The sequence below is a fragment of the Lepidochelys olivacea genome (assembly GCF_965140295.1).
Source record: "Lepidochelys olivacea isolate rLepOli2 genome assembly, chromosome: 25".
In the NCBI taxonomy this organism is placed as follows: domain Eukaryota; kingdom Metazoa; phylum Chordata; order Testudines; family Cheloniidae; genus Lepidochelys; species Lepidochelys olivacea.
In genome coordinates, this window is record NC_140435.1 from 16,784,522 (window position 1) to 16,889,837 (window position 105,316).

Consider the following 105,316-nt stretch of genomic DNA (forward strand, 5'->3'; position numbering starts at 1 on the left):
TAGTGCATCCACCTGGGGAGTTTGTACAAAGTCACCAGTGTGCACCAGCTCCTGCCAGCTTTTCCCTGGGCAGACGAGCACTGAGAACTCAGCCTGTGGCAGGAGAGTATCTCTGAGCTACTGCGGACACAGGGCTAAATGCATCCCTGGCTGGTGTCTGACTTCAGAGGAGTTATGCCAAGGATGAATCTGGCCCCTGATGCAGAAGGGGATGTGGTACTGGCCCCGGCTCCCAGCAAACCAACCGTGGGGTGAGCGTGTGCGTACAGAGATACGGTATGTGGGGAGATGCAGGGATGATGGGTCAAGTGGCATTGGGTTCCTCTGTCCCTGCCCCGTGGAGACAGCAACTGCTCCCTGAGGCCGGCCCATCCCCATAGAATCATAGAATATCAGGGTTGGAAGGGACCTCAGGAGGTCATCTAGTCCAACCCCCTGCTCAAAGCAGGACCAATCCCCAACTAAATCATCCCAGCCAGGGCTTTGTCAAGCCTGACCTTAAAAACTTCTAAGGAAGGAGATTCCACCACCTCCCTAGGTAACGCATTCCAGTGTTTCACCACCCTCCTAGTGAAAAAGTTTTGCCTAATATCCAACCTAAACCTCCCCCACTGCAACTTGAGACCATTACTCCTCGTTCTGTCATCTGCTACCACTGAGAACAGTCTAGATCCATCCTCTTTGGAACCCCCTTTCAGGTAGTTGAAAGCAGCTATCAAATCCCCCCTCATTCTTCTCTTCTGCAGATTAAACAATCCCAGTTCCCTCAGCCTCTCCTCATAAGTCATGTGTTCCAGTCCCCCAACCATTTTTGTTGCCCTCCGCTGGACTCTTTCCAATTTTTCCACATCCTTCTTGTAGTGTGGGGCCCAAAACTGGACACAGTACTCCAGATGAGGCCTCACCAATGTCGAATAGAGGGGAACGATCACGTCCCTCGATCTGCTGGCAATGCCCCTACTTATACAGCCCAAAATGCCATTGGCCTTCTTGGCAACAAGGGCACACTGTTGACTCATATCCAACTTCTCGTCCACTGTCACCCCTAGGTCCTTCTCTGCAGAACTGCTGCCGAGCCATTCGGTCCCTAGTCTGTAGCGGTGAATGGGATTCTTCCGTCCTAAGTGCAGGACTCTGCACTTGTCCTTGTTGAACCTCATCAGATTTCCTTTGGCCCAATCCTCTAATTTGTCTAGGGCCCTCTGTATCCTATCCCTACCCGCCAGCGTATCTACCTCTCCTCCCAGTTTAGTGTCATCTGCAAACTTGCTGAGGATGCAATCCACACCATCCTCCAGATCATTAATGAAGATATTGAACAAAACTGGCCTGAAGACCAACCTTTGGGGCACTCCACTTGATACCGGCTGCCAGCTAGACATAGAGCCATTGATCACTACCCGTCTAGCCCGACAATCTAGCCAACTTTCTATCCACCTTATAGTCCATTCATCCAGCCCATATTTCTTTAACTTGCTGGCAAGAATACTGTGGGAGACCATGTCAAAAGCTTTGCTAAAGTCAAGGAACAACACGTCCACTGCTTTTCCCTCATCCACAGAGCCAGTTATCTCGTCATAGAAGGCAATTAGATTAGTCAGGCATGACTTGCCCTTGGTGAATCCAAGCTGACTGTTCCTGATCACTTTCCTCTCCTCTAAGTGCTTCAGAATTGATTCCTTGAGGACATCCTCCATGATTTTTCCAGGGACTGAGGTGAGGCTGACTGGCCTGTAGTTCCCAGGATCCTCCTTCTTCCCTTTTTTAAAGATGGGCACTACATTAGCCTTTCTCCAGTCGTCCGGGACTTCCCCCGATCGCCATGAGTTTTCAAAGATAATGGCCAATGGCTCTGCAATCACATCCGCCAACTCCTTTAGCGCTCTTGGATGCAGCACATCCGGCCCCATGGACTTGTGCTCGTCCAGCTTTTCTAAATAGTCCCGAACCACTTCTTTCTCCACATAGGGCTGGTCACCTCCTCCCCATGCTGTGCTGCCCAGTGCAGTAGTCTGGGAGCTGACCTTGTTTGGGAAGACAGAGGCAAAAAAAGCATTGAGTACATTAGCTTTTTCCACATCCTCTGTCACTAGGTTGCCTCCCTCATTCAGTAAGGGGCTCACACTTTCCTTGACTTTCTTCTTGTTGCTAACATACCTGAAGAAACCCTTCGTGTTACTCTTAACATCTCTTGCTAGCTGCACCTCCAGGTGTGATTTGGCCTTCCTGATTTCACTCCTGCATGCCTGAGCAATATTTTTATACTCTTCCCTGGTCATTTGTCCAGTCTTCCACTTCTTGTAAGCTTCTTTTTTGTGTTTAAGATCAGCAAGGATCCCATGGGCTCTGACGGAGGCCAGATCAAGTTAACCGCGTGGCGCCAACAAGGTGGCTTTGGTGGCATTTCAGGATGTGACTGGTGATACGCTGTGGCAGGCGGCGATCATCTCATTAATGTGCCTTGGGCTCCGGCCACCTCTAATTGCCGAGGGGGAAGGTGGGGGAGAGCTGGTTTCTTTTTCTCTCTCTCTCCTTTTTTCCCTTTGCCCATTTTATTCTATTTTGGACATGTTTGACCATAACGAGAAGCAGCTGGGCCCGCCCGAGCCCTGCGCTTTTCACACCGCCCCCAGGCTGCGTTTCTCATCAAGGCCTCCCCGGAGCAGCCCTGAACCGCGCTGGGTAAATAAAGCCAGGCAATCAGCCTCTCGAGCCAGGTCCAAACCGCCGCCACAGCACAGTGAGGCCTCAGAAAGGCCTTCCTAGGGCGCTGCCCCCGTCGGACACGTCCCAACCGTGGCGGGTGGGGCCTCTCGCCGGCCTTGGTGAGCCGGCTTGGTCCTTCATTCCTCGGCCGCTGCGTAAGGCCTTGCTCCAAAGGCTTCTGGGATTCGGGCCCCGAGCAGCTCGTGGGTCTGATCCTGCCAGCCCTTGTGGGGAGGGATTCTGAGTTATCGCAGCCTGCAGGAGAGCTGTGCGCAGAGCTCAGGAGGCTTTGGGCTGGAGGCTGCAGGCAACAGCTCCGCCAAGGGAGCAGAAGGGGGCTGCCCCAGACCAACTCAGGTGCTGTGCAGAACCGGTCTCTGCTGGGAGTCTGTTCCCCTGGGCCGAGCCGGTAGGAGTCACTCTGTGCCCACCTCAGTGTCGCCTCCCCCTGGGCCGAGCTGGGAGACGCACTGACCTGGAATCAGCTGGGACTCGTCTGCTTTTGCCCATGTTTCCCCCCCACCCCTTGGGACGGGGTCCTGGCTGTGAACCCTGCGTCGCCGGTAGCGAGTCCCCCAGCAAACCCCGGTTCTGCACGCTCCCCCATTCAGCCGTTGCTGCTTAGCAGCTCCCCATGGGGCACAACAAGTGGGGCCAGAGACGGGGGTGTGAGTGGCCCTGGTAGAGTTTGGAGAGCCCCTCCCTGAGGCGAGAACACACCAATGTCTTCCTGTTGGGCCGGCTGCCGCCTGAGGCTGCTGGAGAGCTCCTGCCCCTCAGGAAGGCATGCCCCTCCCCAAAGGTGGGGAGAGGCAGGTCACTGGGCTGTCCTTGTGGGCTGGATCTGGGGCAGCACCTCCAGGGGGTGGGAGTGCAGAGGCATGAGGGGGGTGAGAGGAGAAAGCAGGGAGAAGGACGCACAAATTCCCTATGCTCAGATGCCTCCCGAGGGAGGACTCAATGCAAAGATGCAGGGGCACCCCCTGGTCTGGGAAGAGCCCCACAGGGGCATGGCAGGACGAAGGGGGTCCAGCAGCACAGAGTTGTGCTGGCTGCCGGCCGAATGGCCGCCATTGCACATGACTGAGGCAGGATCATCCAGTTGTTAGAGCCCTGAAGAAACCTGGGTTCTGTCCCAGCTCTACTACAGAGTCCCTGTGTGGCCTTGGGTGAGTCCTTTAGCCTCTCCAGAGCTCAGTTCTCCCTCCACAGAACGTGGCTAACACCCTGCGCTGCGTCCCTGCGAGGAGACATACATCACTGAGTCTGAGATGCTCTGCTCCTCTGGTAATGGGGGCCAGAGATTGCTCCATCCAGCCCCATGTGCCATGCCCTGCAGAGTCACATCAGACCCTGGGTTTATCTAGCCTGAGTCCTGACTGCAGGGGTGGCCAACAGCATGACTGTGGGGAGGTGTGGGGGATGCTTTTCCTTCCCGAACTGTGCAGCGACCATTCAGGGCCCGAAGCATGGGGCTGGCTGGCCCTTAGCCGTGCTCACCCGCCAGCTTTGCTATTGGCCTGGTCATCATCCAGACCCATCCAGAATCCAAGCGGACAATGACCTTCCCCATCGCAGCCCTGGGCGGTTGGATTTCCAGCGTGGCTCACGAAGACAGTGCAACCCCGAGAAGAACATAGCTGAGTAGGAAGAAGGAGCCTCTCTGCAGGGACCAGCTATTCACGCGAGGAGCCTGTTTTCACCCTGCCAGCCAATAATTGTCAGTGCCCCAACTCTTCTGCCAGCCTCGCTCTACAGAACCTGCCTCTACATGCATCTCTGCACCTCCCCAGCCTCCTCTCCCTGTGAAGCAACCAAAGGCGGACCGATGCTTAGCCATTGCCCATCCAAGATCCCCTGTGGTATCTCCTCTCCCTCCTGTAAGGCACCCATTGGATGTTCTTGAACAGCTGCGGCACCTTGAGCGTTACCTTCCCCCCCACGACGCCTCAGATGCCCCGCCCAGCCTGCAGCAATGAGTTCTGGTCCGTGGCTCTCCAGTGCAGGGGGAGAGATGGTCTCCTTCCGCAGCATCTCTGGGGGCCAAGCAACCAGCCAGCTAACCCTGAGCCGGCTGCTCGTGGTTTTGTGGATTAGAGACAAAGCCATCCCAGCTGGTGGCTTGGAAGGCCAGCGGTATAATCAGAGCGTGAGGTTTTGCAACTCCCGGAGAGCTGCGGCCATGGGAGAGTTTATTTTCATACTTGACGAGGGTTCCTTAGCATGACATCAGAGCTTCAGCTTGTGGGTGGGAGGCATGTCAGGCTGGTTCCAACCAGCTGCGGGAAAGCTCGGCGGGGGTCTCATGGGCTTGGGGCAGCCAGGCGATCTGGATGTAGTCTCCGGGGCACTGCTGGGATGCAGGGGGAACCGTAAGCAATGCACAAGGGGCCGTACAATGAGCCAAGCCCCCTCCTGGCACTCACTGGACGCTACTGCTCTGCCTTGGGGCCACAAGCAGGGCCCAGAGCTTCCAGGGTGAGGAGCTCAGAGGCGTTATATTCCCCCAACACCTCCGCCATAGAGGAGCGTCTCCCACATCCCTGGACATGCAGGGGCTCCTGTGATCCTTCAGGCGCCCTGGGGGGCCCAATGCCCCCTTGGGTGGTGCGCTGGGCTCAGCTTCTCGGTGTTGCTGCTGGCTACACCGGGCAAGCAGCACCCGAACCATCACCGCAGCCTCTGGTGGGGGCTGCTCCCAAGGTCTCCGGCTGGAATGCTCAGCTCAGAGCTTCACCCTGCACAAGTGCTGGGGCTTTTCCTCCCTCTCCTCCAGCCCCATCTCACCCGCTGCCTGCAGGCCACTTTGCACGGTCGGGCTGAACGGATTCTTTAGGGGGAGGCATCGCAGCTTGTGTAGACGCACCCAAGGTAGCTCGACTCTAACGCACCCAGGCACCGGAGCGGTGACGCCGTGGAAGCGCCGGCCGCGTGAGTCTGCCGGGAACACGGGGTGGTTGCTCCGGTGGCCAGTCTGCTGCCACCGTCTTCGGGTGCATCACACGTGGGTGCCCGCCGGGCTTGAGGGGGAGCCCTCGCTCAGCCGGTGCCAGCACACCAGCGAACGGCCCTGGCTTGATGAGCCGCGTTGGGAGGTAGCTGTGTGACGTGTCTGGGAACGTTCATGTGGCTGGAGCCGGGGACTTGGATTCCTTGTGGGTTCAAGCCCTGCCCTGGCCTGCTGTGCGTGAGCGCTCGGGCAGGCTGGGTGTGGGGCGGGGCGCAGTGCAGCTTGCATGCCAGGATCTACCCGAGTTACAGAGAACCCAGCGGGGAATAGAATCAATATCACGAGCTCCTGGACCAGCCCCGCAGCTGGACAATTTCCCCACACACACACACACCCACACAACGGTGACCCTGCCCAGGGGGTGGCGTTTAGGTCCAGTTTCACTGCTGGCACCGGACGCATGAGTGCTGGGATGCCCTGGAAAGGGCGGGAGCCCCTGGAGCTGTTGCTCTGGGGGTCAAGCCATGCTCGTGGTATTTCTGACCTCGCTGGAAGCAGGCCCTGTTTGCTATTATCTAGTGGGTAAGGCCATGAACTAGCAGTGTGGAGACCTGGGTTCGGTTCCTGACTCTGCTACTCACCTGCTGGGTGACCTTGGGCACCTCATTTCCCTGCTCTGTGCCTCAGTTTCCCCTCCCTCTTCTTTGTCTGTCTTGTCCCTTAGCACTGTAAGCTCTTTGGGACAGGAACTGTCTCTTACAGCTGAGCTGTACGTGGTGTTATTCAGGGATGACGCTGCACGTGGACTCTCTTATTCCAAAGCAAGCGTGCCTCGTTCCAGTTCAGCTAAACCCACAGTCACAGTGTTTATACAGCGCCTTGCGTAAGGGGCCCCCCATCTTGGCTGCTGCTGCCGTAATCCTAGACCTGGCACTCCCGGCACCTTCTAGAGCTGAGCCGGCGCGTGTGTCCTCCAGGGGTGCTCAGCCCTAGACTGCAGAGCTGGGAGTTCAGGACTCTGGCTGCTTCAGCCACCCAACCACAAACCCCATTCACCCACCCCTCCCGGCCGCAGCCCAGGGTGGGAATAACCTCCCTGCTGAGCCCCCGAGCCGGAGCTGACGCACAGCAGAGGGAATGCAGGGAAGGGCTAAATAAATAGCTCCTGGCACAAATGATCATTCACGTGCAGCTTCCCCTTGAAGGTTTGAATTTCCCCGCCCCACCCCCCTTTGGGTTTCGGAAAAGCTGCATGGAGTCAGCGCCCATTCATTGACCTCCCAGCACTGCCTCTGCCCCCATCCCACCACCCTGCTCCCACCCCTGGTCCCCCTCACCTCCTGGGGGCATGGGGCTTTGCTTCTGTCACTCCTAGTCCTTGGAGCCCAGCCCCCTCCCGTGCCCTGTGCTGAGCCCTCACAGCCTGGCCCTTCCTTTGTGCCTTGGCTCTGAGTGACTGTCCCACGCGGGGTGTTAGCAGGACCCAGCGAACAAGCCCCAGGGGACTCTCGGCAGACCAAGTGAGCGAAGGGTGGCTGCCTGCGGGATGTGGGTCCCCCATAGCCCCTCAGCGAAGGGTGGTTTGGCCGATGGGATGAGGCAGTGACCCAGGAGGTGGCTGGGTTAGGCTGCATGTTGAGTCCTGGACGTACATTTCGGTGCCCGGACTGGTCTGTGGTGTTCATGTGGCTCCTTGCTGGGCCTTACCACGGCACCTCCCGAGCCCTGATTTCAGAACTGGCCCCCTGGCATCATCATAACTGCAAAGAAATCAAATTCTTGTAGGAAATTCCATCCTGTCGGCCCCCGCACTGCACCTGTCCTCTCGGGCTGTGCCAGGTGTCACCGAGTCCCCGGGCGATGCTCTGGAACTGCTCCCCACGAAGCCAGGTCAGACTCTGGGGAAGTCTCCTCTCTGTGAGCAGCCTGTCTGCAGGACACACAGCTCACCCGGCTCCACCTTCCTGGGTCTGACCTCGGAGCATTCAGCATCCTCTGCCCCTCCCTGCGCTTCCCACAGCGAGTCCACCCAGGCAGGCTCCTGGGGAAGCCAGAGGGTCCTGCTCCCCAACTCTGCAGTCAGACTGGACTCTCAGCCAGCCAGTAAAACAGAAGGTTTATTAGACGACAGGAACATGGTCTAACACAGAGCTTGCAGGTGCAGAGAACCGGATCCCTCAGCTGGGTCCATGTTGGGGGTCAGTGAGCCAGACAACCACATCTGCACTTCACTCCATGTCCCAGCCAGCCCCAAGGGCCAGGAGGGCACCTGATTCCTTTGTTCTCCAACCCTTTAGCTCTCACCTGGCAGGGGGAAGGGCCCAGGCCATCAGTTGCCAGGAAACAGGGTGTCGGCCATTCTCTGTGTCCAGACCCCTGCACACACCTGCCCTCTAGGGCTCTGCAATGATCATACACCCTTACCCCACCCCCTAGATACTTAAGAACTGCCTAGGGGAAACTGAGGCACCCCCACAATATTCAGAGAAAACTTTAAGAACAGTCCCACTTCGTCACACCAGGCAACCAGCTACCTGGGTGGGACAAAACCCTTGTGGTGTAGCCCATTGATGGGGCTTGTCAGGCACCAGGGGACTGATTGGGAAACGCAAAGCCACTTGGATGTTTATAGATCACGAGCTTTGGATCAGGGGCTGGTGCAGCCAGGCCAGCCTAGCTGGGAGGAAAAATCTGTGATGGGCAAAGAGACAGAGGAGACTACGACTGGGAGATAAACGATCCTAGGGCAGGTTTCAGGGTAGCAGCCATGTTAGTCTGTATTCGCAAAAAGAAAAGGAGGACTTGTGGCACCTTAGAGACTAATCAATTTATTTGAGCATAAGCTTTCGTGAGCTACAGCTCACTTCATCGGATGCGTTCAGTGGGAAATAAACCTAGGGCAGTCGGTGTGTGGGATTTAGCTACCACAGGGCCTTAGAAATGCCAGAGAGAGAGCAACACTAGGAACGAGGGACAGGTTAGATGAGATCTTTCCAAACCGCTATGAAAAATAAACTAAAGCCACAGAGAAGGAGTAACTTCTGCTCTCCCAAGTGATCTGTGAACAGAAAGGGGAGACAGAGGAGCGGAGAGCCAGAGAAAGGAAAACTGCCCGACGGTGCCCGCCGGATGCAGCAGGGAGCCGTGTCTCTGCATGGCTGATTGCACTGCTGGGGATGTGGCAAACCCCAGCCTGCTGGAGCGGCCTGGGGGGGTTCTTCCCCCTTGTTTCCAGAAGCTGGTTTCCTGCTGGAAGGGCCGAGCCCCTTGTCAGCAAAGCTGCTGTACGTGGGGCAGGCTCCTGGGAGCCCACGGTGGCGTCCTGACCGGGGGCAGCTCACGCTGTGCAGCACGTTATCCTGCCGTCATGCGGAGCGCTGGGGTCTCTCTGGCGAAAGCGGCTCTGGGGGACGTCGGGTCCCAGCTGGCCACCGTGGGCCAGCACATGGGGGCCACGGGCTGTACTGGTGCCGACGGACGGGGAGGTGAGTGTGTCACTGTTGCGGGACTGTGTGCACCCATCCCCCTGTGCTCCCTCTGAGTGCACCGGCCCTGGGGTCAGGCCTTGAGCCTTCATCGCTGCTGGGGTGGAACCCTGCATTCCCCTGCTGTCAGACCCCCCCGGGCTGCAGAGCCCTGACTGTCCATGCACCCCCCCAGCAGGTTTAGGACCCCGTCAGGCACCTGGGGCGGCGTGGGACCAGGCAGCCTTCTTACCCAGCCGTGTTTATCTCGACAGGGAATGGAGCCTCAGAGAGGGAGGATTTGCAAACAGCAAGATGTCTACACAAAGGTCTGTCGGAGCTAAACCCTGCTCCCATAGGATGGCGGCCTAGGTAGGCCTAGCCGCTGCAGCCACCCCAGAGGGTACCTGTCTCCCTCTGGTGCCCCCGAACAATGCCCCCGCTCTTGGGAGGCCCCCCCTTTTTAAGCTGCCAGCATTCCTCTGTTTTTCCATGTCCCTGGGCCTTGGCCCTACTTTTGCAAGGGAGGAGATAAAATCTTCCCATCTAACAGCCTGGGCATTGTCTCTTAACAACCCTCAAGTGTTTGTGGAGAACAGCTTATCTTGGGTCTTTCTTCTTCCTTCCTGCTTGTTTTTCCTCACAGCCCCTGTTAAGCCCCAGAGATTCTCTGGGAGCAGGCCAACATACAGCATTCATCCGTCACAGGGCACAGCGGGGCCAGCCAGCGATCATGCCCTGGTCTCTGCGATGGGAGGTGTTGTATTTGCACTAGGCTGCGTCCATCCACATCTGATCACCAGCCCTGGAGAGAGAGATGGGGAGGTGGGAACCAAACAGGGAGGCAAAGACTGGGCACCCCCTCTGAGCCCAATCGCCTTTGGCTTCTGTCTGGATCAGACTAATTGGAGCAGGGTCTGGGAGCCAGGACTGCTGGGTGCTGTCTATGGCTCTAGGATGGGGTGGGGTCTAGTGGTTAGAGCAGGGAGAGTGAGAACCAAGACTGCTGAGTTCTAGCCCTGTCTCTGGCAGAGCAGTGTCATCTAGTGATTAGAGCACAGGACTGGGAGCCAGGACTCCTGAGTGCTGTCTATGGCTTTGAGTGAGGAGCGGGGATCTAGTGATTAAAGCAGGGGGGGATTTCGTGCCAGGACTCCTGGGTTCCTGCTGACCTTTCTGTAGTACCACTTTGCTCCTAGTAGGTTAAAATAAATAACCCCAAAGCCGTAGTAGCTTTCACGTCCATCTGCCCCGGTGTTCGTAAGGGCCTTTGACAAAGCCAAACGGATGGTGGAAAACAATCCCGAGTGCTAATCTGTTCAACACCAGCACTTGCTGTCCCCATGGGTTCTGAGGTCAGTGACGCACACTCCAAACTATTCAGCCACCGTTCTTCTGCAAACACCTCCTCCCCTCTCCATTCGAGACTAGGTCCAGCCCAGGCTGCAGCCCTGCTCGCGCACTGGCAGGACATGCCTTCATGTCTGGGCACTCTTCGGAGGCCTGCCTGGAGCACCGACACCATGCATGCAGGGGTGCGCGAGGGGGGTGGTGGGGAAGGGACATTCTCTGCAGGGGTCCCTGGAGAGAGCAGTTTGAATAACAACACTAAAAGCATTCTCCACTCACCACTACATCCCCCCAGGCCCCTTAGAGATGGAGACAAGGATGCACAAATCAGCAAAGTCACTGGCTTGAGGTCACATAGCAAGTCAGTGTCAGACTCCAGGAGTCCCCCTGCTGTGAGCACACACCCACCCAGAGCCAGGATAGAACCCAGGAGTCCTGGCTCCTAAGTCCCCAGCCGCTATCCTCTCACCCTTGAAGCCAGGATAGAAGCCAGGAGTCCGTCTCCCATGATCTGAACATTAAACAACACTTGAACCCAGGAGTCCTGAGATCCAGCCTCCGGCTCTGACTGCTGGAGTGAGCTCCCTGCCACTCAAGGAGCAGCTGAGATTCTGCACCCCCTGATCTGGGGCAGCCTAGTGCTGTGTACTGGGATCTCCCTCCAGCGTGAGGTCCCCATGTGGGATCCTTCATGGACAATGAGCTCCAGGCAGGCTGAGCCCAGGCTGACATGGCTTTGGATCCCTGCAGGTGCTGACATGGGGCTGTGGGACTGGGACTGGCTGGCACTCATTGGGGGAGAGCACTTTCTGCCTGGAAAAATCTCAGCCCAATGGCTCGGGCAGTGCCTGTGGCTCATCTGGCAGGGTCCCAGCTCCCAAGCACGTGCAGCGAGAGAGGAAGATGCTCGTGTCTCCAACAGCCCCAGGGGTCACTTGCACAGTCAGCTTCCCGCAGGTGGATGGGCAGCTGAGGCACACGTGCTGTCCACTCCAGCCCTGGGAATGAGGAGAGCAGGAACGGAGCCATCCCAGCAGCAGGGTGGACCCAGGTTGCCTGGGACCGCAGGTTCAAAGCATCGTGCCAGCCTGTCACCCGTCCAGGGGGCAGTTCACCGTGGGTGGAAACCAGAAACCAGCTCAGCGTGGGCACTGTGAGAACAAGGGGTGGTTCACCTGGTTGTCCTTGGCCAACTTTTCCCCTGTATTGTGGGGGTGCTGAGAACCATTGAACCAAACTGTAAACCCTGTATATGATGGAAACCACTTCAAGCCACGGGGTGCTGCTGCACCCCCAGCACCCCTAGTTCCAGCAGCCCTGGTCCTCCCACACTTGTGCTGGAATGTGCCCCACCCCAGAAGCAGCTGCATTTCTGTAGCAGAGGGAGTCCGCTGGGGCTGGAGCAGTGTGTAATATGGACTGTATGAACTGGAACCATAAACTCACTGAACATTAAATCCCACCAAATGAGGGTAGATCCATCCCCATCATCGTATCCGCTCATTATACTTCAAACCTGAACATAGCCATTATATGGACGACATACCCCCATATCTCAATGTCTGTACTTTGACCGGTTAAACTTTCACCCCCAATCAGGGAGACTGCAGATTATGTATCCCTTACGCCACCCGTTCCTAAACCGAAATCCGAAATAAACTTGATAATCTGTACCTTATTCCCTGATAACCAGAAGCTTCTATGCTTGAACTCTGTACCGTTTTCTTTTTATTTCAACATTATCTTAATAAAATTATTAAGGGATCTGCGCTAGTGACAAAGGCCAGGGCCTACAGCCCAGTCGCTGAGGGGAAGGGACAGATGGAAAGGGCCAAGTGTCACAGCTGGGATGAACAGGCATGGGGAGGGGGAGCAAATTCCCAGAGCAGCTCAGCCCCCAGCAGCTCCCATTGATCTCCCTGGGAGGGGAGGGAGATAGTGATTGTTCTCACGGGGGAGGGAGATTTTCCATTATTCTCCAAGCAGGGGAGGGGGTGCTCCTTTGTTCTCAGTGGCTGCTGCTGGGCATGGAGGGCTATAGAAACCTTGGCCCTCTCTCACTGGGATCACCAGGACTTCGGTAGGGCCAGAGCACAAGCAGCCCCCTATCTAACGCCCTGCGGGCCCAGCACCTGGACCGGGGCCTCTGGGGGCTTTGCTCATACCAGTGAGCTGCCAGGTGGAGCTTGGCTTCTCTGCTGCACAGAACGGGGGCGAGTGGGGAGCTTGTCTGCTGGGAGCACCCATCCGTGCTTCCTCCTTGCCACAAACAGGCTGTGCTGACAGTGTGAACTCGGCCTTCTCACCCAGCAGGAGACCCCTTCAGCATGAATTCCATATGTGGCAAAGGCAAATGGCGGGGAACCTGGGGGAGAGCCCCTCTCTGACACCCTGTCAGGGTTCCCTCCCCATTCTGAACCCTGGGGTATAGATGTGGGGACCCATATGAAAGACCCCCTAAGATTAATTTTACCAGTTTAGGTTAAAAACTTCCCAAGGCACAAATTCTGCCTTGCCCTTGGACAGTATCGCTGCCACCACCAAGTGAGTTAGACAAAGATTCAGGAAAAGGACCACTTGGTGTTCCTGTTTCCCCAAAATAGCCCCCCAAGCCCCTTCACCCCCTTTCCTGGGGAGGCTTGAGAATAATATACCAACCAAATAACCAAGGTGAGCACAGACCAGACCCTTGGGTTTTTAGCACACTAAAAACCAATCAGGTTTTTAAAAACAGAACTTTATTATAAAGAAAAAGTAAAAGAAGCACCTCTGTAAAATCAGGATGGAAGATAATTTTACAGGGTAATAAGATTTAAAACAGAGAGGATTCCCCTTTAGGCAAAACTTTAAAGTTACAAAAATCAGGACTAAACCTCCCTCTTAACATAGGGAAAATTCACAAGCTAAAACAAAAGATAATCTAACGCATTTCCTTGCTTTATTTACAATTTTTGTAATTTAGATGCTTATTTCCAGTAGGGTTTTAGGAGAGGGTTTTTTTTTTTCTGCCCTGGTCTCTCTCTGCCCTGGAGAGAACAACAAAAGACCACAAATGAAAAAAAACCTCCCCCCACAGATCTGAAAGGATCTTCTTCCCTTATTGGTCCTTTTGGTCAGGTGCCAACCAGGTCATTTGAGCTTCTTAACCCTTTATAGGTAAAGGAGGGAGTTTATGCTCCCCTTAGCTGTATGTTTATGACACACCAGCACTGCTCCAACAGACACAGGGTGCTGCCAACCTCCCCTGGTTCAGTGCAGAGCTCTTACAGGACCCCTCTCACCAACCTGGCATCAACCGGGCAAGGCAAACTCTGGAGAAGTAGGGGTGATGGATTGACAGGACAAGTCTTGCTCTGGTGCCCACATTACCTTAATGAAAAGTCACATTCTCCATGCACCTGGAGGAAAACCCCTGGTCGAGCTGAGCCTTGCAGAGAGTTACTACATGGTGCAGAATGGCCCCTCACTGCATGCAATTCCTTTGGCGTGTGTGTGTGTGTGGGGGGGGTGGTCTAAGGCAAGCATGTGAATTGTTCGGCTGACGATCCAAGTCAGATAGCTCAGCTCCACTGGCTCAAAATTTTTTGCAAGATATTTATAAGAATCTTTCTCCATGAGAAAAAATAAACAGCCTTCTTTAAGTCTGCTCGCTCCTTGCCATGGGAAGTCAGGGGCCTAGCGCTCTCCAAGGAGCTAGGGAGGTTGTTGTGAGTCATCCAGTGTTTACCCTACTTGCCTGGGGCTGGAGCAAGCCAGGTTTGACTCCCTGCTCTGCCCTCGCCTGCCTCAGTGACCTTGCAGCAAGGCACTGCAGGCTGGATTTCAATGGGGCGCGGGGGCTTTCCAAATCCCAGTTGGCGCCGCTCTGCAGCCTTTGGTGCCTAAACCCCTTTGATACTCTGGCCCTTCGTCTTGTGTTCCCCCTCTGTATAATGGGGATCATGACACTTCCCTGCTGCTCAGGGCAGCCATGTGGCTAAACCTCTCAAAGCTTGGGAGGGCTGGGTCGGTACAGTACGGCATGGTATGGGCTCACTGAGCGGTGCGCATTATCGCCTGCAGCTGCAAAGCATGAGGTGCTGTTGTGGTCATTAACCAAACACAATGTGTGCAGCGGCTTTGATTAGGCCCCTCCCTGGTGTCTCTCCTGCAGCTGCCAGGCCAGCTGTACTTGGGGTGCTCCAGGACTGAGACACGGCCGCCTGTATACAGGTACCCCCAGGTAGTTCACAGATGAGCGCCAAGTAGCTGGCACTCGAGAACACGGCGGGTAGCTGCCTGGGCCAACGAAACGCCGTGCGAACGGCTTCCTCTGAGCAGTAATGACGTGGCAGCCGGCTGAGGTGACCTGGCCCGGCCCCGCACCTTTACTTTTAAAAGCATTAAGAGGCAGCTTTGGGAATTTATTAGAGCAAAAGCTTTCGTGAGCTACAGCTCACTTCATCTGATTCATGCTGTAATAAATTGGTTAGTCTCTAAGGTGCCACAAGTCCTCCTTTTCTTTTTACGGATACAGACTAACACGGCTGCTACTCTGAAACCTTTGGGAATTGTTTACCTCGTCCCCACTGGCTGCCCCATCCCCTTTGATCTGGCAAAGGGCAGCATGGAGAGTCAGGCCAGAAAAATGCTCCAGACCGGCCAAACCATGTTTAAAAGGGAAAACATCGTCCCGTGAAGAGAAGGTGTTTTTCGACCTATAAACACAAGGAGACTTAGGCAGAAATTGGTCCATTTCTTTTTCTTTGAAGCTTTATCAACATCCCAGTCCCCCTCAGAAGCCAGTAACAAGCCGATGCCTCCCAGAACTGTCAGCTGCTGGCAAACTAATAAACTCTTGGGACATGAGCCACTGGTGCTATCCTTGCTCTGTACAGGGGGAAACTGAGGCAGAGAGTGGGCAAGTGACTTGCCCAAAGTCACCCAGTAAATTAGTGTCAGAGCCGGAAATAGCCCCTGCAACTTCCCAACCCCTGGATTGAGGCAACGCTGGGTTTATGATCCTGTGTAGATCGAAGCCAGTGATATAATGATATCAGGCCCAGTTCTGTCACCCTTATTCCCATGAAAAGGTCCTTAACGTCACACTTCTCCACACGGGCGTGAGGGGCAAGCTCTGGCCCATAAGCAGGTGTACTTCGTGCGTCTGCAAGCCCTGGAGGCTGCTGTCTCTGTTTCTTCCTGTGGCCTGTGGGGATGCAGCAGAGCGAGACGCTTGTGACATTACGGGGATGCTGCTGCTTCTCCAGTGCTTTGAGATCTTGGCTGCTACACACTTGCCCAGGGTGTAATATAGCAGCATGCCCCCTTGCGTGGCCCGCGGCACACAAGCCCCTCGGCTCCCGGACCAAGGCACCGACTAGGAATTTGAATGAGCTTTTCAGGCAGCAGCAGGCATTTAGCCTCCCCATCAGCCAGTGACATTGGGGGCAGGCCTCCAGGCTGCCGCATTCACTCCCAATTACACCACCCCTCGGCTCAGTCAGCTGGAGCTTTGTTCCTAGGCGCGGTAGAAACAGCCAAGCCCCAAATTGTGAATTTAGAATCCAGGCTCCAGTTCAAATTACACCCCAGTTAGGCCAGAGCCAGGCTCCCATGCAATTAAATCCAGCACAATTAAGGCACTTTAATTAAATGCCACCACCGGTTTTTGTGCTTCTGTGGTTAACCCCTTCGGTGCCGGATTGAACCAAGTCCTCCGAAGCTGCACAGTTCTGGCTGTGTTGGGCGCTTCGGTGATGACATGCAGGTCCCATGCTTTGGCTGGTGGCACTAGCCTTTGCCAACATGACCCGGGCCGGGTGAGAAGTCTGCCTCTCCACCTCCACGACAGGTGGCAGCGTAACGCGTTCAGAGCTGCCAGCAGAGGGTGCTGAAGGGAACACAGCTATTTGTCTGGCAGTCTAGTACCAGGTTCTCCAGCCACTGGTATCTGGCATGCCAAGCTTGTGCGGCTGGTTACTTGGGCATTGGCTGTTCAGCCCATTCATGGCACAGCTTCTGGGTCCTTTGGACAGTGGAAACATTTAGCCAGAGCCACACCTTGACTCAAGGGATGGCTGGGTTTAGAGCTTGCTAGCTGGGCGGCGTGGAGCGGGGGTGGGGGGCACAGATTGATGCTCTCATGGGAGCTGTGTGTCTGAATGGGATTGATGGGTGGGGGGAGCAAAGCAAGGCTAGTCCCAGGAACAGGGCCGCGAGAGAGAGAGAGAGAGAGCAAGCAGGGTGTATATGGAGATTAGATTAGATATAGGGGGTGTATGAAGATAGATAGATAGATAGGGTTGTGACAAAGTGGGACTGTTCTTAATGTTTCCTCTGAATACTGTAGGGGTGCCTCAGTTTCTCCTATGCATTTCTTAAGTCTCTAGGTGGTGGGATAAGTGGGTGTAATTGTTGCAGAGCAAAGGGCCAGGGTACATAAATGGCCAACACTCTATCTCCTGGTAACTGATGGCCTGGGCCCTTCCCCCCTGCAAGGTGAGAGCTAAAGGGTTGGAGAACAAAGGAATCAGGTGAGCTCCTGGTCCGGGAACAGGACAAAGCCGAGAGGAGGAGGGGGTGGAGAGTGAGTCAGTTGGGAGCTGGCTGGGGACGAGGAGTGAAGTGCAGATGTGGTTGTCTGGCTCACTGCCCCCCAAAATGGACCCGGCTGAGGGGTCTTGTTCTTTGTACCTACAAGCTCTGTTTTAGACCGTGTTCCTGTTGTCTAATAAACCTCTGTTTTACTGGCCGGCTAAGAGTCACGTCTGACTGTGAGGTGAGCGGGAGGTTGGATTGCTGGTGAACGGGTGGGAGGTTGGATTGCTGGTGAATGTGGGGTGAGGGGGAGTTAGGAATGGTGGTGAATGGGTGGGAGGTTGGATTGCTGGTGAATGGGCGGGTGAGGGGGAGGTTGGATTGCTGGTGAATGCGGGGTGAGCGGGAGGTTGGATTGCTGGTGAACGCGGGGTGAGCAGGAGGTTGGATTGCTGGTGAACGGGCGGGAGGTTGGATTGCTGGTGAATGGGCGGGTGAGGGGGAGGTTGGATTGCTGGTGAATGCGGGGTGAGCGGGAGGTTGGATTGCTGGTGAACGGGCGGGAGGTTGGATTGCTGGTGAACGGGCGGGAGGTTGGATTGCTGGTGAACGGGTGGGAGGTTGGATTGCTGGTGAATGTGCGGTGAGGGGGAGTTAGGAATGGTGGTGAATGGGTGGGAGGTTGGATTGCTGGTGAATGGGCGGGTGAGGGGGAGGTTGGATTGCTGGTGAATGCGGGGTGAGCGGGAGGTTGGATTGCTGGTGAACGCGGGGTGAGCGGGAGGTTGGATTGCTGGTGAACGCGGGGTGAGCGGGAGGTTGGATTGCTGGTGAACGGGCGGGAGGTTGGATTGCTGGTGAATGGGCGGGTGAGGGGGAGGTTGGATTGCTGGTGAATGCGGGGTGAGCGGGAGGTTGGATTGCTGGTGAACAGGCGGGAGGTTGGATTGCTGGTGAACGGGCGGGAGGTTGGATTGCTGGTGAACGGGTGGGAGGTTGGATTGCTGGTGAATGTGGGGTGAGGGGGAGTTAGGAATGGTGGTGAATGGGTGGGAGGTTGGATTGCTGGTGAATGGGCGGGTGAGGGGGAGGTTGGATTGCTGGTGAATGCGGGGTGAGCGGGAGGTTGGATTGCTGGTGAACGGGTGGGAGGTTGGATTGCTGGTGAATGTGGGGTGAGGGGGAGTTAGGAATGGTGGTGAACGGGCGGGAGGTTGGATTGCTGGTGAACGGGCGGGAGGTTGGATTGCTGGTGAACGGGCGGGAGGTTGGATTGCTGGTGAATGTGGGGTGAGCGGGAGGTTGGATTGCTGGTGAACGGGCGGGAGGTTGGATTGCTGGTGAACGGGCGGGAGGTTGGATTGCTGGTGAACGGGTGGGAGGTTGGATTGCTGGTGAATGTGGGGTGAGGGGGAGTTAGGAATGGTGGTGAACGGGCGGGAGGTTGGATTGCTGGTGAACGGGTGGGAGGTTGGATTGCTGGTGAATGTGGGGTGAGGGGGAGTTAGGAATGGTGGTGAATGGGTGGGAGGTTGGATTGCTGGTGAATGGGCGGGTGAGGGGGAGGTTGGATTGCTGGTGAATGCGGGGTGAGCGGGAGGTTGGATTGCTGGTGAACGGGCGGGAGGTTGGATTGCTGGTGAATGTGGGGTGAGGGGGAGGTTGGATTGCTGGTGAACGGGCGGGAGGTTGGATTGCTGGTGAATGTGGGGTGAGCGGGAGGTTGGATTGCTGGTGAACGGGCGGGAGGTTGGATTGCTGGTGAACGGGCGGGAGGTTGGATTGCTGGTGAACGGGTGGGAGGTTGGATTGCTGGTGAATGTGGGGTGAGGGGGAGTTAGGAATGGTGGTGAACGGGCGGGAGGTTGGATTGCTGGTGAACGGGTGGGAGGTTGGATTGCTGGTGAATGTGGGGTGAGGGGGAGTTAGGAATGGTGGTGAATGGGTGGGAGGTTGGATTGCTGGTGAATGGGCGGGTGAGGGGGAGGTTGGATTGCTGGTGAATGCGGGGTGAGCGGGAGGTTGGATTGCTGGTGAACGGGCGGGAGGTTGGATTGCTGGTGAATGTGGGGTGAGGGGGAGGTTGGATTGCTGGTGAATGTGGGGTGAGGGGGAGTTAGGAATGGTGGTGAACGGGCGGGAGGTTGGATTGCTGGTGAACGGGCGGGAGGTTGGATTGCTGGTGAACGGGCGGGAGGTTGGATTGCTGGTGAATGTGGGGTGAGCGGGAGGTTGGATTGCTGGTGAACGTGGGGTGAGCGGGAGGTTGGATTGCTGGTGAACGGGCGGGAGGTTGGATTGCTGGTGAATGTGGGGTGAGGGGGAGTTAGGAATGGTGGTGAACGGGCGGGAGGTTGGATTGCTGGTGAACGGGCGGGAGGTTGGATTGCTGGTGAATGTGGGGTGAGCGGGAGGTTGGATTGCTGGTGAACGGGCGGGAGGTTGGATTGCTGGTGAATGTGGGGTGAGGGGGAGTTAGGAATGGTGGTGAACGGGCGGGAGGTTGGATTGCTGGTGAACGGGCGGGAGGTTGGATTGCTGGTGAATGGGCGGGAGGTCGGATTGCTGGTGAACGGGCGGGAGGTTGGATTGCTGGTGAACGGGTGGTTCTGAGGAGCCCAGGGAGATGGACTCTACAGCCCAATCAGCCCTCTAAGAGCGATACCATAATTGCCTCCCTTGAGCCAGCGTCACTGCACGGCTTACAGCTTTGTGCCACGCAGGCACTCAGGTTCCTTCAGTTCCGGCTGGGCTGAGCCATGGGTTGGGAAATACTTAACAAGAGGGAGCCAGGGCCCGAGCAGTTTTGCTGAGAGAGAGAGAAAACGAGCACACACAGTGGCCATGGCCGGTACCTGCATTCCAGCCCCGGCTCCAGCTCAGCTTGGGCCGATGCTGCACGCGGCGCAACCAGGGCCACACCTCATCCAGACTGATGACAACACAGCCATATATTTTATAATAAATAATGTACAAATCTACACAATTTATCGACATGCCTTGGCAAACCAGACCGACCTAGACAGACCGTTATCCCTAGCAGAACCCTGCCCCTGTGTCTCGACACACCAGGAGCAGCCAGGCTGGTGGACAGGCCCTTGCATTAATTCAGGCCAATTGCACTGAACTGTTCCATGGACCAACACTGGCCTGGAGCCAGCCAAGCAGAGCTGCTGGCTCTGGTGTGGGATGGTCCCTGGTTGAGCAGGGTGCTATGGACACAAGGCCGGAGATTTGCAAATCACTGCGCATTAAGGTTGTCTGGGGCAGCGAGTCCACGGATGGTATGTGCTGTATCCAGTTCTGGTGTGGACACCTGCTCAGGGTCTGTTTGCCAAGTGGGATTTTTTCCCCTACACACTTTTTCTTAATTTCCCCTCTTTTCCAGAGGGGAGGAACGTCATTATCAAATGCTGGGAGGACGTATTTTACCCATCCAACCCATAGGAAATTAGGAAAGAAAATAATTTTGGTTTTAATTTGTGGCCCTCCCACCAAAGAAAAGATTGCTTGAAAAAATGGCCTGGTGCCAACTGCCAGTGATGCTGTAGAGAAGCCCGTATCGAGGGGTACTGTGCTCTATTCTAGGGGAGACTCCATTTGCTTTGCTTTATAATTCTACTGCTTTCTGTACCCAGGCAGGGAGGATGGGGGGACACTATGAAATGGATGCCAAATTCCTGGTTTTTTTCCTTTCCCTTTAACACATCCCATGGGGTTTCATTTCTGGCCTGCTCTGCACTGACCCAAATGGAAGCATTGAAGAGGAGGCTGTCCGGCCCAGTGGCTATGGATTTCCTTATCTGCGGCACTCATCACCCTTTAGATCGTTAATATTAACACAGGAAGCATGTAAAAATATCTAATTTGCGTCTCTGTATTGTTCACTTTCCCAACCTGAAAACAGGGGCTGCTGGTCAGTTTCAGGTTTGTTTCTAGTCAGTTTCAGAGCAGGGAGCAGCTTAGGGGCTTGGCAGCACAGATGCTGGCTGCTATTCCTGTCAAATTCACCTGTTTCCACTGAAATTTCCTGTTTAAAAAATAACCTCAGAGGCTGGTTCTCTCCAGGCGAGGGTCTGTGCCCCTTGCTCTGAGAGCGTCCTCTGTAGCATATGATGGCTGGGTCAAAGTAAGTAACAGAAACCACCCTCTGGATCTGGCAGGTGCATGGTGCAAGCGGTGGGGAGCACGGGCATAGTCTGGGAGGAGTGAATGGGGGGCATTGCCCCCCCCAAACTGAAAGCCTGAGGGCAGGTGCAGCATTTGCCCCTCCATGCACAGCCCCACTGGCCAGACTGGTGCTGCTCCCCAAACACAGACATCAAGCTGTGCCTATGGTGGGGCAGGGGGCAAAGCAGGGTTTGGGAGCAGATGTGTGGGGCTGAGCTAACTGCATGAATGCTGGGAAGCTCAGGCGGCTGGATAACACCGGGCAGCAGCCCTACCCGTCCGTGCTAGAGCAGGGCCATTGAGAGCCCCAGGCATGGGATGTTACCAGCGGGACAGAGAGAACGTAGCAGGGAGGAGTCAGTTTGGAGAGACCAGCAACGGATGCTGACTGTCCCGCTCTGGGCTCCGCTCCCAGCCACGAGGTGCTTCCCCCGTCTCAGCTGATTTTTCTAGTGATCGGGAACAAGGGTCCCCCCGCCCCCCACCGACACTTCATGCGAGGAAAGTCTGTGGGTTGGCGCCCCCCGCTGGCACTAGCAGAGTTTAGGGAGAAGCCATGGGGGACAGTGACTTGGGAGGGGGGACGGTTTCGGATTGGGGGCGAGGTGGTGCTCTGCGTTGGGGACCCCGGGGCATGTTGTGAAAGGGCCTTTAAACCAGAGTGGGGGCGTGGGGGGGCATGTGTGCGTTGGGGGGCAGCAGCACTGGTGCTGCTCATTGCTGAGCCCGGATCAGGCCCATCCTTCTCCGGCTGCTGGGGGTCCGGCGGGTCTGGGTGGAGACCCTGGTCCTGAGGCCAGCGGGGTAGGCCACCACCTGGGAGGGAGCCCGCAATTGCTCGTTGCCTCTCATCTCGCGGCGGATCTCGGTCAGGGTGTCTGTGGGCGAGCTGAGCAGGCGCTGGAAGAAGCTCTGATGGGTGACGGGCTTCTCCTGGCAGTAGAAGGTCATGGCCGTGCCCATGTCAGACTTCATCTCCCGGGAGAAGCCGTCCGACGTGCCGTCAAAGCACCGGCCGATGGCGATCTCCTTGGCCAGCCGGGGGTTCTGGTCGGTGACCGTGTAGATGCCATAGTTGTGGCCCAGCGGGTCCACCGGCGCCAGCATGTTGAAGACCGTGGTGTCGTTGTTCTCCACCACCGGCGGGTGGCGGCCCAGGTACTCCCGCAGAAGGCTGTTGATGGCGGTGCGGCGGCAGCTGCCCTGAGGGACGATGGAGACCAAGGTGCGGTCAATCAGGCTCTGGTCGAAGAGCATCCCGCTGCATTTGAACTCCACGCAGGCAGCAGAGCTGTTGTAGATCTCCAGGTCCCGGACGCTGCGGGTGTCCCGTAGGCCGTACAGCCGGCCACGTGTCCGGGGGTGGCTGCCGCCCACGCTCCGGGACCTCACCATGTATTCCTGGGGCCCACTGATTTTCACCTTGATGTAGCAGGCCCTGAACTCCTGGGGGTTGGGCCACCAGGACAGGTAGTCCCCGGTCCAGGAGGCCAGGTCGCTCTCCTTGAAGGGCACGACGTTGTACTCGTACTTGTCCACCTCCACCCGGTAGAAGCGGAAGTGGTTGGCGTCAACAGGTGCCTCCTCACACTCCCTCAGGCTCCGGTAGGCATAGATGGGCCCGTTGACCTCATCTATGTTGTTGGGGTTGGGCTTGGCCAGGTTGATCTTGAAGGCTGTCTTCTTGAGGCTGGGGTCGTCGTGGTCCGTCCGGCGGTAGCCCAGCTTGTTTAGGTAGGGCTGGGACACTCCCACGGCGTTGGGGTTGAGCTTGGGGCTGGAGGGCACGGCCTCCAGCTCCTCCCCGCCCATGGTGGCGGTGACGTAGGCCGTGTAGGCATCTGCCCGCTGGCCATCGCAGAAGGCAGGCAAGCAGGCCCCGTTGGGCCCGGTGAGGACACTGTCGAAGCGCCCCCAGGCTCGGGGGTTGGAGGAGTAGCCGGGCTCGGGCTCCAGGTTGATGAGGGTGACGACCACTCCCTCCAGCTGCTCGCTGGGGATGAACTTCTCGTTGCCATAGGCCCGGACCTTGACGAAGCAGCGGCGGCTCTCGGGCACGTCCAGGTTGAAGAGCCGCCTCTCGCGGATCTCCACGTTGCCGATCAAGAAGGACCTCTCCTCTCGCTTGCCCCGCCGCTCCTTGGCCCGGCGGAAGGCGCCTTCCTCTTCCCACAGGCCTGTCTCAGGGTTCAGGGACCACAGCTTCATCTTCTGGAGGTGCTCGGGCATGTGGATCTGCTCCGCGTCTACCCGCACCTCCACCCGGCCCGTCCGCAGCACTTGGTTGGACTCGCTCTCCCGGAAGTCCGCGGAGAACATGCCGTAGGTCCTCAGCGGGACGAGATCCCCCTCGGCATTGATGAAGTTGAGGTCACTGGAAGCAGCAGCCACCGTGGTGATGTCCCGGGGGTCCAGGAAGGTCACGCTGGCCTTGACGGTGCCATTGTACACCTCCCCGTCGGGCCGGAGGAAGGAGCCAGCTGGTATAACCATCTCCCCCACCGGCTCCTGGCCCTCCAGCTCCCCCAGCAGGATGATATTGGCCTGTGTGGGGTCCAGGTCCACTGGCTCTTTCTTCCGCATCACCTTGATGTCCTGGTAGATGGCACCACCCCGGGGGTCGAAGGGCAGGACCTTGACCGTGTCCACAAACTTCTGCAGCCGGTCCACGAACCGAACCACGAGCCGCCGCGTGTCCGGGGGCACATCAATGGTGAAGGTGCCCTTGTAGCTGGTGAAGCCAATTTTCTCTTTGCCCAGGAAGATCTGGCTGAAGCGCAGCGGCTCCCCGTCGTCAGCTGCCGTCACCCTGCCGTGCACCAGGATCTTGGGCCGGGCGCACCTCTCACAGCCGCACTCGGCCACCACCTTGATGGGCAGGATGGAGCCGGCGCACTGGATCTCCCGCACCTCCATGCGCCGGACCCTGCAGCAGCGGCCTGCCCCGTCCCGGCACTGCAGCTCATCCTTCAGGCTCCCAGCACAGCGGATGTCAGGGCAACGCCCCACATTGTAGTATGGAGAGCGCCCGGCCTCCTGGAAGCACTCGCTGGGCAGCTTGATGAGATATTCCTCCGGCTCGGCCTTGCAGCTCGGCTGCCCCTGGGCTGAGCCGGGGAGAGAAGAGACAAGTCACGTCAGGGGCTGTGAGACGAAATTCCTCCACCGCGCTTGACCGTTACCCGAGATGCCAAACACAGTGGTCTCTCCCCCACCAAGCACCAGATGCCCCCTCCCTGACCCGGCTCCTTCTACAGCAAGGAGTAAAGCATTACTCACCCTGAGTACGGTTGCTAGGGCCTGCCCCTGCCCCGCCACCCCCTCCTCAATCCCTCTGGGCAGCCAGCCCCCATGCTGCTGAGTGTCTGACCTGGGATCCAGTGGCAGAAGCAACCCTACAATAATAAACCAGGCTGGGTGAAGGCCTGGCAGCTTCAAGTAGCCCTGGGGCAAGCCCCAGTCTCAGCTGCTGGGGAGCGTAGGTGACAGCCCCCCACAGGACAGGAGCACGTCACAGCCTAGCCGGGAGCTCCAGCTCATCCTGCAGCAGCTCCTGGTTCTGGCTGTGCCGGTGCTGGGTTCAGGCCCAGGTGGCCACCACAGCTGCCCCCTGCTTCTTGCCCCTCTCAGGGCCTGAGGCTCTACCCTGAGGGCAGCCTGGGCGCTGATCCAGCCCCCACTGGCATCATTGGAAAGTCTCTAACCAGAGTCAATGGCCTTTCGATCAGTGGCCTTCAGGACTGGAGGAGATTCTGTCCCCAGCTCTCCCCAAGACAGCTAGTGCAATGGCCGACTGGGGTGAGCTGGGGGTAGCGATCTGGTCTCCTGCCCAGCGCTGCCCCGCAGGGGGCACGGCTGCCCCGGGACTCACCAGTCACGGTCAGGAATGCAGGGGAGGATTTGATGGAGCCCACGTCAGTGCTGGCTTTGCAGTGATAGAATCCGGCCTGGCGCAGCCCCAGGTCCTGCAGCACCAAGCTGCTGTTGTATTTGTGGAGTTTCCTGTCCAGGAGCGTCCCGTTGTGGTACCTGCAGGAGACCGGCAAGCAGAGAGCGTCAGCAACTGGCGGGGCTGGAGCATCGGGTCAAGCCTGCTGCTCAGTTGGCTCCTGGAGGAGTTTCCCCTGTATGCACAGACCCATCCCTTCCATGCACACCCCCACAACCCCCCATCCCTTAACCCCCCCCACAATACCCCCCCCACATAACCCCCCCTCCTGACACACCCAACCCCCTTTTAGCCCCCCCACAACACCCATCACCGCTCCAACCCCCACCCCCCCACAACCTCCCACCCCTCATCCTCCCACTACCCACACACTTAAGCCCCATGCACACACAATCCCCCACACCCCTAACACACAACCTCCCCCCCCCACACACACACACACTCATGCTGCTGTCTGAACGTTAAAGCTGGTTCTGCCGACAAGAATGGGACACGGGACAGGCTGGTGAAATGCAGGGTTCCTGCACACAGCTGTGCCGGTGCCCCTCACTCCCGACCTGCAGCCCCTTCCCCTGCTATTCCTGTCCTACAACACTGCCCCCACCTCGGTCTGGGAGGCCAGTCTAAGCCGGGGGCAAACCCAGGTCTTTCCCCAAGGCCGATGGTGGTGGCCAAGGGCTGGCTCGTCCTGTTCCTGCAACTCACCAGTAATATTTCGTGGGCTGGGGGGTGCCGGAGGCTTCACAGCAGAGAGTCACGCGCTGGCCTGCCACCCGCACCTTGGACTCCGGGTGCTTCACCACGTAGGGCTTCTCTGCCGGACAGAGGGGGAGCAGAAAAGGTGACGATGCCCCAGCAATAGCAACAACCACCCTCCCACACCACTACTCCGCTCCCCTCCCCCCATCTGCTCCCACCCCACCCCCCGTGTTCTACCTCACTCAGGAATCAGGCCCTGAGTCTGCCCAGAATCCAGCTCCCGGCTCCCCCCAATTCTGTCTTACCCCCCCACACACACACACTCGCTGTCAGCTCCCCAAGAAGGCTCATGGCGCCTTCAGTCAGGGGGATCCTGTGCTTCAAGGGATTCTTTTTGTAGCAACCCTCCCAGATGGGTCACCAGCAGGGCTTGAACCTGGGGCCTTCGTCCCTGCAGTGCAGACCTCTAGCCACTAGAGCTCAAAGAGCAACCCCGTTAGCTGGCAGCAGTAGCAGGCTGTTCCCCTCTAAGTGGAGCAGTCCCTAGAGGTGGACATGGGACCGCCCCACACACCGGGCAGGGCCCCTTACCCAGCCTCTGCAGCGTGACCTGCACCGATGATGTCCTGGAGCCGTTGGAGACAATCGGAGCCTCGCCCGGGGCGAACGTCTCCAGCTGGACGCTGACATTGGCCCCGCTGCCGGCACAGACCCCCCGGATGCTGAAGCCGCCCCGGCGGTTGGTCCTGGCCAGCACGGCCTGTGGCTTGGCCTTGAGGGAGACCCGGGCATTGGCGAGGGCAGCCCCCTCGGTGCTCAGGACGGTGCCCACCAGGGTGTGGTCCTGGCACGTGCAATTGCTGCAGTTCTTGCTCACCTTGCCCTCGGTGCAGCTCATTTGGCAGGCTGAGGGGGGACAGAGGCGAATGCAATGAGAGTGGAACACTCTAGGCCCCCCACCCCACCAGGACAGAGCAGGAATGGGGACCCTCGGGGCTCTGAGATGGGCCTACGGGACCCATCACCCTCCCCAAAATATCCAGGTGGTAGCAACAGGGCTCCTGACCCTTCCAAGGGAGGATCAGCCCTTCCCGGGCACTTTCACCCAATGATCCTGGGGAATATGCCAGGAGTGGAACAAGGTGGCCCAGCCAGCTGGCCATTGTACGTCATTGGGAACAAGAGGCAGCTCGTGCTTAAAGGAGACCCATGGCTGGGATGCCAGGGTGGTGGTGGCGGGGCTTGGGGAGAGGTGGGGCGCACGCCCCCCGGTTGGGCCTGTGCTGCTCGGAGCTGGGTTCAGGCCTGTCTCTAAGTCCCGGAGTGGGGAATGCTGGGCTCTGCTCCGTGGCAGCAGGGCAGGTGTTTCCCCCTGCTATCACCTCCACCCTCTGGACATCTGAGCTTCCTAGGGTGGTTCTGCTTTCCCCAGGGCCGCAGGGAGGGGAGAGAGATTGGGACAGAGAAGAAACGGGGTGGGGTGGAGAGAGAATGGGGGTGAGGGGGGAGCTCACTTGCTGGGTCGTAACAGTCCTGCCTTTCTTACACACAGGTTTGGGCAAGATCTGAAAAGTGAGAGATTTCAAATTCCCCTCAGAGCTGAGGGGAAAACAAAGGGAGAGAGACGTGGACCTGGGTGAGTGGCTGGATTGGCTGGCTGGCTAGATGGGATGGATGAATGGATGGACAGATGAATGGATGAATGGAGTAGGACCTAGGGTAATAACGGACAAGGGGCTGAGCTCGGGTCCCAACCATCTCAACCAAATTCACAAATCCAGGGGATTTTTGGGCTGTCCTGAAGAACAACAGTTCCCCGCCCTTCCTGGACAGATACCCTGAAATGCCCTGCCAGATACCCCAAAATGCAGGTCAGGCATGACCTGCCCCCCAAACCCTGGCCCCCCTTGCTGTGGGTGGCCCAGGGAGGGAGCCCTGGCACAGCCAGTACCTGAGCAGGGTGTCCGGGCGCATTTCTGCACGTCCGAGGGGCGGCCGACGCAGCGGGACCTCTTGGATTTCTTGCAGCTCCGATGCCGGACTCGCTTCCCACCGCTACCGCAGCTCTTGGAGCAGGGGCTCCAGGCGCCCCACTCGCTCCACCCAGCATCTGGGGGTGCAGACCCCAGAGACCCCATCAGGCAGCAGTTCCTCCATGTGCAGGGTGCTGCACGGAGAATCCTGAGCCAGCGGCAGAGGCTGCCCACCAGCCCTGGAAACGGACCCGCCAGGAGAGCTCCCCCACCCTGCCCTGTGCATTGCCTGGAGAACACATCTGGTAGGGAAAGGGAGGGATCACCACCTGCAGCCCCCCCACTGCTGAGTCCTACTTGGGGGCAGACGTGACCCTCCAGGGAACCCAAGCTGGGTTTGGCCCTGAGCCCAGGGCATGCTGGGGCAGGGCTTTGAAGGCTCCATCTCCTCTGTCCTCGTTGACACCAGTGCAAAGTGAGCGCGAAACACAAGCAGAGTGCAAGGGCAGCCGTTCTCGCCTGTGTTCGCTCTGGTGCAAATGACGACACAAGGAGACTTGGAACGCACCTTGCCTTGAGTCCCATTGTGCCCCAAACTGGGGATGTGACCAACCTTGGTTTCACAAGAACACCCCCACCCCTACCCCGGCACGGCCTGCGGTCCCAGCCCCCCCGAATTGGAGGATCATTCAAACCAAGCCTGGCATGCCTAGTGCCGGGACCCCCGGAACTGTTCGTTCCCAGCGTCAAGTTCACAGGCTCACCCTTCCGCACGCGCCTGCCAGACTGTTTTTATGTCCTAGGCCTGCTACTTCAATTACCCTGAACGGCTCCCAGAGAACAGATGGGGCGGAAGCTGCCCATATGGGCCCAGCGCCGGAGAGCTGCGTGTAAAGAAAACTTGCCATGCATTGGGCTAGGAGGGGGAGTCAACTGAAAAGACCCCCCCAGCTATGCAAAGATCTGGGGCCTGTTCCCACAGAGAACGTATCCAGCGCTCAGAGCTGCCAGCCACCCGAAATGAACACCAGGCTCCCTGAAAGAGTCCATTAAAAAGAGCCTTGGCCATAAAAAACCAGCCGTTCTAGACCACAAGCACATGTCTGACATTCCTGCCTGTTGATGCACCGGCTGCACTGAGGGCCTTTATTGTTTAAAATGGGGGGGGGGGGCGGAGGTTTCCCTCCTTATTCCTGTTTTAATGAACGGGTGAAAGAAAAAGTCCTTTAAAATAATTCAGCTGGTGGCTGTAAGAAAAGCTGAATGTGCCATTGTGCCCAGAGGTGGCACGTGCAGGAGTCTGAAATAACTCGGCGTGTGTAGAGTGGGGCGGGCACGGACCAGCGAACGAGGCTGTACAAACAGAACAAAAAGACAGTCCCTGCCCCAAAGATCGTACAGTCGAAGGAGATTAAGTGAGTGTGTGTGTGTGTGTGTGTGTGTGTGTACACTGCCCCCTGCTGGCTGAGACTGTTCATGTACGTGTGGAGGTGCCCTGCCCTCCCCGGGATGGAATCGCAGCTGCTCCGCTGAACACCACAGGCCCCATAGCGTGAGATCTTTGTCAGTCGCTTTTTGGTGGGAGGCTGACAACCCTGCTGGGGCCTCGCTGTCCATCCAGCGCGTGTCTCTCACCACGAACGATCGGCGCCCCCAGCGAGCCGGGAGTGCCCAGGCCTCACGCTGCGGCCAGCCGGCCCCACGGTGAACCCGAGGGCTGAGCTCGGATCACGGGACCAGGACCCGGACCCATGCACAAGCCCCCCTGGGTCGCCCAGCAGCACCACGACCCGTTACCTGCGCAGGGCCCACCGCTGCACCCCCTCCGCTGCGTGGCTTTCCCTGCACACTTGGGCAGCTGCAGCAGCGACAGGGGCTGGCTGTTGAGGCAGCTGCGCTGTCGGGTCTGGAGCCCGCTGCCCCCGCAGGCGGTTCTGGAACAGGCGCTCCAGGCTGACCAGTGCGACCAGTCGTCGTGCTCTGGGGAGGCCAGGGAGACAAGAGGGGTTACTGCGGGGAAGCGCCCAGGGCAGAGAATCCCGATGGAGTAATTTCATGGTGAGTAACCGTTCTCTCAAGACACCCGGCTGGCAGAAGGGTCCTCAGCCTTCAGGGCACAGGGGTCAGGAGGGAGGGCAGGGGCAGCCTGGGCCTCGCGCATCACTGGGACGGGGTGAAGCACCAGGGACTGGCAATGAAGAGTGGAAGGGCCCAGCACCCGTGGGACCGCCCTAGGCTGACACAAAACGGCAGGGTGGCGGGGCTCAACACCCATGAGACCGGGGATCTGGAGGTGGCACTGCCTGGTGACCCTCAGAGCCAGCCCCCTCCCCCTCCCCAAGACACTCACTCACCCACGGGGCACAGGAAGCGGACGTGGTAGTTGGAGCAAGTTCTGCCCCCCGGCTGCTCCCGGTTGATGCACCAGAATCCCTTCTCGGGGCTGTAGTGCACGATCTCGCCCACATCCTCAGGCAGCTCCCACTCGGTGGTGCGGGCTTGGATGGAGACTGGCCGGGTGCACACCCGCTCCCGGTAGTAGAAGCGGACGGCCTCCAGGCTCTCGTAATCGCCCTCCCCGCCAGGGTGGTCCACATTGAACCAGGAGGTCCACTCGGTGGCGCCTAGGGGGCAGGGAAAGGAACCCATGGTTATCCCGCTCGGAGCTTGCGGGTGAGGGTGGTTGATCGTCATGCTTCAGGTCAGATTCCCCACTGGCATCAGGAAGGAAACCCCCCCCCCCCCCGAGGTATAAGGCCACCCTACCAGGTGCAACAGCTAGGCAGCGCCAGGGCCCCGGATAGATGGGCCACTGGCTTGTTCCAGCCTGGCTGATTTCAGGGCTGGTTTTAATTGTCCCTGCTCTAGGTCAAAGTCCGTATGTTTGCTGGCTCTCTCACCAGCCTGGCAGGCAGCTGTGCTCCCCACAGCAGCTGCCATCACCCTGTGCACCAGCTCAGTGGCCTGCCTGGGCTCTGCCCCTCTGGGTATCCGTGCCCAATGCCCCTGTCAGTTACCACCCTCCAGGACGGATGCTTCAGTCCAGGCTTCTTCCGTGGTTCAGTTTATAGCAGCAAATTGCCTCTTAGCGGGGCTATTCGGGGAACTCATTCGGGCAGGGCCTGGCTTTTTGTTTGAACAGCCCCTAGCACCAGTGATCCCGTGCAGGGGTCTGCAGTTGTGCGATGGACACTTGACAAAATTACCGGACTTAGTGAGGACATTGGTTGGGTGATATGTCATTCAGTCATTCCATTTCTTGAAAAATTACCACAGACTGCAATTTTTTTTTACTGCACGGACACGTTGCTGACCCCTGGCTCCTGCGCTGGCCCCAGCTCCACATTTCCTCCATGCCAGGGGACACAGACAATAAACAGCGTACTCTGTCTACGCGCCACACATCACCGCAATGGCTAGGGGCCACGGGGCCACCTGCAGGCCAGCTGCACCCCCTTTGCATCTTGCCATCGCAAATCCTGGAGGACTGGAGTGGGGCGGGGGGCCTCAGCTGGCACCATCCCGAGGGATTTGCTAAAGCCAGGAGTCAGGACCCGTCTGGGCTTTCGGATCCGGGGCCTTTAAGCTGCAGTTATTCTTTTTAAAATTATTTAAAAATATTTTATGAATTGAAAGGGAGGGGATATTGCTGCTTTGCCGGTGCCCCCCAGTCCCAACCCACAGCCCCCTGTGTGATGAAGTGGGACTGTTCTTAATGTTACCTCTGAATAGTGTGGGGGTGCCTCAGTTTCCCCTATGCAGTTCTTAAGTATCTAGGGGAAACTGAGGCACCCCCACACTATTCAGAGGTAACATTAAGAACAGTCCCACTTCAACACAGAGGGGGCTGTGGGTTGGGATTGGGGGCACCGGCAAAGCAGCAATAGGGGGTGGGGTAAGGGTGTATAATCACTGCAGAGCCCTAGAGGGCAGGTGTGTGCAGGCGTCTGGACACAGAGAATGGCCGACACCCTGTTTCCTGGCCACTAATGGCCTGGGCCCTTCCCCCCTGCAAGGTGAGAGCTAAAGGGTTGGAGAACAAAGGAATCAGGTGACCTCCTGGCCCGGGAAAGGGACAAAGCCCAGAGGAAGAGGGGCTGGAGGGAGTTTCAGTTTGGGGCTGGCTGGGACATGGAGTGAAGTGCAGACGGGGTTGTCTGGCTCACTGCCCCCCAAAATGGACCCAGCTGAGGGGTCCCGTTCTCTGCACCTGCAAACTCTGTGTTAGACCATGTTCCTGTCGTCTAATAAACCTTCTGTTTTACTGGCTGGCCGAGAGTCACGTCTGACTGCGGAGTTGGGGGGCAGGATCCTCTGGCTGCCCCAGGACCCCGCCTGGGCGGACTCGCTGGGGGAAGCGCACGGAGGGGCAGAGGATGCTGAATGCTCCGAGGTCAGACCCAGGAAGGTGGGAGCTGTGTGTCCTGAAGACAGGCTGCTCACAGAAAGGAGACTGCCCCAGAGTCCTGCCTGGCTTCATGGGGAGCAGTTCCAGAGCATCGCCCAGGGACTCCGTGACACCCTCCCAGCCCTGGGCTGCCTCGAGAGGTCTGCCGGTGCCCCCCAGTCCCAACCCACAGCCCCCTGCTAGCCCAGCCCTGGACTGCCGCACTAGCTCAGCTGGTGCTTCCCCCCCCCCGCACCCCCCAATCCCAACCTGCAGGTTTGTACTATGCCACCCCCCTGACCATGGCATTTGGTTACTTCATAACAGGGCAGGCAGTGAACCTGCAAACAGGGCCAGCTATGGACGGCACCGCACCTGCTGTGTCCACGCTGAGAGGCTTTCCGCCAGGCCTCTTTTTCTGGTGTTTCCCCAGCACATTGGTCTTGGCCGGTCGGGAATCATCCTTCAGGGGCTCTGTTGAAAGAATCACACGATGGAAGTGTTTGTATCCCCCACCTCTGCTCCACCCCACTGCCCCACGCCAGGCCCCTCCTCCACTGGCCCAGAGAACCACTCTGAGCACAGGGCCCTTCTGAATTGCCGGATTTCGCCACAGCGAATAAACAAAAGGTTGGTTTCATAACAACAGTTGATACTTGTTCGTACAGCGCCAGGCACAAGGTGGCCCTGGTAGGGCCGGGGCTCCCCAGTGCTAATGCAGCACCTGCAGTCCGTCAGAACGCATGGCTAAATGTATTTGGCTCGTTGATCTGATGAGCAGTTGCAATGGTTTGTCACGTTCTCTGGAGGGCCCTGACCCCCGGGTATTGGAGCTGGGCAGGAAACTGCACAGAAGTGGGTCCAACAAGAGATATGACCCCACCCACCTTGTCTCTCATCCTGGGAACATTTTCAAGCGATTGAAAAAAAAAATGTCCCTGTCCCGAATCAAGGCAAAAAGCGGAAACCTCAGAAAATTTTGTGAGCCAGAAATAAGAATAAAAAACAAGCTGAGAGTTTGTTCCAATCATTTCAAAACACTGGTTTGACTTTGAATTTCCCCCCCTTTTCACTATAATGAGCTGAAGCCTTGACACCCAAAGTCACTTCACGCTGGACACTCGTTCATTTCGAAAACGGGGCTCACAATTACAAATCTTTTAACGAAAACAAACTTGTAAGCTGAAAAATGTGTCCCAAACGGACCCTTCCCCAGGAAAAGTCTGGGCTTCAACCTGTCGGGGTTTGCCAAAGACAAAGCTTCTGTCAAAAGATTCTGACTTCATCCCATCCCTGCGCGCCGGCACTTGCTACTAAATCTCTGCGAGCGGGAAGTCCTGACAGCAAAGGAAGGACCTGTTCCCAAGGGCCTTTGTATTGCGTACAGACTCCAAAACCTGCCCAAGTGGAGAAGGGGCTCCTCAGTGATCTAACTGTAAAAGACACAACGGCTCCCACAGCAGGGACGCGTCTGTCTAGACGGGTGGTTCTCAGCTGATGGGTTGTGACCCCAGGGCTGTCATGACTCCTGGCTGGGGGTCAGGAGGCATGAAACGTTTATTTCAATCTAAAGCGGAATAATAGTCACTCCCAGCCCACACGCTGCCTTCCTGCCCCCAAGGCCCAGCATTCTCTGCCAGCTGCTCCCAATAGGCACACAAAGTCACTGTATGGGCCGAGCAGCCTTGTCAATACCTTTTATTATAAGGATAAGGAGATCGTGAAGGTTTTTGACTGTGAATAAGTGCTCGAGAATCTGGAACGTCTGAGAGACACAGGGCTGGAACTATTGGGCTGATATTGGCGGGAAAGGCGGGTTCCTGTAAGTGATGGGATCTGTGGCCCTGACGGTTCGGAGGTTGTGCTGATCAAAGCAGGATCGCAGCCCAAGGGCTGAACAGGAGTGAGGCCTCCTCGAAAATGCATCAGAGAGATAGGGCTGGATTCTGATTTCAACTGCACCAGCACAAATCCAGAGCCGCTCTACGCGAGTCGATGGGGTAACTCCAGATTTACACCGAAGCCGGCGAACAGGCTGGGAACCTGCAATGAGCTGGACTTCAAAGGCCAACAGGCTCGTGCGATAAGATGAGCCAAGGCTGCTGATGCGAAAATAACCCTCAGAGGGTTTCAGAGTAACAGCCGTGTTAGTCTGTATTCGCAAAAAGAAAAGGAGGACTTGTGGCACCTTAGAGACTAACCAATTTATTTGAGCATAAGCTTTCGTGAGCTACAGCTCACTTCATCAGATGCTGTGACGAAGTGGGACTGTTCTTAATGTTTCCTCTGAATAGTGTGGGGGTGCCTCAGTTTCCTCTAGGCAGTTCTTAAGTATCTAGGGGGTGGAATAAGGGTGTATGATCATTGCAGAGCCCTAGAGGGCATGTGTGTGCAGGAGTCTGGACACAGAGGATGGCCGACACCCTGTTTCCTGGCAACTGATGGCCTGGGCCCTTCCCCCCTGCAAGGTGAGAGCTGAAGGGTTGGAGAACAAAGGAATCAGGTGACCACCTGGCCCGGGAAAGGAACAAAGCCCAGAGGAGGAGGGGCTGGAGGGGGTTTTCAGTTTGGGGCTGGCTGGGACATGGAGTGAAGTGCAGACGTGGTTGTCTGGCTCACTGCCCCCCAAAATGGACCCAGCTGAGGGGTCCCGTTCTCTGCACCTACAAGCTCTGTGTTAGACCATGTTCCTGTCGTCTAATAAACCTTCTGTTTTACTGGCTGGCTGAGAGTCACGTCTGACTGCGAAGTTGGGGTGCAGGACCCTCTGGCTTCCCCAGGAGCCCCGCCTGAGCGGACTCTCTGGGGGGAAGCGCACGGAGGGGCAGAGGATGCTGAATGCTCCGAGGTCAGACCCAGGAAGGTGGAAGCTGTGTGTCCTGAAGACAGGCTGCTCACAGAAAGGCGACTGCCCCAGAGTCCTGACTGGCTTCATGGGGAGCAGTTCCAGAGCATCGCCCAGGGACTCCGTGACAGATGCATACCATGGAAACTGCAGTATATATAATGTCTTCTGCAGTTTCCACAGTATGCATCCGATGAAGTGAGCTGTACCTCAGAGGGTGGCATTCTCTCTCCGGAGCCCCCTTGGCTGCTTGTTAATTTCATCTGGGCGGAATCTCCCTGCCAACAAATTGTTTGGCTCTTGATTTTTTAGGATGGGAAGGGGCAGGTCTATTTCTGCCTCCCAGTGGTGTGTATAAGTGATACTGTGCTCATGTGTCCCCCCCACACTGAACTGGGCTGGAGCCCCCCTTCCCATGGGGGTAGGGGGAGTCTGGTGGACACAACTGTGCAGCAGATGGCATCTGAAGGGCACAATGCAGGTCCCGATTGCAGGTGGCATGCACCATACAATTCACCCCTCTTCCCCTGGCAGGAGAGAAGAGCAGAAAAGACCTCACCCAGGGGAGCAAAGGGAGCTATGAGGGGTGAACAATCAATGGATCCTTTGTTTATTACACATCACAGGCCCCAGGCTGGGTTCACTAATGGTTCTGCCCGGTGTCCCTGCTGCGGGAAGCCTCCAAACTCCAATTTCTCTGGGCTTGTGTCCAGTAGGAACCAGAGAGGTTTGAAAAACAACTGATCCGGCTCTGAACCATGAGGGAGGTAACCCAGGGAATGTGGGTCCCTTGCAAATGGATGGTTAGGAGTCTGTGTCTGTGTGCAAGGTGTTAAAGGAATGCAGAGAGTGAGGACTCAGTATATACACACGCACACTCTATCAGAGGGGTAGCCGTGTTAGTCTGTATCCACAAAAAACAACAAGGAGTCCGGTGGCACCTTAAAGACTAACAGATTTATTTGGGCATAAGCTTTTGTGGGTAAAAACCCACTTCTTCAGATGCGTGCGTGTGTCAGTCCGTCGGTCAGTCTCTGTCTGTCTGTCAGTCAAACTGGCCCCAGTCTGAATCTCTGTCTAAAACTGAGTTCCAAAATGACCCCCAGTCTCCAACAGGGGGTGATAGGGTCTTCTGCACCATCAAGCCCTGACCTCAGGAGCCACCTGGCCCCTGCCTTCATGCCAGCAGATTACCGGGATCAGTGCTAAATAATGGAGGAAAAGCCCATTTCCCCATGCTTGACCCCGACACCAGGCATATTTCCATTCCCACACACTAGGGGGACCATACATCTGGTTTCAGCTGGGACGGTCCCATTTTTTTAGTCCTGTCCCGTTTTTTTTTTTTTTTCTTCCCTTTTCTCCCCATAAGGAGGCATTTGTCCCTGCTCTTGCCGACTGGATCAGCTGACAAGAACAAATGGGACAGATGCCGACTTTTGCCAAAAAGAAGCCAGGTGGAGTGCGAAGGAGCATGCCGGGGAGAGGGGGTGTGAACGGAGACGCCAGTCACTCGCAGCTGGGGGGGGCAGGACTGGGCTGGGGAGGCAGTGTTCCAGCCATGGGCAACGGCCACAGGCAAGGTGAGGGGGCCTCAGGCAAGCAGCTGGGGGTGTCCTGTTTTCTCTTTGGGAAATATGGTCGCCCTGCCGCACACTGCTGGCAGAGCGGGAAGGTGCTGTGCTGGGGATCTCCCAAGGCATATGCCCAGGAGCTCTCCGGGCACACTCATGTCTACGCTACAAAGCCAAGTCGACATAAGGCAGCTTACGTCAACCTAACTATGTAAGCGTCCACACTACAGCCTCCCTCGCGCTGCTGTAACTCGCCCGCTTTGCAGACCTAGCGAATCCACCTCGCCAAGAGGCATCGGGCTTAGGGCGATGTCGTTTGGGTGACCTGGACATGAAAAACCACAGTCATGACTGCAGTGGCTGTAAAATCAACCTCACATAAGTCAGCGCTGCACAGGAGCCCCCTGACCCCCGGGCAGGTCCTGGCTCTTCCCCAGTATATTGAGGGGCTGGGGGAAGCTGCAGCATGGAGAGTCCTCCTGGGAGGCGAAAGTCTTGTCTGGGAGGCAGGTGCTTGGGGGTAGCAGCAGCTGGGGGGCTATCACTGAGGGCTTGGGCTGTGCCCAGCGTCTCCACTGGGGTCATGCCAAGCTTGGGCGAGGAGCAGAAATTGGGGGTCACTGGAACCTGCGGAGCAGCTCGTTCCCCTACCGGGCCCTATTGTGTCAGTTGACACAACACCCCACCACCAAGCGTGAAGCCTCCCAGAGAGCTCCCCAAGGCCCAGCAAGCCAGAGGCCACTAGCCACAAGGGCCCCCCAGCCAGCCACGCTACCTCCGTGCACCCAGCACTCACCCACCAGCCGATCTGCAGGGGCAGGGAAGCTAAGAGCCAGGCACAGGGGTGAGGGTGGGGTGCAGAGATGGGGGGCCAATATTGCCCCTGCGGGTGTTGGGGTGAAGGGAGTGACCCCGCCAGTGGCTAGGTCTAAGCCGATGCAACCCCCAGCTGGCTAGGGAAGCCCCCTGGTGAAGCGGGAGGGGGGATTTTGTGTTTCTAACCTCGCCGCGCTTTGCATGCACACTCGGTGCACCCCGGGCGCTCCCCGGGTCGGCTTCCCCGCCCTGCCCCTGCCGAGGGAGCGGCGAGACACCCGGGGAGCCGGGCAGCGGCCAGGGATTCCCCGGAGGTCACGTGCAGCAAGTCAGCGACAGAACCAGCCAGGGAACCCAGGCGTCCCGGTGCTAGCAGCTCCCTTCTCTGGGCAGCCCCGCCGGCCACACTGTGAATGGGGGGCGGGGAGCAGCGAGCCGAGGGCGGGAGGGGCGAGGGGTCTCCCCGGCTGTGCCCCCGCCCCAGCCCAGCCAGGGTCCGGGGGTTCCCCAGCCGGGCCGCGCTGCGAGACCCCAGGAGACAGGCAGCCCAGTGCGCTGGGGGCTTCTCCCCGGAGCCGGCTCACCTGGGGCTGCCCCCGGCGGCGCAGGGACCTGCGGGCCCCCGCCGCGGCTCACCCCCCAGGGCACCAGCCTTACCTCGGGCCAGGGCCAGGGCCAGGCTGGCGGCGAAGAGCAGCAGGGCCGGCGTGAGTGGCACCATCCCGCTGCGCCGGGCTCCGAATAACCCTCCTCCGGGAGCTCCGGCTGCGCGGGGCGGGGCGGGGCGGGGCGGGGCGCTCCTGGAGCCGGCTCGGGGCGGACTGGGAGCGCAGCGGAGTCTCCGGGCTATATAGGAGGCCTGTCCCCCGCTCCCTCCACCATTGGTTTGCGCTGGGATCCCGCTCTGCCAGGAGAAATCGGACACTGGCCGTCGGGGTTTGTCGGCGCGGCTGGGGCTGGAAAGGTGTCAAGAGGAAAGGGGAGGGAAAAGCCCCGCTGGCGAGGTTTGGCCAGGCGCGGGGCTGCGGACCCTGGGGAGAAGGGGGCCGTGGCTTTGCAAAGGCGCTAAAACTGGCTCTGGGTTTGTGGATTGGAACCTACAGCGGCCCAGATCCCACCAACTCAACCCAGCCCCTGCCAGGACAAGAGATGCAAAAGCTGTCGAGGTCTGATCAGAAACACCCCCCCCCAGCACCCCCCACCTTTGGAGACCCATGGGTCCCACACACGCCTGGCACAGGGTGGGGCGCACTTCGTCCAGCACACTGTGTGAAACCAGACAATCACCCCCCCCCCCCCCGCCCCAGTGAACCTACACTGGCAAACGATAACAGCCGGAAACACCCTGTCACCCCTGGCCCAAGGCGTCTCACAAAGCGATGGCTCTGTAGGGCCGGAGCAGTCAAAGGGAACCTGCCCAGGGCCTTCAAAAGACAAGCCTGAGAGCTTAAATGCATAAACTTTGGTAGACACTAATGATCATGGACTGCACTATCCACACACACACCCTTTCCCTCCCTCCTTCCTTTCCCCCCATCACTGGAGGGGGGTTAACCGGCCACTTCTCCAGCAATGGTCCCTTGAGAGACATTTTCACCCCTTACACTAAACAAGCGGCTCCGCCCGGTGACACAGTGCCCGTGTCCCAGCCCTGCGGGAGAGCTCTGGGGAGCGCCCAAGCTTGCGTCTCTCACCGGCAGAAGACGGTCCAACAAAAGATTCCCCCTCCTCCCCCACTCTGTCCGCTCCCGAGGAGTGAGGTCGTTCCGTGCCCAGGCAGCGCCAGCCTGGCAGGACTGGTGATGCGGTCACTCGCCAGTGACACAATTAGATACCTGCTTTGCCCAGACGGTGCTTCCCGCCCCCGGGCCCAGGGCGAAGAGGAAGGCCAGGGGAAGGAAGTGGCATTAGCAGGCTGGTGGAGAGCTCAACCCTGGGCACAACGGGGTACCCCCGGGGGCGGCAGTCCACGCGTGAGTGGGCATCACTCCGGCCCACATCAGAGGGTTTGTTCTCCATTCGCACTGGGGGTAAGATGCGCCTTTTAAACAGGGAGGGTAATTAAACTGGCTTCTCTGTCCCTTGGCATCTTCAAACCAGCACGGGGCAGTTCTCAAAAAGTGACACTCCCTTCTGTTGGGCGGGATGCAGGAATCCTGGGTACAGTTTGTTGGCCTGGGCGATGCAGGTGGTGGGATTTGGTGACCCAGTTGGCCTTAAGGGCTGTGAATCTCTCTGATGCCACCAGGAGCCTGTCGTCGGGTTCCTGAGAGGAAATTGAACTTTAAAAAAAAAACCCACGGTGCCGGGGGAATCGCTCCTGTTCCGCAAAGCTCCAAGGAATCAAACCCAATCCAACAGGCTGAGGGGCAGAGCGCCGGGCAGGGACTGGGGCATAACAGCCAGCACCCCTGCAAGCCCAGGAGATAGACCTTTTTCCTCCAGTAGGAAACCAGCCTGCAAGGCCTCAGCACCTGCTACCACTTGGTGGGAGGCAACAAGATGGAGTAGCCCCCTTCTGCAGATGCACAAGCTCAGGAGATGTCTGGAGATGATGCATTTCACAGAGATGGGACTGACTGGTTAACAAGCCTCTCCACGATCACTCGGCCTTCTGGCAACACCAGGGACCAGGTTCTTTCAGTGTCTAAGCACCACTTGCGACCTGACCTGCAAGGTTAGAGCAGCCTTGGGGTTGCCAGGGCTGAGCAGAGGCTAAGGCGCATTGCTTTGACTTTGGCAGGATTTCAAACGGCAGCCTACGTACAGCCTGGGAGGTGACCCAATTGTTCCCCATCCACAGCCCCAGTTTGGTAATGGATTCATCATGCTCGAGCGGAGGCAAAAAGACAACGAAAACCAGCCCGGGTGGAAATGACAGCCCTGTGCTGTCTTAAGGGCCCCAGACAGCTCTTAACACCCAGCTGACATGCTGAATAAAAAGCCCAGGCACCTTGGGTCGGTTCCAAGCCCATCTTTATTAGCAGCGTTCTCCCCTGGCTCTCTGTCTGCACACAAATGACAAAGCTCCAGGAGCCCAGAGCCACAGAAACATTCAACACCCGCAGGAACAAATCCCAAGGGAGCCATCTCCCCCGCTGTTCTCCACCACACAATGCCTGGCCCGGATTCTCTAGTCCGTTCAGTTCCCCCTGCGGGGCAGACGCTGCTGTCACTGACTTGGATAATCCTCATTAAAAGAGCATATCACTGTCTACACACACACACACACACACACACACACACACGATTCCCCTGGCTCGCCCTGCCCAGCCTGCAGCTTACCTTGCGTGACCTCGGCAGGCGGCAGGGTTGGCAGAGCACAGCGGGTCGTGGGCCTCCCGTTTGTGGCTCAGTGGCATGCTCAGGTCAGGGGAGGTAAAGGCAGGAGCTGGAAAATCAGTGTCCAGACAGTGCCACAGGGCCTCCATCAGACAAACCAGAGTCCATGTGGGGAGTGGCCAAAGCATCCTGGAGCATAACCAGGCCAGAGCTGTGGCCCTGCGGAGCCACTAGGGGCCATCGAAGCAAGTCGCTTGCCTCATGTGCGTGGGGAGAAGGAAGCTGTAGGGAGGCTCCGGCCTTGATCTTGCTTCCAGTGAGGTCGAGGACAAAATTCTGCTTAGCTAACCTGGTGGAGAATCAGGCCATGTGTGACTCACCCCAGGCCCCACCTTAAATGCTATGGGAGGGTGGGCGGGGGCAGGTCCTGCTGCCTTGGTGCCCCTGGCCTCTGTTTGCCAGAAGCTGGGAATGGGTGACAGGCAATGGGTCACTTGATGATTCCCTGGTCTGGTCACTCCCTCTGAGACACCTGGCACTGGCTGCTGTCGGAAAACAGGACACTGGGCTAGATGGACCTTTGGTCTGACCTAGTAGGGCCATTCTTATGTTCTTATGTTATCTGCTGGCACCGAGGTGTGACGAAGTGGGACTGTTCTTAATGTTTCCTCTGAATAGTGTGGGGGTGCCTCAGTTTCCCCTATGCAGTTCTTAAGTATCTAGGTGGTGGGGTAAGGGTGTATGATCATTGCAGAGCCCTAGAGGGCAGGTGTGTGCAGGGGTCTGGACACAGAGAATGGCCGACACCCTGTCTCCTGGCAACTGATGGCCTGGGCCCTTCCCCCCCTGCAAGGTGAGAGCTAAAGGGTTGGAGAACAAAGGAATCAGGTGACCTCCTGGCCTGGGAAAGGAACAAAGCCCAGGGGAGGAGGGGCTGGAGGGAGCTTCAGTTTGGGTCTGGATGGAGACATGGAATGAAGGGTAGACGTGGTTGTCTGGCTCACTGCCCCCCAAAATGGACCCAGCTGAGGGGTCCTGTTCTCTGCACCTACAAGCTCTGTTTTAGACGATGTTCCTGTAGTCTAATAAACCTCTGTTTTACTGGCTGGCTGAGAGTCAGGTCTGACTGCGGAGTTGGGGGGCAGGACCCTCTGGCTTCCCCAGGAGCCCCGCCTGAGCGGACTCGCTGTGGGAAGCGCACGGAGGGGCAGAGGATGCTGAATGCTCTGAGGTCAGACCCAGGAAGGTGGAAGCCGGGTGAGCTGTGTGTCCTGCAGACAGGCTGCTCACAGAAAGGCGACTGCCTCAGAGTCCTGACTGGCTTCATGGGGAGCAGTTCCAGAGCATTGCCCAGGGACTCCGTGACACGAGGGCCCCAAGGCAGCATATTGGGCCAGATTTGGGGAGGCTGTGCAGCCCCCTGGACCGGGCAGTACGCTGCGTAAGCTTCCAAAGACCGAGCCATGCTCTCACTCAGCATCAACGCTCCCGTGTCATACAAACTCCAGCTCCCCAAAGAAGAAATGTACCAACATAAATGGAACAAGCTGAGCTGGGATGGAGGGTTTGCTGCGTAAACAGCAGTAGGTCCTCCTCCCTCGCTGGGTCTTGCTAACAGTACAGGGAGGGAGGCAGGGCTGCTAACAGCTACTAAGCCCTTGTAATAAAATCGGTCTCATCCAGCCTACTGTGCTTCCTACTTCAGAGAACACTCGCCGGGCCAATTCCCAGGGGAGTTTGCACCCAGGGGAGTTTGCATGGGGAAAGGGAACGCTACCACCTAAGCACTGCTTTGTCGTTTTGCTGCACCTGGGAACCAGGAGCTGGTGCAAACGGAGTGGCCACCAAGAGCTTTAGCTCAGAACAGGTGGAAGACGATGTGGGGGCAGGGAGGGGGTGCATCTGGCCCCTGGAGATTTCACTGATCTGCAGAAAAATGCAGGTTTCTCCCCGCATGGCAAAGCAGCCAGGCTAGGAACAGCACCGGCCACCGCTTTGGGCAGGATTCACTGGGGAGCTGCCCAAATCGCTGTTGCCTGCGGTAGTTAGCCTGCTGGCCATGGTGCTAGCCTGGGTCCCTGTTACCTCTAGGGGAATCCTTTGCTAGTGACATGCGCTGGACCCCCGCCCCCATCACTGCACTGAGCCAGCGCTGGGGGACACCTGCTAAGCAGGGCGGTGCTGACCACCCCGTGAACCCACGGCCTTCCTCGGTGGTTACCCCTTGGGCGATGGCCACCCAGCCATTCCCCCAGCTCTGAGGTGGCTCAGTGACCCCTAGCTCTTGGCAGCTCGGGGAGAGCAACACAGAAACCTGCTAGGCCCAATGTCCAGAGCACACCAGGCCGCAGCCCAAGGAGAGCCCTGTTCTCTGGCTGAGGGGCAGCTGGGCAGTTACAGCAAGTGCAGAGGGAGGTCATTTCCTTCCCTTTCCACATGCGGGCAGATCGCTGACAAGAGCAGCAGCTGAGGCCCACGGGGCGAGAAGTAGGAAATCGCCTCCTGATCCTGCCTCTCTCTGCTCTTTCCTCGGCTCGCGGCAGCAGCAACCTGCCAACTGGTTGGCTACAGAGCAGGCTCCTGTTCACGAAGGATTCCTGCGAAAAGGGCACTGAGAAATCCCAACACGTGGATCAGGGCAGTGAGTGATGGGAAAGGCCTATGAGGTCAGCTGGGCCTGTCCTGCCAGGGGCCGAGCGCATGTTTCTTCCTGCCGTACATCCCCCACCTGCCTTTGGGAGACAATTCATCTTGGAGGGACCTATTCAGCAAGGCGCTTACATGGGTGCCCATTGCTGGGGTATCTGAGCTCCTGGCAGGAACAAGCCACCCGGCCTTCCTCACCCTGCCGCAAAATGACACAGTTGCCCCTGTGACTCCACAATTCAACCCCGCGGCCTGGGCTGAGACGCTGGGGGTGTGGGACCCATGGGAGGAGAGGGGTTCGGTTCAGTGCTGCCTTTGATCCCCTGGGCACCCCCCCCGAGTTTAAATGATCAACATGAAGGCTTGGTCACGGTGGCCTGAGGTGCCCAAGGACCTCCTGCCAGCAGACGCCCTCCCTGGGAGCTGCATGCCCTCTGGATGGGAAGCCAGGCCCTGCTGCCTGGACACAGTATCCCAGCAGGGAGTCACCCAGCTGCTCAAAAAATACAAAACGCTTTGAAGCCTTTTTATTCTGAAGGAGCTGGGTGGCTTTTCCTCTCTCCCCACCCCCAACTCCCCTCCCCGCCCCCGCTTCCCCCAGAGCCTTAAAGCGAAACCACACACTCTGTGCCTGAGTATTCGGGCAGGTTGAGCTCAAATTTCTTCTGCACATCGTAGGGCAGGAAGCGGCCAGCGAGGAAGTGGTGCCTGCCCAGGAAGCGGGTTGCGCACTGCTTGGGCGCGGTCAAGGAGACGAGGATGTCAGGGCTGATTCCCTCGCTGTTTCCCGTCTCCACGTCCCACCCTGCCGTGGCAAAGGAGAGAAAGGAAAGGTCAGAGGCAAGCCGCAGCAAGGTGTGTCTGAACGGCATTGACAGGGAGGGAGGAGTTAGGTGGGGAAAGGGGATACTCATTCCTACGTCTGCCTTTCCCCCCTGTGTCACTAACAGGAGTGCCCAGAGCTCACGCACCTGCCCAGGGCCACGGGACGTTGCACTCCATCTCCTTTATAAAAACACGCTTATAAGTGTGAATATGATGTAACTGGAATATGCTTTATGCAAAAGTTCTCTTGTAAAGTATCGTTACAAAGCCTATGATCTACTGAGTGTGTTCCTCCTATTTGTGTGAATTTATCAGTCTTGTGTCTGAAACTAGGAATATGAAGTATAACTCTGAGGTCCTATTGTGGGTTAGAATCTCGTTGGCTCCCATTGACTAGGACAATTGGTTGTAAATGGTTTCTTTACCTGCAAGCCTTTCTGCATAGGTGCGGGCCAGCTCTGGAAGAATGGAGGGGGTCTCACAGGACATGTGAACGTGTCACCTGACACTCGAATCCCTCTTAAACCTGGGGCTTTTCCAGTTACAAGGAGGGGTGGGAACCCAGCGAGACAAAAGATTCCCGCCTTGTGCACCTGCTGAGCAGGTTTTGGTTAAAGTCTGCAGCGTTGGGGACGGGGAACAGACCCGGGTCTGGGTTGCAGCAGGCTGGCGTGTCTGGCTCAGCAAGGCAGGGGTCTGGAGTCCCAAGCTGGCAGGGAAAACGGGCTCAGAGGTAAATTCAGCACGTCAGGTAACAGTCCCAAGAGGGGTTCTGTGACCAAACCCATCACACCTCAGCTGGGTGAAGAGCCCCTTTGTGCCCCTCAGGAGCAGTCGGGGACACTGTGCTCTGGCTAGTCTCTCCTGCCTGACATGCAGACACTTCTAGTGTGGAACTCAGCAGCTGCGTGCCCTGCACACAGCAACGCTGCGGGCGAGGAAGCAAAGAAGGAAGTCGGATCCAGTTTTTGCCACTCAGGGAATTTAGAGAGAGGCAGAGTGCCTCTTCCTAGGCTGGAATTCAGCTAGGGTCAGTAAGCTGCGATGCCCCGTCAACCTCACCCAGGGCTATACAAATAAATAATCAGTGCAGAGTGCCAAGCAGCAGGATGGCGGATTTACATCCCACCCGATAGATTAATGAACTGAGTGGGTCCTCTGCCCACACCAGCTGGTCTTGCACCCACAACCTCCCGGACTGAGTGGAAGAGACAGCGGAGCTCCGCAGCGCCGTACCAATGGAGGGAGGCTTGTGTCCCTCCGCTCCACGGCAGCAGCCAGCCTAGGGGACGCGGGGCCAGGCAGAGTCAGAACAGCTTCTCCCTCACAGGCCCTGGCATTGGGTGAGAATTTGCACATTTACATCTCAAGGGCTCCTGTTTGTTCTTCCCCTGGCTGGGCTGCGCGGGGGTTTTCGCTGCAGTCTGATGGCAATACCAGGCCCGGCCACCAGACACGACTGTGTGTTGAAATTACATCATGTCTCGCTTCGGGGAGCGTAGTATTTATTACAAATGCCTTGAACGCAACGCTAGGCAGCTCCCTTTCAGCTGCTCTGCCAGAGCCGCTGGCAAGCAAAGAACGCCCAGGAATAGGGGAAGCTGGCACACAGGAGACAGGGTTCAAACGCTCCCCAGGGTCAGAGCCCTGAGGAGAAGCTAGGTCACTTTTGTAGGGAGGAGAAGGAACTGTTTTCGTGCCACGCATCAGCGCAGCATCCAGCTGCTTGTGTGGATCCCTGTCGTGCGCCACCTCCTCCTTCATTTCACACAGGTGGGGAAAGTGCCCACCCATTGACGCGCCAGCTCATCCCTGGGCAAGGCACCAGCTCCAACCTCTGACAACACCCCCCGTCCCGATCGGCTGCACCCCCAAAAGACACGGCAGATTGGCTTTGTAACGTGAATGGATCCCTCTGTGGCTGGATCCCACTGTGGACTCACTTCTCACTAGCCCCCCAAGGCAGGATCCGAACCCAGACCTACAGGCAGCATTTGCACTCCCCGGGCCACCTGCTCAGCCACTCCTACAAACCCCATTGAACATCTCTCGTTAGCCCAGCAGAGACCAAGCAGTGCTTTCTGCTGGCTTTGCTCCCGATAATCTGCTTCTCTCCTCAGCGCTCCAGGTCACAGGCTCCCCACTGCACTGCTGCTTGGGAGGGCCCCAGTGTGGTCCCAGTTAAAGGGGAGGTCCTGGAATGGAAAAGGCTGAGAACCACTGCCCTAGTTCACCAGAATTCAAGGCCCTTTGCAAACATGTACAAATTTAGCCTCATGAGCCCCATTCCATGTTCCCTGGTCTACACAGGAAACTGAGGCACTAACCCACTAAACCTCACTTCCCTCCCAGACCTGAGAACAGAACCCAGGAGTCCTGACTCCCAGCCTCCCCTAGCTATCCCACTAAACCTCACTTCCCTCCCAGACCTGAGAACAGAACCCAGGAGTCCTGACTCCCAGCCTCCCCTAGCTATCCCACTAAACCTCACTTCTCTCTCAGACCTGAGAACAGAACCCAAGAGGCCTGACTCCCAGCCTCCCCTAGCTATCCCACTAAAACTTACTTCCCTCCCAGACCTGGGAACAGCGCCCAGGAGTCCTATCCGTCCTCTGCTCTTATGCACACGATGACATGACTGATCTGGCCTGGGGTTTGCTCTTCTTGAAGCTGCTCTTAGCATGTAACCAGTAACCCCAGGGGTCCCTGGCTGCAGAGGGTGTCAAGAGAGAAGCGGGAGGTGGAGGAGTCCTTACCGGAGTGGCTAGTGATCAGCCCTTCCTGAGGAAATAGTATTGTTAGACTGGCTGTGACCAGCATTTTGCAACCCAGGACAAAGGCCCTGCCCCATGCCAGAGGACAAGACGACCATCCCTGGATGGGTCAGGGCTGCCTGGTGGATCGGATCCTGCTGGCTATTCCAAGGGCAGGAAAGGACAAGCAGGAAGGGGATGGGACCACAGAGAGGGGGTTGGGAGGACCAGAAGGGGAGGGGGAAGTAAGATCATGTGGCTGGTGGGGGGGAGACCTGCAGCCACATGGACATGATGTGGCGAAAGGCGGGTAACCAGGGCTGAGGACTCTCGGGTGCGCGGTGGGGAGAGCAAGTGCCAATAGGAGAGGATAAGGCGAGATGCGGGGATCCCCCCCGGGGAGGCTCTGGGATCCCCACCTGAGGGCACATCCAGGCTGATGATGGGGATCCGGATCTGTTTCAGGGTGCCTAAGATGCTGGCATAAGGCTCCTTCACCTCCCCCGGCTCAGCGTCGGCTCCTAGGATGGCGTCAATCACCATGTTGTAGGCGTCATTGATCAGCTGGACCTGGAGGGGACGGGACCCAGTCAGAAACCACCCATCTGCCAGCCCGAGCCTCACAGCACCTGGCAGGAAGGCTTCATCCAGCCCATAAGCCCCCTGTGGACTCCCGCGCACACAAAGGCCAAGGTGACCGAGTGCACCCGGTCCAGTGCACAGGGCTGCTGACTCACGGTCCTGGTTGCCCTCCCCCATGTTCTCCCTGTACAGACCCTCCTGCTGGGGCACAGCCCCATCCCCTCTGCCTGCCGAGCTCTCTGTGGCCACTTTCCCTCTCCCTGTTACTCCTATAGAGACAGAACAGATGCTGTCAGCCCACTGGCTCCATGAGAGCTGCAAGCCCCTAACATCTGACAGTACCATTCAATGAGAAAGAGAAGCATCTCACAGAGCCTTCTCCCCTCAGTGAAGTGTCCCCCTACAACATGCCCTGGATGCAGATAAAAGGACCAGCTGCCTTCCAGATTAGCTGGGAACTTTTGCCCAGCCCAGCACTGAAGATCAACCTCTGCAAACAGTCCAGCCAGCTCAGAGCAATGGAGAGAGAACAGCTGTGGGCAGTGTATATCTATTGCAGGGGGCTCAGGAAGGGGCTCGGCAGGAGAAGTAAGCACATGTGGCTTGTATCAAGCATTGTTCGGTGTTAGGGTGCGCACTCTAGCCGCAGGCCGGGTGGGGTGTTGGTAGGTGGTGGCTGCAGCTACTGGGTTCGGTTAGAAGCTGTAGCCATGAGCCATTGCCCCCGGTTGGTGTGACAGCAGTGGACTGGGTGTCATCCAACGGGCATGATGAAAGACCATCAGGCTCCAGCTGTCTAACTGCACGTAGCAACATGGCTTCTGCAGTTTAGGCCAGGAAGTGAAGACTAATCCCATGCAGGGGGCTATAGGAAAGCAAGCTGGAAATTGCCACACCTGGAGTCTGGGCAGCACACTCCGGCTCTTACAAAAATTCCCAGAGGATCTTTAATGATCACAAATGGCCGGGGCCCACAACGAAGAGGAACATTCCCTGGGGGATGTCTCCAAAGACGAAGGCAGAGCAAGAGAGAGCGCTCGGACTTCTGAATGCAGCAAGAAAGCCAGCTTGATTCATCTGTGTCATTTTCGATTGTTGTTCTCCCATGGAGGTTTCTCTTTAAGGCCTGACCACAGGCATTGGAGTGACAGGTGGCTTCCCGGAATGACGAAATCACAAGATTAAAGTTAGCAGGCCTGGTCTCCCAGAGGGTTAGTGAAAGCTGCTAACACCTAGGACGTCAGAGTGAAAACCTGGTGCGCTGGCCAGAAGCAAGGGTGTAAAAAATTATTTTTACAGGGTTTTTTATTTTTTTTCTGTCCTGATGCTGAACTTCCATGGCACAGCTTAAAAAAAACACTGCCCCCAAAAGGAGCCAGGTTGTAACAGGTTTTAAATTGAACATATTTGATCTTATTGTTGCTGTAACTAGAAACTTCTCCTACTGTGCATTTCCAGAGCCTGCGGCAGAATCTGGGACCAAAACCCCAAAGGGTTTTAAAGCAACTGTGCTCTTGCCCATACAGTGGAATGGAGCCACACAGGACAGTAATTTGAGGTCACATTCCTTTAACCGAGTCCAATGTTTAAAAAATAAAATATCTGGCAGTGTTTGTTTGGGAAGGTAGGAAATAAGACTCAGTAATTCCTTTTCCAGCAGCGAGCGGATCACACTCGCCGTTTGGCGTTTTTGGAACCCTGATGCTCGGATCAGATGCCTGAACAAAAGGCCATAACTGTCTCTGCACGGACTACACCTCAAATCTAGTCTGCACTCTCCTTTTCCCCATAATCTCAGCTTTTGGGTTCCCCTCACACCAGTATTAGACCCCGGGTGGTTTAACCTAGGAGCCCCTGTGCCTTCCTTCTTACCCGTATTGAGAGAACTGCATCTAAGTAGGATTATTAATTATTTGTATTACTATAGCGCTAGGAGACCCAGGCATGGCCCACACCCCCATTGTGCTAGACACTGTACAAACACAGAGAGAAAAGACAGTCCCTGCCCGGAGGAGAGTTAGAGCTGAGAGGCTCTGCTCGGACGCATGTGATTGGCACGGCCAAAAAACCCTTCCAAATCCCCCTCACTCCACCCATGCTCTGGGCTGGAGTCAGAGCCCAGGCTGCAGCAAGGCAGCCCACACCATTAGGGGGCGCTCTTTAAAAAGAGCTGAAAACCTGATGTTCTTTAAGCCCTTGGACACACCTGCCTCCCTGCAGCACCACCGTGCGCAGCCGCCAGACAAAGCCTCGCGGGGGCTGATCAGGGAAACCCCCTGGGCCGGCTCCCTTGGGAAAGGAGAGCTCGGCACGGCGCAGTTGAAATGATCCGAAGTCGCTTCCTTTAGGCACAGCGGCAGCTTGGTGAATCCTGCACCGAGGATGCCCCCAATGGCCATTTGAAAGTCTCCCAAGGTCCCCAGTGCCTATAAAGCCCCCACTGCGTCAGGTTGCAGAAACCTGCTCCCCGACACCCAGCACTAGCTCAAGCCAGACTTTGCTGCGGGGTGACGGCTCTAAACCCTGGAAGAACTTTGGCTGTTAAGTTTGGGTTTCTGGGGGGGCGCTTGTGCCTCCCACGTGGCTGGAGAGCGCGTGGGCTGGATCTGAATGGGGGACGGCTCAGCCGGCGGGGTGGGCAGAGTAAAGGGGAGGGGGACCGCGTGCACGCACGCACACACCCCCGTGCTCCGTGCCACCGGGGCGTCGCTCACCTCCGTCGGCAGGTACGAGAGGAAGGGGATGTCCATCTTTTCACACTGGGTGGTGAAATCCCGATACAGGGAATTCAGGGACCGCTTGGGGTAAAAGATGGTCGGCTCGTATTCCTGAGGGAGGAGAGAACACTTTAACCTGCACCCAAAAGGCCTCTTCCCACCCCAGCCCCTTCCTTCCTCTGCCCCACCTTGACTGGCAGCTGCAGGCAATCCAGCACCTTTGGACCTCTGCTTCCCCTCCCCCAGCATCTGAAAGGGCCACAGGCAGAAAGGGAATCTCCTGGGGCCCAGTATCAGAGAGGTAGCTGTGGTAGTCTGTATTCACAAAAACAACCTGGAGTCCGGTGGCACCTTAAAGATGAACAAATTTATTTGGGCAAAAGTTTTCCTGGGTAAAAAACCCCACTTCCTCCCGGGGCCCAGTCCAGCGCTCCCGGCATCACTAGAAAGACTCGCCCTGAGCCCAGTGGGCGCTGGCTCGGGAACCGCCATGGCACTAAGCCAACGGCTGCAGGGGGGTTATTCAGCTGGGAGGCCCACTCGGAATGACTGGCCCAGCAGATGGCTACCAGAGGGGTGGGAAGGGTGGTCTTGTGGCTGTGGAGAAGGGACTCAGGCTGACTCCTGGGTTCCACTGGAAGATGCAATTCCCTGAGCAACTTCAGGCAAGTCGCTTTGCCTCTCGGTGCCCCATCACCCCATTAGACGAGCAGGGAGAATCCTGCACCCCGCAGGGGAGTTGGGTTTTAATCACTCTTTGCAGAGCACTCAAAGCAGGGGCACGGAGCAGTGCTTTTCTCACCAGACCAGCTCCTGACCGTGCCCAGTGCTGGTCCTGGGCTTTTCTCTGGGGCGTGGAAATGGGCCTCTGGGTCGAGTTTGCAGCAGGCAAGTGGATGAGCTTTGTATTGAAAGAAGGAGCTGGGTCTAACCCGCTGGCAGAGCCCCAGGGGCTTGTCTGGGAGGGCTCCTGGGGGCTTCCCACAGCCCCTCAGGGATCAGGGGGAGGAATGGCTGGATGACGCTCGTGGTTACAGGACCCAGCTGGTTCCTCCCTGGGAGCCTGGCGTGATTCTAGCCTGAGTTAGCCAGGATTACTGGAGCAGGAGGTGCTCTTGCCCCTGATTGCTGGAATACAGGGAGCGCTGAAGAGAGGCAGGCAGGTGGCATTAGCAGGCGTCCAGGGAGATGCTGCATTTGCTCCCATTCGGTGTTTGCTGCTGGGCCTGCCTGGCTTTGCACCACGCTGGGACCTCTCCGACTGACAGCACTTACAAGAGATTGCAGTATGACATGGGACAGATCCCCCCTGCCCTTCCCGGGGTGTGAGAGAGCCGGGAAAGACAAGCCACCCCCGAGTTTACAGGGAGGGCGATCCCCAGCGCCCCCACACACCCCCTAACTCCCTGCTGCTGTGACATCTGGCAGGGAGACCGCTGCGCTCCTGGGACACAGAGAGTGGAGCGCAGCTGAGCGGTGGGCAGCCCTTGGTCCAAGCTGGGAAAGTGCCGCTCAGCTAGCGAGCTCCCAGCACCAGCCTCATGCGTCTATCGCAGCAGCGTTCCTGGCCGCATCCTGCAGCGCATTGACTGTAACCGCTGTCCCGACCCCCTAGGAGACATGCCCTGGTCAGACGGATCACGCCACCGGGGCCCGGGGCTCTGGAGGAGCAGCCTGCGCTATTCTTAGCTTTCTCTGCTCCATTCCCTCGCGCCCTGCCCGACCCTTTCCCATGGGATTTTCGCTGGGAGTTGCTGTATTTAGCTTGTCTGATCTTTATTTGTCAGTCAGCTCTGGCAGCGTTTAGCGGCTCCTGAATTTCCTGCAGTGTTGCGACTGGCTTCTAGCCCAGAGCTGGACCCGGCGGACTCTGTGTGCAGCAGTACAGACAAGGGGTCTCACCTAGAGCATGCTGGGATGCCTCTGCACATTGGACATAAAGGATCTGCACCAGCCCTGGCACTGGGGAGAGCACGCTGACTAGGGTTATCCTCCCATTCCTAGGGGCCACAGGAAGCAGAGCACAAATTAGAGCAGCCCTGGGGCTGCTCTCATTCGCTCTGGGAGCGTGGGGGTGCTCAGAACATGGTAAGCACAATGGTGGCTACAGCTCCTCAGCCACCCCGAAGTCCCACCTCCCCCAGCATGTCCCAGGGTGGGAATGGAGCAGCTGAGAATCGGGCCCATTGAATGCACAGGCTGCTGTCTGCCCTCTAGCAGATGGGATATCAGACCTGCTCATGTCATGCAGCCCCCAAACTGCATTAGCTTCCACTCTCTGGATCTCATTGCAAGATCAGGTTAGCTGCCCCCAGGCCCTTCCCTGGTTGCCCCAGGGCTCCAGTAACAAAGAAAGGTTGCTACAGGGGATTTTAGTACTGGCGAATGGCGCCTGTCCGCAGAACAGGTGGCCAGAGACAGTGAAAGCGGGGGCCTCCCCCACCCCTAAGCTCTGAACGGATAGATAAGGGTCTAATCTCTCTGACCCACTCAGTCCTGGGTCTCTCTGCGAGGGCTGCCCACAGAGGTGCCAGGCCCCGCCAGGGGCACCGGTTGAGTTTGCCATGTGGAAATTTGTCCTCTGGGAAATAGTCTCAGCATTTCCTGGGCCCCCAAAGAGCCCCTAAGTGTCTCACCCTGGGCCCTGCGGATCTGAGTCAGGTGCCAACTGGTGATGCAGAACGGGGATCTGTCCCCGTCCTTGCATCTCCTGCTGCAGGTGAAGAACCTCTGATGAATGAATTAACAGGGGTAGCTATGCTGAGGAACCAAAGAGCTGCCTCTGTCCCGGCCGCTAGCATGGATCGAGAGGCCATGGGATCAAGTCTCCTCTCGCTTACACCCATGTTAATCAGGAGTGCGCTCACTGACGCCAATGGGAAGAGAAGAGAATCCAGCCAAGTGATAGTCAGGGCACCGGGAGGCCCAGAGAAGGGCTACTGAGATTGCAGCGTGGGGCCACCCACCCCTAGGAGCCACAAGGAAGGTGGCGGATGATTGATTTGTTAAGGATACTTACAAACACCCGCAAATGCCGCGCACACACCAAGCCGATGGCACCGTTCTGATCGGGACCACACACCACAAGCACTGTGGGCTGCTTCCTTGGGAGGGACGGCAAAGGGAACACCTGCAGCGCAGAGAAAAACAATGGGATCAAAACCCTGCAGCGTCACTCAATCTGATCTCCGTCCCCATTCATATCAGCTTGGGCCCCATGGTAGGAAAAACCTCCCATGTCTCTCTCTGGCCTTCCATCCCCAAGGTGCCTAGATCCATAAGCAGAGACAGGAAAAACTGCATCCACTGCTGAAATGGAGCCACCTCTGGATTGGAACACAGCAGCTGTTTAACAGGGCACAGCAACGCTACACCAGTGGTTTAGAATAGGAAGTGGAGAAGTGTGCTGTATCCAGATGAAACTGCAATGGAGTGGGGAAGGCAGAATGGCGTTACACCGCCTGGAATTTAGCCAGGCCACCGGGATTCACACCTCAATGGTTGCACAACGTGGTCCCAGAGGGGCCGCCAGACTTATCTGAAAGACGGTGACCCCAGGAGCACGGGACCCGTTAGCCCCCACACTGGGACACGTAAGTCAGGCTGGAAGCACCCCGCGAGACATGATGTACTCCCAGCCCCAGCAGCCATCTAGCAAGCATGGAGCCCGTGCACAAAGGAGCTGATGCAGAGGAGCAGGGCAGCTTGGCAGGCTCCTAACTGTCTCACTCGCTGTGGCCCTGCTGGACGGAGCAAAAGCAGTCTGAAAATTACCCAGTTGCACAGAGACCGCAGGCAAAGCCTCCTATTTATCCATTGGCTGATTTTTCCTGCTCTTGGAGTCTGGCCTCTAGTTCCATCCAAACACCGGACACAACCAAACTGCACAAACTATTTACGGTTCCTGATGCCCTGAACAAGCTTTTCAGTCCCTGGGCCCTGGCTGGCTCCGCTGCACCTTGGCGGGGACTCCAGACTTTGGGCACTGCCATGTTTCCGGAGTCTCCTGGCTCCAGGAGGAGGGAATGTCACCATTGCTGGGAAGGAGGGGCAGAGACAGAGAGAAGACACTGCTCCATGAGCCCCCTCCTTGGGGCCTGAGACCGCTCTTTGCAGCCATGAGGCCGTTCCCGGCAAGCGCCGCGGTCGGGATTGGAGCTCAGGGATCGACGGATTTTTCAGTTCACCAGCAAGTCTGAATTGGTTTTAAACATTGTTTTGGGGCAAACTGAAAACATCATTTTTGGCAAATCAAAAAGTTGGGAAAAAATCCGTTTCAGGTCGAACACGGAGCGCTTCTTTTCTTTTTACATTTTCTAACAATAAAGACAAAGGAAATTTTGAAACAAAAAGTTGTTTCGAGTCAAAAAAATATCTGAACATTTTGATTTTTTTGGTTTGTTTTCAGGGGTTAGCTCAAGACTCAGCTGAAATTGATACAAATTCACAAAATGTTTTGGTGTCACCAAATCTGAATTTTTTGCCAAAACCATCTGGGTCAATGAACTTTGCTCAGTCCGTTCGGGATGTGCCCAGAGGCTTGGCAGGAAGGTGGAGAGTGAACCAGCTCTCACAGTGATGGCTGACTGGTTCTCAAGGTACATGATAGCATTAATGAAGACAATGTTACCCGCATTTCACACCTAGGTAAACTGAGGCAGCACAGCAACTAAAGGCCTGGAGTCCAGAGGGTGTTTAGGATTGCTTTTCTCCCCTAGATGCTTTGAGAGGAAGGCTAGCCTTGAGGGTAAGACACTGGGCTGGGAATCAGGAGCTCTTGGTTTAACCCTGGGCTTTGCCACAGATGCACTGGGTGACTTTGGGCAAGTCACTTTCCCGCTCTGGGCTTCCCCTCTGTCCGAGAGGGACAATGACGCTTCCTTTCTCCCATGGGTTGGCTAGTTAGACTGTGAGCCCTTTGGGGCGGGGACTGTGGCTCACGGTGTGTCTCTGCAGCCCCTGACACAGCAGGGCTGGCAGCTCAGCTGGGGACTTTAGTTGCTCCTCTATTACAAATAACAACAACCGCCCACGGTCACATGGTGGCAAAAGTTTGATTCTAGCCCAGGGGCCCGATTTTCACAGGGCCGGCGCACCCTTTCCTCCAGCTAAGTCCCCAGAGCTCCTGACCCTCAGGTTCCTGACCCCCAGGAGCGTGCCTCCAACCCGCCCTCCTCCTGCACAAATCGGTACCTTCCCCCGCCGCCTGCCACCCTCCCGGGCTGCAGAACAATTCATCGGCCAGGCTACAGAAATAAAGAGCCGCACTACCGGGCATGCGGCTCTCCCGGGGAGAATGCTTGGGCACGCCCAGCCAGCCTCGCGCAGCCAAGGCCACAGAGGATCGAGGAGCTCAACTCCCAAATGTTTCTCTTCCCAAAACAAATTGTTGTGCCCTTAAAGGGGGGGGGGGGCACAGGCTGGCACAGAGGCTTAGAATGGAAAAGCTGAGCCAGCCCTAAATACAGTGGCGCTACTGAGCCTTCGCCCTCATAAGACACAAAGCTATCTTTGATCCATAAATCTTCTCTCTCTGTTTATGAAGGCCAAGCTGTACAAACACATGGGCACCTATTTTCTCCTGGAAACGGGGCGAGAATGACCTTCAGAGCTCTGTCCTGTCCTGCGCCATGTAAAAGGCAAGACTGAATCGCGTTTATCCCCCGAGCTTTCGTCGTGACAGAAACACGCAGTTGAGGACCTTACCCTGTCCAAAGGTGTCAGTGCGGTGAGCCAGGGCTCCGGGATCTGGATGCCATGAGACTGAACGGGGCATTGAGAAGCAATTATTCCCTGCCTGACGTACGGAGGAGACTTGTGGCTGGGAGGAAGTTTCTGCTACAATCTGTTCGTTTTTATTCCCCCTCATTAACACAGCTGAGGCCTCGTCTCCAGCAGAGAGGTCACCCTCTAATTGGGCACGCCTAGACGCAGCATTGCCTAGTGGCTAGAACATCAGACTAGGGGACCGCTGATCAATCCCTGGCTCTGTCAGTAAAGTCCCGCTGGGGTGCCTCTGTTTCCCGTCCTACCTTTTGTCTTGTCCATTTAGATTGTTAGCTCCTTGGGGCAGGGGCTGCCTAGGTGTACGTACAGCTCCTGGCACAATGGGACCCTGGTCTCTAGGTGCTGCTGTCATACAAATAAATAAGTTGATGTGGCAGACAAGGGGCGGAAATAACTTTTCACAGCCTGTCCATCAAGTGATTCCAGCCAGGGGTGAAGCCTTACTCAGGGACAAGGCTAGATTTACTCAACCTGGAAAACTTTGGGGCAGGGACTGTCTTTTTGTTCTGGCTTTGTGCAGAGCCCAGCACAACATGGGCCTGGGCCATGCCTGGGCTCCTAGGTGTTATTGCAATACGGAGCATAAACAGAAACAAGTGGTCACTCAGTTGAGTCTTGGTGGAGAGGAAGTGTGCAAACAGCCCTCCCGCTGTGGTCCCACAATGCACTGCTCACTGCAGAGGTGGCCTGTCCGGTCACCTTTCTGCACTCCGCTGTCCAGGGGTCAGCTGTCCCCGTAGCCCTGGCACGGAGCTCACCTGCTAGCCATTGTCAGAGCCAGCGGTGCATTCCACGCAGCTGCTGGCGGGTGGGGCAGAGCTGGGCTGGGCCGACGATTCTGCCCCGGGAGACAGGGAGTGGGAAGTGAGCGGCTGTAGCCGATAAATGTGGAGCTAGGTCTCGGGGGAAGAGGGGTGAGTCAAATCGTGTGCAGGACAGTGAAGATCAGCTTCTAACTATAACCTTCTTGGCAGCTGCGCTTTGGAGGGTCCTGCACGTTCCCAGGCACTCTCCGCTCGGGAGTTTCCCTGGGGACTGGCTGAGCAGAAGCAGGAGCTGCTTCGAGGGGTTTTAAGCGACAGCTGAAAATAGAAGGGGCTGGTTTTATAAATCCCAGTGGCTGGCGGGTGTGCTTCTGAACAGACGGCCCATTGCCAGGGCCAGAATTAATCCTGCGGCTCAAAGATAGCAGAGGAAGGTGATTAATAAAAGCCTGCCTGGATAGGGAAGAATATCTGTCTAATACTCCTATTAACAACTGTCCGCTAGCCACGCTCTCCCACGGAGGGGTGTGCTTAATGCACCTTCTTTATATTTCCCCCCATTTACGTAACTGGATTTTGACAAAGCTTTGCACACGTGGGGCTGGAAAGAGACACTTTCAGGCCCCTGGGGAAAGGCCCCTGGCCACGTGGGCCTCCCCACAAATGCAAATCTGTTCTCCCCTCCTCTGCCTGCCGTATTCCTTGCCAGATGGCAAGTGAGGTATGCAGCTAGTCCATGGAGCCATGCGTCCCTTTGCTGGTACTCTCTCCCCTCTAATGTGTACTACATGCCCCTGGCGTGTCCTGTCTTTAATTAGATTGTAAGATCACTGGGCAGGGACCGTGCCTTTCTCTTTATCTGTGCAGCTCCGAGTCCATTCCTGACTGGGGCTCTGAGAGCTGCCACAGGAGAAATCCGGAAGGCTGCTAAGCTTCACCAGCTTTTGCAACAAAGACCGGTCAGGTTCAAACAGTCCCCAAAATAGAGCCAAATCTCATCTAGTAACAATAGAATCATAGAATATCAGGGTTGGAAGAGACCTTAGAAGGTCATCTAATCCAATCCCTTGCTTGAAGCAGGACCAACACCAACTAAATCACCCCAGCCAGGGCTTTGTCAAGCCAGGCCTTAAAAACCTCTAAGGAAGGAGATTCCACCACCTCCCGAGGTAACCCATTCCAGTGCTTCACCACCCTCCTAGTGAAATAGTGTATCCTAATATCCAACCTAAACCTCCCCCACTGCAACTTGAGACCATGGCTCCTTGTTCGGTCATCTGCTACCACTGAGAACAGCCGAGCTCCATCCTCTTTGGAACCCCCCTTCAGGTAGTTGAAGGCTGCTATCAAATCCCCCCTCACTCTTCTCTTCTACAGACTAAACAATTCCAGTTCCCTCAGCCTCTCCTCATGAGTCATGTGCCCCAGCTCCCTGATCATTTTTGTTGCCCTCTGCTGGATTCTCTCCAATTTGTCCACATCCGTTCTGTAGTGGGGGTCTCAAAACTGGACACAGTACTCCAGATGTGGGCTCCAGGCTTAAGATCTGCTGGCAATGCTCCTATTAATGCAGCCCAATATGCCATTAGCCTTCTTGGCAACAAGGGCACACTGTTGACTCATATCCAGCTTCTCATCCATTGTAATCCCCAGGTCCTTTTCTGCAGAACTGCCGGTTAGCCAGTCGGTCCCCAGCCTGTCGCAGTGCATGGGATTCTTCCTCAGTGCACTGCACTTGTCCTTGTTGAACCTCATCAGATTTCTTTTGGCCCAATCCTCCAATTTGTCTAGGTCCCTCTGGACCCTATCACTACCCTCCAGCGTATCTATCTATCCCCCCATCTTAGGGTCATCTGCGAACTTGCTGAAGGTGCAGTCCATCCCATCATCCAGATCACTGATAAAGATGTTGAACAAAACTGGCCCCAAGACTGACCCTTGGGGAACTCCGCTTGATAGCGGCTGCCAACTAGACACTGAGCCGTTGATCACTGCCCGTTGAGCCCGACAATCTAGCCAGCTTTCTATCCACTTTATAGTCCATCATCCAATCCATACTTCTTTAATTTCCTGGCAAGCATACTGTGGGATACTGTATCAAAAGCTTTGCTAAAGTCAAGATATATCATGTCCATTGCTTTTCCCTCATCCACAGAGCCAGTTATCTTATCATAGGGCCAACTTGGTGCAAAGCCAGGTGCAACTCGGTACTCTGCTTTGACCCAAGCATGTAGCTGAGATTTGGGGTTCGTTCGACCAGAAATTCAGAAGGCTGCAAACCCAGGTGGGTCAGAACCGCAAGAAAGGGACCGTGGCTTTTTTAGGCTGTTCTAATGGAAAACTGTGACCCTTGCATTCGCACCCTACAGGCCACTGTAATAATCTCTGTACAAAATACACCTGGTGAGGTGAAAACTAATAACTCGCCGCCGATCACTGATAGTCTTGGGACGTGTGTAGGCAGTGGGGAGTAAGCGCTATGGGGATACACACTGGAATGTGTTTGACCCAGGTATGGCGGGGGAGTTGGTAACCAGGCCTTTCCACAGGAACGTGTCTTTAAACTGAACTGTTTGGTAACTCCAGTTAAAGTAGCAAACTGTTGACTATTGACTCCTGAAAAGGGCAACGAACCTTAACATCTGATTGTCCCAGGACTGGGCTGGAGGCTTCAGAACACACCTTTCTGGGGCAGAGGGTGGAGTCACTGTACCAGGTGTGACCCAAGGCTGGGGGAAGCCAGGGGAAATCTGTGGCATTGCAGGCAGGCTCCAAAGCATCAGCCCAGGGCTTCCCAGTAGCAGGCAGAGTGCACACTTGGTGCTGGCTGTGGGCACCCCAGGCAGAGCGCCACCGTGGCCAGGCAGCGGGAGGCACTCAGGGTTACAGGGTAAGAGGTGCCAGCCCCTCACCAGTCTGGATTGCACCCCAGAACGTCACAGGAGCGATTGCAGCAAACGAGTCAAATGCCCCCACCCCTGGATTCCAAAAACATTTTCAGCCACCGGGACAAATCCCTGCCCCACGTGGCCCCGGTAGCAGAACGGGGCCGCTGGGCGTGAGCATGGCGGTGAGCTGGAGGAGTCTGATTTCTAGGCATCCCTGCTGCCGTCCATGAAGGCAGAGCGTGCCTGAGCAAGCCCAGAGACCGACGAGCTCACCACTCTCACTCTGTGCACGGCAGCCGTCCTAAGTGGCATTCTCCCCGCCAACCCCAGGGAAACTCGTACATGTCGCCTGTCCCCTTGCAGGCCAGCCCTGTAGCCCGGGGGGCCTTTGCGACCAGAGACTAGCAAGGCGGCACAAGGCAGCCAGCCCCAGGAGCAGCCAGCTTAAGAATGGCCCATTATAAAGAGCGCGATCAACTATTTTAGCACGGACCAGCTGAGCCGTAGCCTCCCTCCCCCGCCTTGCAAATCTGACTGTCTCTACCAGGCTGCCAGGTCAGCGAGCCGTGCCAACTGGGTGAGCAGTAGGCTGGCAAAAGGGGGCCAGAGCAGGTGCAAATGGGGCCTGGAGTGGGCATGCTCCCCCTTTCCCAGATCCTGCAACAGCCTCTTCGTGTGGGGCCAGGGCTCTGTGTGTCCGGGGCAGCTGTGGCCAGGTGGGTCAGATTTCACGTGGCGTGGAACTTCCCCCTTCTCCCACCAGTGTGGTGAGTTTGGGGCAGGAGCCAGTGGAGGAGACAGGCAGCCCAGGGAGTGAAGCAGATGCCCCTGTCCTCTGTAGGGGTCCCACGAAGCCCACAGATCTTCAGGCGTCTGTGGGGTGGAAGGCCCCAGGTGCAACGGAAATCAGGCTCATGTCTCCACTGCCCTGGCATCATCTCCCAAGAGCCTCAAAAGCCCCGGGAGGGAAACAAAGCTCCCCGAGGTAACAGCCTCCTTCCCTGGGAGATCAGCCAGGGCTTGCTTGTTCTAATGCTGCAACCTTCGAGCCAGCGAACGACAAGATGCGGGCATTGTCTGTGGGCTCTTTGGGAAGTCTGCCACTGGCATCAGCAGATGGCACATGGTGCTCTCCATGGGGCTCCTGCTGTGCAATTCCTCCCTCCTAATAAACACAGCTGGGTTTTGGAATTCGTGGCTGGACTCTTGTTAACAATGCTCCGCTCCAAGCAACAAGCGGGGGCCAGGTAGGGATGAGGTGCCAAGCTGCCTTCCCCATGGATTCTGTTGATAGATGGGGAGGAAACTGGGCCATGCCTTCCTCCAGCTCCAGGCTCCCTGCCAGGGGAGGCCTGGTTTGCATGGATACATTGGATCCCCATGCAAGCAGCCGTCTCCCTAGGGCACTGGGTACCCCCAGTTCTGCCACAGGCACCGGGTAACAGGGCGCTGCAGCTGACTCCAGTGCTTGGAACATTGAATGGCTCACAATAAGCTTTGCATCCAGCAGAGACGGGTCCCCTTTCCCCCTCCAGCGGCCGGCCCGGCTCTCTGGGAACGGGAGAGCATTTTCCCCTGGAGTTCGTAACCTCAGATCACATTTTTTTAAAGAAAATAAAAAGTTGACGTCCTGCGCAAGCAGTTTAACCCAGATGAAATAATTGAAGGTGCCCAAGGAATCCAAAAACAACAGCGGGAGGAAGAAGGAGAATGGAAAGCCTTGGTCCCATTGCCATCTGCTTAATGTCCCAGCAAACAGCCAGCAGCTGACAGGAACGGCCACGGCTGAAGCAAATCTCTGCAGCACGACTGATTGCACCATGCAGCCAGGAGCCACCGGGTGCCAGTCCCAGCTCTGGCTGATGGGACCCCTCTCGGTGCCTCAGTTTCCCCATCTGTACGGGGAGGATGCTGCTGCTGAGCTCACTGTAGAGGGGATGCTGCTGAGGGTTAATCAGAACACTGGGCAGATTGTATTCGTGTGCGTAGGGCTTGGAGCTCTTGGGCAAGGACCGTCTTCACTGGGGTGGGGTCCTTAGGGCTCCAAAGGCCACATTTAACCAGGATGGAGCTGAGGATGAACCAGGGAATTCTGCTGTGCATTTCAAATGCCACAAAGTCAGTTTGTGGCTCAGCCCCACCCAGCCCCACAGCTGCACTTTGAGCCGCTGGAGGGTCGCTGACAACCACCCACCTCCATACCGTGGCTCTCTAAGGAGTCACCTTGGGGAAAGCGGACCTGACCACTGGGCTCTGAGCCTCCAGACCTGGAACACCAGACCCACAGCAACCAGGCCCAACCCCCAGCCCCAGAACACCAAACTCCATCTCCCAAAGGCTTGGGAACCTCAGAGCCGTGCCTGGATGTGGAGCCGAACTCTCCAGCTGGGGCCCAGCTGCAAGGCTGATCTGACTCCAAACGCCCCAGTGGCTCCCGGCGTCAGATGCTGATCTGGACCTGGAGCCTGACCTCGTGACTCAGGCCTCTCTCCATTTGGTTTCCAAACCCTTCTCCGCAGGAGAACTTGTTCAGGTGCTCACGTGTCCTGTCGAAAGGACCAAGGGGCCCACATGCAGCGGGCTTCTGGTTTGAAGGGGCTGCACGGGGCTCTCCTAATGCCGCAGAGGAGAGCGGGGGGATCGAATCCCACTTTGCGTATCATGCCGGACAAGTGAAGGGTTCATTTTTCCCCTTGGCAGGTTTGGCCTTCATTTGAGGCAGCGCTGATAGGATCTCGCCCCATCGGCTGTTTCAGGGCCTAGCTCAGCTCCTGGAACCGCTCTGCATGGCCCCCTACCTGTACTCTGCCACCCCAGGCATCCGTCACCCCCTGCAATGAATTTGTGGGGTTTGAGACTCTGAGTCCAGGACAGGGGGAATCGCGGCCCTGACAGGATACTCAGGAGACATGAGCGCTGCCCCTGCTCATTATTTCAGTAGCAGGGAGAAGCCCCACCTGAGCTGAGAACCCCACGGTGCCAGGCCCTGCATAGGCACAGGGGGAAGAGACAGACCCTAAGAGCTCACTGTTTAAATAGACAAGACGGCCACAGGAAGGATCATTAGCCCCAGGGTGGGGTGAGGCCCAGAGAGATGCAGTGACTTGCCCAAGGTCAGGGAGTCTAGCAGAGTCCAGAATCAAACCCACATCTCCTGAGCTCCAGCCCAGTGCCTTAGCCACAAGGCCAGGGCTTTCTGAGCGGAGAAGGGGGCAAAGGGAGGAAGACTCCTCCTCATGCTCTGATCAGCCTTTTAGCCTTTGCTGGAATCACCATTCAAACAGCTTGGTTCTGAGAGAGAAAAATGCAAAAACAAAAAACAAAACAAAAACAACCCCTGGGATATATTTATTGTTTTAGAACTCTCCAAATTCAGGTTCTTTGGTCTAAAAAGATAATCTAAGCTCCATCACACCCCAGCCCTACCCTCCGCCAGCCCCCCAGAGCAGTGATCTCATCAGACTTCCTGTGTGGAAGAGCCCTGTGGAAAACCCAGGTGTTCTGAGACGACGGGTTGGTGAGTCTCCCAGTTCACTGTGACAGCACAATCCTGGGTCCACAGTTCCAGTTAGTAGCTCTGAAGACTGCTACAGTTATAAAACTAACCACGGACCATTGACACTGGGCAGGGAAACTGAATTCTCAGACCCCCGTGCAGAACAGACAATACCCAGCCTGCATCTCTGAATGTGTTTGACATTTTACCACTGAAGTCTGCAGAATCTGGAGCTGCTTGTTAGAGCCGCCTGATTCCAGGTCAATATTTACTTACTGAGTTCTAGTTAAAAAGCAAGGTGTTTGTCGGATGATCTAAAGGTTGGAGGAAATCTTGGGCTAGCAGATGTACATCCCAGCTATAAATGCGGCAAGGGGCCCTCCCACACACAACTGTGATGCACCAAGAAGGAATATTCCCTGCTCGGTCTTGTGTGGGATAATCTCTCCTAGTGACAGACAAAATCCTGCTGAGGCTGAGTTCAGAAAAGCCACCCAAAAGTTTGGACACTTCTTCCAGCCACCGCTGGGCCACAAATGCTCTAGTTCCAAACTGCCCCCAAAATTCAGGGTCTCTGGATCCAGGGTTTGGGCTTGTCTCATTAATTTATTTATTAGCCCTGTAGTGAGTGGAGACTGGGGCTCAGTGAAGAACCGATTTTTCAGTTTGGTGGCCGAGCTGAAAAGAAATTCGGTCCCTTTCAAACCCAAACGGGCCCTTTTCCATTTTTCGCCTGAAGCTGAGAACATTTCATTCGCGTCAAAGGAAGCATCGATTCTGACTGACGTTTTCGAAGGGAAATGGTTTGTTTCTAGATGAAATGTCAAAATGAGCCATTTAGACTTTTAAAAATGAGGAATTTTATTTTATTTAACTGAAACTATTTACCCAATTTGGCCCAAATTCGCAAGTTGTTTCAGTCGCCCAAAATCTGCTTTTTTTTTTTTTTTTTTTGGAGAACTTTACTAAGTGTTTGCCCAGCTCCACTAGAGACCCCAAATAAAGTCACAGCCCCATTGCGCCCAGTACTAGGCCCGGACCCTGAGTAAGAGAATTCAGGACCCTGTAGAGGTCTGAGTTTTGATTTGAATCCCCTTACCCAGCTGTTGAACTACACTACACAGCAGCTTGAGACAGGAAGTGAAGAAGAATCCTACAGTCACTCAAAATGGGAGGAGAATGCTGTGGAGTCTGTCCGTCTGCCAACCTGCTCCGCCTGTCACCGTGTTTGGACTGCAGCACGGGGATGCTACCTCCAAAAAGATGCGGGGTGGAATCTGGTGGCACCAAAGAGCAGTTCCCAAAGAGGCTGCCTGGGCATAATACCTGCCTTGACCCAATTACAAAGAAGTGGGCTGCTAGATCTCACAGCAGCAGGACGGGAAGTGTCATCTCCCAGGTAAGTCAAGATGGGAGGGTCATACTTGAGGAGAACATCTGGCAGACAGATGGACTGAACTCCAGGCCTGACTCGCTACTACATCTCCAAGATCTTACCCAGCTGCTGGGCAAAGAACAAAACTGGCCGCTTGGTAAATACAGGCTCCCTTCTTGTGGGAGTAAAAGCTGATGGTTACCGGCTGAGAACTGGAGAGCGTCGGCCTCCGAGCTTTGCAAACAGAAGGGAAAGGTGATGTTAATTTCAACAGAAAAGCAGCTCCCAGCTGCCTCCTCCAGTTTCCATGTAAATCATTTATTCTGCCCTAAGTTGGTATCAGCTCAGTATGGAAAGTGAGCACCAGGCAGGTTGGGAGCAGCTGGCTCTAGTCAGCTGTTGTTCTCTGGTTATCCTCAGCTGCCTTCTCCCTGGGTCTTCCCAGGGAATGGCCATGGCCAGTGGCCTGCTATGTTGTTGACTCAGCCAGTGGGGGCCAGCATTAGCCAAGCTCTGGTCCTGCTGGAAAGCACCCAGAGTTTGCCGTGAAAGGGTTGTAATTTACAGCTGCATTGGCTTCTCTAGGCAATGCAGCTCCAGAGAGGGAGGCCTTCAGAAAAGGATCTGGCCTCATCCCAGCGGTGGCAGAGAGGAGGGGAGGAGACCTTAGACAGAGTAGGCTGATCCAGTTCCTCTCTGACTCCACAAATGATCTCCTCTTTCCTCCCGGGGGGCGCCCGGGCCTTCTGTCTCTCTCTGGAAGCCTGGTGGCGACTGGCTGCTGTCCTGTAGGTTCACTGCCAGATGGGACTCCCCGCCAGCACCCTCCTGAATTGAGCACAGGAAGCACAGGGCCACCCGAGGGGCTGGTGATGCTGCTTCTGAAAGATGGAAGCCACCAGCAGGGTCAAGCTCGCCTCGCCTGGGGGGGACAGAGCTGGGAATTGCAGCCAGGCTGGCACAAGACCATTCCCCGCCGGAAGCTGCCAGTGGGGCGAGGAGGGTTTAGCCGCGTGGTTCACATTGTCTCTGATGGCAGCACCGTGACTGAGCCCCCTGTCCTGCCAGCACATCCCTAAGATGGCTAGGCACTGCCCTGGCATTTGTGGGGCCGGGGTGTGTGTGTGTGTGTTGGACAATGGGTGTCGGGTACACACCACATAGGGCTAGCTGGAAGGTTCAGGGTCCAGTGAGGACAGATTTGCGCTGCATCGCACCTGGGGAGGGGGAGGGCGCTGCTTTCCCAAGCTCCTGCACTCCCAACCATACAAACCCATCGCATGCACAATGAGTGCTCGTTACCCCACTTTACCATGCTCAGCTGGTTTCTGATCAGCTTACACCCCACACGGAACTTTCCCTGCTGCTTACATCACCATAGAATCTGGCCCCATCTTTGTTAAGGAAATATGAACCTTATTCTATTTCCACTAAGACCCCTTTTGCACCACACTGGCAGTGCGAAGGGGCTTTAAAGTGGGTACAAATGCCACATACAAGTGGCAGAGCCACATAGAAGGGCCTGGGCGTGAATGAGAATCAGGCCCCCTTCTCGTTACCTTCTCGCTCTTCACTCTGTCTCAGCCCCTGCTGAGCAAATTTGCTGTGGAAAGATCTCGAGCTAAATATTTATGAGCTGACATTTAGGTTTTGCATTAAAATCTGCTCCAGCAAAGGCCAGCCCGCACCTGGACTCGGGTTTTGCTGCGCTCAGGTGAAAGCAGGAATCAAAGACTGAACCGACTCAGACGTGGGGGCTTGTGACAGTTCGGCTGACGATCCAAAGTGAAAAGCAATAGTGTGTCACGGAACAGAAGTTTCTGCTGCAGTAGTTAGGAGGGGAGCTGACTCACCCACCCCCACACATACCTTTCAGTAGCTTTGCACCTCGCATCCCTTAGGGAAGCTGGGATGCAGCAGGAAAACATCTGTCTGCAGACAGGCTTCTTCCACTAACGAGCTGTTCGCTGCTAGACATCTGTTGACTCAAACCCTTTGAGGTGCGGTAGGGCTCGGGGCATCACACCCTGTGGCCTGGTAGAGTTTCAGTTTGGATCACTGCATTCTATCTCCTTAACTCCCACGCCTCCCTGCCCAGCCCACTCTTTAAATGGGAAGGTGGTATTTCCTTCACTTCCGGCCAGATCCCCAGTGGGTGTAAATCAGTCTATCTCCATTGGCGTCAATGGAGAGACAGGGGAGGAACTGGCCCTTCGGACATGGCGTAGCAATGCGGTGTGGCTACTAAACAGCTGCCATGCTCCACGCCAGGGGCGGGTGCATTTCAGTGGCTGGCAAAGCAATGCCTGTACACACATTGGTAATGCACTCTGGTGTCCTTCAGGATGAATGGCGAGCTATAGCTCTAAGTCCTTTAAGCACGATAATAATTCTTAAGCAGGCCAAGGCAAGACTGCCTGTTGCAGATGCATGTGAGGATGCTAGATACTGCAGTATATTGACAGATGTTACACTCCATCCACAGTGACGTCCTCTATAAATCTTCTACATCGTGTCTCTGCAACAGCCCATAAAGCCTTGACAAGTGCCTGTGTCACACGCTATGGAATGACCTGGTCCAGGTAGGTTTGACCCACTTGTTAGTTCTGGCCTGTTGCTCAGTAGGTAGCAGGTGTGCGTGGGAGAGGAGATCTCCAACACATGGTCCTGGGTCAGGACGCCCTGCTCACCTTAGAAGCCGTGGGATAAAGAAGTGCAGAGATAATGCCACTGTTGGACCAGTGGCTGCGTAGTTACCCAGAATCCAGCCCCCAAAGGTGCTCAGTGACTTCCCCAAAACTCTCTTGGAAAGAGCCAGAAGGCTTTCTCCAGCCAGTAAGCACATCTCCAACAGGCGAATGACAGGGTTTTCGTTCGCCAACAATTCCATCCAAATCAGGGGGAAAATCTGTTTGGAGGTCGAACCAAAAATGGAATTTTTCCCTTTTTTTTTTTTGGTAAATTCCAAAAGTAAAAACCCCGGTGGTTCCTTTGATCGGATATTAAACGTTCAGGTTTGATTTGGGGGCACACTGAGATTTTTTTTGCAACCATCTGTGACGATGTGACTCAGCAGGGAGGGGGGACCTGGGAATGTGCCCTGGGGATGGGAGACCTGAGAGCCTGTCACCTGAGCCAGGAGGGGGAGGGGGAGGTAACACCTCTGCCCAGGAATGTGAAGACAGGCTGCAGGAGAGAGCCTGCTGGGGGGGTGGGGGGGGTTAGTTTCAGTTTGGGGCTGGGGGGAGGAACACAGGGAACCCCAGGGCTGGGGTCTAAGCTCCCTGCTCCCCCAGAAGGACTTGACTGAGGGGTCCTGGGTGTACCCACAAGCTCTGTTTTGAACTGTGTTCCTGTTGTCCAATAAACCTTCTGTTTTACTGGCTGGCTGAGAGTCTCAGTGAATCCCAGGAAAGGGGTGCAGGGCCTGGACTCCCCCACACTCCGTGACACCATCAAATCAAAGGAACTTTCCAAAGAGTCATTTTGAACCAAAAAATGGAAACGAATGTTGCAATGGAACATTTGGATCGGGGGGGAGAGGGTTAAAATGAACCATTTGACACAAATTCGTCAACTGCTTCAGGGTTGCTGAATCTGTTTTCTTGCCAAAAACAAAAAAAAGTTTGGGCCTAATAACGTTGCCCCGCTCCAGTGTCTTCCCAGGCCCCCTGGCTGATTCTCCCTGAAAGAGAGAGCGGTAATTCTGGAGCAAGAAGCCAGCTGGCCCCTTTTCTCTCAGGGAAGCAGCCTTGGGACTGAGGCTGCAACTGGGGAGAACCAGCCCCGCTTCGTAAAGAAGATAGGGCATTAAGAGCATTCCCCCACCCCCACATGACACAGGAGACCAGCAAGCGCACAAGACAAATCTTGGCCCTGTGGCAAGTTTATTCCCTCCGGTTTCCTCAGCACGTTTGCCAATTCCCAAAGCAAATCTGTGTGCAATAGCTGCACAGGGGTTACCCTAGCAACGGGCGAATGTGGACAGGTTCGCAGTTCGTGCTTGGTCCTGACGTTAGCCAAAACTCCTCGGAGATGCTGAAGCCTGCTGGAAAGAGCAGCCCTGGATGGAAAGACCACGAAAACGGCCGCGGGCTCAGACATTTCAGTTCTGGTCCCACATGGGAATGACCATGAAAACAGCCGATGCCAAGGGGCTTCGGATCCCGGCTGGCTCCAGGGAAGATGAAGATGGTAAAACCTACCGGTCAGTGCCTATTACATGTCCCTCCCTGAACCAGATCCTGCTCAAGAGTCTGACTGTAGCTCAACCTGTCGAGACTTGTGCTTCCAGCTCTGGAGGTCCCTGGGTCAATCCGTGCTTTGTTGGCCAAACACGGCAATGGAGGGGGAAGAACATTACCCAGACATTTCCGTGCCGCCAACAAACTGCACTTGAAGTTTGGTCCAGAACAGGGAAGCTAACAGAGAAGCCAGGCTGGGAGAGGGAAAGAGACCACAGGAAAAGGAAACACGTTTGATAACAGCCCAGGGGAGCACACTCGCATGACAGCCAAGCCCCTGGCTTTGCAGTCGGGGTCCCTCCAAGTAACGATCCCCAGAGCTCCGAGGGGAGAGCACCCTTGACGCACGCTGCTCTAAATCCTAGCATGCCCCCGTCATGGCACGGCGCTGCTCTTACCTTGGTCACAGCCATGGCGCTGGCGTGTCCCCAGATCTCAATCAGCTGCTGGCGACCAAATCTGTAATCTTCCAGCAGCTCCTTCTCGATGGCTTCCGCCTCCACGCGGCTGCAAGGCAAGAGGCAGAGGGGCTGTGAGGATGATGGTGGGATCCCCCATCACGCTGCAGCTTGTTATTGCACCTGCATGCTCAGGCCAAGACTTTCCAAAGCGGCTGCCTGCAGCCAAGCTCCTAGGTCCATGCGACCAGCTTTTGGCATGTGCCAATCAGCCAGGAACTCCCACTGGAGTCCACACCAGCAACTGGTCGTTTGCCACTTCGCATGCTAGGCCTGTGTTGTGACATGGGGCCCACCAAGCACCAGCCTAGGTAAAAATGATCCTGCTAGTGAGTTGCCTCAAAAGATTCCCTCTTGCAACTAATCTCCAGCCCCGCCGGCTTTCCCTTGTGCTGGGTAACATCACAGCTTGCCTCCCCTCCGCACCGACAGGGCAGTATTTTGTGGAAGAAGGGAATAAGTGGCTACGTATCCCAGACCTCAGCCATGCTCCCCATTGCCCCCTTCCTGCCCTCCCACCCGGCTGGTGCTCGTTCAGGAGTCAGACCTTCTGCTGGATCCTTCTGGGAGAGCTCTCCTCGCTCGTTTGCCAAATCCAGGTTTGGAGGGACCTGAGCTCCCACAGGTACCTGGCAGGGTTAATCTGGGCTCGGCTGTATCGAAAGGCAGAGCTGTGCACCCCTGGACCTTCTCTGCACCCAGCCCCGGCCACCTGTTTGTGGTACCGCGGTGGGAGAACATGGAAATCTGCGCGCCGAGGAATCTGCACGTTGCAAAAAGCTAAACAACGAGTCACTTGGTCATTCACGAGTGATCCCAGAATACTGACTTTGGAATTGGACAACGATTGTTCACATCTGCTGGGTCACCTGACTGCAGGAAGAGACAAGCAGGTGCTGCTTTCAGGACAGAGCCATTTTGCTTGTTACGAACGTGGAATGGGACATCGAATCCGCTGCGACGGCCACCAGACCGGGTTCTTTGGGGACGAGGCACCGGGACCCTGGGGTCACTGGCAAAGTCAGACTCGGTGCAAGCTGGGAAGTGGGGGGAGTCGTATTAATTCACACCAAGGATCTAGTTCTTCACTACCGTGCACACTGCATGTCACTGTCCCAGTGCAGAGCGGGCGTGAGAAGGGTTACCATTCTGAGCTGGTAGCATTTCACGCTCACTTTGCACGGCGGTCAATGGCACACAGTGTGCAAGGCAACAGGGAGTTTTTAAAAATATGTATCTATTTCTGTCTGTTAAACAGCTGCCACCCCCCACCCCCCAGAGGTGGCTGCCTCACTGTAGTGGGTGATCCTTGTATATCAGCCACCATTCACATACACTGCTACTACTCAGCACCTTCCACTTGCAAATCATTTTACGAGCCACACAACACCCCTGTGAAGCAGCCAAGTACCATCCCTGCTGTATCAACAGGGAAACTGAGACAGAGAGGGCGTCTTAAAGCCACAGATGTTGTTAGTGGCAAAAGAGGCAACCCCAGAACTTTTTCACCACAGCGGCGGCTAGGCTCTGGTCCACCAGGAGGGCTCCCCGCTCTGGGTGTTGCAACCCGGCGTAAGGGGTTTCAACACCACTCCAGTTTGGCTCAGCGGCCCCTCCATCAAGGAGCCACTGGCCCAAACCTGAGCAGAGCTGCGACCCCACAATGCCAGTTATGCCACTCGGTTTGGGGGCCCACTCAAACAAGGCAGCTGGGGCAAACTGCTCTGGGCAGCCCTATCCCCACCCATCGGCACCCATGCCAATGATATGCACTGTGCGTAATGCGCATAGGGCCACAGGCACCACTGAGCAGAAGAGCCGGGATTGGAACCCCCGCCATTCTAGCGCCCAGCCTCCTGCTCAAACCACGAGCCTACAATTGTCTCCCAAATAAAATCACAAACTCAGACAGTTAATTAGGCTCCTGGAAAAACAGGCACAAGGGACGCAGCTTCAGTGCGAAATGTCCTTGCTTTCAGTCAGCTTCCAGACCGGTTATTTAAATGCAGCCCTGAGAACTTAATGAGCATCCAAGGCCCCCCCAGACTTCTATATTCTGTCTAATCTGCACCGCGTGTTACCGGTGGTGCGAGGCCCCACAGATTCCGCTGGGTTAGAAACCGAAATATTTCTAGCAGGCGAGAGGCCCAACCTCACTGCTGGAAAGCGCCCGGGGGGTTTCTGAGCTCCAGCTCCAGCAGGTTGGGTTTATGGAGATTATTCACAGGACAGTAGCCCCTAGGCACGGTCTGAGATCAGAGGCCCATTGCAACCCAGACCAGGCCAACCAAGGAAGGGTCGTTATCCGAACTGAGCGACTGATCCAAGCTCACGCACGGAGCCAGTGGCACAGCTGGGAATTGCCCCCAGGGCTCTAGGGTCCCAACCCGGTGCCTTATCCCCCATGAGCTGCCTTCTCTGAAGCTGATGAGACCGTTCCAGCTCCCTGGGGCAGGGAGGGTACGTGCTCAGACACTAGACAGCCCGGAACGAGTGAGGCCAGGGCAGCGTCTCACCCACGCACAGCGCCCAGGTGAACTGAGGATATGCCTGTCTGTTCATGCAGATCCTGGCCCCCCCCCCCCGGCTTAAACTCTGTCCTGAAGGTCACTAAACCTGGGCTCAGACAGACAGCAGGGAGGTGGGGAATTCCACAGGCCCTGGCTTTCATCCCAGCATGCCTGGGGCAGGACCCCAGCCACTCCTTCGGGATCGATGGCAAGAGCTCTCCAGCTTATTTCACGGGCCATGACAGGGCCTAGGAGAAGAGGTCTGAGATAAAGACATCTGCCAGCCCTCCTGGACCAGGATCTTGCCTGCCCCCGCTGCGCATCGGAAGCCGGCGAAGCACCGGGCGGTAATGTGCTCTTGGCGGCCAGACTCAACGCAGAAGACGGGCAGCACCACGGAGCCACAAACACAGGGGCCTTTGGAAACTTCCCAAGCTATTCTCTCGGGTGCTTGGCGGGTTTGAAGCTGGAGGCGTTGTTCTGGCCTGGTTTTAGTTTCTACCCCGGCCCAAAAGATTCCTGTGGCCCAAACCCCCTGCAGAAAGCAGCGTCTCGTGTAACCTGGGCTCACGCCCTGTGGCTCTGCCCCCGCTAATGGCTAGTCGATGGGCAGCACTCTTTGAGCCGGCTGATGCCCTGAGCTAAGGGCGCTCGCTGCGGAGCTAAGGAGGAACGTGCACCCTGAGCCAGGGGTTCGAGCCCCCGACGCCCCTTCCCCTTGCAAACGGGATTCAGCGCCCGCGGTTTTCTAGATCATTAAGTTCACCGTAAGTTTTGCTATTGACAAAACGTCTGCGCGGCTGAGCTGATCCCAGCCCTCTGAAATAGGAGTCATCCCTGCACGCCTCCGCAGCCAGCTGCTGCTGTCGAGCAGAAGGGGCCTGGTCGCGACATTTCCACCATCTGCTTAATCGGCACTAAAATAGCCAACCGCAGCCTCTGCTCACTTGCCGAATCGGGCCCGGCGCACGCCCTGCGGTGCCAGCACGCCCAGCTAAACCTCACAGTGGATTGTCAGGGCCTGCAAACGCTTGGCTGTTTTGGCCTGGCTCCACCGGCGCTCTGGAGCCACGGAATGGTGGCGGTCGAGATCGGAGGCTGCCCCTCTTCTCCTGCGGCAGCTGCTCGGGGACTGGTTTGGGCCGTGCGCGTCTTTCTGGTTCGGACAGGAATCCGTCCCGTTCTCAAATACGGCTACCGAGCGCGGCCGCAGCCACGCCCAGCTCATTGCTGCCCCCAGAGCCAGCAGCCTGAGAAGCCATAAAGGGGCCAGCACCTGGCTCTCCCTCCCTGGAGCTAAAATGAAACAGACAGATCGGGGTCTTTCGCCCTACAGAGCAGTCCCACCCGGAGCCCCCCACCCCGTGGCAGCAAGCGGCACCGCCCCCTGTAGTACGTCAGCCACGGGGCACAGGGTTTTATTATTTATGATTTGTATTATTGTAGCAACCCCTAATGTAAACGGGCTCTGTTTTAGAACAAAATCCACCTGCAGGTTCCCAGATGTTCCGATCCCAGGCAGGGATTTATGCATCCGGACGGCTGGGTGTTTATCTGAGTCCAAACCCCCCTGTTCTCTTTGAGACTCGCCCATCCCAGCCACCTTCCCTGTTTTCTGGCATAGCACAAAGTCAATTTGATGTCCATCTGTTTGCATTTGGAAAGATGCACAAAGTCAATGGCAGCACCGGATCCGGGGTCAACTCTGAATAGCCTCTGAAGGCCCAGATTCTCTTTGCAGGACTCAGGCATAGAGGCATCAAGTGGCATAGCTGGTTCCTTGGCCAGCTGCCCCCTCACACTTGATGGAGTGCAGCGCCCCTGAAGGACTCGAATTCACAGCTGATGTAAGGTCCCCTAGAGACCATGGCCAGCTGGTGTACGAGACAGGGGCCCGAGGACACGACTTGATGGTGATGGGCTGGAGCTTCCACAGATGCACCATGCGAAGCAGGGCCGAGCTGCACTGAGCATATCTTAGTGCAAGAAGAGAGCATCTGGGCCAAAGAACTTAGTCAACAATCCTAGCCACACGCAGACACACACCCCATGGCTGCAGCTGGAACTTTATTGCAAAGGTCAGCAAGCTTTGGCTTATTGGGCCAGCTAGCTGAGAAGTGAATGACAGTCACGAAATAATGTTTGAAACCCAGAGAAAGCTGGAAGCTGCCAAAAGCATGATCAGAGCACGAGCGACCACGTCCTCTAACGAAATTTGGTGATGCAGTAGGATGTGAGCTAATTATCGCACACAAGAGACTAATTGACATACTGCACTCCTCGCTAAATTTATGCATAAAATTAGTGGCTTTCACTGCAGCTCATCCCTGGATACAGATTTGTTTGATGAATTTGGGACAGCCAAGTTGAAATGAGTTTCTGAAATTCCTTCCCTACGTGTCTTGATGGGATTCCCTATAGTGCGGTCTACACATGCATCTACTGGGCCAGCCCCATAGCTGGTATGAACTGGTGAAATCAACGGAGCTACAACTGCTTTCCTGGACCCCAGGCCTCAGTGGCAAAGGCTGAATCACAATTAAAGAACGAAGGATACAGGCAGCAATTCAGATGCACTTTGCCGTTCCACTCCAATACTCCAAGAGACAACGTGCTACTGACACGACTCATTGTTCAAAACCTACGTCCGATATTAAGTCCCCATTGTGTGTAGCACTGAGAGGCCCCGGTAATTGCTTCAGAAAGATGCCATGAGTAACGGCAATTCTTGTTGTTAGACTAGATGGTACCCAGGGGTAACAGTAATAACACAGCTTCACAGGCGAAGTGGAAGTGTTCTTTTAGCGTTAATTTGCTGCTAACAACCTGATGCTTAAAGTCAATTCAGGCATTTCTTAGTTGCAAACTCATAGCTTCTTGGAATTTAATTATAAGTCAAAACAACAGATGGGCAAGAGGGTTTCCTCCAGCAGCTGATGTTCTAGCACAATTCCCCAAATTCATCGGCAATAGGAAATTGCAGAAGTTCCTTCTCATGTAACAGAAGGGCAGGCGATGCCCAAAGTGGGTGTCATTCAGAAGTAACTCCGCTGAACATAAAGGTGTTAGATCAGCGTACACGAGAGCAGAGGATTATCATCGCCAGTTGCACATGCTACAGGAGCCCCCGGAAGTCCCCGTTGATCAGGGCCCGGTCGCAGGAGGTACCACACAAAGCCAGAGACCCGAAGACACATGAAGTGGGAGGGGAAAGAACAGCATGGAGAAAGGCAGTGACTCACCTGGGGTCACTGCTGGGAATAGCACCAAGCTCCACAGCGTCATAATCCTCAGATCTCATCTAGCACTTTTCAGCCACGGATTGCCCCCATTTTACAGATGGAAAACTAAGGCGCAGAGAGGCAACGTGACTAGCCCAGTGCCAATATCTCAGTGGCAGAGCCAGGACCAGACCCCAGCTCAGCTAAGGCCCAGTCCCTAGGAGGCTGCATCAGGCCTGCCCTGTTCTCCCATCTCTCTTCCTTCAGAGGCTAACGGGGTTCCTGCTGATGGATGGCTCAAGAAAAGAAGAGCATTTTTCTAGTCCTTTGGTGCCCCCTAGTGAACTCCAGCCCAGGGCGAGCTCCCAATACAGAGACCTTGGCCCCTTAGTGGCATTCCTCTAAATCAATGGTTCTCAAACTTTTGTACCGGTGACCCCTTTCACACAGCAAGCCTCTGTGTGCAACCCCCACCCTTATAAATTAAAAACATTTTAAAACATTTAACACTGTTATAAATGCTGGAGGCAAAGCGGGGTTTGGGGTGGAGGCTGAGAGCTGGCGACCCCCCATGTAATAACCTTGTGACCCCCCTCAGGGGTCCCGACCCCCAGTTTGAGAACCTCTGCTCTAAATCCCAGGTTCGCGGCGCACACACACACGGAAGGAAATTGAAGGTTTGTATCACACAGGAAAGCTTAGTCCTGGCAAAGTGCTCCACAGCCCTGCAGCAATAAGCAGCCACCTGGAGACCTTCTCTGCAGGTTCCCTCCACTCCCAGCCACTGAAAGTCTGGCTTGAAAAGACACTGGTACCCACAAGCCTCCCTGAGCCCAGCCTCAGCGCCCAGCCCGACACAGCCCAAGGTTCAGTGCATCAGGGAACGTTTTAAAGCGGAGTGGATGAGATGGAGCATCATTCAGCTCTGGCAATTCCACACTCGGTCACCGCTGGGTTTTATTTCACAGCCCTTTGTGCCTCCTTTTTGGTTCCAAACACTTGTGCTGAAACCACTCATTGGAGCCCGGAGAAGCAGCCTGGAGTCTCGGAGCCACATGGCAGTTCTACCAGAGGGAAGGAGGATTGGGGGTTTACAGCTGATGAGCTAGATTGAGACTCAATTTCCAGCCCTGCCACTGACTCCCCTGGGTGACCTTGGACAGTCATTTGAGGAGCCCTTTGGAAAATTGGAGCCCTTGAAAATCATTTGAAGCTCCCCACCTGTAAAATGGGGATACTGATCCTGGCTTTCTCCACTCTCACTTCTGTCTTGTCTATTCTCTTACATGTATGTACAGCGCCTAGCACAATGGGCTCCAAACACAGCTGAGGCCTCTAGAGGATACGGTCATACAAATTATAATAATACTAACTAACTAGTTAACCTGGGGCAAGTCACTTAGCCTCTGTGCCTCAGTTTTCCCACCCACAAAAGTGGGATCCCCGAGGGTTGACTCTAAAGAGCTTCGAGATCATTTAGACAAAAGATGTTCTGGAAGCCCAAAGCATTAGTTTTTTGTGAAACGAGGAAAAATGAGCAAGGCTAAAAATAGCTGGATTGGTAGATTAGATAGAAGCTATTATCTCTCACTCCGCCTTACCAGACTCTTAAATACATTTCCCCATTTCCTCGCCCAGCACTGGGCTCTCTAGAGAGATTAATCTCATTCCATTTAATTCGCACAGGGAATTCAAGAACAGCAGAGCACAGAGGTACCTCTCAGCCAGGAGATGAGTGAATGTTTAATGGGTGGGTATTTTGGGATGCTGCACATCAGGAGCTGTAGGGGAGGCAGATATACAAATGTAACATTGAAATAATACAGTAAATGCTAAAGTCAATTTTCAATTAGTGTCAGAGCAGCACAGGGAGGTGGGGTGGGAGGGGACATCAATATTACAAAACCTGCACAAAGCATTTGCTTGCCAAAGATTGATCGGATTCTCCCCCTCCCCCTTCAAAGACAGTCGGAGAAAGGCAATTATTTTGGTCATTATGGGTATTGTTAACACCTGCGTTTGCACTCACACTCAACAAAAGCCCCTTATTACAGCCCTGGGTGTCTTTAAAAAAAGATTTTCTGCCTCCAAACCAGGGGAACCATGTCCTTAACTCCTGTGGGGCAGGGTCAGGCTGGGGAAAAACCCGGTGGCATTCTCCCAGGCTCCGCCCACCCCCCAGGTCTACCTACTGCAGGCACCCCACTCCCATCCCAGCATAGCATGCAGCCCTTCAGAGCATGGTCAACCTGCTAGTGTCTTGTGGGCACTGACAAGCAGTGAAAGAGTTAACAGTGTTGCCATTTACCTGCCCCCATTAGCTTTCAGGGAGCTGATGAGGCAAATGAATGGGAGAGGGATTTTGCTTAACGGACTCCCCCCCCCCTCCTTTCAATGGCACTTATTTAACTCCGAGGCCTAATTAACCATGGGGAGAAAAAGAGGGTTGTTAAAAAAAAATCCACACCCAGTATTTCCACCCTTTGCCTTCCAGGCGCAAGAACTCACCCCAGAGGCCTTCCGAGCCCTCCAACAAATGCTGCGCAGCACGGTCGGCTGCAATGCGTTGCCACCAAGGAGTCCTGCCGCCGGGGGCTGTGGCATGGTCCCTTCCAACCCTGATATTCTATGATTCTATGATTGGGGTCTGTGCCTTTAAGGGCTGAGTGCCCCAGACAGCCAGTCTGGACCGGGCGCTGTGAGCTCCTGTTGTCCTCAGCCAGCTGGAGCTGGACACAGCTGAGCTCTTGCAAGGACCTGACTGAGCCCAGAGCAGCACAAGCTGCAGGCCTAGCCAGGAGCGTTAGCCCAAAGGAAATGGCTCCCGCCCCCTGCCAGCCGCTGGAACGTGCCCCCCACCCGGATCCTGTCTCTCTGCTCCGCAGGAGGGGCTGGATTTGAAGGGAAATTGCCCCAGCGTAGAGTGTGCTCAGGGGGTAGCTGTGGGGGCTGCTCATTGGCCCGGCCCTGTTTTCATCAAGCTGTTTTTCACACCCGTTTCTCCAGCACTCAGCAGCGTGGCCAGGTGCTTCGGGCGCAGCCCTAGGACCATGGGCGAGGCCCTTCCCCTCTCCCTGCCTTGCCTGGCTGATCTATTTAGAGTGTGAGCAATTAGAGGCAGAGACTGTCTGGCCCTGCGCCTGTGCGTCACACACCAGGAGTCAGTGGCAGGGATGGGACTCGAAGCCAGGTCTCATGAGTCCTAGCCTTGTACCTTCTCCACAAGTCCGGCCATCAGGTGGGATTTGGTACACCGTTGGGGCAGCATCTGAGCTGTCCAGCCCAGTTAGACACAATCATTCCCCCAAGTGAGCATCCACTGACCAGGATTCTGCTGAGCTGCCAAAACCCCTTTGAAGGGCAGGGCGGAGTAACTCAGGGCCCAAGGTTTTAATGTCCTGCCCATCAGCTGAGCAGCTTGGGCTGCTAATCCCCCACTGATAGGCCTTGCCTTTGCATACATGAATCTAGTAGCAACCAGGACGTGAAATGGCACAAACTGAAACTTCAGATCCCCCTCCCAGGGGCCACATTTGGATGTTCTGTCCCTTTCCCCCCCACAAGTTTTGGTTCTTCGGTTCTCCTTTAGCATCCTCCTCCCTGCTGTTTGGAGAAGAGAAGGATAAACTCGTTGGAGGCGCAGGTGCAAACGCTGCGAATGTCGTTGTGTTGTTGTTTTTTAAGGCTGTCAGTTTCAGAACACCCACTAATAGTTGCTGTGGCAACTGACACAAAGGATATGTTAATGGTGGAACTGCACTTTCAGGTCACTCTTTGTACCAAGGGGGTGTGTGAGTGAGAGAGACTTCTGGGGAAATTCATTACAACAAGGGAAAAAACGCTCACAATAATTTATACCCCTATTTACTCCCTGTTGGTCACTGTTGTTCTTTGAATGTAAGTAACCTCTCCTAGCAAAAGGAAACACAGGGCTGGGAGAAAATGTATTTGATGGATTCCAAATGCCAAACTGCAGCCCAGTTCAAGGAGGGCTGACAAGAGGTCTAAACCACCACCGTTTTCACTGGAAAAGGTTTCTAGATGCTTAGCGACAACGGAAATGTTTTTTTTTTTTTTAAAGTCAGTGACGGTTTTCAGAGTTCCCGGCCAGCCTGGTTACAGGGAAAAGCTTGTGGCCTTTAAAGGCTGAAAGGCCAGAAGGCAAATAAACAGAACCCAACATATGTTCTTTTAAAAATCTCACGATCCTTAAGCCAAATCTCACACACTCATGAATGTCACCTAGATTCAAACACCGGCCCCCCCGCCCCAAACACCAGCGGGGCCTGGCTGTTGGAAATGCAGAACAGCCACAGCTCCAGCCAACACCAATGGAAACTGAACTGAAAAAAAAAAAAAAAAAATCACCTGCCCTGTGTTGTGCGAAGTCTGGAGAAGCAGGGGGGCAATATGATATTATACTGGCCCCAGCTAAATAAAAGGCTCCAAAAAAGCAAACCAAGGCAGCGCTTCATTTGTGCCAGGGCTGAGCCCCGGCACCTCCGGGCTTGCTGCCTCACTTATGAAAGTTAAAAAGACGGCTGGAGCCCCAGCGCCTCTTTCATTACAAATTAAGCCCTGAAGCGAGGCGCATTCCGCCCTGGGGTTGCAGCCAACCGAGCGGCAGGAGTGCGAAGCCCGAGGGTCGACGAGCCTGATGCTAGTGGACCTTGACTGGCCCAGACTCCGCTCACTCTGGGTTCGAACCGCTTTGCCAACCTAGATCCTCTGAGCTGAAAGTGCACCGGGGCCAGGCTCAGTGAGAACCGCCCGCCGGAGGTGCTGTCCATCCGTCAGGCTGCTTTGCACGTGCAGAGGCAGCTGCCAGCCCAGTGGCAACCGGCTTACAGGAGACATGGAGACAGGCTCGTCCTCTGGAAGCAGAGCACAGGTCTAAGGGCTGAGCTGCCACCTGGGGCATATTAATGATTAATCAGCTCCCAGAACAGGCAATGGAAATGGAGACTCCCGAGGGTCCAAAAGCAGTTTAACCCTGGACGACCAGCATGCAAGCAAAGCAGCCAGCCAGGCAGCCCCTCCCTGCTGCCCTGTCCCCTCGGTGGGACGGGAAGATGTCTGGACCCGCCCCGGGGAGGATTGGGCCTGAGAGCCCAGCAGGAACCTATCGTAATGCCAGAAATGCAGATGCCGGGAGGCCTTTGGGGGAGGGGGAGATGGACGCAGCACAAATGCAAAGGGCACGAGCAAGGCCCCTCTCCCACCGCCTCCTCCACAGGGCGGATTCAGGGGCAGCCGGGGGGGCGGGGGGGAGGGCCTGCAATTCTATACCCAGGGTTTGTGAGATATCAGTTAAAAATAATCCCCCTATTTTAACCTTCAGCCCCTGGCGACAGGGGATCCACAACCTGGCATTACCCAGCCAGGACCCTGCCCCGCATGGCGTTCCCGTCTGCCTCACCCCATCCCCCACAGTGCTCCCCATCACAAACCGAGCCCCCCCCCCCCGAGACACACTCTGACCCCAGCCCTGGGCGAGGAGACGTGGGAGCAGCCTGGGTGTTGTCACGGTAAGAGCTGGGGGGCCAGCCACCCCCTCTCTGCTCCCTCACTGACAAGGAGGGAGCTGGGTGGGCGCCCACCAGCAAACACGCTGGATGAATCCATGGATACCCGGGAAGCAGTTTCCATAGCAACAGCAGCAGCTCCAGCTCTGAGCTCCTCCTCCACCCCCAGGAGGCTGAGGGAGGTCGGGGCTGACCAGTCCTGAATGTGGTGGGCACAAGGCCTTGCGCTGGCATTATCCCCACAGCACTGGGGAGCTGCGTGGTTCTTCCTGAGGCTAAGGGTTGGGGCCAGAGCAAAGGCAGGAGCTCAGGGATTTCTGGACTCTCAAGGGCCCTTTTGCCTGGGCTAAATTCACTCTCCCTGCACATCAGAGCATCTGCCAGGGGGACAGTCCCCACCAGGGTGGACTAAAATATCCAGAGCAACATCCCATTGGGGCGGGGAGCGGAACGGTGGGAGATCAGCCCCAGGAAAATCCTGGAGGGGGGAAGGAATCCACAAGGGGGCAGGACCATGTCTGCAGACACCCCAGGGGCCAGCACTATCCATATTCCCAGTCCCCAGAAGAGTGGGCCCAGCAGCGACGGGGAAGTATCAAGGCAGAACTGGCCGCGCCAAGCATCAGTTGATCTCGGCAGCATTTAGGGCTATGCCTGGGAGCAGCCAGAGGGATGATCAAAACCATCAAGATTTTAAGCAGCTCCGTGGCTGGCAGCCAAAGGCAGCTCAAGAGCTGACGAAGGGCTCCACCGGGGATACCCATCCCTGCTTCCAGTCCATCTGCAGGGACGGCTCCGGCAGCCACACCCCAGCTGGCTCAGCAGTTTCCCCCCGCCCCACTGGTGGCTCACTGCCTCAGAGCACTGACCAGAACGAAGGAACACCACAGCAGGGCACCGGGATTCAGGGTGAGGCAGATGCTCTCAATCCTGAGCCACAGCTCCCCAGCTATCCAGCCCTAGGCCTCCGAATGCCTCCGCTCCCAGCAGCAGCCACAGGCAGGTTCCTCTTTCAGCTAAGCCCGGGTTTGCCTCTCACAGCGAGCTCCCCTTCACATCCATCCATCTCCCCTCAATCGCTTTTTAATTTTGTAATTACAGCTAAACACATTGCAATTATCCGGGACGCTGCACTGCCTCCGGCTGCAGGCAGCAGCACCAAGCTGCTGAGAAGCTTCCACATGGAGTCACCCTTGTCCCTGATACCCGGCGCAGACGGGGGCTAGGGGCTGCCCTGGCTGCTTCCCAGCCTCTGTGCTCAGGTCAGAGGTCCAGCATGGTCCCCAGGCCTTGACTCAGGCAGGGGGAGCTGTGCGGACACTGGCCCAGCCCCCTGGTTCAGTGAGTAATGAAGGATTTGGTCTCCACTGCCCACACGGTCACCCCGAACTGGAGCTCCCAGCTCAGCAGGCAGCATATCTGCAAACCCCCTTAGTGTCCAGGCCCCCAGACCTTGGGCTGGACCAACACAAGACACTTTTGCTGGGGTAGCATGGTTGTTAGGGGGCTGACTGGTGACATTTCTAACCCAGCAAGAGCCCCAGTGCAGGTGCAGTGAGACCCACCCAGAAGTGCTTTTACAAGGATCGCGTATTTTGCTCAGGGAACTGGTCCAAAAAGCCCCGTTTTTTTTTTTTTTTTGGCCAGTATAAACTGCATTTACACCAGGAGAACGTGCTGGTATAGCTACGCTGAAATAACTGGTTCAGCCACTCTTCCCTAGTACTGACCCGGCCTAAGTCTCTCACACCAGAAACAGCATTAAATGGCTCTTCAATCGTAACCCGCAGCCCCTGGTATCCCCGTTCCCAACCTAGAGCTCCCTACTCTTGCACTCAGAGGAGGCTGGCAAAGAGCTTTGTTTATAATGCAGACACATTTCCACCATGCACAGAGCAGAGAGGGCCCCCAAGAAGACATGGTAATTATGACCTGAGCCTGTTGATTAGATCTAGCCTGATTAATCACACAGTTCTGCCATGCCAATGTCCTGGTGCCAGGGGCCTCAGGAGAACAGAGCTGCAAGGAGCGGGAGCAACTGCTCAAGATGCTCATTGTATCATTGCCCCAGGCTGGTTCACCATGTGCTCACGCCTGGAGAAGCCCTGATGTGTGGGGAGAGACTTTCCCCTGCACTGCACCTGCTGGGGGCTTGCTCAGCTCTGACGTGCCTCAGCCAGGAGCCCAGTACCACCAGGGGGGCCCCCAACCTGGCACTAAAGGGACCTTTTTACCCGATCACGGCCATAGCAGGAGCAGAGCATCTGGAAATGGCTGCTGAGCGGTTCTGCATCTGCCCAGGCTCCCCCCAACCCCGTCTGTACCTTGGACAGTTCCCAGAGCTGTTCCAGGCCCACCCACTGTTCCATCCACAGCACAGGCCCATCAGCCAAGGAAGAAGAGAAGCCTGGGAGGCCCAGAGGAGAGAAGGTGCCACCAGCACTCAGTGCTACCTGGAATCCATGTGAGGCAGCTAACAGCTGGCGAGGGGATGAGAGATGAAGTTTGTCCCATCACAACCCCTCACTGGCCACAGCTCTGTGCGTGCTGAGACGCAGCATTATAGGGGGAAGCTGCATTCTTCGGAAGCACCAGTTAGCAGCTGGCAGAGCAGACTGATGCCAAGACAGATGGAGCAGGTGGCTGGAGACTGCTGGGAAGGCCCAATGTGCCATCAGCTTAGGCTGTTATTTAGTGTGTGTATTATAGTTGCCCTATCTGAGATCAGGGCCCTGCTATGCCAGGCACTGCACAGACAGTGAGCAGCAGTCTCTGCCCCAAAGAGCTCACCCTCTGAAAAGACAGAGTGGGAGGGGAAACTGAGGCACCAGGAGGGGAAGGGACATGCTCAGGGTCACCCAGAAGATCAGCAGCAGAGCTGGGAATAGAACCCCGGGCTCTCGAACCCCAGGCCAACAGCCCTAACCCCTAGGCCACACTGCCTCCACCCTTTCCGCATCTCCTCTCACATGTTCTGTCCTGCTAGCACCATGGAAACAACATCCCTGCCCCTAGGGTGCCACTTGCCCCCACTGGGTGAGGCCAGGGTCCCATCTTGAGGGTACTGGTATCATCTTTCAGTGCAGCCGGCTGGGAGGCTGAAGAGGCAGCTGCAGGTCCAGAGCTTTCCTAAGGGCCGAGCCCACCCTGACGAGGGTTCCCTGCAGCCCCACCCACAAGGACTTGGCCAGTTCAACCCTCCCTGTGCAGCCAGGTCTGGAGAGGACGCAGCCAGCGCTCCCCCAGCCCCATCTGCTGCAGGGACACTGAATTCTTCTCCCCAAGCCGCAGCCTCCGTAGGGGGAGGTCACGCTCCTCCTGAGCATCTGGCCATGCAGGAGCCACTGGCCTGGGTGGATGGAGCAGTGTTCGGGGCCCCACTCAGGAGGAAGCTGCCCCACCCCAGCAGACAGAACAGGACCAGCGGGGGCAGAGCCTGGGGCAGGGACCAATCAGAGCCAGGACAGCGATATCTCTCAGTCCCTGCTATGAGTCCAGATGGGGCATGACCCCAGCATACAGCAGGTCCCCCCACCTGCCCTGGGCCAGCCTGCAGGAGTCACCCAGGAGGGGCGCAGCGGGTATCTAAGCAGGGCCCTGGCCCAGCTGGGGATATTCCAGCTCCAGCAGCAGCTTTCTCCGAGTGCTGGGAGTGGAAGAGGGCAGGCTCAGGGTCCCATTTCCAGGAGTGCTTGGCAGGTGGGTCCTTCCAGAGGGCAGGTTGATGCCAGCTGGCCCATCCCAGTAATCCTGGCTTTGAGATGATGCTCTGAGGTGTGCCCCATTCTAGGTCAGCCCATGGGGAACAGCTCTCATCAGGCTGTCCCGTCAGCATGAAGGCTGAGGTACATCGTTGTGTCCCTGATACAAGTGCCACATGATTTCTCTCTCCTTCCCGGAAGAGGTGTCCCTAGGAGAAGGGCCAGGAGCCCCGAGTAGCTGACAGCCCCTCTGCACATGGGGGCAGGGCTGGGTGACACCCCCAGAGGCTGCAGGCCATACCTTGTGCTTCCTTCATGCCTCCCCTCTGCTTGAATGTGGAGGGGTGCAGCCAATCCTCCCGCCAGGGACAGAGAATGGAAGTCTCCTCTCTCCTTGGCCCTGGTACCCCTCCCTGGGCTCTACAGTGAGATCACAGCGACTGCCCTAATCCAGACCATCCCAGTGCTCTGGACACCTCCAGTGCACCAGAGACAAGGGACATGGGGCTAACAACTGCTGCCAAAGGTGGCAGCTGGATGGCCCTGGATGTCCCAGTAGGTGCAGCCGATTAAGATTCTGTGCCAGCCCCGGGACCTGTCAACTGTGGAAATTGCTCATTTCAGCTACTGAAGTACTCACGGGGCTCATTGGCACAAGAGACAGCCCTGACTAACACAGCCAGGGGAGTGCTCGGCCCGGGCACCGGCTGCCCTCGGATCAGCCCAGAGCTAGCACCCGAGAACTGTACAGCTCACCCGCTGACCAGGCTCATCAAGGGTGTGGTGACAACAGGGAAAGGGTGCGATCAGAAACAGCAGCCAGTGTCAGCCATTGTGCCCCAGCTAGGGCCAGGAAGGGCGCACTCTCATGGATCGAGGCAGCCCTGCCTCACCTGGAGAACCCGAAATAGCTCTGCATGCCCAAGGCTCCCTCAAACCGCATCCCAGTGCCTCAGCGAAGGGCAGGGACACACAGCAGGGGGCTCAGAGGAGAGCATCCAACACTGGCTTGCACCTCACACTAGCGTCTGGGGGCATGGCAGTGGGGGCTCTAGTGGGCAGGGTGGCAGGGCTGCGGCAAGCCCATTCCCTGCCCATGCCCGAGAACAGCTGTGGCATGGAAATCAGGGCAGAGGGTGGCACTTTCTCTTCTCTGTCCAGGAACAAACCCTCCAGCATCCCCAGGACTCCAACCCCTCTGGGTCAGCAACTCTGCTGTGTCCTGCCCGCTCCCTTGCAAGCTAGCCCAGACTGCGCCCACTCTGCCCACATCCAGCCTCATGTGCCCTGAAGAGCCAAACAGGAATTCAGCTTCCTAACCCAAGCTTGACAATAGCAAGAAAGAGGTGCGGGCAGGCAACCAGCAGCATGGGCACCTGCTCCAGCCATCCCTGCTTGTGCAGAAACTTTCCCTGCCCACCCTAATCCACTCTGCATCAGCGATGGAACTGCAGGCTCCCAACTACCTGGGGGTCCTGTCCCTTCCCATGGGCTCACACTGGGGCACCTTCTGATCCCACAGTGCCCGGAGCACCAGCGAGCAGGAGACCCTTTCCTGTAGCCCAGCTGCTCTCCCACCTGCAGCTCCACTCACCTGAGGTACCTGAGTGGCTCGATCTGCTCCCCGCTCTGGGTGGACGGGCAGCTCATTTTCCCTGGCTCAGCACGGGGCAGGGGGTACAGCTGTCCCCTCTCTGCCTTGGCTCCCAGCAGCTGGAGCTCCCTGCACTGCTGCTGCTTCTCTGCTCCTCTTCTTTATGGCTTCGAGAGCAGAGCCACCTTCCAGGAGACCGAGCCAGTCATGAGACAGCAGCTGCTGCACGGAAGGAGGGCGATTGGTTGGAGGAACAAGCAAAATCTCCCTCGCCCAATGGGAAACGGGGAATTGGTTAACTCCTTCCAGCCCACATGGCCATCGAGCAGCTTCAACAAGTCCCGTGGCTGGGTTTGCTCCTTAGACGGCGAGTGCCCCAGGTTGAGTCGTGCCCACCCGAGGGAACTGGGGCATCGCTCTGGGGTGGAATGAGCTGGCAGGTCTCAGTACTGTCCTGCTATCACAAATGGAACAGATTGTGACTGGGCAGAGCGGCCAGCCAAGCCGCTAGAATTGGGTTTCCCCATCCACAGAGAGGCATGAAGTGGCACCTGGAGGGAAGCCTGCAACACTGTGCTCCATTCCCAACTGGCCACAGAGCGTGGGGAGAGCCAGAGCGCTCAGCCCGGTGCTGGCTTCACCCCCATGAGCACCAGGGTGGGAGCTCGGCAGATTCCAAACTGCCCTGCACAGAGCAGTTCCCAGGGGCAAGGGAGCCCAGCCCTGCTCGCCCTTACACCAGCGTCACTCCTTCGGCTGCAGTGGAGTCACTCCTGATTGACACTCCAGCGTGAGGTACAGCAGCCGGCTCAAGGCCACAGGGGAGGTTCTGCCCTGGGACGGGGTACCCAGCACAGCCACGGCTGGCAATAAAATAAGGAGAGATTAGTGGGGTCAGTCAAACCCCTGAAGGAGCCTTCATCTCCCACCACTCAGACCGACTCGAGGTCTGGGCATGGTTTGCAGCGAAGAGACCAATAGCCATTTCCTCAGCTGAGTTCTAGCTCCCCAAGGCACCTGCAGAGCCAGCGAGAAGCCGCCTGGAAAGGGCCCTTGCTCAGCTGGTGAAAGCAGCCACCTCGTTACCACCACCCACAATGCACCCAGCCTGGTTCAACCCTCCATATCCCTTCCTGATCCACACAGCAACCCTGAAGCACTATGTCCCCCACAGTCCAGCCGGGCAGCTAGCAGGGCCACTCACCGAGCTCCTTGTAAAACGCAGCTCCGAGCCGTCTTCCTTCCCTCTGCAGCTGTTCCCCAATGGCCTCGGAGGCCTGCAGCCCTGCTTGCGGGAGGGAGCAGCAGTGGACAGGATGGGCTTCCGGCTCTGCAGAGAAGACGGCTCCTTCCCCAGCAGATCCTTGGGAGCGGGAGGGGCCTTCCCCAAGTCCCTCCCCCCCAGAGGCAATGCGCCCTCGGGCCCAGCAAGATCTCTTCCACCTGCAATAAGCCTCCTCCAAAGCATGGGGTAGATCATTTAGAACTAGGCAAAGCCCCAGCTACTAGCGTCTAAGGAATCAGACTGCTCCCTGGGTAGGGGCGTAGATGGGGATTTGCTCCTGTAAAGGAAGGGGACCCCAATCGCCACAACACAGAGTAAGTTGCTAAGAAAAGTCTCTCCCCTACGGATGGGAGGTGATTTAACAAAGAGGACGCTGCTGCCTGGACAGCCAAGATCTGACAACCTCCCCGTCGCTGTGAGCAGTTACTGGAGCCTGGCCTGTACGCTGGCTCCTTGCATGGGGGGTGAGTTTCACCCAGCTCAGTCCAGTCCTGCAAACACTTGCACACGTGCTTCGCTGTCAGACAGGCAAGCTGCACCAGAGCTATTGTTCCCATGCTTAAAGTTCAGGCCGTTAACCCATCCTCTCTGCACTTGAGCAAGGCTCTTCCCACAGCCCCCGCCCTGGACTCTGACAGAAGCAGGAGGGTGCAGCCACAGCATTCTGAGCATTCAGAATCAGCACAGCCATCAGCGAGGCTACGGGCAGAACACGGTCAGAAATCTCCCCTCTCGGTCCCTAAAATGGGGAGGGTGAAATTAAGCATGTGTATATAAGTGTTTGTAGGATCCAGGCTTCACTATGCGCTCAAAGGGCAAGTTTCAGTTACCACAGCGGAAAGGCAGCCTAGCATCAGCCGGGGACAGCACCTCCTGCTGGGAAGGGTCGATAAAACAGCAGTTCCCACTAGGAAAGAAGCCCAGGACAATACAGGTACTGAAAGAGCAACAAGGTGGGGAGGGGGGTCCTTAAAATAAATTTAAAATTGCCTGTTTTTCAAAATTCATTTTAACAAATCCCTATAATATTTTGGGGGGTGGGGGTGACTGTAGACAGCTGCTAAGGTATTGGCCCTAAGCACTGGGGTTCTGTAGGCAGCACTAACATGCATTTCTAAGTGGGTTAGGCTTTGAATGGCTCTTTCCAGGATTTGCATAGAACAAGCCCCCATTCTTAGCCCCCTCACAGTCCTTTAATAGCCCAACAATGGCCTGCACTACAATTCCTAGAAGCTAAAAGGCCGCACAAGCCTAGTTATTTCCCTCCATGCAGTTCTGCCTGCTGTTAAGGATAAGCGTAAATTCAGTCTGCCAGCTTGACTTTCTCCTGCACTCATTAGATTGTGGCCGTGTTGTTTCAAAGTGAGGCTTTAATCAGGCAGCTGGAGAGACGCGTGCATTTCATGGACCTGATCTTGGTTACATTTTAAAAATACTGGAGCGGAGTTTGAAGTGGGGTTTGTTTTATCTTTTCTTTTTTTAGAAGGATGGAGGTTTCCTCCTTCGTAAGTTCACCACCCCCTTCTTTCCGCTTAACTAATTGCCAACTTGTTCCCTTTGGTTCTGCAGATGGAGGGGAAAAATCCCAGGCTTGCACTGGGTGGGAGGGGGAACCCATCTTTTACATTACACACTCACATCTATGGTACAAGGCAGACTGCTCTCACAGTTAGGACCCTGGTCTGCAATTCAGGAAAGCTGAATTTCTAGCTCTGAATCAGACTTTTCAGGCGACTTTGGCCTACATCTCTCTGGCCCAGATCCTCGAAAGGTATTTAGGTACACAACGTCCATGCCTTTGAGAATCCGGGTCTCTACACCTAGGCAAAATGAGGACAACACTTCTCCCCACCCCAACTCAGCATTTCTTTCTCGGATGTTTAAACTGCAAAGTCTTCCAGGCAGGAACGGTCTCTCACTCAGTCCTGCACCTAGCACATTGGGGTCTTGATCTCAGCTGGCACCTCGAGACACAACTATAACACAATACTTGGCACTTGCAGATATTAGCCAATTAGCTAATGAAAACACTCGAAGTAGCAGCCTTCCACACCTGCCTTCCATTGCTAGCCCAATTTTGCAGAGGAAAGACTGGACATACTTAGAGGGCTGTGCTGGAAAGCTCCCCTCACCCACGAAGAATTTCAAGTTGACATTTCAGGCAGGTTAGGCTCAGTTGAAAGGAACAAACATTGAAAGAAGCAGAGGGTTACAGGCCCTGATCTGTATAGAAACTATTCGACATTGGTGAGGCCTCATCTGGAGTACTGTGTCCAGTTTTGGGCCCCACACTACAAGAAGGATGTGGATAAATTGGAGAGAGTCCAGCGAAGGGCAACAAAAATGATTAGGGGTCTAGAACACATGACTTATGAGGAGAGGCTGAGGGAGCTGGGATTGTTTAATCTGCAGAAGAGAAGAATGAGGGGGGATTTGATAGCTGCTTTCAACTACCTGAAAGGGGGTTCCAAAGAGGATGGCTCTAGACTGTTCTCAATGGTAGCAGATGACAGAACGAGGAGTAATGGTCTCAAGTTGCAATGGGGGAGGTTTAGATTGGATATTAGGAAAAACTTTTTCACTAAGAGGGTGGTGAAACACTGGAATGCGTTACCTAGGGAGGTGGTAGAATCTCCTTCCTTAGAGGTTTTTAAGGTCAGGCTTGACAAAGCCCTGGCTGGGATGATTTAACTGGGAATTGGTCCCGCTTCGAGCAGGGGGTTGGACTAGATGACCTTCTGGGGTCCCTTCCAACCCTGATATTCTATGATTCTATGAAACTGGTGGGATTTTTTTTTCTTGAATGTCAACTAAAAGGGACACGGTGGGAGAGGGAATATCTTTTATTAGATCAGCTTCTGCTGGTGAAAGAGACAAGCTTTCAAGCTTACAGCAAGCACCCGGACCTGAAGACCTCTGTGGAGCTCAAAAGCTTGTCTCTTTCCCCAGCAGAAGTTGGTCCGGTAAATAGACCACCTTCCCCACCTTGTCCCTCTCATATCTGCAACCAACACAGGAAACTACTAAGGACATGCAGTTTAGATACAGAATTTGCCCTGCAGCAGTTATAGCCCAAGCACCAGAGCAGGTGCTAGGGTGGGAGAGCCAGAAAGGGAAACCAACGAGTCAACAGACAAGGACCAACATATTCAGAAGCGACTTAGGCACTCAGATTGAAGTCTCACTGAAGTCACTGTTTTAAGTCTGCCTACACCGAAGCCGGGCATGTGATTGGCAGCTCATGTATATGTATTCCTGCGAGCCATGCTCCAGCTCGCTCGCTCGAAAGAGCAGTGAGGAACAGGCAGCATGGGCTGCACAAATGGGGAGGGGTGTGTGTGTATGTGTGTGTGTGTGTGTGTCAGGTGGGATTGTGCAGCCCACAGTGAAGCCCCGCACCATTGTGTCCTCTCTGCTATTTTTAGTGAACTAGATAGATTAAAGCTAGCACCGGCATGTCTCCACTCGCTGCAGATCACGCCGCCAGCTCCAGTGCAGACATACCCTTATTGGCATAGCTGTGTGGGTTAGGGTTGGGGGTAAAAAAAGTCACCCCCCGTAACCATAGTTGTGCCAGCGGAAGCCCTCGTGTAGCTGCAGTTACTCTGGGAAGGAAGTCCTAGTGCCATTATGACGTTCTGGGGAACTGGGTTAAGCAAAAAGAACTCTTCGGCATGGTAAGAGCAGCTCCCCCAAGAGGAGGGTGTCCTGGGATAGCTTAATGCAGTTCTAGTAAGCCAGGATGGCTCTCCTGGCAAACACTTTTCAGCACAGGCAGAGACTGACACGTTTGAAAATAGGATCTGGATACCTAAGTGACCCAGACATTTTTAAAGTTTTACCTCCAAAGCAGAATTGTTAACAAGGAAAACACCACTGGAAATTCCTCCCTGGTGCCATAATTGCAAGTGATGGTGGTAACACAGCTAAGGAGATTTAAAATACCTCTGTGTTTTTTAATGCCACCTGCCCTTTAACACCCCAGGGAAGGGGTTTTAATCCGTTTCTCAGGGTTGTGAAGAACACTGACAGGTGTAATAAGGTGGATACCAGGCTCCCCTCTATCACCCTGGGTACGTGAGAGGGGCCTGTCAGATCCTGTTTAATGAGTCCCTCCACGTCCACCTGGTGCTACACTGGCCTTTTCCCATTTTCTAAAATGCCTATTCATGTCTCCCCTTTGCTCCTATTTCACAGCATCTTAGCTGCCAGCTTGTATTGCTTAGCAACCACACAGCTGTGAGGGTGTGTGTGTGTGGGGAGGGGCAGGCAACCACTCCTTAGATAGAAGTCTTATAGTGCTTTGCCAAGTGGATCCTGGCCAAATCAAGGCACAAGCTGACCTTCTGACTGATGAAAGCATCTGCAGTTTAAGTAACCAACGCTGCTCCTATGATACACCCTTGCACCCAGGGTTTCAATTCAGCCAGAGCTGTCCGGAGCAGAGCTCCAGTAAATATTTTCAAACCCCATGGAGTTTTTATAGCATGTTGGGAAGGAGCACGGGGGACTCCAGGAAATACTCTCTAAGAATTAAAGCCCAGCCTGTGCCAGCGTGCTGCTCTGGCTAGAGCCCTATTGATTCTCTGAGCACACCTGCCAAGTTTCTGCTCGGCAGACCACATCTGGCCCTGCTGCACAGAAAAGGCAGGCCCTGCTCGTCTCCCTCTGGTGGCGCAAGGCTGTAAGTGAACGCTCAGGGGACAAGCCCGCAAACACAATTCCTTGCCTCCTGTTTGCACAATGCACCCGGGAAGCAACAGCCAGCTCCTCCTCCAGCTCTGCAAAGCCGGAATGACTGCCTGCAGTCCTGCTGCAAAGATCCCCTCCCCATTTCCTGTCTCAGACTCTTGGGTAATGCTGCTCTGCCCTGTTCCTCGCCAGACATGGTAGAAGCAATGCCTGTGTATCTCTAAATGTAGGAATTTCTAGTGCAGGGTCCATCCTGCCCCCTATCCATCAGCACCGGCAACTTCAAAGGGAAGTGCTAGACACCCTGCAGGGCTAATCTACCCCCAAGGAAAAGCTCTTCCTGATCCCCACTAGAGATTGGGGCTCATGTCCCACAGCAGGAGGGTTTCCAGCTCTTCCAAAGCTGTAGCTATTGGGATAAAAAGATCCCAAATTAATGTCCAATCAACGCTAATCTCTTGGCTTCCAGCTTAGAATCATAGAATATCAGGATTGGAAGGGACCTCAGGAGGTCATCTAGTCCAACCCCCTGCTCAAAGCAGGGCCAATCCCCAATTTTTGCCCCAGATCCCTAAATGGCCCCCTCAAGGATTGAACTCACAACCCTGGGTTTAGCAGGCCAATGCTCAAACCACTGAGCTGTAGCAAAAAGAAAAGGAGGACTTGTGGCACCTTAGAGACTAACCAATTTATTAGAGCATAAGCTTTCGTGAGCTACAGCTCACTTCATCGGATGCATATCGTGGAAACTGCCTGTGAGCTGTAGCAGTGAGTTGCACAGTCTAGCGCCAGTGTGTGAAAGTCTTCCCTTATCCGCTTTTTAAAGTTGCTTTCAAAAAGCTTCTAAAACCCCTTAAGAGAAGGTGCCATGGGGCAATGGAAGAATTGCTTAATTCAAAGAAATAGTCAGCTCCTCTCCAACCTGCCAGCAGGATCCAGACCCATCACAAAAGCTACACCCCAGTCCCATAGACAAGGGTTCTTGGCATCAGCTACAAAGAGAATTGCTCATTTTGGGGCCTGCATGGACATCTGTCGAGATTATTCCTGCTAAATAAAATTGCCCCTTAAAGTGGCAGAGAGAGATTTCCAGTAGCACAGCCATTTTCATTTCCCCCTCCAGTAAAGCGGCTACGATTGGTCGCACTGAGCCTTAGGACAGACACGTGCTGGGTTTTTAAAGCATACGGAAGAAATGAACATAACTTGGGATTTGACTGATCCTTTCTGACACTAGAAATGTGACCTTCTCCCCTCTAGGAGCTGGGAAGACTGAGCTATTGAAACAAGCCCTGGGATCCCCATGGCTAGGAAGGGGTGTGTGTGTGGGCATGTGTCAATTCTCACATTCGCTCTCTTAATAAGCAAGATCAGGAGGCCTTGACTGCGGGGGGATGGGACCCCAATATGTTGACTGCTGCCCAGACCCTTAGTGAGAGACCATGGCCCCAAAGATACTGCATTCTAAATAGGCCAGCCTGGAAAAGGAAGAATTATCTGTACATTCTGGATGGGGAGGCAGACAGGGAACATAAGGACAGATTAGGGGGCAGATTTAGGAGCTAGCCACAGGGTCACTGGGAAAATGAATCCAGCTCTCCCGAGTCCCAGCCCAGTGGCTTAAACACACACCCATCATCCTTTCTCCACATCTCCTTTCCCCAAGAGATACATAATTGAAGGCAAAGGTAGCTAATGGGTCTGGACAGAGCTGGGAGCGTGGCACCAGGACAGCCTGTTAAAGCAGGAGGCTTCGTGCCAAGGATGAAGAGCCCAGGAAGAAGTGCAGACAGCTGTTTAGGAAATAAATGCACACACACATTTCCACCAGACTGTTTAATGTCACACACTTGGAACACATGGCCTTTGAGCATTGCATCTGACATAGATAATGCTACCAGTGCAATAATTGGAGGAACCAGCGGGCTGGGGAGAGTCCTGGCCAAGCTTCAGACATACCACTGCAAGCCAAACTTCTCGTTGTCCAGCTCACTCATAGGCCTGAGGTAATACAGCTCATCTGATGTCGGAGGAACCCAGCGGTCAGTGTGGAATACAGACTCCCCCACCTAGAGAGAAAGAGCTGGTTACTGCAGCTCCTACCAGTACTCCACAGCAGGATCCCTGCAGCCCTGTGCCCTCACCTAGACAATGCAGAGCAGCATCCAGGGGCCCGTGTCTGTGCAGTAGCACCTCGAGTTTCCAAATGAGGGCACATGAAGAGGCACGGACTTGCTGCCACTCAGTTTCATCTTGAGCACAAAGCAGAGCCTCCACTGCAGAGGGGAAGGGGGGACAGGAGGTGCAGCACCCATAAAACACCTCAAAGAACTCAAGTTACCACAAGATAGGTAAACTCTCCTTCTTGGAGTATATGTTCCTCTGGGGGCTCCACTGGAGGAGACTCCCAAGCAGTAACTCAATGCGGAGGCAAATCCAAGATGCTTCAGAGGACTGCATCATCCCTGGAAGCTGGTGAGATGGCGTACTGCTTGGCAAAGATATGAGGGAAGACCAAGGTGGAGTCCTACAGATTTCTGTTATGGGAACGCTTTCAGTAGAGCTACAGTTGTGGACGGAGCTCTGCTGGGATGTGCTGTCACTCTAGGAGGGGACTGCATGCACCCTAGCAGATTCATAAGTTAAAATGCGACCCAGAACCCATTTTGACAGTCTTTGGGTAGAAATATGTTGCGCCTTCATCCTCTCTGAAAATGATACAAATAGCCTAGAAGAGGGCCGGAAAGTCTTAGTCCTGTCAAGATAGAAGGCAAGGACCCTTCTGGCATCTAGCACACGGAGGCTAGTCTCCTCTCTGGAGGCATGAGGCTTTGGGTAGAATACTGGTAGGCGGATCTCTTCATTAAAGTGGCTTTCTAAAGAGATCTTCAGAAAGAAGCAAGGATGGGGATGCAGTGTAGCCATATCTCTAGGGAAGGAAGTAAATGGCGGGTCTGCCTTGAGAGCTCCAAGCTCTCCCATTCATCTAGCTGACATAATGACAATGAGGAACCAAGTCTTGAGGGGCAGTGGGAGGAGAGAACAGGTGGTCATTGGTTCAATGGGGGGTTTCTTCTGGGCTCTGAGAACCAAATGAAGGTCCTAGTGTGGAGCCAGGTTTCCTACAAGGGGAAACAAGTTATCTAAGCTCTTGAGGAATCTGGCCCCATAGAGCGGTGGGGAAAAACTGAGGAGCCCTCAGTGGGTTCATGGAAGGCTGTGACAGCACTATGAGTGAGCTCAATGATAGACCCAGTCTCTTTAAATCCAACAGGTAGCCTAGGATCTTGGAGAGTGGAACCTCTGAGGTTTGAGAAGAGTGAAGAGAACACCAGAAATGAAAACGTTCCCACTTCTGAAGGTACGTTTTGGGGGTACTAGATTTCCTGCTCTAGATAGGAGAACCAACTGAACCTTATTCGCACAGGTTAGCTCCTGACTCAAGAACCACCCAGGGACTACGTTCTCAGGTTTAGGGAGAAGTCGGGAGGGATCAGGGTCCCAGAGTTCTGTGATCCTTCCTGATGTGAAGTCAGAAAGGCATTGCCACTGAGAGGTGGAGGAGGTTCAAGTACCAAAAACTGCCTTGGCCGGTATGGCACTAGGAGGATAATTCTAGCTTGGATGTGGTTTGATTAGGGTTTTGAGAATTAGAGTTAGAGGTGGACAAGCATACAGTGTTATCAAGGTCACAGTGTTATCAGGGTATCTCCCAATGAGTTGTAGCTGTAGCCTCCCTTGGAGCAGAAAAGATGACATTGCATTGTCTGGGCTGGCAGAGGTCTGTTTCTGGAATACCCCAGGTCTGGCAGATGCTATGGATGACAGAATCGTTGAGCTCCCATTTGTGGTCCTGATGGAAGTTCCTGCTCAGGGAGCCTTTCAGGTTACTGGAATACAGCTGCAGACAAAAATCTCATTGGTCTGATGGGAAATGTACCAGTTCCACAGCTTTAGCGACTCTGCGCACAAGGACTGTGATCTTGCTCCACCCAGTCAGTTGTTAGAATACACTGCTGTCCTGTTGTCCTGATTTATCCTGACTGAGTGGCCCTGTGTGGTGTGATGTGAAAGAAGTTTTGACAAGCATATCAAACTGCCGTTGGCTCCAGAATGTTGATGTGGAGCATGACCTCTTGTGCAAACTACTTGTCCAGGGCTGGATCCCCTTGGAGGTGAACCCTACATCCCTAAAGAGAAGTGTCTGTTGTGAGGATCTTTGAGGGTGGGAGGTATGTGAGAATGGGGTTTCCACACTTCAGTGGGTTCTTCCACCACCTTAGAGAGTCCAGAACTTTTTGAGGTACTGTGATGCACTGAGGGCAAATGCAGACCGTAACTTCATCTGAAGGAATCCGAGGTCCAAAGGTGGAGGCCAACATGTGGCCCAAGAATTGTACTTGGTTTCTTGCAGTTCTTTGCAGGCTGTGTTGTATCACCAAGATTAGACAGGACAGAGTGGAGAATCTCTCTTTCAGGAGATAGCATGCCTAGAGCGGCTCTGCTTAAGTCTATTCTTTGAACTGGGCTCAATGCAGACTTCTTCTGATTGATAAGAAGGCCCAGAGACTGAAACAGGGCTAGTGCCAAATAGATTCTAGAATTGATCGACCCCTGAGGAGACAGGGTTGGGGAGAAATACTGCCTTACCTGGGGTTGAAGAGGACTTTGCTGTTGGGGAGGAGTTTTCCTCCATCTATGGGTCCTCCTGTTCTCAGTTGCTTCCCAGTGCTGAAGGAAAAGAAGATACTGAGGGGGTGGTGGGGGGGAGGAGGATCCTAAAGTGCTTGCGAGTGATGTGCTACTTGTAGGTATTGGGGTCTTTCTGGTTGGTACATCAGACATAGGTGCCAGTACTGAAGATTGGAGGTCTGACTGCAGTTCAGTCCGGGAGGATTGCAGTTGCAGGAGTCTGAGCTGTACGGGGGAACGCCAATGCTGAGGTGGTGAGCCCAGTAATGGAGAGGCTTGTTGATGAACTTCTCTGACTTCAGAGCTCTGGTGCAGGAAAATCAATGGTACCGGAGCGTGAATAAGAGCCCTGTGCGCATCTTGATGCCAAGAGGTGTCAGTTGGTACAAGGTAGATGGCTCCCTGTGCTGGCTATTCTCCACAGGCTGCTTCCTGTGCAGTACTGGTGTCTCGGAGCTGGCACCAGATGGAGCCTCAGCTGTACCCCTCGAGCAATGTGAGGACTCCTTAGAGTGGGATTTATAGGGTGACCTACTCCTCTTCCTAGTTTCCCTGGTTTCTTCTTAAAAGGTGCTGCTGAAGCTGCCAACAGCCACGGGAGCAGCCTGAGATATTGAGGCCAATGTACAGGCTGGTGAAGCAGATCTCACTGGAGCTAGTGAGCGCTTCATTAGGAGGAGCTTCAGTTTAGCCTCTATCCTTTCAAGACATGCCTTTAAATCCCATGCAGACCTTCCACTTTGATGGGACATCTCTGAGGCAGCGGAGGCAGCTCAAATGGCCATCACTTTGGGGAAAAGCTGCCTGGCAGGGCTTAAAACCTGGGGTCTTCCGCATAACCCAGAGAGGTACTAGACCAAAAACAGGCAGTGTTAAGACTAAAAAGAAATAAAATAACTAAACAAAGCAACGGATAAACTAAGAGAATAGCTAGGTTAAGAAATGTGGGAAGCTGAGAATTAGCAGACATGCAATGGCTCCATCTCGAGCCACAGGCAGTTGCAAGGGAACTGAGTGGCAGCGGCCCTGTGCCTTCTTATATACTGTTGTTTGGAGGCATGAGGCGCTGCTCTGCGCAGGTGCGTCCCAAAGACACTGCTCTGCATTCTCTGGTGGAGAGCGCATGGGTGCACATGCATCCTACCGTGGAGCACTCATAGGGACACACACTTGAAGAAAAATTCCCTGCTGCTGACTGCACTGTAGCTGCTCCCGGGATAAATAGGACTTCAGTTTGAGCTCCCCAGATGAAACTTTAGCAGGTGTCTCAAACAGCAGTGACCATTGCAAGGCTGAGACTCTGCATGTTCTGCAAACATCCCCTCGGGGCATTAACATACCGCAATCCAGAAGCCCTTGATTTCCCCTGTAGGCTCACAGAACATGCCAGTCTCTCCCAGCACAGAACACTATTTTTCCTCTAATCACATTCACTCCTGTCCTATGTATCAGGGCTTGAATGCAACCCAGCATGACTAGAATAAAGTGTTGGTCCCACCCTGCTTAGTATCAGCTGTGCATGCTCTCATTCATACCCTCTCCTTAGGCGGCCACCTGGCATTAATGCCTTCCTTCATAATCGCATTATCTGAGCCTGCTGAGAAAACCAAAAGGTAGACTGAACCAGCCTCTTGAATTATTAATTTCTACCACTGGTTATAAGTGACCTTTGGGATACTCATTACAAGTCACCTCCTCATGCACTATTGCCAAAAACACTAATGATCTGGTGTCAGTAACTTCCACCAACTTTCCTCCCACCCCACCCTCTATCCCAAACTGTATGTTACTCCCCCTTGCCCTTTGCTACTAGCATTGCAAGGCACAAACCTTCCACCCAGGAACATCTTTCATGATTTTGGCCTCCTCCTCGAGATTCTCCCGTAAGAGCCGCAGGGTCCTTAAGCAGAAAGAAAAGCCTGTGTCTGGATCAGAAGTCATTGGGTGGCAGTCTCTTCCCTGCACCATGCAGAAGTCAGACTAGAGGATCTTTACTGACCCTGCTAACCCTAAGTTTGTTTCAGAGGCGATCAGGTTGCCATGGGCCACGTTTTAAACAGTATACTATTCTGTTTGAAGTACCCACAAACACCCAGTGAAATTAGCACAGGTACCTGGGGGAGCCTTAACCAACTTCTCTACAGATGACAACAACCAGGTTCACCTTTCATAAGGCACAGAATCCTGGCACAGCAGGCCTCAAGCTACAAAGAGATACTGTTTTTGTGGTCAAAGATTTTGCTCCTGAAGCGGTTTCCACATGCGGTCTGCAGTACTTTCAGGCCTTGCAAAGCAATGGACCTGTCAACACCCTTTGGAGAGATGAAGTGGTGCCTTGTCTCTGTTAACAGGGGTTCCTTCAATGCAGGAAGGAACCTTGCAGGGCTCCAAAGGATTCACATGCAGGGAACCACCAGGGTACCAGCTGGCACAGGTCTTCAGTCTGCATCCAGAATGATATGGGCCTTACACAGACTGGGCTCTGCCCTGAAGAGCTTCCAGTATAAGAAACAAAACAGAACATTGCTGGTGTGGGGGAATGGATACAACATATAAGCAAAATTAACGAGCTCATGTTATGCACCAGCTTTGGCATTTCCAGTCAGGTCCCGTCAGCCTGCTCACTCGCTGCTACCCCAATCCCCTCAAACACATGCCATTCACGGCCAGTAGTTAGGGTCAGGTTATGGAAGGGGGACAAGAAGCTAGGCCATCCCCTTACATTCATCTGCTGAGTCCTCTGGGACGGAAGCTTCCCTCACAGCTCATCAAATCAGAAGCTCCAGTCCCATCATGCAGTGTGAGGCAGAGCTAGTCCTGCATGGTTCTCTGGGTGCAAAAAAAGGACAGCATTGCCCTATGCAGGGGGATGGAGCCTGCAGCCCCTACAAATACCGGGACATCAGCAACAGCACAGTAAACCGCTGTTCAAGATATTAAAGTATACCTGGGTCTTTATACAATAGCTAGTAGGGGTATGACAGTGGTACAGCAACCATGACAAGGGCCCAGCAAGTGCAAAATATTACCCCTCCTTGGAGAAGACTGTTAGTCACCACAAGGCCCTCCCCAAAGCAAAGGCTGAGCAAGGCAGGTAAATGTGGTGGCATGTAGAGTCGGGTACCCTGAATCTAAATGATCAGCTTCAGGGTGGGGATGAACTTACCTTCGATCAGACTCTGCTTGCAGAAGGGGAAACAAAGCGATACGGGTTTCCAGATCCTCAATTTGCAGGCGCCTGGTACCAAAGATAAGGTTTGAAGAGTGGATTTCTTATCTGAGAATCCAAAGGACCATTTCTGTATCTTCATTTCAAAAACGCCTGTACTAAGAACACTAGACTACCACGCCACTCAGTTGTCACACACACATCAGCCAGAATTCCCAGCCTTCTGCAATACATCCTCACACTACACAAAGACAGGAGACCAGTCAGCCTGCGGATGCTCGCCCCTTTCTCCAGTCAGGCCACATTGTATAGCATACGGGGGAAGAACACAAAGATGCCCAACAGACATTTACCTTCTCTCTCTGTTCCACTTGACCAGGTTGTAGTAACCCAGGAGCAGGCTGCCAATGCCAATGGCAAACAAGCTATAACCTACCAGAAGAAAGAGGGAAATTCACTGGGCTGTCCTGGGTCAGAGTTTCCCTTTAGCCTCTCACCCCCTGCAAGCAGAGCCCCTCAAATGGCAGTACCTCATAAAAAGTTGTGGTAACTGCCTCGAAACGGGGGGGGGGGGGGCGGGCATGACGATGGGGGCAAGGGCAGTAACAGCCCGGGGGGGTCGACATGGGGCGGGAGAGGAGCAAGACAGTAAGAGCCTGGAAGTGGAGGGAGACTGGGAGAGGTGCAGTAACAGCTCCAGGGGATGGAGATTGGGGGTGAGGGGCGGTAACACCCCCGGGGGGGGGGAAATGGAGGGGAGAGGCGGTAACAGCCCAGGAAGGATGAGGGGTATGGAGATTGGGGGGAGAGGCGGTAACAGCCCCGGGGGGGGGGAAGGAGAGAGAGACTGCGGGGGGAGGGGCGGTAACAGCCCAGGAAGGATGAGGGGGATGGAGATTGGGGGGAGAGGCGGTAACAGCCCCGGGGGGGGGAAGGAGAGGGAGACTGCGGGGGGAGGGGCGGTAACAGCCCCGGGGGGGGGAAGGGGAGGAAGACTGCGGGGGGAGGGGCGGTAACAGCCCCGGGGGGGGGAAGGGGAGGAAGACTGCGGGGGGAGGGGCGGTAACAGCCCCGGGGGGGGGAAGGGGAGGAAGACTGCGGGGGGAGGGGCGGTAACAGCCCCGGGGGGGGGGAAGGGGAGGGAGACTGCGGGGGGAGGGGCGGTAACAGCCCCGGGGGGGGGAAGGGGAGGGAGACTGCGGGGGGAGGGGCGGTAACAGCCCCGGGGGGGGGGAAGGAGAGGGAGACTGGGGGGGGAGGGGCGGTAACAGCCCCGGGGGGGGGAAGGGGAGGGAGACTGCGGGGGGAGGGGCGGTAACAGCCCCGGGGGGAAGGGGGGCTCCACCCCCCGCACTGACCCGAGAGCCCCCGGCGGGGCAGGTGCCGCTTGTAGTCGATGGGCCCGTAGCCCCCCGGGGGGGGCATGTCCTGCTTCACCTTCACCGCCGCCATCCTCGCCGCCCACCCCCCGCGCGCAGGCGCACGTCACTGCCGGCTCGTTACCACGCTCACCCGGAAGTGACGACGAGACGCTGCGCTGCCGCCATATTGGAAACGTGCTGTCTCGTCACGTGACCGCAGCGTCGGGCTCCTCCGCCTGAAAGGGCCTGCGGCGCTGCCGGCCTCGCGCCTTCCGCACCCCCACGAGCCACGGGCAGTTCGAGACCCGCCTTCCCCGCCCCGGCCGAGGCTGCTGCGTTGGCCACAAACAACAACAGCAGGAGCCCGGGAGAGAACCCAGGAGTCCGGCCTGCCCCTCCCCCGCTCCTACCACTAGGCCTCGCTCCCCTCCCACAGCCAGGGAGAGAACCCAGGAGTCCGGCCCCGCCCCCGCTCCTACCACTAGGCCTCGCTCCCCTCCCACAGCCAGGGAGAGAACCCAGGAGTCCGGCCCCGCCCCCACCACTAGGCCTCGCTCCCCTCCCACAGCCAGGGAGAGAACCCAGGAGTCTGGCCCCTCCCCCGCTCCTACCACTAGGCCTCGCTCCCCTCCCACAGCCAGGGAGAGAACCCAGGAGTCCGGCCCCTCCCCCGCTCTAACCACTAGGCATCGCTCCCCTCCCACAGCCAGGGAGAGAACCCAGGAGTCTGGCCCCTCCCCCGCTCTAACCACTAGTCCCTGCTCCCCTCCCACAGCCAGGGAGAGAACCCAGGAGTCCGGCCCCGCCCCCGCTCCTACCACTAGGCCTCGCTCCCCTCCCACAGCCAGGGAGAGAACCCAGGAGTCCGGCCCCGCCCCCGCTCCTACCTCTGGGCCCCGCTCCCCTCCCACAGCCAGGGAGAGAACCCAGGAGTCTGGCCCTGCCCCCGCTCTAACCACTAGGCCCCGCTCCCCTCCCACAGCCAGGGAGAGAACCCAGGAGTCCGGCCCCTCCCCCGCTCTAACCACTAGTCCCTGCTCCCCTCCCACAGCCAGGGAGAGAACCCAGGAGTCCGGCCCCGCCCCCGCTCCTACCACTAGGCCTCGCTCCCCTCCCACAGCCAGGGAGAGAACCCAGGAGTCCGGCCCCGCCCCCGCTCCTACCACTGGGCCTCGCTCCCCTCCCACAGCCAGGGAGAGAACCCAGGAGTCCGGCCCCTCCCCCGCTCTAACCACTAGGCCCCGCTCCCCTCCCACAGCCAGGGAGAGAACCCAGGAGTCCGGCCCCGCCCCCGCTCCTACCACTGGGCCTCGCTCCCCTCCCACAGCCAGGGAGAGAACCCAGGAGTCCGGCCCCTCCCCCGCTCTAACCACTAGGCCCCGCTCCCCTCCCACAGCCAGGGAGAGAACCCAGGAGTCCGGCCCCGCCCCCGCTCCTACCACTGGGCCTCGCTCCCCTCCCACAGCCAGGGAGAGAACCCAGGAGTCCGGCCCCTCTCTCGCTCTAACCACTAGACCCCGCTCCCTTCCCACAGCCAGGGAGAGAACCTAGGAGTCTGGCCCCGCCCCTGCTCTCACCACTAGACCCTGCTCCCCTCACAGAGCTGGACATACAAGGACCCCAGGCCTTTCCACCTTCAGAATGAAGTCCAGGCCCCAGCTTTTTCTCCTGCTTTCCCACACTAGCAGTGATCAGCAGGCAAGGCTGGGAACGTATCCGTTGATTGGACAGGATAATTAGCAGAGTCCAACAACCCCTTGGTGGAAAAGCCCTAGAAAATGGAATAGAAAATTATCACCTACCTTGGTTTTTAGTACCTCCTATAAAACGTAACTGAGGATTAAATCCCTGCAGTGGGATGGACTGCAAACCCAACTGTAAGTAGAAGTTACCACCTTTCTCTGTTTGATTAGGCTGGTTTAACAGAATGCTATCGGACGCTTAAGTCGTGCTGTGGCTAGATGGGCTTTCTCCATTTACCACTGAGAGTCAGTTTTGATACAGCCCTAGGCTGTTTATAGACAAGGACTGGTTCCACAGTATTTGTCTATAAACCCAAAATGCCAGTTTGAGAGTCAGATACATGGTGGCCTGGACGGGACCTTCTGTACCTAGGTCTGAGCTTAGCCACTGAGTTTTGGTCTTGACAGTGCATAGAACTGTCTGCAGGACGTAACAAAAGGAAGCTGAACTCATTCAGGTGCTTTTCCGTGGTTCTCAGCCAGGGCTTTGGGGGTCCCCTTCGGGGCCGCGAGCAGGTTTCTTGGGGGCTGCCAAACGGCACCAGTGTTAGACTCACTGGGGTCCAGAGAAGAAAGCTGAAGCGGGTAAGCCCTGAGCCCTGCCACCTGGGGCTGAAGCAGAAGCCTAAGAAACTTAGCTTCTCGGTGCTCCCTGGGGTTTTGGGCCCTGAAATGCCAGCTGTGGCTTTTATATGCAGAAAACCAGATGTTGTGCCACAAGTGGAGTTTTTGCGCAGTCAGGGGCCCTCCGAAAGACAAAGGTTGAGAACCCCTAGTCTAAGCGAGGCTGTGAAGGGTTATAGTGATCTGCAGCTCAGCCAGTGGCGCCTCTGATTGTTCTTTTCCTGGCACTAGATGGCGCCCCTCCCTCACCATTATTGCAGGGTACCCTTGGAATTGAAATGCCCCATGATTTTAAAAAGAGCATTTGCTCGGCCAGGGGTGACTAGGTTCCTTACAGATGCTGTGTTTTGGATGTATGTGATTTTCCAACCCCCGGTTACACACCAATCCGGAAGCTTGACTAAATAAAACCTGCAGGAGCCACAGCAGCCACCCCCCTCTCTCGTCACCCTCCATTCTCGGCACAGGGGGTAAACGTACAGGGCAGCAGAGCTGGGGAGTGGGCAGGAGGGCAGTGTCTCTGCACTAATTGCCTAGGCATGTTGTACACAAGCTTGAAGGCACTGCCTAATACCTAGTGTTTCTAGTGGATGTTAAAAACCCCTGGCTTCCCAAGGGAGTTACAGGAGCCCTAGCAACTCAACAGGGAAGGGGAGGGAATGAAGGAGTCACAGAGGAGCCATGGCTCTGCTAAGGGGAATGGCAAGAAAGGGTTAAAAAGAAGGGGGTAAACAGCCTGCATTTTGGGATGCGGGAAGGGACAATGCATGACCCTCACCATGCACAGATCCTAGAGACCACCGTCTCTGTGGTCTGTGCAGGGAGGGTGCTGCAGATGTGGCTGACCCTTCACCCCTCCCCCCCCCCACATGCTGGGGCCCCTCTGCACAGGATCGACTGGGCACCATTGCGCCCCGATGTTTAAAGAGCTGCTGTGTTCAGCACCAGAGGTGGCTGGATTTCAGCAGCAGGCAAATGGTGTAGGTTTGTATAACGTGTCGGGAGCTGGTTGATGATGTTTACATTGCTGTTAAGAGAAAATTGATTTGGAAGCCTGGGATTTTAACGTTATAAAGAGGTTGAAACTGTAGGTCCCAGGTGAACCTTGCTGTCACCTCACTGGGATAAAGGGAGCTGCTGTGTCCCCGAGGAATGTAGTGATGGCCCAGAGCTGTCAGCCGATACCAGGGTTTTGTTTGGTACAGCTCACGAGCCCCACAGCGAGGGAGGAGACCGACGTAGGTTGGAGGTTTGGTAAGGGCAGATACTCAGAGCTAGCCCTCACGCTCTGACTCCTGGTAGGGAGGAGGCTGTGTGTGCACACGTGCTATGCAGGCAGATTGGACAGGGTGCGGTAAAGCTTCTGCCAGGCAGAAAAACCTGGGTGTGAATTTAAGATCCTGACACAGCTGAGAAATGGCCAGAGCGGGGTCACATCTACCAGCTGCCCCGGGCCCTTGAAATGCCAGTGATACCAGGAGCGATGACGGTGTCAGAACAGGACTTTTTGCTGCTTTGGAGTTTAATTTTATCCCACATTATAGACTTATCTGTTCTTGACATTTTGTCACCCTGTTATTCCTGGCAACACTTTAAACATAAAGCAGTAACTCACAAGGGGGAAGGAAGTGTTGGCAGGTGCTTAGAGTGATGAGACCAGGGATCAAGACTGCTGGATTCTGCTGCCAGCCTGGGGTGGGAATTGAGGGCTACAGCAGGAAGATGGCGAGACAAGACTACTGGGTTCTGTTCCCAGCTTTTGGAGGGAGTAGGATCTAGGAAGCTGGTACGGAGGACTGGGAGATAGGACTCCTGGATCTGCTCCTGCCTGACTGTGTGATCTCAGGTAAATACTGTTAACCACTCCGTGCCTCAGTTTCCCCATTTGTACAATGGGGTCTAATGACATGCATCAAGTTCCTGAGTTCCCCAGCTGACAAGCTCTAGCAAAGGGAAAAGTAGTATTCATGCACCATTCTAA

At 55.8% G+C, this 105,316-nt stretch overlaps 3 protein-coding genes across 5 annotated transcripts; all 3 read right to left on the minus strand.

The window, feature by feature from the left end:
- Window positions 1-19,939: 19,939 nt before the first annotated feature.
- CILP2 (cartilage intermediate layer protein 2) lies at window positions 19,940-38,172 on the minus strand. The gene is made up of 9 exons (XM_084614290.1): window positions 38,060-38,172; window positions 32,543-32,641; window positions 30,135-30,404; window positions 29,578-29,760; window positions 27,759-27,917; window positions 26,399-26,713; window positions 25,814-25,922; window positions 25,031-25,188; window positions 19,940-24,266 (listed from the first exon to the last, which is right to left on the minus strand). The coding sequence occupies exons 1-9, from the start codon at window positions 38,121-38,123 to the stop codon at window positions 21,874-21,876; spliced, it is 3,750 nt and encodes a 1,249-aa protein (XP_084470416.1). The 5' UTR covers window positions 38,124-38,172; the 3' UTR covers window positions 19,940-21,873.
- Window positions 38,173-43,914: 5,742 nt separating this feature from the next.
- Window positions 43,915-87,075, minus strand: YJEFN3 (YjeF N-terminal domain containing 3). Of its 3 annotated transcripts, none has more exons than XM_084614208.1 (7): window positions 86,975-87,075; window positions 85,771-85,992; window positions 69,160-69,268; window positions 53,227-53,337; window positions 50,205-50,318; window positions 47,328-47,478; window positions 43,915-44,135 (listed from the first exon to the last, which is right to left on the minus strand). In XM_084614208.1, the coding sequence occupies exons 2-7, from the start codon at window positions 85,824-85,826 to the stop codon at window positions 43,936-43,938; spliced, it is 741 nt and encodes a 246-aa protein (XP_084470334.1). In that variant the 5' UTR covers window positions 85,827-85,992; window positions 86,975-87,075; the 3' UTR covers window positions 43,915-43,935. The 3 variants fall into 3 exon arrangements, with proteins under 3 accessions (XP_084470334.1, XP_084470335.1, XP_084470333.1); XM_084614209.1 differs by having other exon boundaries at window positions 85,780-85,989; window positions 86,975-87,064; XM_084614207.1 differs by having other exon boundaries at window positions 85,771-85,989; window positions 86,975-87,064.
- A 6,493-nt stretch (window positions 87,076-93,568) lies between these two features.
- On the minus strand, window positions 93,569-101,115 carry NDUFA13 (NADH:ubiquinone oxidoreductase subunit A13). Its single transcript, XM_084614210.1, has 5 exons — window positions 100,967-101,115; window positions 99,962-100,040; window positions 99,606-99,677; window positions 98,270-98,339; window positions 93,569-93,816 (listed from the first exon to the last, which is right to left on the minus strand). Exons 1-5 carry the CDS (start codon window positions 101,058-101,060, stop codon window positions 93,697-93,699), a joined length of 435 nt encoding a protein of 144 aa, XP_084470336.1. The 5' UTR covers window positions 101,061-101,115; the 3' UTR covers window positions 93,569-93,696.
- Window positions 101,116-105,316: the final 4,201 nt, after the last annotated feature.

Excerpts from the sequence above, each read along its gene's own strand:
- CILP2 (XM_084614290.1), bottom strand. The coding sequence starts at position 38,123 with ATGGTGCCACTCACGCCGGCCCTGCTGCTCTTCGCCGCCAGCCTGGCC. Across the intron at positions 30,405-32,542 it reads TCTCAGCGTGGACACAGCAG|GCGCCACCGAGTGGACCTCC; the intron begins GTGCGGTGCCGT and ends CCTGCCCCCTAG. Across the intron at positions 26,714-27,758 it reads CGCCCGGACACCCTGCTCAG|CCTGCCAAATGAGCTGCACC; the intron begins GTACTGGCTGTG and ends GTCCCCCCTCAG.
- YJEFN3 (XM_084614208.1), bottom strand. The coding sequence starts at position 85,826 with ATGAGCTGCCCGTCCACCCAGAGCGGGGAGCAGATCGAGCCACTCAGG. Across the intron at positions 69,269-85,770 it reads GAGCCACTCAGGTACCTCAG|CCGCGTGGAGGCGGAAGCCA; the intron begins GTGAGTGGAGCT and ends CTTGCCTTGCAG. Across the intron at positions 53,338-69,159 it reads GCGCCATGGCTGTGACCAAG|GTGTTCCCTTTGCCGTCCCT; the intron begins GTAAGAGCAGCG and ends TCTGCGCTGCAG.
- NDUFA13 (XM_084614210.1), bottom strand. The coding sequence starts at position 101,060 with ATGGCGGCGGTGAAGGTGAAGCAGGACATGCCCCCCCCGGGGGGCTAC. Across the intron at positions 99,678-99,961 it reads AAGTGGAACAGAGAGAGAAG|GCGCCTGCAAATTGAGGATC; the intron begins GTAAATGTCTGT and ends CTTTGGTACCAG. Across the intron at positions 93,817-98,269 it reads AAGATGTTCCTGGGTGGAAG|GTGGGGGAGTCTGTATTCCA; the intron begins GTTTGTGCCTTG and ends CTTTCTCTCTAG.